Source organism: Dysidea avara, chromosome 9 (assembly GCF_963678975.1).
Source record: "Dysidea avara chromosome 9, odDysAvar1.4, whole genome shotgun sequence".
Lineage (NCBI taxonomy): Eukaryota > Metazoa > Porifera > Demospongiae > Dictyoceratida > Dysideidae > Dysidea > Dysidea avara.
This window is the reverse complement of record NC_089280.1, coordinates 4,356,102-4,497,382: the sequence shown is the minus strand read 5'-3', so window position 1 is coordinate 4,497,382 and position 141,281 is coordinate 4,356,102. Positions and strand designations below refer to the sequence as shown.

The window sequence follows — 141,281 nt, the reverse complement described above, 5'->3', positions numbered from 1 at the left end:
AACACACTCATGTGAGCTCATAGGATTTGTACAGAGTAATAAAGCTACTTTAGAAGGGTTTCAATAAAAACTGGTTGACCTCGCTGAACCCCAGGAAATTGGAGACGTCATCAAGTGATAAAGAGCTTACTGCATGAAATGGCAACAATGGAAGAGATCAGCACTGTCAATTTTATTTATTAAAGCTTTACAATACAAGTGTTGAAGAAGGTCTATAGGATTCCTGATCCTACCAACCTGTTTAAAGAAAGTATGTTTGAAAAGGTAAAGAAAGCAATTGTATTCAAGGTCTCCACAATCCAGTAAACCTAGGCTAAGCAGCAGTAGTTTAAAAGTCAAAAATAATTATACAATTAACACAAATTCTTATTGAAGACACTTAAAGAGTGTCATACCTCCTCTGCAGATCTGTGTGGGTATTCTTCTCCAGGAAATGTTTGACAAACTGCTTCTGGTGCTTTCTCAGGTACCCAAAAATGATTAGACATAACCTCAGGTTATGATGCACTACCCCCCTATATAAAACCTTATAAATGTGCAAATGATAGATGACTAAGGTCACATTAATTTTTGTTGTAAAAGCTAAGCAATTTGTATTTGCATAGCTAGTTGGTCCACTTGGACAACATGGTCCAGGTCCACCACAAGACTGAAATTATACATAGCTGTGCTTAGTAACTACACACAGCCATTTTCCGTATACCAATTAAGGTTAAGGTGTATATTTTTAATATATGGGAGTAAAAACCTCCAAAAATTACAAAATGTGTTGTAGAGTTTCAACAACTATGTTGTGGTAGTAATACAACACTGCAAAACAACATCTGTTCTTGGGAGTGTGGTACTGTGGTCCACAATAGTGATGATTTCCCAAAATACTCCTCAGCCAGACTCACAAATTACTGAAGCTGGATTCTTATAATTTCAACACAAGTAACTACAGAATGAAAATAGGTCTTATTTTTAAAGTTAATGTTTGTGAAGATGTTTTATTGGGCCATTATTACTTTCTTTAGCTATATGAAGGCTTGTATCTTCATTACTGGGAAAAACATGCCAAAAATGCTTCCACAGGCCCAAATAAAAATTAACACACAGTATCAATATGCCCCAGAAATGTAGAGTCTACATCTTTTGCAGTATCGTGCAGCAGAATAACATGATAGCTGAGTGAGAGCAGAGGCTCCAACCTTGGATCTTTCTTGGGAGTGAGATTTTTCATAAAGGTGAACAGTGGAGATGTAGTCCAAGCATGCAATTCAACAAAGTTAAATTATAACCAGTACTTCAGGATTTCAAGACATAATAGCATGGCCTCCTTGTACTAGTTATATTTGAAAGTGTTTGCACATAGTTACATCATTGAGAAGCTGTGTATTACTAGCTAAAAGTGTAAAATATTAATAGCTGGCATGTGTGTGTGTATGTGTTTGTGTGCTACTGTACATTACAACTGTGGCAATTCATTACAATTTCTATTACAAATATGACGCTCATGTGATCAGCTGGAGTACACACTTCTACAAGATGTCTTGCCAGCTCAACTATCTAGATTCTAACCATGTCCACACAGGTTGTAGCTATCTTGTAGCAACCAACCGCCTGGATTCCCAGTGACCTTTCAAAGTTCCAGTACACTGTTTGCTGTCCTTATACAACTCTCCTCAGTTGTGGAACCAGTCAACCGCCATGGAGAACTCTGACCACCAAACTAAAGTTTTAACGAGAGATCACCACGTGACTGCTGAAATCCTTGCACATGCCGCAACCTTTTTTAGCCTCAGGGAGCCTTCAGTGAAGCATAGTCAGCAATAGAAAATTCTGGGAGTGAGCATCAATTTTAGGCATGAGAATGTTGGGCGTGATTGAAGGCCAAATTATGAGAATCACACCTAAGGCATGAGAGTTGGAGCCTCTGTGAGAGCGAGGTACAACTGACTTACCAATGTTGCTACTAGTGGCGTGCGATATAGGATATTTTCATATCACGATTATTACACACAATTATCACGATACAATATATATCACGATATACAAACTCATCACTCAGCTTGTGTACATGTACTTACACCGATGACACTTGTAGTACTAATGTACTAGAAGTACAATACAACATGGTACATCACTAGCATACAACATTACAAGTTCTTTTATCAAAAAATATTACAGTGTACAATGACATCTTGGGTACAGTTTTCTCTAATTATAACTAAAATCTATACTTCGGCTTATATCACGATACAAAGATTCTATATCGCATCACGATATTAAAAAATTATCACGATATTTCGATATACATCACATATTGCACATCACTAGTTGCTACTACAACTTGCCTGCCTGAAACTACTGTATATAGCTACAAACGTTCTCATTCGCTTTAAATTTTTCACACTGATACAGTAGATAGGCGTTCATTGACACAAACTGGAATCATTTTGCACTTTGTAATTCAACTGTACAGCCTCTGACTCACACATTGCTCTACAGGACTAAGGGACCTGTGAAATAACCTTGAAATCTCCCTTATCTGGACCTCTTTTATCCAGGCCCAGACAGTCCAAATTAGTCACATGCATGTGGCCTGTAGTCTATTGAAAATAAGATGTTTACATGTTAGATGGCTTGTTGATTCTAACTACCGCTTGGTTGCTAGGTGATAAAAATTTACAACCCAGGGGAGTGACCACGAATGCTCTGTAGTGACTTCCCCTTCTACCCACTAAAATGTATAGTAGCAATAGTAACATTGCAGAACAGTTAGCTTTATTATTAGCTAGTTACAGATATTTCTGAGATAAGGACAGTATACCAGACTACCTGGATAAGAGAGGTTCCACTGTACCTGCTATAAAATAAATTATACCGATGACTCCATAGTAAATAAAATTCTTCAATTATCCCTGTTGCCTCTCTATAATGTTGATGATTCTATCAGAGTAATTTAATATTGACTGCTCTACTAGAGTATCTTGATCTAAGTTACCAATATTAAAATTCCTTGAGGGTGAATTAAAAGCATTCAACCAATAATGCACAACTGACAATCAAGCTTAACAAGTTGCTCTACCTTTGAGTTAGGAGACCAGGCAGCAAATTTCTAGAACTACCCTTGTGTGTAGCTAGTTGACAAGTTGAAAGATCTCAGAATTTCATCTTTGCAGGCAAGTCCATATTATATCGTTTGGTTGGGAAATTTGACTAAATAAAAAGTACCCGTCTGACAAGAGCACTCAAATTGTGGCCTGCTGAGATTCATATGAATATTACAACAAGTTATTTTATTAGTTTAATGATCTGTTATGCACCTATCAATGTAATCCCTGACTACCACTAATATGGGCTGAGGTGGGGAAGGTGGGGATTTGCATCACTGAAAATTACAATTCCCCACCTACTAGGGACGTACTGGCAATGCAAACCACGACCAAGTCTCAACTTATAACCCCCAGGAATACCGGGGCTAGGAGGGGATTTGTACGGTTGTATGGCGTTGGTCTAGTGATGAGTTAGTTCAAGTGGATTCTAGTACGAACATAGTAGCTAGCACCCGAGACACTCCTTCCTAATTAAACTGAAAGCACACACCTTTGCTGTCTGAGCGAATTTCTTTAGTGAAGATAGATCCCCACTATGTCGGAGAAATTTAGCGATCAATTCCCCCACCATCCCCTACCCTCAGCCCGTATCAGTGGTAGTCTGGAATTACATTGATAGGTGCATTACAGTTCTGTAAAGTATTAATAAACAACTAAATAAAACACTACTTGATTCATGCAACTAAATAATTATACTCAGCCGAATTATACTCCCAGTGACAGCGGACAGCATTAGGCCACACCAAGTCAAACCTTAGTTTCTGGTCACCCGCCCGCATGGTAAACCTGGAACCCTAGTTTATGAGGACTATTATTAATATTACAGGTGCTTAAGTGCACGTGACCCAGCAAGACACTTATTTTTTACTGCAAAAGATCGATATACTCTAATAGAGCAGTCAGGGATTCCAATAGAGCAGTCACACTACTCTTAACTCTAATATTAGGTATATATGCCACACTAATAAAATGTTTCTAACTATAGCTAGTTTTGTCCTTGATTATATAGCTGTTCAGATTATAACTGTTACTAATGCTTCAGTAGCATTAACTACTAGTCCATGCAGATGGGCCATAGCTTTAACTTTATATTCAAATGTAGTCCTCTAATGATTAGTCTAGTAACTTCAAACTCCTTATCACTGAACACTACAGGGGTATGGAAAGCCGGCAACATTCGGTGAGCTTAAACTTAAACTTTTCCATAACTAAAATTAGATTGGCAAGTAGAAACCCTTATAGTTTAAACATTCCCAGATGATCACTAAAAAACACTAGTCTGGAGCACTCAATGACTCAAAACTTTGACAGTTACTTTTCTCAAGGTTACTGAATAGAAGGCTGGAAACAAATAGCTAGTAGGTTAAGACTTCACATTTGAATGAAGAATTTCTGATGTGAAAATAGAAGTTAAATTTCATTTTGGATCATGATCATTTGAACAACTTAGCTATAAGTCATAGTAATACTTTCCTGACATAGCTAATGAGACATTTATTTCACTTGGAAAGCATAATATAAGTAGCTACATGAGCAAAACATTTCCTAAATAAATATACTTAAATGCTATACATCAGTGTATAGCTAGCCATGATCCATCAACAACTTTCCTAGTGCATTGTTTGCCGAAGCACAACTACTTATGTTGTTGGTTAAGTTTGACTAAAAACAAAATCAACATGAATTTGCTAAATTGAGCAAATAATAATACCATACAGCATATTGTCACAGTAGAGTCTATAGTCCTGAAGTCCTGATCATCCGCCCGCCCGCATCCATTTGTAGGCTTGGGAGTGACCAGAAACTAAGGTATGACTTGGAGTGGCCTTATATTCAATAATGCTGTCACCGAGCGTATTGGCATCCAGTGATGAAAAGTGAAATACGTGCAGTTTACAAGTTGTCACATTTACAACTGAAAAGGTAACTCCATACCTCACATCCTTAGTCACAGATGAGATCAGTTCCTCTCGTCGCCGATGACAGCAACATTGATCTTAATAAACGCGCAGCAATTATTTCCATTAAAGGTCGTGGACTCATCCGAATGAAAACAAGCCTAATGAGTCACGCATAGCACCACAGATGGTTCATCTACAGTCACAAGCAGCTAATCAGCAATTAGTATTTACAAGTATAAGCGCCCATAATATTATTATACTGAAGGATTCGCAGAAAATTAAAACGCAAAAACAGATGAATTGTTAAATATCGTCGATGTTTAGTAAATGTCATCAATGTTTAGTAAATGTCGTCGATGTTTAGTAAATATCGTCGTTCATCACCTGAAACGTGTCCACTGGCACCTGGCATGGCGACTTGGAACTCAATGTGCCACCTGAACGTAAGGTAGGTGCGCCTAATTCCGGACAGTTCCTAACTCCGGACACTTCCAATGTTTGGCGTCATATCTCCAAAACTAACTACAGCATTTACTTGGAATTTTAGGTGAAAATGCTTCATATACAATGATATGGGGTGCCATTTGTCTCAAAACCCCAAAAATTGACATCTAAACTAAATATCGTCGATATTTACTAAACATCGACGACATTTGCTAAATATCGACGACATTTAGCTAAACATCGACGACTTTTGCTAAACATCGATGATATTTACTAAACATCGATGACATTTACTAAACATCGAGATTAGGCCACTCCAAATAAATTCTCTGTTCAGTTCCCGTCCTGTACTCAGGCATATTTGCATGCGGGCGGTCCATTTCCATTATTTCATTATACGATTGGCTAGCTTTTCAAGCCATTATTTGCCTGGCACAGCCAAAAAGGCTGCATAAAAGCATGCTTAAGCTTGTTTTTTCCTTTGTAAGTTGCAAAAATAACATAAACGTGAAGTTTGTGCTGACTTGATTGCATTGCTGACACGTGAGCTGACGCTGTTTTAAGATAGCTTTTTCTGAGCCTATCAGTATGCAAGAATAACCGGTAAATAATGGAAGAATACGGAATAATGGAATATTTATAGCTGGCAGTAACCACATGCGGGTGGTGGACGGGAAACAGAGAATTTATTTGGAGTGGCCTTAAGGGTATGTTAACATGATTGTTGTGTATTTGTATTATTTTGTATACTTCTGTTCTGGCTTGCTAGCTGAATTATTTCCATCTCCAGTGTTCAATGCCAATAATACATTGCTGCATACAGCTATGGTACAAACTGCATCTCCTATATGTTGTACAGTATTGTGTTACACATCATTATGCCATTGCCACACCATTAATTTACCGGCACTCAACTACCAATAGTTGGGTTATTGCATAAAGCGGCCTTGTGGCCTATGGCTTTATGGCCTTGTGGCCTTAGATCTTGGTGACCACGAGAACATTAATAGAGTGTGACACAGCTACTATGCATTACTGTTGCCTCGCATAGGCTTGTGTTAGACTCCATGCCAGCATAGAACCATAAGGGAGATTGATACTCTCTAATACAACAGTCACCTACATGTTTTTATAATAAATACTCTAATAGAGCATTCGCAAATTAAGTATGACACACAGACCATAGGCGGTGGAGACGGGGGGGCCAGGAGCCATGGCCCCCCACTTTTATGGGCCACTGTTTGTAAGAAAATATCGAGATACTCTTATAGAACAGTCAGGATCTCGATACTCTAATAGAGCAGTCACAGTATTCAGAGAAGCAGTGTAGAAAGTTACTTAGCTACGTATGTGTAGTTATAAATAAGGAGATATAATTGGTAGACCTTTTTTTTTTGGTCTTCAACTTACAGCTGGCCTGGCCCCCTCACTCTTTGGCCTGCTCCACCGCCCCTGACACAGACTATGTGATATTTCTAATGTAGACTCGAATCTCACATAGAATCCTAGCTATATATACATTCCGTAGAGTCAATATGGTTGGCCTGTTCATATTGCAGCCTGCTTGTTTCATGGATCATCTGGTAGCTAGCTACAGAGCATGGTATGTAAATTGCAGAACTTTTCTGAGGTTCAGTATAAGGTAGTCCATAGATTATATAGTCACAGTAGCAGTATTTATTTATTTTATTTATTTGTTGATTAGCAAAACCCATCAAGGGTACAACGCTAATGTACAAAAATCATGTACAGGGAAAGAACCATCAGTATTATAGATGACACAAACAATTACAATCAAATGTCCTCGGACACATGCTACCACAAAAATAGGGCATAAAAAGCCCCACAGGTGGGCATGGCAAGGAGTACAATTAACAAAAAAACAAAACACACACACAATTAATAATGAAAAATGTCTTGCCAACATAATGTTCAAAAGTCCACACACCATTCTTGGCAGCTCTTCGCCATAAATATTCTACTAGAAGAGGATATTGAAATTGCCGCTGCTAAATCAAAGACTCTCTTACATTGAGATTTTAACATAGTGAAATTATTTTGAATGAAGTTCACACAGTTCCGAAAAGAAGATAATGAACTTGGCAGATAGTGACCCAATACACTCATCTCAATTGTGTCATAAAAGTTAACAATGCCAAGGCGATCTAGCTCAGACAAAAGTAGTTGATATTCTTCCTTTTTAAGTTTACGGTCTCTTGCAAATTCAAGGTGACGGACAGAGTCCAGGGGACAAGTAAGCTCCAATAAGGCTACTGAATTACTTTCTTTATTGTGAATCACAATATCAGGGTGATACGGCGTAATGAGAAGAGCGGGAGGTATTGTTGCCTGAGGGGAATCACTTGCTCGCCTTCCAGGTAGGTCAGCATAAACGATGCACTGATCAGTCAAAACTTTAGAAAGCTCAGTGAACAAACAGTCAAGAACTTGGTTATGCCTATATGTATAGCGACCCTGTGTCAATGCACTGGGGCAGCTGCCCAAAATTATTCAACTGAGTAAACAAGCCAGGCTGTTATTTCTTGCCATATATAAATAAAACACTGCTGGACAGACACTATAGTAATTGCTTATTTGATTTTGTATAGTAATTAGAATAGCTAAGTACATAATAATTATTAATTTTGTTTATGGATGTACAGGCATAAGCCTTTATCCTTAAAATACAAATACAAATACAAATACAGCCATACAACTTAACTTGTGAATGCTCTATTAGAGTATTTTATTAAAACCATGTAGGGGACTGTTGTATTAGAGAGTATCGATCTCTCTTATGGTTCTATGCTGGCATGGAGTCTAACACAAGCCTACGCGAGGCGACAATAATGCATAGTAGCTGTATCACACTCTACTAATTAATGTTCTCGTGATCACCAAGATCTAAGGCCACAAAGCCACTAGGCCAAAGACCACAAGGCCGCTTTTTGCAATAACCCCCAATAGTTTTGTAGTGGGCCTGGTAAGCCATTGTGTGGAGAACGTTAACGCCGGCACAGTTTTGCAGTTAATAAGTTTGTGTGTGAAAATACATAACTCTCAACCTGAAGCCTTTCAGTGCCAGGAGTGAGATCACTTTGTCACAGAAGTACAATACTTCTAACAACATGCCCCATTAGCCGGTAGGTTGTCCCGTTGGTGATTGTACTTGGTTGTATTTGCCCCGGGCCTAGATAAATAATAATAATAAAAAGGCGCTTCCCGTGACTGCTGCGTGTAGAGTAAACGGAGGGGTATCCGGACAAACTTTTAGGTACTACGGGATTTATCGCCTGTATCGCAAAAGTGTAGGACTTTTTCCAAATACTGAATAAATTTGTGACCGGTGTCACAGTGATATATGTTTCCCTGGGTAACGTGTTTCCCGCACACATATCTCTAGGGATCCGTGTTTCCCCGCACGCATATCACTAACTCGCTAGCGACCTACAAGTCACAGTGATATGTGTTTCCCCGGGTAATATGTTTCCCCTTTAACTTGAGTCATGTGCAACGTACGTAGTGTTAGCATAGGCGCACATGCACTTTTAATAATCATAGCTAGCCATTGCACTTACCTATATACTACTAATACTATAATTATACATGTTGATTGAAGAAATCAAGCCATTCATTGGCATGCAACTAGAACTGCTAAACTGTGCCGTGATTTGGCTTTGTAGCTATAATATCAGTTTAATAAAACAGTAGCTACAAGTACATGTATACAATAAAAAATACTATCTCTAGCTACATAGAGTAAATCATGCGATTGCAGCTATGTATAACTGATCAATGTACAAAGTGCTCAATATTATGCTTAGTCTGGTAGCATTCTAAACAGAGAAATGTGCTCTTCTTTGCTTCAGCAATGGTGGTGTTTGCACAATGCGTGTGTGTCCAACATTTGCATTGGTCACATTTTATCTGTAGAAAAGAGTTGCAAAAGATCAAGCTGCATAATATATATTTACGTTATACATACCCAGTCACAGTAGTCAGGGTGGCTTAAGCTAATGTCTGAAGCGCCACACATCACACACCTTTCCTTCATATCCACTATAAGATTAAATTGTTATTCATCATGCATGCATGCATGCAAGACTAATGCTGCAATTGCATACCTGAATGGGACAAAATTGTGATTGCAATGTCAATCATTGCCTGCATAATGTCCATACTGCTGAGGTTATCTTCATCAATTGTTCCAGACAATAAAAGTTGTTCAGCAATCTACATAAAGAAAGTAATTGTTAATATATTCGTGTATATAGCTATACCATTAAGCTTTATACGTCTGTACCTTCAATGAAAAGACTCCACAGTTGAAAGGATCAAATTGTATCTTCTTGCTCACTTCATGTACTTTAAACTTGTCTATACTAACATAATCAGAAATCATGAAATCGCCCCTTGTCTTGAAATATTTTCTGTGTGTATATATGCACACGTGCATAAAACCATAATCGTATGCCAAATTATTTGCATGCATAAACAATTACCCACTTTAATGCAGCAAAGGTACCACGCAAAGCACGGGATGGTCCAAATGGATCAAGGTAGTAAAAGTGCTTTGATTCCAGGTCAATAGCCTAACAGTGTGCACATCAATACCTAATGTGATTTTATTGCTTAATTAATTAGCTAACAATAAATATCCAATGATTACTATCTTGATTGTAACACCCAACCAGATATTTCTTCTGATGTAAACTTTCCTGTATAAGGTGACATACCACGCATCTTCAACATTGCACACAGGAGTATACTTACCCTGGATAATAGATAAGATCTGTGGCATACAGCTGAGCGGTTTATTATTGTTGTCAGTGTCTGACTGGGGATGACAAAACAATTGCCATGTATATCTGCTAACAGCCTCAGATATCCATTAATAATCTAAAGAAGTGTTATATGTATAACACAAACAAGACATTTACGTAACAGCATGTGATTCTGTAAATAGCTTTACATACCTCATCATTTAAGTAACAATTCTGTTTCAGGGTGTGAAAGCTCCCATGATGGATGGAGAAACGGTTTATTCTTGCTTTTATCACATGACATGGCTGCCCTTTCCAAATGTGTTCAAGTTGCTTCTAAAAGATACACAACACAATATCTGTTTTGTGTTATATCATTATGTAATACATGTGGTTCTGAGCTTTCTTTATTTGTAATCAGTGTAAGATTACTTGATGGGCGAGTTGTCTTCTGGTCTGTTTTCTAATATATAGAGAGAGACAGTAGATTATACAGTTCTGTAAAACATAATTATAGTGACACAAATATACAGTGATTGTAGGTATACACAAAAAGTACCAGTAAGGCTAACATATCCTTCATATGTACTAACCTGTATAGCTGCCTTTACTTTGGAAGTGGTTTTGGACTTTTCAACTTTAACTACATCTGGCTTTACCTATATATTCACATTAATGCTAGCTATCACAGATATAGTTGCACTAACTTTGCCATTAACATCACTTTTAGATTTTTTCTTGGAATTTCCATCAGGTTGCTATGTATATGCATTATACACATTGTGAAAATAAATCTTTTTTAGTATATACGCCTTACTAAATGTGGTGGTATTAATTTGCGCTTCCGGACCTTCCTCACATTTTGATTATCACTTGAATTTACAGAAAACTTTAATAATCGCTTGCATTTTGCTATTCCTTGTGGCGAAGCTAGAACTTCATCAACCATGGTTTTCTCTAAAATTCAAAAGAGTAAATACCACTAGACTATGGATCACACTGCTTACTAGTAGTCATAGCAATTGGAGATATTTGGCCTTGATCTTGGTGAAAAGTTGGAAAGTAACCTCCAGCAGAAACTGGTGTACTGGATGCATCAACTTCATCTGCAAGGAGTTTGTTGCCTATCAAAGCAAAATGATTATATAATTCACATATAACAACCACTTACTTATGCTACCATTAAATGCTGAAGTTCCCGCTAAGCAAGGCTCAAGCTTGTTGCCATCATCCCCTTGAAACCTTGGCTGTTCATCAATATGAAATGCATGATGGCTTTCAACTGAACCATCACGCATTAAGGGCTGGTCACTAATTCCCTGGTCACTTCCCACTGAGGGCTGGTCACTTCTCACTGAGGGCTGGTCACTTCTTTCTGAGGGCTGATCACTTCTCACTGAGGACTGGTCGCTAATTTCCTGGTCACTTCTTATCGAGGCATGATCTTTATCAACTGGCATGTCTTCCTCAGGTAAATTATACTTTAGAAACCTGTTAGTGTTGCCAGTAGCATTGTTATCACCATTTTGACAAGGTATTTCTAGGTAAGGCTTAAGTTGACAAATGTTGATTCTTTGTTTAAGAATTTTGTCAGATTTGTTCTTCAGCAGGCACGAAGTTTTTGTGACCTCAACAATAATGTAAGGACCAAGCCAACGATCTTCCATTTTCTTTCCTTTTTTTGTCTTTTGCTGCATATTCCGTCTCAAAACTTTATCCCCAATCTTAAAGCCATATTCTACTATTCCTTTTCGTTGTGCGTATTGTTGCTTTTGTTTAACTTGTGCAGCTTTAACAGCCATATCCGTCTTGGAAGAAATGGATTTCTGCTTCTCAAAACATTCTTTAATATACTGTTCAAAATCAGCCTTGCAAAAATTATCTATGGCACCATCCAATAAAGTAGACTCAGCTTCTTTTTCTGCTTCTAAAGGAAAGCGTGCTTCTCGTCCATACATTAATAGAAATGGCGTATGTTTGGTAGAAGCCTGCACACTGCTATTAGTCGCAAAAATGGCAGAATCGAGGTATTTTCCCCAGTTATCTGAATAGTCTTCCATGAGCTTTGACATAGATCTGAACATATTCACATAAAAAACAACAACAATAATATGCTGGTTGATTAGTACATAATATAGTTGTAGGAACAGAACTAAGAAATAAATTTTGTCACATGCATAAAATATATACCTTTTTAATGTCTGGTTTGTTCTTTCATCAAGACCATTCGATTGGGGATGATATGCAGTTGTTATTCGCATCTTGACATCAAAAGCTTTTTGTAAAGCTTCATTAGTCTGAAACAAAACAATGACAATTACATTTAGCAAGTGCATAAATAGCTACAGTTGCAGCTACCACAATTATGCATACCTGATTAACGAACTCTTTTCCTTGGTCAGTAATAATATGCACTGGAGCTCCCTGGCGGCAGTATACCTTGTATATTCCTCTGGTAACTGAAATTGCTGACTTGTCTTCTATGGGAACTGCTTCAACAAATTTACTGAAATAATCTGTCATGGTTAAAACATATTGGTGCCCTTGAGTAGTTGGCTTGAATGGGCCAATCAAATCCATTCCAACTAAATACCAGACTTTGGGTGCAACAGCAATAGGCTGTAATTCTATTGCAGCTTTCTTCAACTGCGGGGCATTTCGCTGGCAACGGTCACACACTTTGATCTGTACATTTAAAAATTATACTATATAGCTACTGGTACATCATATTATACAGTATATATATAGCTTCAGTTTTGCATGTATGCAAACATGTGTAGTTACAGTAGTTATAGACAGTGTATTGGTGCATACATGCGAAACTACATAACAGTTTAGAACAGCAGTGACAATATGCAACACAATAGTTATCAACATTATGTAACTATATTGCTAATTACCCTCTCTTCAATCTCCTTATAGTAGTTGGGCCAATAGTACCGCTCCTTGATTTTTGCTATGGTAGCATCTCTACCTTTATGTCCACCAGCAGTTAAATGACATTCAAGAAAAACTCTATCTATTTCATTCTTTTGCAATACTATCCTGTCAAATGTTGTTCCATCTTTAGCAGTATCCACATAATACAGTTTTCCCTGTTGCATTTTGTAGGTTTTACAGCTTTTTCGTAAAACAAATTTCTGTGTCTTTGTATAACCAGCTGGATAACTTTGATTATCCAAATAGCCAACGATGGCAGCATACTGTTCGTCCTCCATTCCCCAGTGACAGCAACTAGGTGCTTCAAGGATCTCACACAAAATTATCAGTCTCACTTGAAGATCTCTCAATATACCATATACTGTAGCTATTAACAGTTTTCTCTCAGCAACACTTCTCAGCTAGCTAACAGTTTCTCTCAACAACACTTCTCAGCGTGCTTAGCTAGCTTCTCTCAGCAGAACACTTATCAGCCTATTTAAATACACACGCTTGACACTTCTAAAATCTCTCACAACACTTTTCTCTCAGCAAAACTATAGCTAATTAAATAATTATGCCACATAGAAATCTCTCAGCGCATGCACGCTTGACACTTCAGAGCCTAACATCTCTTACATGAATGCGCATCAGTCAGGCATGCACAAACTTTATTTAGCTCACTTTGAGAGATTTACATTGCAGCAGCAAGCTCATTATAGTGAGCGAGTTAGTTATATAGCTAGTCTATGTAGCTCAAGAGAAACTAATACAATAAACGTTATTTTATTTTTCTTCACTGGCTCCGGCATACATGCAGTACACAGTGTCTCTTCTAAATTGACTGTCACAGTATAGCTAACTAGTATAATGCTTATATAGTAGCTATATAGCTAATTAGCCAACTATACAGCTATATACATGTAATATGCATGGGTGTCTATTAGCTAGATAGCTATATTATATATCTACTGAATGGTTGGATCGCGTACTCAGTGTTTGCAACTAGCCATAGGACCTTGGAGTTACTGCACGATGGCTATATCTTAGTGGGAAACACGGATCCCTGGTGATATATGTGCGGGGAAACACGAATCTCTAGGGATATGTGTGTGCGGTGAAATGTTAAAAAATCGCTACGGGAAACACATATCACTGACAGCTTTTGGTGGGAAACACGGATCCCTAGTGATATGTGTGCGGGGAAACACGGATCCCTAGGGATATGTGTGCGGGAAACACGTTACCCGGGGAAACATATATCACTGTGACACCGGATCTGCAAAAACAGGACATAATTGCATATTTTTGAATTCCTGTTTATTAACTATTTATAATATACTTAGCCAAGTGTAACCTCTGGCAAAGTTTCAGCCTCATATGCCAATATCTGTTGGAGTTACAGCCCTACAAAGTAGCAACAACAGAAAAATCGATTTGTACAGCAAGTTACAGGCGCTTACAAAAACTGTTGTAATTTATCAACGGATTGAGGTACAGAGCTCAACTTTTCACCATCTTGTTCGCCATGAACAGGGGAATCAATTACTGGGTAAGTTTTTCCTTTACTCGCCGTTCTTCACTGCATACAAAGGCGAAATTCGTGAAGAAAAATCGATCACGTACGATCACTTTGACATGACATAAACAAACGCTCATAACCGAGCTCATAACTTACGTATCCTTGGGGCTACTGCAACGAAACAAAGAGTTTCTAACTCCTCTTGAGCAGGCGTATAAGATGATATCCAGGTGTTTATTATTAGTGCCTTCCTTCACTAAGAAAGAAGGGTTAAAATAATTTACGGAACTTTTTCAATAATACGTAAGTATTTCACCCAATGTATTCAATGCTTTATACTGTAAATTTAGGCTTGTGCGGTTATGTCCCTTTTTTGCAGATCTGGTCACATTTTATTATAGAGGGATAACTAAGGTTACTTTGTATCTACTTGGTTTTTCTTAAACGCTCTTAGAATCTACGCAGATCCAAATCGATGTCCAACAGTGCGTGCGTAAGTATTATTTATGATGTGGGGTTTCCGGAAACATAGCCGGAAAGAAGCGTTACGCTTCGATACTGATGTTTGCTGTGTTGTTTTCTGTCCCTACACCAGTTTTGCGATGTCCTGATTTCATTTCTGATGTTTATTTTGTGATTTGGTTTGTAATTTAACCATTGTGGATGGTGAAAGCATAGACATTATGCACCTATCAATGTACTAGCTATTCCCTATGGGGTGCCATTTGTCCCAAAACCCCAAAAATTGAGATCTAAACTAAATATCGTCGATATTTACTAAACATCGACGACTTTTGCTAAACATCGATGATATTTGCTAAACATCGACGACATTTACTAAACATCGACGACATTTACTAAACATCGACGATATTTACTAAACATCGACGATATTTACTAAACATCGACGATATTTACTAAACATCGACGACATTTACTAAACATTGATGACATTTGCTAAACATCGACGATATTTAACCATAGATATTATGATTTAACAATTCATCTGTTTTTGCGTTTTAATTTTCTGCGAATCCTTCAGTATAATAATATTATGGGCGCTTATACTTGTAAATACTAATTGCTGATTAGCTGCTTGTGACTGTAGATGAACCATCTGTGGTGCTATGCGTGACTCATTAGGCTTGTTTTCATTCGGATGAGTCCACGACATTTAATGGAAACAATTGCTGCGCGTTTATTAAGATCAATGTTGCTGCCATCGGCGACGAGAGGAACTGATCTCATCTGTGACTAAGGATGTGAGGTATGGAGTTACCTTTTCAGTTGTAAATGTGACAACTTGTAAACTGCACGTATTTCACTTTTCATCACTGGGTGCCAATACGCTCGGTGACAGCATTATTGAATATAGCATTATTGAATATAATGCTGTCCGCTGTCACTGGGAGTATAATTCGGCTGAGTATAATTATTTAGTTGCATGAATCAAGTAGTGTTTTATTTAGTTGTTTATTAATACTTTACAGGACTGTAATGCACCTATCAATGTAATAGAGCAGTTTTAAAACCATGGTAACCAAAAATTACGCAGTGGACCACACCCAAATCGCCATGTTTTTGTACCGGACTGCTTGATGTTGCAAGTTGAATTCCTCGCTAAATTCATGTCAAGACTTATTAATACGTAAGTAAAATAGATGCCAGTGATAGAATAAAGTATGTAGGTGAGTTATTAGACATTAAAAGATACGTACTGCCTCCCAACAGGGAAGTTTCGTAGGAAAGAGAAATGCGTAAAAATGAATTTGGCCAAATTGCGACCTATTCACCACCCCAAGGTGGTTAAAACTAGGGGAAACTTGAAGTATAGGTCTTTATCCAGCACCACAGCATCGTACAGCCACATCCAGCCATCCCCGAGTTAGCCAGAATCGTTCATGTGCTGGGATTCCCACTTCGTGTGAAAAAGCAGACACCAAAACAAGACCGCTACTTTAACTGATGGTTGACTTCGACAATAAAGCTTAACTCTAGCAAAATTCACCACTAAGAGTCTTCTTTTGCAGGCGTTTTATCACAGTTTGGCAGTACGCCATCACCGGTCTCGTGCGTTTCAGGAGCTCTGGCTAATCCTGGGATAGCTGGATGTGGCTGTACGCTGCTGTGGTGCTGGATAAAGACCTATACTTCAAGTTTCCCCTAGTTTTAACCACCTTGGGGCGGTGAATAGGTCGCAATTTGGCCAAATTCATTTTTACGCATTTCTCTTTCCTACGAAACTGCCATGTTGGGAGGCAGTACGTATCTTTTAATGCCTAATAACTCACCTACATACTTTATTCTATCACTGGCATCTATTTTACTTACGTATTAATAAGTCTTGACATGAATTTAGCGAGGAATTCAACTTGCAACATCAAGCAGTCTGGTACAAAAACATGGCGACTTGGGTGTGGTCCATTGCATAATTTTTGGTTACCATGGTTTTGAAACTGCTCTATTCCCGACTACCACTGATACGGGCTGAAGGTAGGGGATGGTGGGGGAATTGATCGCTAAATTTCTCTGACATAGTGGGGATCTGTCTTCACTAAAGAAATTCACTCAGACAGCAAAGGTGTGTGCTTTCAGTTTAATTAGGAAGGAGTGTCTCGGGTGCTAGCTACTACGTTCGTACTAGAATCCACTTGAACTAACTCATCACTAGACCAATGCCATACAACCGTACAAATCCCCTCCTAGCCCCGGTATTCCCGGGGGTTACAAGTTGAGACTTGGTCGTGGTTTGCATTGCCAGTACGTCCCTAGTAGGTGGGGAATTGTAATTTTCAGTGATGCAAATCCCCACCTTCCCCACCTCAGCCCATATTAGTGGTAGTTGGGGATTACATTGATAGGTGCATAACAGATCAATACACAAAATTAAACTAATAAAATAGCTTGTTGTAATATTCATATGAATCTCAGCAGGCCACAATTTGAGTGCTCTTGTCAGACGGGTACTTTTTATTTAGTCAAATTTCCCAACCAAACGATATAATATGGACTTGCCTGCAAAGATGAAATTCTAAGATCATTTCAACTTGTCAACTAGCTACACACAAGGGTAGTTCTAGAAATTTGCTGCCTGGTCTCCCAACTCAAAGGTAGAGCAACTTGTTAAGCTTGATTGTCAGTTTTGCATTATTGGTTGCATGCTTTTAATTCACCCTCAAGGAATTTTAATATTGGTAACTTAGATCAAGATACTCTAGTAGAGCAGTCAATATTAAATTACTCTGATAGAATCATCAACATTATAGAGAGGCAACAGGGATAATTGAAGAATTTTATTTACTATAGAGTCATCGGTATAATTTATTTTATAGCAGGTACAATGGAACCTCTCTTATCCAGGTAGTCTGGTATACTGTCCTTATCTCAGAAATATCCGTAACTAGCTAATAATAAAGCTAACTGTTCTGCAATGTTACTATTGCTACTATACATTTTAGTGGGTAGAAGGGGAAGTCACTACAGAGCATTCGTGGTCACTCCCCTGGGTTGTACATTTTTTATCACCTAGCAACCAAGTGGTAGTTAGAATCAACAAGCCATCTAACATGTAAACATCTTATTTTCAATAGACTACAGGCCACATGCATGTGACTAATTTGGACTGTCTGGGCCTGGATAAAAGAGGTCCAGATAAGGGAGATTTCAAGGTTATTTCACAGGTCCCTTAGTCCTGTAGAGCAATGTGTGAGTCAGAGGCTGTACAGTTGAATTACAAAGCGCAAAATGATTCCAGTTTGTGTCAATGAACGCCTATCTACTGTATCAGTGTGAAAAATTTAAAGCGAATGAGAACGTTTGTAGCTATATACAGTAGTTTGAGGCAGGAAAGTTGTAGTAGCAACTAGTGATGTGCGATATGTGATATATATCGAAATATCGTGATAATTTTTTTATATCGTGATACGATATAGAATCTTTATATCGTGATATAAGCTGAAGTATAGATTTTAGTTATAATTAGAGAAAACTGTACCCAAGATGTCATTCTACACTGTAATATTTTTTGATAAAAGAACTTGTAATGTTGTATGCTAGTGATGTACCATGTTGTATTGTACTTCTAGTACATTAGTACTACAAGTGTCATCGGTGTAAGTACATGTACACAAGCTGAGTGATGAGTTTGTTTATCGTGATATATATTGTATCGTGATAATTGTGTGTAATAATCGTGATATGGAAATATCCTATATCGCACACCACTAGTAGCAACACTGGTAAGTCAGTTGTACCTCGCTCTCACAGAGGCTCCAACTCTCATGCCTTAGGTGTGATTCTCATAATTTGGCCTTCAATCACGCCCAACATTCTCATGCCTAAAATTGATGCTCACTCCCAGAATTTTCTATTGTTGACTATGCTTCACTGAAGGCTCCCTGAGGCTAAAAAAGGTTGCAGCATGTGCAAGGATTTCAGCAGTCACGTGGTGATCTCTCGTTAAAACTTTAGTTTGGTGGTCAGAGTTCTCAATGGCGGTTGACTGGTTCCACAACTGAGGAGAGTTGTATAAGGACAGCAAACAGTGTACTGGAACTTTGAAAGGTCACTGGGAATCCAGGCGGTTGGTTGCTACATGATAGCTACAACCTGTGTGGACATGGTTAGAAGCTAGATAGTTGAGCTGGCAAGACATCTTGTAGAAGTGTGTACTCCAGCTGATCACATGAGCGTCATGTTTGTAATAGAAATTGTAATGAATTGCCACAGTTGTAATGTACAGTAGCACACAAACACATACACACACACACCAGCTATTAATATTTTACACTTTTAGCTAGTAATACACAGCTTCTCAATGATGTAACTATGTGCAAACACTTTCAAATATAACTAGTACAAGGAGGCCATGCTATTATGTCATGAAATCCTGAAGTACTGGTTATAATTTAACTTTGTTGAATTGCATGTTTGGACTACATCTCCACTGTTCACCTTTATGAAAAATCTCACTCCCAAGAAAGATCCAAGGTTGGAGCCTCTGCTCTCACTCAGCTATCATGTTATTCTGCTGCACGATACTGCAAAAGATGTAGACTCTACATTTCTGGGCATATTGATACTGTGTATTAAATTTTATTTGGGCCTGAGGAAGCATTTTTGGCATGTTTTTCCCAGTAATGAAGATACAAGCCTTCATATAGCTAAAGAAAGTAATAATGGCCCAATAAAACATCTTCACAAACATTAACTTTAAAAATAAGACCTATTTTCATTCTGTAGTTACTTGTGTTGAAATTATAAGAATCCAGCTTCAGTAATTTGTGAGTCTGGCTGAGGAGTATTTTGGGAAATCATCACTATTGTGGACCACAGTACCACACTCCCAAGAACAGATGTTGTTTTGCAGTGTTGTATTACTACCACAACATAGTTGTTGAAACTCTACAACACATTTTGTAATTTGTGGAGGTTTTTACTCCCATACATTAAAAATATACACCTTAACCTTAACTGGTATACGGAAAATAGCTGTGTGTGGTTATACTAAGCACAGCTATGTATAATTTCAGTCTTGGAATATGGTGGTGGACCTGGACCATGTTGTCCAAGTGGACCAACTAGCTATGCAAATACAAATTGCTTAGCTTTTACAACAAAAATTAATGTGACCTTAGTCATCTATCATTTGCACATTTACAAGGTTTATATAGGGGGTAGTGCATCATAGCCTGAGATTATGTCTAATCATTTTTGGGTACCTGAGAAAGCACCAGAAGCAGTTTGTCAAACATTTCCTGGAGAAGAATACCCACACAGATCTGCAGAGGAGGTATGACACTCTTTAAGTGTCTTCAATAAGAATTTGTGTTAATTGTATAATTATTTTTGACTTTTAAACTACTGCTGCTTAGCCTATTACTGCTTAACTACTACTGCTTAACTACTACTGCTAAACTACTACTGCTTAACTATTGTGGAGACCTTGAATACAATTGCTTTCTTTACCTTTTCAAACATACTTTCTTTAAACAGGTTGGTAGGATCAGGAATCCTATAGACCTTCTTCAACACTTGTATTGTAAAGCTTTAATAAATAAAATTGACAGTGCTGATCTCTTCCATTGTTGCCATTTCATGCAGTAAGCTCTTTATCACTTGATGACGTCTCCAATTTCCTGGGGTTCAGTGAGGTCAACCAGTTTTTATTGAAACCCTTCTAAAGTAGCTTTATTACTCTGTACAAATCCTATGGGGGAATAATGAGCATGTAATAAATATATGTATATAATTTGTATAATTATTAATAAAATCAAAAATAATTGAAGTACTAAAATTCTTCTTTAAGTTCTTTTCTTCTTCCTGTGGTAAAGAAAAAAACACATGGGTTAAAAAAGCCCCAAAGCCAGCCATAGGTCGGCTTTGCAGTATACAAATACAAAAAGAAGTGATATCTAATCAAAAACAGCCAAGCTGTAAAAATAGGTGCGGCCCCCATAAAGGCCATGGTGAAAAATGATGTGAAATCCAAGGTGGCGGCCAAGAAATGGCTGTGATGGTAGGTTAATGGTTACATTTTAATAACGGCAATTCAGGTGAATTTTGTGCCGCTTGGTCTTGGCACCAAATTCACCTGAATTGTTGTTATTAAAATGTAACCATTAACCTACCATCACAGCCATTTCTTGGCCGCCACCTTGGATTTCACATCTTTTTTCACCATGGCCTTTATGGGGGCCGCACCTTTTTTTACAGCTTGGCTGTTTTTGATTAGATTTTATAAACGCTAATGTCTTTTAAAAATTAATGTGCTTGTGCCAATTATGTTGGCATGATTGTATAATAACAGGCTAGCAAAAGCATCAAGTATTATGCCAGCAAATAATACAAGATTTTAAAGCAATGTGAATGTAAGAAATACGTGCAGCAAAACATGAACACACTATGCATAATGCTGCATTTGATATCAAATGCACAGTACTCTTATTTTTACAGTTTTTGGCTGATTTGATATACTCTAATAGAGCAGTCGCTTACTCTAATACAACAGCAGTCACAATTCTAATAAAACAGTCAGCTCTCAAACACATTATTTAATTGCATGTGATAAGGCATTTAGAATGTAACAATATCCTCTCAACCAATCAGTTTGGTTTCCATCAAAAACATTCTGCTGATCTTCAACTACTATTAACTGTCCATGACTTAGCATCCAGTTTAAATGACAAAGCACAAACTGATTGCATACTGCTGGATTTCAGCAAGGCATTCGACAAGGTTTCCCACAAACTCTTACTGTTAAAGTTAAGGTACTATGGAATTACCAGAGAGACAATTAACTGTATTTGGTCTTTTTTAGCCAACCGTAAATAGTAAGTTTTTTGTGATGGTTCTATTTCAGAAGCTGTCAACGTTACCAGTGGAGTACCTCAGTGCTCTGTATTGGGCCCCTTACTGTTCTTGTTTTTATAAATGACTTTCCCAGCTGTATTAAATCTACTTGTCACCTAATTTGCAGATGACTGTCTGTTGTAACGTATTAAGACATGTACAGATAGGTATCTTTGGAATAAGAAGGCCAATAGCTAGCTAGCATTCACAGTACATTAGTCATCTTGCATACCGTACGCAAGGAAATTTTGACATAGAAAAATTTAACAAAATTGATGAATCACTTAAATTCATCAAACTTAAGTTCGTCAAATGTCTTTAAAAATACAGGTTTTGTCTATAATTTTTTGATTTCGACAACATTTTATTCATCAAATCTGCTGAAATGTGAATTCATCAAATTTTTCTTGCATCAAAATTTCCTTGCGTATGGTACAGCAGTGTAGGTAAAGTACACGAAGTGATGCATACACATTTTTAAGTTGACATATAGAAGTATAAAAACAAAATACAAGAATGGGGTATGGTATCAATGAGACAGCAACTCATTTACAGCCATATACATATAGTGCATTTTTGAGCTAGGTTTTGAATATATGTTAGGTGGTTATTCACTTGGGTCAGTCAAGCCCATGAAACAACTAATTTAAATTGCCATGTAATAACGCTACATGTAAATGGGCAGTGTCAAGACCAGTATAAACCAAGATTTGAACTGTGGCCTCTCCAAGTCATACCTTAGTTTCTGGTCACTTCCTAGCCATCAAATGGATGTGGGCGGGCGGATGATCAGGACTTCAGGACTATAGATACATCAGTAATGTATACTGTGATGACACTTATTATTTGCTCAATTTAGAAAATTCATGTTGATTTTATTTTTAGTCAAGCTTAACCACCAGCATAAGTTGTTAGCTATGCTACTGCAAAAATGCAGTATAGAAAAATTGCTGATGGATCATGGATAGCTCCACTGCATGCTTTAAAACAACTGCATGATATATACCTAAGCACTCAGAAAGTGTCCTGCTCATGTAGCTACTTATGTTTTCCAAGTGAAATGTTTCATTAGCTATGTCAGGAAAGTATTACTATGATTAAATAATTAGCTAAGTTGTTTAAATGATCCAAAATGAAATTAAACTATTTGCACATCAAAAACTCTTCATTCAAATGTGACGTCTTAGCCCATGAAGTGTTTCCAGCCTTCTATTCAGTAAACGTCACTGTCAAAGTTTTGAGTCATTGAGTAGTATTTTTCAGTGATCATGTGGGAAAGTTGATGTTTTAAGTAAGGGTTTCTACTTACCAATTATTCAATCTTGGACCATATTAGTCATGGAAAAGTTGAAGGTTGTGCTCACCAAAAGTTACCGACTTTCCGTATCAGATAAGGAAGTCAAAGTTTAGAACATACTTAACTGTTCTAATATTATGACTGCTCTATTATATAGAATCCCTGACTGCTCTATTAGAGTATCTCGATCTTGCAATAAAAAAATCAGTGTCTTGCTAGGTCACGTGCACTTAAGCGCCTGTAATATTAATAATAGTCCTCATAAACTGGGGTTCCAGGTTTGCCATGCGGGCGGGTGACCAGAAACTAAGGTTTGACTTGGTGTGGCCTGTACTAGATCCCTTCTTCTCCCTACCGAATTGGTCTGGCCACACAAGGCAACCCAACATACACCACGCATGCACAAATTAAAGTATGTAGCTGTCATTGTGCACAAATCCTGTATGCTATAGAGTCTCTAGACCCTCGTTCACGTGAGAGTCTGTCTCTGCCAGACTGAGTTCTGTCACTGGAACATTGAAAAGCGAAAAACGTGCAGTGTACATGCTGTCACATTTACAGCTTTAGAGGCTAACCCCATAGCTACCTCTTATCCTCACAGATGACTGAGTTCCTTCCTCTCAGTCCAACTCGTCGCCAACACAGCAACATTAACCTTAACAGATGCGCAGCATTAAAGGAGGTCCGAATGCCTAATGAGTCACGTAGTACCACAGATGATTCATCTACAGTCGCAAGCAGCTAATCAGCAATTATTAGTATTGTACGCGCCTATAATGAAAGGATCCGCAGAAAATTAAAACGCGAAAGCAGCTGAGTTGCTGAATATCGTCGATGTTTAGTAAATGTCAGCAAATGTCGTCGATGTTTAGTAAAGCAATCAGAGACTCAGTTTTTGATTTAATTGTTTATCTGTTATTTGCATGTTCTAATCTTATTTTCTTTATGTCTTCAAAAAAAAAAAAAAAAAAAGTAAATGTCGTCGATATTTAGCTAAATGTCGTCGATGTTTAGTAAATATCGACGATATTTGGTTTAGATCTCAATTTTTCGGTTTTTGAGACAAATGGCACCCCATAATCCCCCCCCTCGGGCGTAAGTCATTACAAGAAATGTACTTTTCTGAACATTTGTCAATAAGTGCTGTTTGTTGTATTAGAGTATTTAAACACTTGCACAAAAACCTATAAATTTAACAGGTTTTTTCACTATGAATTAGTTTGTGAGTCATAAATTTGAATAACAAACGGAATCACGAATTGTCCCGCCCACGCACGATGTATGTATCCAGCAGTGGCGTAAAGATGCTATAGTGACGGTCTGGGATGTATTTTTCTTTATGAAGTGCCTAGTCCTACGTTTTTTTGTTTGTTTGTTTGTCTGTGCCGGTGTTTGCTTTACTGTGCCCATTTATTATGCTTATTCTAATCATTTAGTTCAATGTTGGAATTCTAACTGATAAAGTGCGAGGGGTGAAGATGGTGGCCCCTCACTGCCCCTTCAAAAATGGTGACCCATGCAAATATATATGGTGAGTTTGTAAATGAATATCAGTGTGATCCCCCATGTATGTATGTGTATGTGCGTGCGTGTGCGTGTGTGAGTGAGGGAGCAAGTGAGATTAGTGCTCGCTTCTTCATACTGTTGTTTGTACATGTGACCAGTATATGCATTCGTGCATTCATCTATTATTAATGTCTGCCATAAAATAATGTCATTTATTTTTCCATATGTTCCTGAAGACTACTGACTTGCAGCTAAACTCTGATTGATTATAACTATTTATTTTAATTATTATTATATGTGATCACGTGATCCCTATATAATAATATAGTCCTGTAAATGGGTTTGCTGCAAAGGAGAGACGCTTGGAATTTAGTTGTCTGTTTTGGGCTGCCAGGACCGAGCGCCGCCAGAAATAATAAAAGCTAGACGTTGTGGAGAGAGTAATAACCAAAAACCAGGATCTAGCCTTTGTTAACAGAGACAAGATTATGTGCAATCGTTTATGGTAAGGAGCTAAGTCTATTGGATACAGACCCACGTAAGTTCGTGTTGTGCGTAGTGTATTGTGGTTAAAACCTATGCATTTCCTAAAGATTTTTAAAATTTAGTTGCCAGCCTTAGACCACCTTCAATCCTACCATTTAAGGTACTGCATTTAATGTTATGGTGCAGGTATTACTGTCAATGAAGAGCCGAGTTAATGTTTTAACCTGTAGCTGTAGAATCCCATTCAGCACTGTATATTATTTTCACTTCTCAAATATCAGGCCTATGACCCCTGATTTCTTACAATGTGGGACTTTACAGGGGGAATTGACACGAAACTGCTTCCCCACTATGGGACATTTGACGATCGTTCATTAAGCACCCAAATATTTTTTGTTGTAACTTTCTTCGCTATGTCAAATCTTGAGTAAATCCTGCGTTGCAACTGGGGCCAATGGTGGGGATTTGACACGATAGGTTTGCCCTACCATGGGGCATTTGACATTTGGCTGTGTCAAATCCCCACTATAGCCCCATATATGCCCGAGGGGGGGTAGTGGGGCAATACATTGATAGGTGCATTAGAGCCTACGAAAAGGCTCTATTACAATTCAATTTTTCAATTATTAACTTTATAGTGCAATGTTACAGGTGTATATGGTTGCACAACAATAAAAGTGAGTTCGTGTACAATTGCACTAAAGGTAATCTGGTAAGTACCAGACAGTGATGTAACATACTTGGCCTGTCAAGGAGAAGCTGTGCTAGTATTTCGTTTCCCACTATTTATCAGACATGGTGGCTCCCTTAACTCTGAATTGAGCACGCTAGAAATTTGAATGTACTTCAGCTAAAAGTTTGAGAGTGAAATTTGTGCGCACCAGTAAGAAAGGAGCGAGCTGCCACTTGAATGGAGCTCACTTTATTACTTTTAAATGGTACCAAGAAAGCTTGAAGATGAACGTTGTAAACGATCAAATGACCGAGAAATATTAATGTTGTTAACATCGTACACAGAATTAAAAAAAATAGTATCCGGATAACCCCCCTGTCCGGACATCCCCCCGCTTACTCTACTAACAGTGACTTTATTAGAGTGGCTTAATATACACTGTAACGCAAAAATTAAAATACAGTAATCTATTGAACATAGAGACTAAGTTCAGTTTGACGCTGCCACTCTCATGAGTCTTCTCTAAGACTGCCCTTCACGTGATCCTCACTTCCAGATTTTCTTGGATACCGATGTCCGGACTCCACACTTCCCTCCTCCTTTTTTGGCTGATCCATTGGGAGAAGCCTCTTCATTAAATCGTGCTGGTGGGCGGATCACTCGTCCTCTTCTGGTGACTGTGACATTTGTAGACTGTTGCTGTGTTTTACTCACTACTGACTGATCTGTAGAGTTAGGTCTAGCTGTCTTCCTGATTTGTCTCCTTCTCCTGGATCTACCATGACCTATCCATGGTACTCATTCGGATAACTGTCTGTCACACTTGGACAACCTCTGTAAAGAGACATTCAGTTTCTCAGAATCAGGATCATTAACCTTCTGTATGATGGCATTAGTAGAGGTGACATCTAATACTCGATAAGGTCCTCTGTAAGTGCGGTCCAAACGGAACTTGGGTTTAACTTTCATCATTACAAGATCTGCACACAATATAGGAGATTCCTTACAGTTCTTGTCATAGTGATGCTTTTGGTTCTGCTGAGCCTTAACAATGCATTTCTGTGCAAGCTGTCTAGCCTGTTTTAAGCTCCTTAAATAACCCCTTAGCATACTGAGACTCTTCTACTGGCAATGACATTGCTGGCTGGTAAAAGTCCATACTGGTAGGAACCCTAGGGTCTCGACCATACAACAATGAAAAAGGTGTCTCACCTGTAGATGAATGAGGTGCAGTTCGATATGCTAACAGGACAGGTCCCAACAGTTCATCCCAGTCCTTGCCTCCTTTGGTAACAATCTTAGACAGCATCTGCTTCAATGTTCTGTTAAGTCTCTCTACGAGCCCATCTGTCTGTGGGTGTGCTCCCAAAGTCGGTAACTGGAAATATCCTGGCAGTCTCCTGCAACACATCACTCATAAACTCAGCTGCCCTGTCATGGATAATATGGTTAGGCACACCATGTTTACACACAAAATCAGTTAAACACTTATCTACTGTCTGAGCTGATCTGTCCTTCACAGCATAGACTTCAGGCCACTTCGTTAAGTACTCTTGGAACACAAGAGCATACTTGTTCACACTCCGGCTCAGATCCATTTCTTTAAAGTCCATTCCTACAACTTCAAAAGGACCTGACACAGGAATATTCTTCAATGGTGGCTTAGATCGTCTACACTGTACCTTGACCCTGAACAGAAGCACATACAATACAAGATGCACATTTCTTATATGCATCTCCCATCATGCCAGGCCAGTAGTATAACAGATCAAGTTTCTTCTTCAACTTTTTAATTGAAAAATGGCCAGCCAAATATAGCATCATGATTCTCATCTAGGACTTGCTATCTCAAATGTTGAGGTACCACTATCCTTCTTCGATCAGGCACATCTGAACTCTCATAATACAATATTCCATCAACATGGTAATAACCTTTCTTTCCCAAATTGACAACTTGGACAGCTTGTTTTGGATCCTCTGGTAAAATCTTGTCCTGCAGGTAAGTGATAAGCCTCTTTAACTCTTCATCTTTCCTCTGTTCATTCTGCACTTTGATCAACACATCATCTGATCCATCTGTAACACTCACTAAGCATACATTAGCAACTTCAGTTGGTGATCATGATAACGCATCAGCAGCTCCATTAGTAGTTCCTGGCTTAAACTGTAACTCAATGTTAGGAAGAAATCTAGACAACCTAAGATACCAACATGCCAATAATCCTTTTGTTTGGCTTTTCAGGTGAGTCAGAAAAGCAGATACTAAAGCTTGATGGTCTGTAAAAATGGTGACTTTGTTTCCTAATAAGTATACTTCAAAGTATTCTACTCCAAAAACTAATGCTGCCACCTCCAATTGAGTGGGAGCATACTTTTTCTCTGCATCATTGGTCTGTCTGCTGGCATAAGCTATAGGATGTCTCGGTTTATCCTCACCTTCTTGTAGCTCCAAACCCTGCTTCACTAGCATCTGTCCACAAGAAGAACGGCTTAGACAAATCTGGGTGCCGAAGTGCTGGAGTGGTGATTAGTAACTTCTTAAGCCTCTGAAATGCCTGCTCACATTGAGGCGTCCAATCAAAAGCAACCCATCCTCCACTGCTCTTATCTCTTCTGGTCAACGCTGTGAGAAGTCTGGCTAAATTAGGAATGTGTCTCCTATAAAAGTTAACAAGACCAAGAAATTGTTTAACAGACTTACAACACTTAGGTTGTGAGAATTCCTGAACAGCTCGAACCTTCAGACTGTTCGGTTTCACTCCTTCTGGTGACAGAGTAAATCCCAGATATTTTATCTCCTGTTGAACAAACTTACACTTGCTGGGTTTCAGTCTCAGTCCAGCCTCATCCAGGCGACACAATACTTTACTCACGTGAGCTATATGCTCCTCCATTGTAGCAGAAACCACTAAAATGTCATCTAACTATGTAAACACAAAGTTCCATTCCTCACAACAAAACAACTTGTTCATAAGTCGTTGAAATGTAGCCAGAGCGTTGGTGAGCCCAAACGGCATACGATGACAGTGAAACAAACCAAGATGGCAAGTAAATGCTGTCTTACACTTGCTATCCTCAGCCATCTGAACTTGATGATAACCTTTCATCAAGTCTAAGGAAGTAAACTACTTTCCTTTACGATTTCCAACAGCATCAATGAGTTCATCTATCCTTGGTATCGGATATCTGTCAGCAACTGTGTCTCTGTTAAGTGCACGATAGTCTACACATATCCTCAAATTCCCATCCTTCTTGCGCACTGGAACTAAACCAGAAGCATACGGACTGTTTGACGGTTCAATGCACTTTGTCTGCAGTAGCTTCCTCAACTCTTCTTCTAGTTCAGCTCTTAGAAAGTATGGCAATCTTCTAGGGGTAGTCCAGGTTGGTTTGGCATGCCCTGTGTCAATCACATGTTCTACTAGTCCAGTCTCACCTAGTTCCTCATCTGTAAGAGCAAATATGTGATTCATTGACAACACATTCAATGAGAGACATTCTCTCCTCTTCAGCACAATTATTACCCACATCTAACTGCCTCTGTAACTCTTCTCTTCTGACTTGCCCATCACTAGTTGCCTAAGTAGAATCCACTCTACATAATCTAGGTACATCACTGGTGTTTGTCCACAATGTATTGCTCCTCAACTAGAGATACTTCTTCCAATCTCCCAACAACAGTTCCTTTCTCTAGTACAACTGGTTCCTGAGTCCAATTGGTCAGGGGTAAACTAAAAGCCTTCTTACCATTCCATAATTCATCAGGGAAGTCACATAACCTTTCCTTCATAAGGTCATCAGTAGGAGACAACACAAGTTTGCATTGTATTTGTAGTAACCTCATCAGACAAACTTACATCTGTTGATCGTGTTTGATATGGGTCAAGTCGTAATGATTGTTGTAGAGTAACACAAAACATTGATTCCTGCTCAGCCTCAGCTTTACTTTCTACTGGTGACACTACTGTGCCATCTATGTGTGTTACAGTGAATCCTAAACTGGTTAAGGCATTCGTACCCAAGATAACACTACAGTTTCTCACCTCTCCCTGCCATATTGGCTTACTAGAGTCGAGCACATAGCAAGGAATTAGTTCACTTGCTCCTGTTTCCTCTACCTCAATTGGCAATGACACTAGAGCTATTGCTCCCAAAGGACTACCACTTGCTCCAATAGGCTGCACATCAAGAGGGAGATTATGAGCATGACATTGCTCCTTGGACCACCCTAGTTTCTCTCTTATCATTGGCAGTAACCAGAGTTGGGGTCGTTACACTAAAAATGTAACTAGTTACATATTACTTGTTACTTTTATGCAATGTAGCGCGCTACAGTTACATATTACTTACCGAAAAAGTAGCCTGTTACATATTACTCGCTACTCTGAGGGCTGTAACTAGTAATAATATTACATATTACATTTGTTCGTTACAAACTATAAAGTAAGTCCAACCTTCTAAATACAAGCTACCAGCCTACAACTACAAGTTCACGAGCGAGACACGTGTTTCTCTGGTGTAGTTCAGCCACAAATACATACTTTGTTGTTGTATCTTGGCCTCAAGGGCACTCCCCATACACTATCATTCTTTGTCCATGCTTATAATGCTATCTCCAGTCTTGTTTGGACCGAAAATGCAATCAATCACGTGCCTGGATACAATGCGCCTTAAAAGGAAGTAACACATTTCATTCGTTACAATTTCTGGATGTAATATCCGTTATATATTACTCGCTACTTTGTCATGTAACGCGTTATATTACTCGTTACTGTAAAAGTAATATTATTACGTAATGCGTTACATTTGTAACGCGTTACCCCCAACTCTGGCAGTAACTCTTTCCTTGCCAATGTAACTTGGGCTCCATGGTCCAATAAACCTCTTGTTGGCACACCGCCAACAATAATGTCTACCTTATATGTTGGCCTCTAAAACTCACTTGACACTTGCCAACAGTGGCATCCATGATAAACACACCACGAAACCATGGATCTACAGGGGAATCATCAGTTTCTATAGTTACCCTTTTACTAGACTTCCTGGGCAAAGGACACATCTTTGCCAGGTGTCCCTTCTGATTACAATTAAAACATTTAACCCTTCTTAAACTCATTTCAGTGGTAGAAATGCTTGCAACCTGTTCTTGCTTTCTTTGTGACATCTGTCCCACTTCAGGGCTTGGATAATTCTGGGGTTTGGCACTTACTCCAGTGAAGTACTTCTTGGAGGTTTGTTGGGATGTCCGTCTTGCCCTTTCCTGTAACACAGCCTCAGCTCTTAGGAGTCTATGAAGTAGCTCCTGAACAGATCCATCAGTGATCTCTTTTACCTCCTTCTGTAATTCTACTGGTACCTTATTCCAGAGTATCGACTCAAGTGTTTCATCAGTCTGTTTCATTGGTGCCATGTGTTGATAATCATGCATTGCATCTAACAAGCCCTGGGCTGAACCAAACTACTCATAACATATTCATGGCATCGCTGGTAGGCTGTACAGGGATCCAAATGGATGCCATGCTGGCCACGATAAACTTCAACAATTCTTTCCCAGGATGCCTTATCAGTATCCTCCAATGATCGTTGCCAGGTAGCCTTAGCTGGACCACTAAGAAACCATGAGAACCAACGGACTCTCTGCTCATCCGTCCATCCACAGTCAGTAGTAGCCTCCTTGTAATCTTCTACCCACACTTCAAAGTCGTCATTTTCACCCTTCCCACTGAACTTGTCTATTCTAAAATGAGGTTCCTTAAATCCTCAAGGTTGCAATCCTCTTGGATGTACCTCAGCCTGAGCAATTGGGGGATGGTCTTCATCACTGCTACTACTGCTGGGATCTTCTAATGGGTTCATCTCATGTGACAGCTGTTCAACCAGCTCACCAGTCATTTTACCCACATCACAGGCACCAACAGCCTTGTGTACAGCAGATTCAGTCACGCAGTGCCTAAGTTCATGACACTCCTCCTGCAAACGTGCCTTCTCTTCCTCATGCTGGACATGCAGCTTCTCAAGCACAAGTGTCGTTTCATGCAGCGATTGCACACTGGCCAGCTAGTCTCGCGTAGCCAGGCCCATCTAACGCGCAGGTCGCTTATTGATTACAGATTATAAGCGCCCGCGCTGGATGGGTCTGGTGAACTGAACGTATAAAATCTGTCCAGGCTTGCACCAAGAATCTGGTGCATTGATAGGTGTAAAATGCCAAACTGACTGAGGTGACTAATTCCACTGAGTGCGCGCGCTATTGTTCTTTGATTCTAACCTTTAGCAAGTCTTTGGAAGATTGTACTTCTCGAAAATAGCGGACAAACCTTTACTCTAACCCCTGTGCTTCCATCGCTGTTACGTACAGCACGATGCACAGCGGTCATCTGGACGTCCGGCCGTATCCTTGTCAGGTTTAGTGCGCGTACTTGTGTAATTAGTCACCTCGGTCAGTTTGGCATTTTACACCTATCAATGCACCAGATTCTTGGTGCAAGCCTGGACAGATTTTATACGTTCAGTTCACCAGACCCATCCAGCGCGGCGCTTATAATCTCTAATCGATAGGCGACCTGCGCGTTATGAGTCTGGCTACGAGAGACTACTGGCCAGCCGCTCATCACTTAAATGTGCGTTTTCTAGCTCAAGCTTAAACAAACGTTGTGAGAGTGACCCTTTTTCCCCACAACTCGTGCACACATACAACAATGCCTTAGTACGACTACTAGTTAATGCATCATACAGAGCATTGTCTAACTTGTCTGGACCTCTCAGACACCTCATGTGCTCCCATGACTCACAAAGGTCACACTGCATGGCCTTGTCGTCTTCTGTCACCTCTTCCTTGCAGCTCGAACACTGGAGCGCCATTTATCCTCCGTCTGTTCTTCTTCCATGAAGTCTCCGTTGAGGATATCCCTGCTTCAGGCATCCAATCTCAGTGGGACCTCCACAGTTGTAAGGCGCTCCCTGTGACTGCCACCACGTGCTGTGCGTACTAACAATGACTTTATTTGAGTGGCTTAATACACTGTAACACAAAAATTAAAATACAGTAATCTATTGAACATAGAGACTAAGTTCAGTTTGAAGCTGCCACTCTCACAAGTCTCAAGTTCTCTAAGACTGCCCTTCACGTGATCCACACTTCCGGATATTCTTGAATACCGATGTCCGGACTCCACAGTTTGTGTCTCGATCAAAGCGACCAATGGTCCACTATTGCTCACTAAGAGATACTCTTGAGTGTAGACTTAAGACCAGTAAGTCTTCTTTGCTGTTTTGTTCAAATTTTTGATAAATTGCCCACGGTCCGTGGCAGTTGGCCAAACCTATCTTGGTGTCGTGGTCAGGGGCGCAGTGTTCTATACCATATGCGTATTTTGTACCATACGCGTCTGGTATGGTGTATGGTACGTACCATACACCTATGGTACATACCATACGCGTACGGTACAATTTTCCGTACCATACGCGACCATATGCGTATTATGCCTTTTCTCAGTGTCTTCTAGCCTTTCATGCCAACACCTAGCTACAACGGTCTACCTTTACAAGCATTTCTAGCTTAGAACACAACATAATAATCTGCTTAGCTGTAACCATAAATTTATTCATCACTGAGCAGATTGCACACATGCATTTTATCCTTGCCTTGCCAAGGAATTTCCCACTATAGTCCTACTGATGTATCTAAATCTTATGTACATGATCATGTTGTCTGCAGAACTTCACATGAATGGTACTGTGTTGCTACTTTAGCTATCAGATGGTCTTATATACTCAATTATAATTATCATTATTATCATTATCATTATTGATTAGCAAAACCCATTGGGTAAATCGCTAATGTACAAAAACAAAATTTTAGTGTCTATGCATTTTGCAAACGGTTTTTGAAAGTAAGTAAGTCTATATTGCCAAGATCTTCCATATCTAAATTGTTCCAGTCTGGTATTGATCTTGGTAAGAAAGAGTTACTATATCGATTTGTTCTGGCATACAACTGTAATAGCTTCAAGGGATGGTTTGCCCTGGTACTTGTTGCAGGAGATAACACTGGCAGATACTGATTTGGAACATAAATTAATTTGTTTACAAACTTAAACAACAGCATCAGACGTGCCTGTTTCCTACAATCTTCCAGTGTTGGCCATTTTAATTCCACTAACATTTCAGTTATGCTGTCCCTATGATTCCTTCTCCAAGGTCTATTTAACACGAAACATGCAGCACGATGTTGTATCATCTCTAACTTGTGAATGAGTGTGAGTATAACTGACAATTTAGACCACAATTGGGTAAATAAGCAGGGAGAGCAATTACAACGCGTGCATGGTAGCTAGTAAGTTCTAACTGAATTATACATAATTAGACTCTATTTAGGCTGTTTTGGGAGGGTAATAAATCTCATATACTCCACCTTGTTTTCTAATATACTCCACGCCTTCAGGCACAATATAACATATGTTCAAAATCTAGGTTCATCCAATCGCTATGCATTGTTCACGTGCAGTGATTTAACGAGCGCGATTATTTTGTCACGTGAGGATGCGTAGTTGCCATGGCCCTAGTGTTATCGCAAGAAAACCAGCCCATTTGCCAAGCCTACAGCAGAAACAGCCATGGATGAGATAAGTAATCTGAGTGTAATGTGAAATAGAGTCTAAAGCAGTTACACGGGCACAATGTGGAGTCTATGAAATTTATAAACCCTCAGGCCCTTAGTAGCTCCCTCACTTCGCTCGTGCGCTACAGCCCGGGCCTTCGGGTTTATAAATTTCATAGACTCCACATTGTGCCCGTATAACTATTATTTATACTGCTTGTGCAAAGCTAACAACTTAAAAAATGAACTTCGTAAGTGTCATCAGTTGTGCAACATGGCCCCTCACTGTCTTTGCATCTTTATCTGGCATATATATACACTCTTCTTCTTTTGAGGATCCAATTTCTTGTTTACATACTGTAAATAGTACCACCACTCACATTCATCACAATGGACCTGCAGCACAAATTAATGTGGATGTTGTTAACTTTAAAGAGTATGCATTCAGATAAGAGCACAAATTAATGTGGATGTTAACTTTAAAGAGTATACATTCACATGAGAGTAGCTCAGTAAACACATCGTCTTCCCATCCATAAGCGTGACAGTAAGTATAGAGTGCGTGGCTACAACACACTAGTAACAATAAAAAATTTGCTAGATAATATACATTCATTACTGAATTATTCATCATAAACTCACCATAAAATCTCTCCCATGGTATGTTTTTCTATATTTCATCTCAGTAGGAAATTAATGCCTCATTCAAATAGCAAAGGTTGCAGTAAACTAGAGTAGCATGTCTATATTTTATAATAATGCTATAAGATACAGCCAGATTTACATTAATTTGCAAACTGGAACATTGCTTTCCCTATAATTTTTATACAGTTAAATCTCTTTGCTATACCTCCCTCAATGTTATTGTATCAACATTCTCCAGTTCTTCCTCTGTTTGAGTGGCAATCATTGCATTGGACTTCTCAAGCTCATCTGATTGAAATTTTCATGCTCAACACTCCTTTAGTGTCACCAGGCATAAATATCCATTTTTAAGTATAAGTGTACTAACAAATTAAAGCTAAACAATAGATTATCTAGCAACAATAGTATAAAATATTTAATGAATTAATATATACCTGAAAAAAATGGCTCGATTTGGATGAAAATTAATATGGTTGCTATGTTTTAACCAATCAGAATGCAGTATTTTTAGTGTGTATTTATATGGAATTCTGGATAATTATATCAAAATCTATATTATTTTTATGTTTAGCTACAACGCTACCTCTACTGGCTTAGTATTTATATCACTTAAAACCATGCATTCAATGATATTCATTGAAAAAATAATCATGAATATCAATATGCTGGAACAGTTCTACAGCCTTACAGAAATCAATGTCTTCTGTCCTAAACAATGCTTTAGAAGATCAAACCAAGTTTTCTGAGTAAGGTAAGGAGCATACTGTTCTGGTTTTATGTTGAAAGGATAAGTGGGCACCATAAACATAAGCACAATATTTTTACAAAGTTTTTGGGTAATATATCGCTCTATAGCTTTGTTATATTAACTTTGCCTATCTTCAGGTGTATTTGTAATGACACGTGTGTGGGTATTGTTCTAATTGTAGGCTCTTGGGCAAACCGTGTATAGGCAGCACAGACCACTGTATGTAATATTATTAATCAATAACTGAAAGCACACTATGACAACTAACCCTTACATAATATTTATATTACAGGCTTGCATAAATTACATTATATTACATCATGTTGCATCATTACATTACATCATTAACTCTATTATTGGTATAAAGGAGGAGTAGGATTATGTAATAATAGCCAGATTTTTAAATTTTCATTGTATCAATTAACAATGGATCGTGAATCCAATAGAAAGCAATATATGTGTAGCAATTGCAGCCACAATGTACTGTGTGGAAGAAGAAACAAAAATTAAAATTTACCATATGTTTTCAGTGTATGTGGTTGCTATGCAATAGTTAGATAGCAAATGTCTGGTCCAATTCATTCATTCAGCAGTATCAGTGCTTATTCTATGATTTGGCAGAAGTAGTAACCACATAAATCATAAAAAGTAATAATATGTTATCGTATATGTTGCAGTGTTTTAAAGAAGGAGAATCAGCAATAGATTGGGGCAATGAATTCCAATCACTGTTTGCTCTGTTATTATTATAAAAATTAGATCTTGTGTAGGTCTATAATGTTCATGCAGATATTCATTTATAAGTGTAAATCTTGCCAGGGCACCTGTACTGTCCACCCTGTGAGTATCAGTATATGCTACCTCTGAGTCTAGACCCCTGCAGTTATGTTGTACATTGTCCTAACAAAATTAGATGTCAGTTTCATCACTTATATCATGCCATCAATATTCTTTTATTTCATGCATAATATAGCTAGGTATGCATCATGCAGTAAAGCAAATCAATTAAGTTATATCTTAATCGCAGTAAAGCAAAATACATCTCAGCTCTAGAGAATAGAATAATCAAATCAAAACATGACTGCTCTATTAGAGTATCTCGATCTTCACTGAACAGAAACCGCTAAGCGAGACTATATCCCCTTCCCCCTCCCTGAAACTGTGAAAGGAAATGAAGGCAGAGTGGCATCCGGAATAGTCAATAGGTATGGCAGTTCAAAAATCTTCTGCTTGGTATTATGCGCATAGCTACCAGCTACAGGTTAGCTATACTCACATGGTACGAATTGCTGTACCATACGAGTATGGTTGTACCGTACGCGTATACGCGTATGGTACAAAATACGCATATGGTATAGAACAGCAGTATACAAAATGTCTGTTTTCAATCAAATAATTTGCTGACACCCTACACCACTGAACTTAAGTTACTTAAGAAAAGAAAACAACAAGATGAAGTGAACCTAATTATCAAAAATGGCACAATTATGAAATGACAGCCAGAAATTTTATCTGAACCAATCCCACCAACAAAACGCTAGTCTGATTGATCTTGCTGATCAGTGTACCTAATATAGAAAGTGTTGAAGTTCAATTAGATTTACCTTTTCTCCCATTGATCCAGAGGCATAGCTAAGGTGGGGACTGATAGGGCACAGGCCCAACCAATCAGCTTCAGTGTCCTACCAACTCAAGTTTGCAGAAAGTAGTTAAGCGAGATCGAAATACCCTAATAGAGCAGTCACCCTAATACAACAGTCAAGTATATGATAGTAAATGATTAACTGCTTAAATTTCTCTAAAATTCTACTTTAGAGGGTCTAACTTCAAAAAGTTTCCTGAAGGGCACGCTTCCAGATCCCCCTAGCATTCACATCATGATTGCTATAGGTGCCCAACCAATCCTTCAGGGCTAGCTATGCCACTGAATTGATCCTAATCTAACTACTGACAGTAATCATGATCTTATATAATTACTACACCAATTGCATATAACTTCAGGAATGTCTCATCCACTCTTAACACAAACAATAATAATGATAACATCACATTGACACTTGCTGTTATAAACTGCCAAAGTATTCATGCAAAAAACCACTCTTTGATAACTTTGTTTCTGTCTACAGACCTGATATTATTGCAGGAACAGAATCTTGGTTGAGTTGGACATACAGAACAGTGAAATGTTTTGTGATGATTAAGTATTTAGATGTGATAGAAGTGATGGTTTTGGAGGTGTCTTTCTAGCCTGCAATAAATGTACTCACGGAAGGAAATTGATACTAGTAACTTCCCTTGTGAGCTCATAGCTTCTGAACTGGAATTATCTCGAAGTGAGTCTTTAATAGTAGTGTCAGTGTATAGAGCACCTAACACGAACTTAAGATACCTAGAATTAATGTGTTACTGCTTAAATGACTCAGCTGATAAAAATCCCAATGCTGTGATATGGTTTGCTGGAGGTGTGAATCTTCCAAACATCAACTGGTCAAATTGTTCAATCTCAGGGAACAACTATCCTTCTTCTTACTGTAATATCATCCTTGACATGTTTTGTAATGCTCAGCTTGCTGATTTCCCTATATACAAGAAATAAGAACACTAAAATACTTGTTTAACTCTTCAGCCTTTGCCAAATTATTAGTAACAACTTCACCGTTTGCCTCCAAGGTAGGAATTCCATTACAGTCTTTTCGCTGGCTTTTGATGTATGAAAATAGTGTTTTACGTATTTGGACGATTTGATTGTGGATTTATCAAGTTTGTTAAATAATTATTATGTGCTATTTGACATTCATGTTGGGCTGCCTTTTTAGCTGTACGGTAAGTATTCCAGTCTTTGGTAGAGCCAGACGTGCGAGCACGGTTATACAATTGCTTCTTCTTTCTAATATATTGTTTGGTGTTTGTTGTTATCCAGGGTTTGTTATATCTATTAATAATTAACCTGGATGGTATTAAGTTGACACATTCCAAACAAATAGCTTTAAACTCTTCACACATCTGTTCTATTGATGAACCTGGTGAATACTTGCTTAGAAATGTCCTAGTTAAGTTATTAATCAAATCTTTCATATCATTCATGTTGACTTTTGACCACAACAATTGTTTCCTTTTAGCTGGAGGTGTGTAGACAGCCTTCACAGATGATTCAATGTAAACTATGTCATGGTCACTTATTCCTGGTACATTTGTTAACTAAATTTGGTCAGTTATTGGAAAAATGTCAAAGATTGTGTCTTTACCAGAGAAGACAACAATTGCCCACCTATTGCTGATGCTAATTTTTCCTCTGAATTAAGAAGCCTGAACATTTCTGTCGGAGTTGAGCAACTCCTTTCTAACATAGAACCGCATAAATCTAGTGGACCAGACTAGATTCCTGGTAGACTCTTAAAGTTAATGTCAAGTGAAATTGCCCCATCACTTTCTCTAATTTACCAAGGTTCCCTTGAACAGAGTGTCCTTTCACAAGACTGGAAAAATTCCCTCGTAGTGCCAATCTTTAAGAAGGGAAGTCGTGCTCATCCCAGACCAATTTCCTTAACATGCATTGTTTGTAAGATACTCGAACATATAATTTCCACCACTATGTATCAACATCTAGAAGAAAATCATATTATATGCAGACAGCAACATGGCTTCCGTAAGTGATGCTCCTGCAAAACCCAACTGATATCAACCAAACATGACTTTGCAACTACTTTGAATAATGGTGGAGAGGTACATGCAATTCTGTTGGACTTGTCAAAGGCATCATTCTGTGAGTGCTAAAATGCGGTTCAATGTTGCGTGGAGTAAAGGACTCGGATGGGTGACTGTTCAACATTTCTGTGACATTACTGAGTTGTTATATTTATTACAGTTGTTCAGCAACAGCCTTGCTGGCGTTCTCTGCACCATCTCTAGTGTGTAAATGTTTTGTTCATAGCATGGAGACCAGACTGCGCAGGCCAGTTAATTTTGTCTAAACTTGCCTGCATGGGGGAGTGGGAGCATGCTCCCAGACATCAGGGCCACCACAGGGGGAGGGGGAGCAACTGGGGAATTTTGTCCCAGGCCCCAGCCTGAAAGGGGCTCCAGGAGGCAGCCCCTTGAATACCTGTTTAAAAGATCGATATACTCTAATAGAGCAGTCAGATCTAGATACTCTAATAGAGCAGTCACAGTATTCTTCAAAGGAGCAATGTAGCAAGCTTATAAATAAGGAGATATGGTTGGTGAGGGACAGCTATTGTAATTGTCAGCATGTAATGATTTTTTTTTTTTTTTTTTGGTCTTTGACTTACACCTTGGGTGATGTTGTGGAAACTTCCTTGCCCCTGGGGCCCCACTTTAACTCTTTGCCCTGGGCCCCTTAATTTCTCTGGGCAGCCCTTCCAGACATTCCTACATAGATATAAAATGCTCTAATAGAACATGCAGTCATTGAATCATTTAGTTGATAATTATTTTAATTTCTGTCTGAAATACTACCAGACTATTAATGCTTTACAGAAGAGAGTGACTGGCCAGCCAAGTCTATTTTACTTCTACAAAACTAGTGGCAAGTATTAAATTAGGTATAGCTAGGAATTTGGTGGTAGAAAGGGTTTGGGTAAATGGGTTCCAGTGTTGGGAGTAACGCGCTACTTATGTAACACGTTACGTAATATTATTACTTTTGTGGTAACAAAGTAATATAACGAAATACGCTATAAAAACAGGTAATATAACGCAAGCTGCTTTACTTATAAATGTAATGCGTTACCTAAGTAATATAGTTACTGTAACGAGTCTAATATTAGGGTCATTCCATGCACAATCACCAAAGAATTGTAATGACCCCCCTCGGATTTTGATGAAATTTGGTGTGTATGTAGTACTTATGGTACTTATTCACCATACCAATTTTTAGCCCCCTGCACCACATGGTTTCTGATTTATGACCACAAAAATTTTGAATATTTTATGAAAAGTTGGTACGACTTGCATTACAAAATCAACTGTAGCTCACCACTGTATTAATATTTTGAAATAAACTTTTCGGTGAATAAAGATAATTAATTGATCAATTTAAAAATCCATAAATTATGGGATAGCAGCTTAATTAAACTTTTCAAAAGTTGCATAAGAAACTTTGATCCTACATATTTCAAAAAGTGCTGCTTCAAATTCTTTGAATTTTTACTGAATGATTATTGTGTCATGGTCTATTGTTGATAAAATTTTTGTGGTGGGGTCACAATGGGTTCAGGAGATATAATTAAAAATGTTGTAGCTTATAGTGAAGTATTGTAGTCTATTATTGCTTTAAGGGAGTGTACACCAGTATTAACCATTCCTAATAAGGTCATTTCAGGTCTGTCTTACATAATGAAGATTTTGAAATGCAGTGTAACCTGTATTAGTGACCACCTGTATTGAAAAACCATCCTTAGTTTACGAAAGTTTAATGCATATTAATAGTCTTCGGTTAACAACCAGACACATCCTCTAATTATGAAAATCAAGACCATTTGAACTCTCTATGGAATTACAAGATAGGTGCTATTATTTAGCAGCATGCACAGAATTATAGCAGATAACATTGGACAACTTATAATGCTGATTTGTACATACACAGAGGACACTTTAATTCACTTCAAGTTAAATGTGTGCATAAGCAACTTGTGAAACAGGCATGTAGCTAGTACTATTTTATAACTGTGATGATATAGTGTGAAGCAATTTTGTAGCAAGAGTCATTTCTTTCTTTGTCAAAGAGTACACACGACCACTTCTCGTCCTTGGGTCTACAAGAGTTAGAATATGATCCATTGGTATAGTGTGGATATTCTGTGGCTCTGGGTACTTGAATGAGTTTGATGGACCATGTGGATGCAGAAACGTCAGTTGTACTTTGTTTGTATCACAGCAAACTTTAAGCACACAAGCGAACCACCAATTCCCTTCATGTAAACATGTGACAAATCCAGCAATTGATTCAGGTGGAATTTCATTCTTTCCTAGAGCCACTCTCTCTTTCCTGGAAGTATGAGATGAAGAGTAAAACTTTACTTCCACTGTACTGTCTGAAACTGGCACAAAACAGTGTAGTTTTCTTGTACCAGGAATTGTCCGTGACAATTGAAAGTGACCTTCCAAACTACTCAATTCTTTCCTGTAATCTTCATTGCTACAATAACCAAAGTGAGCAGCAGAAATGTTGCTACATGCCCAATCAAACAACTGACGTGCTGTCATGAGCTGATCATTGTATGGCCTTTGTAAGCTGGCACGAGCAGCAAGTCGTTTGACTGTTCCACCTAGACCATCACATGCTCCTTTTCCATGTGAAGTGGCTGAAAAATGCCATTCAGCTTCAACTCCAAAATCATCTTTGTGGTGACATAAGTTTAGGAAATTCTTCCTATTTTTGTACTGTGGTGCAGCACCATCAGAGAAATAGATAATTTTACAAGGGTGCAATCTTGCCGGCAGGAACTGTTTCAGAAAGGTGATGAAAGATCTTTGGAATAGGTGGACAGCAACAGTATCATGGTGGAGACAGTCAGAAATCACCACATAACTCAAGTGGCGTAGTTCTTCAGAATCCAGGTAGTAGGCGACAAAGGGATGTAGGGTTGCTGAGGAATTGTTCCAATGAAACCCTTGGGCAGCATCTTGTAAAATAAAAGAATAATTCTCTGAAAAATCTACAGTGACTAGGAACTCTCCCATCTTCAAAGTTGTCTTACAGTTTGCATAGAATGATGCCTGTTCTGAGGCAATAAATGAATGGGGACGCAAGAGCTCTATCTTCTTACAAAAGGTATCAGCAAATTCCTCAATAGGGGAACAAAACGTCTCTAGTGTAGATCGATCGGTGGACACCCACTGCTTATAAACAATCTGTTCAACATCGATCTCATCAAAGTGATTAAGTAGGTCTTCCTTCAAAATTTCAATCTTGGGACAGGCATCACATTCTCCTAAATAGCACCTAGGATGTGGGGGGTTACACATTGTCTTCCCCAAACAGTGGTGATACGTTGGTAGCTCAGGTATCTGCATCTCCTGGACCAATGACATCAACTTCACATTCTGATGTATTGTACACACACAAACTGAGTGAGTACCACTTGCTCCTGGTAATACACAATGTTTTGGTCTCAGCTCAGCAAACTTTGAAAACCCAATTTTGTAATTTGGGAATTTCTCTTTGAACTCACGGTACACCTGTTTTAAATCACTCAGGACCAGTCGCTTTTGAAAATGCTCACGTTTTCCCTCCTTCTTCACTGACACGAAATCCTTCTTTCCAGGCATAACACGACTAATCTCATCAGATTCATAGAAATTGCAAACAGTGGTAAATGTTTCTGGTGAAAGTGAAGGTCTGCGTGATGGACCAGGAAGAGAAAGAATGCCTCGTTCCTCTACCAGCTTCTTTGATTGTCGTGCTAAATACTCCGAGACACCAAACTCTTGCTGTATTTTTTTCACTGTCCAACTCTTTGGTAAAACTGTTAGTACTTGAACTTGCTCACTTCTTCTATTTGTTTCCCATAACTTCTCCTTTAGTTGTTGGATCATCTCAGTTCCATCATCCATAGGTGCCATTGGGATAACTGTTCGCTGCAAGGCTTCAGTAATCTTCTTAACCTTCTGTCCACAGTAAACCTTTGAACGGCTTTTACACTGAGAAAATGGCGTCTCACCAATCACTGCTAGACATACATTAAGCGAAGATACTGCTTCTGAACTATGAAAGAACAGAGAATCAGATTGTGTTGCTTGTGAGCTAGAAGGATTAAGCTCAGAAGCAGCAGACTCAGTGACATCTAGCCAAGGTGACTCCTTACTTAGTTTCTTTCTGCATGTGTCACAAATCTTCATATCAATAGTAATATTTGGAGCTCTTTCACACATCCAGGCTGAAACAGGTCTGAGATTCTTCTTACGGCTACTCCAAGTATGGCCTGGTATATCAAATGGATTGCAACAGGACTGAGCCATGGAGACAATAGGAGTAGTCACTGCACACTTCCAATATCTAGTTAGCAACTGAATATGTTATACCTGGTAGAAAGTTGTTTGCTCACTGAAGAATCTTTGCAATGCATGTCATTGCAATTTGAACAATGTCTTGTATGACTGGAATTTTATTAGCCAGCTACAAGTATGCAATTAAGGTCTGAGTATGTCCATCTATACAAACTGGGTCCATGAGAACACTGTAGAGTTAAACTTTATTAACTAAGGTGGCTTTCAATACAGGTGGTCACTAATACAGGTTACACTGCATTTCAAAATCTTCATTATGTAAGTCAGATCTGAAATGACTTTATTAGGAATGGTTAATACTGGTGTACACTCCCTTACAGCAATAATAGATTACAATACTTCACTATAAGCTACAACATTTTAAATTATATCTCCTGAACCCATTGTGACCCCACCACAAAAATTTTATCAACAATAGACCATGACACAATAATCATTCAGTAAAAATTCAAAGAATTTGAAGCAGCACTTTTTGAAATATGTAGGATCAAAGTTTCTTATGCAACTTTTGAAAAGTTTAATTAAGCTGCTATCCCATAATTTATGGATTTTTAAATTGATCAATTAATTATCTTTATTCACCGAAAAGTTTATTTCAAAATATTAATACAGTGGTGAGCTACAGTTGATTTTGTAATGCAAGTCGTACCAACTTTTCATAAAATATTCAAAATTTTTGTGGTCATAAATCAGAAACCATGTGGTGCAGGGGGCTAAAAATTGGTATGGTGAATAAGTACCATAAGTACTACATACACACCAAATTTCATCAAAATCCGAGGGGGGTCATTACAATTCTTTGGTGATTGTGCATGGAATGACCCATTATTTAATATTATTACTACACGTAACGAAGTTACTAATCTCGTTAGTTATCCTCTGAGTAATGCTTAGCCACAGCGAAGTAACGAGGCCTACTGAATGAAGCTTATTCACCAGCTTCTTACTTATAACCAAAATTTGCATATTGTCCAACAGCACAATCATGTCACGTGATAAGGTGTTAGTTTCACACGTGACAGCTTAAGGCTGTGGACACAAAGTAATATAATATGTAATATTATTACAGTTACTTTATTTTATGGGTAATATGTAACTGTAACTAAATAGTTCAGTTGCAAGTAATATGTAATATGTAACTAGTTACTTTTACAGTAACTTGCCCAACACTGATGGGTTCATCAACCAACCACTGCCATATGAAGAAGTCTGCTACATGGCACGGACACTATTTTGCTTAATCACAGAACACTGTAATTTTCACAAACTAACCTGCAGAACTAATTCACAGTACTTTTGTTTCATTGTAGCACTAATGTAGTGAAGCTGTCAAGACATCAAAATAGCTCAGAGCATTCCTTTCCAAATATCCACCATTCAATTCGCCATAGAAAAGTAAGTGTGTAGGTAATCACACACATTTAAGTGCAATTTTGGCTGTTACAAGTACATGTACAATTATTCCCTAATTGCACAGAAATGTGTGTGATTGCCTACTAATCACATAGGATCACTTCTGTGCTAGCAATTGTTACTAAGCAACAGAAATTTGAAAATTACTTCTGGCAAAAGGGGTAACTACACTTAGCAATTGTTGCCTAGCCTAGTAATAGCAACGGTTACTTAGCAACCATTGCTAAGCAATCACTCTGTTGTTATGCTATAGGCATTTATCACTATGGCAACACCATTCTTCCGATAGAATCATACCATACTGTCAGATTAACAGTGCAATTTTAGAAACTACCAGTGCGATTTGGGATTAATTCCACTCCTACTATTGGGACTAAATGTATGGCAAACCAAATCACCATGTAATTACACATAGATAACCACTTTTCCACTGTATGCCAGCTTAGAAAAAATCTGCTTATTGTGGATAGCTGCAAATTTTGCAGAAAATGTAATTTAACATAATCAGAGATAGATTTATGTCAGTTTTCTACCATATAGCTAAAGGTGTATTTCAAATGGTCAGATTTTTCAAAGATGTGAAAATTATTGGCACAATATTAGCACTTTTTGTTAGACCAAAACAATGAGATTGCATATTACTAGTATTACAAAGATTTTTCCTATTTTCAATAGATTTGGCCAGCACCATGAAACAATCTGAAGCCCTGTTTTGATAAAGGAACCTCATTTTCATCATGGTAACCACAAATGAATGGTCTGCCAGCTACAATCTGCAAACACTGCATGTCCACAATTACATTTAATTAGAAATTGATATAGCTGGTCATGTCAAACAAAAGCATTTGACTCCTTGCAATGGACCATTATTATCTAAAGTGGTGGGATCAGTGGCACTATCATTAAGTATGAAAGTATTTAATAAGTAGTATAGGGATTGGTAAGAAATCAATTGGCTTTGTGAATTTTCACACCTTACAACCTGGTAGCGCTAGGTGTATGGTTCCAGAAATTTCAGGCACCAAAAGTAATGACAGCAGATTCATGAATCTGTTGTTTCGGTTATGTTTTGTCCACTGTACCATGCTTTTTGCTTCATCATTCATTGTTAAAATCATGTGTCTGGGCAGTGACACACACCACAACTATTAAGCACCACAACTATCAATTATCCTCCGGGAATAACAAAGAATCCAATGAGTGTAATATAGACATGTGTGTGCAAGAAGAGGGTGAATGGATGCAGTAGCCTAGGAGTCGTCTCTAGTGTTTATTAATGCTGGGTAGTCGTTTCATGTGGTACCATTCATACCCCACACAGCATGCATCACTTTTAAAGTATATAGATGAATTTAAAAGTAATATACTGAAATGATGTGAGCATGCAGGTACTCCAGCAATACTGTATGTGTATGTTTACCACACAGTTACAAACAATGTGCATGGTGCTAGTAGTATCTGTCCTTTATTATGCTATGCATAACCTACTGGCAATTGCCGTAGCATTGATATCTGCCCTACAGTGCAGGACTTAGTATAGAGGACATGCATGCATGTAATATGTGACCCAATTTTTGAAAAGTGAAAACCATCCCGGCTTTTCTGCAGATGCAAAAGTTGCAGGAAAACTCATTTGAAAGTTTCAACATTTTTTAAAATTCATTTTTTACATATTTGGATTAAGTAGCTATTAAACCTTCTTGCTGTAAAGTTTCATACTCAAAGCTTCAGGAGACATGAAAGATTATATCAAGCCATGTAGCAATTTTTACATACGTGGGACAGCAATTAACTTACAAATTGGGTGATTTGTTGAGGTCAGGGGTGGTGGAGCAGGCCAAAGAGTGAGGGGGCCAGGCCAGCTGTGAGTTGAAGACCAAAAAAAAAAAAAAAAAAAAGGTCACAGCCTGCTAACAATAGCTGCTCTCCACCAATTATATCTCCTTATTTATAACTACACATACGTAGCTAAGTAATTTGCTACACTGCTTCTCTGAATACTGTGACTGCTCTATTAGAGTATCCAGATCCTGACTGTTCTATTAGAGCATCTTTTCTTGCAAACAGTGTCCCAAAAAAGTGGGGGGCCATGGCCCCCCTGGCCTCCCCGTCTCCACCGCCTATGGTTGAGGTTATGGAATGGATAAAACTAATAGTAAGCAATGATATAAGTTATTTGATTGAAGAAAAGATCCAAGAACACTTCATTTAACTATATATCAGAAATCTCTTAATTTTAGATGGTGGGAATGGAATATTTGTCAACAAAGTGATTTGTCACCATTATTTGTCACATTTAATCCAGACCCCCCTCCCTTCACTTTTAGGCTTTACTTGATCAATATGCTGAGGATTATAATGAAATTTTGTCTTAGCATAATTATATGATCACTAATTATAAATACTAATAATGACTACGCAAGTAGATGAATCAAGCCTTTTAAACAAAATAATGTACTTCATTGTATGTATAGGTGCAGACAGATATGGATAAATTTCATAGCAGACTGAGAACCAACTACTATGTATCTGCTGAATGTTCTATTAGAGTAGTTACACAATTTCCATTGAAAATGTTCTCAGATTCATTCAAATTTCAATTTTTTCCACTTTCAACACTATTGTTTTGACATGCACCTATTGTTGTGCAATTGTGAGAGGGTCCATCATGTTCTTGGTTGTCTGAACCTACCCAGACCTTTCCATTAGCAAATGCTGCAGAGAGCCATGCCAATAATCTAAAGGCAGTATATAAATATCTACTGGCAGAAATATGCATTTTATGTGGAAATGTCTCCAAAATTTAGTTTTATTAGCATTTATTTTCAAAAATTTCCTGGGGGGCTAGTTTCAGCATGCTTCACACACCTCCACTCAAGAGATTAGGTGCTACCTTGAGTTAGCTCCCCCCTTTAATAAATCCTAGATCCGCCCCTGTAATCACTCACAGAACTCAGTGCATTACTATAAAAAGTTAGTTTGTAGTGTATTAGACACATATCTCTGGAATGCTTCAAGATATCAAACTAAAATTTTAACATAAAGAAAGAAATTTATTGCTCTTTAGTACAGTGAGACCTCTATTATCCAAACATCTGTGCACCAGTTCAATTACAAAAGTGTTCAGATAAGTGAATTTGTCTGGATAAGTATATTAATATGCAAAGATACTCTAATAGAACAAATGTCAGTCATTCATACTGTTTGGATAATTGAGAGTTCGAATAATCGAAGTCTGGATAATCAAGGACCTACCGTAACACTATTTCTTTAACCACTGCAATGTTAGCCATTTCAATGTACTAAGACAATACTACACTCCTCCCTTTTCTACTTTACAGTTTACCTATTGTCATCACCTTCCTCAGTAAATTAAAGTTAGATACTTTATATATTTATATATAATATTATATATGTACAAAAAGTACTTTATTATGGAAAAAACAAATGTAGGCATTTTCACTGAAACACTAAGGTATGGTATGAAAAGTTACACATGTAGTAAGAGGGGGGAAAAAGCAGATATATCAGAAAAAAAAGTTGCAACAAGGTTGTCAAAATGGTTGTTAAAGCATTAAAAGTTGCAGCCAAATTAAGGTTTGGCAAATGAGAAAAATGAAATATAGACTTAGAAGAGATGATGAGCACTTTGTTTGGCACAAAAACCACTTTGATATGTGCAGTAGCTAGCAAGAAAAGTGTGTGAACTCAGTTGAAATGCAGACAGACAGATAAATGGCTTTTTTTCTGTATATTTTGTTCCACACTTGCCATTCCCCACGCTGGTTTCATCTTTTGAGCCAATGTTTGTGGTCACATGTGACCAAGGCTCTCATGTATGTACATAATTCTCTCATTATTTTACATAGCCTAGCTCACATTGCTTTCTTATTTGGGTCTGGTGGATTAGCCGTAGATATCTTGTGCAAGTCATTCCTCATAAGAGAGGCAATCTGACCATATGAGATTACTATGATAAGGTAAGCCAGCTACATAGCTCAGGAGCCTTGTTATTGTTTTTAAAACGGCCACTTCAGACTTTATCTTGTCTCCAAAATTTCTTCTGTATGATTTAGCTACATCAAGTCATGATCCTATAATAGCCCATAGGCATCTAAGTTACACTGTACCACACATTAGTAAAATGAAAAAAAAAACAAGTAATTTTAGATAACCTTTTACACAAAGTCATGAAATGGTCACTACAACAATGTGGCTGTAATAATGTGACTATGGAGTTAGGGGACGTACTTGACACAGTCATGAAATAGCTATGTTTGGAACCTAACGGCTGAGCTACATAATATATGAATGCATAGCATCAAAGAGGCAAGCCTACATACTTCATAATTATAGCAATCTGCATGTATGATAGTGATGACTTGTTCAGTACTGACAGTTAATGGACATTCTACTTTGTGTTTCTCCACTGCAACAAGTAACAGGAAGCCAACTATCAAGAGTTCATGAACTTTTGGAAATATGCATAATTTGAGGGTTAGGCACAGACAACATAGTTTGAGCATATCAAGTTATATCAACACACAAGAGCATGACATGCAAATACTGTATAAATGTTACATACCAATCAGTATCTGTATCTCACAAAATCAAGGTTGACAATGACAGGCCAGAGGGATCAATTTACATGGTTTGTATGTTAGCACTTAAATGGCTTAAGCCATACAGTTATTGCATTTAGGTGGGATAAGGCTGTAATGTTTGGTCTACATGTTAATAGCGTTTATCCTTAAGGGCAGGAAGTTCACTTTCCATTTCAGTTTCAATTTTCACTGTATTCAATGTCCCTTAAATATGTGCTATATAAGTTATTCATCTCCAATAGTCGCATGATATAGGACCAATTAGGACTAATTGTTACTGCATGTGTATACAGGGTACAAGTATAAGAAAAAAATAGGAATTTTAAATTGGAGTAGTGACAGTGTATAGTGCTGCAATAAAAAGTACTGGATTGGAGTATATAGTACGTAATGTCCAAATATTGTAAAACAATAAGAAGTGAATATCCCTACTGTGCATTGTCGGATATTCACTTCTTATTGTTTTACAGTATTTGTAGCACAGTAGGGATATTCACTTTTTATTGTTTTACGGTATTTGGACATTACGTACTACTCCGATTCAGCTTGTTTCAGTACTTTTATCTACTCTAAGGCCACTCCAAATAAATTCTCTCTGTTTCCCATCCACCGCCCACATCTGGTTACTGTCAGCTCTAAATATTCCATTATTCCATATTCTTTCATTATTTTCTGGTTATTCTCACATACTGATCATGACAGGCTCAGTAAAAGCATCTTGAAACAGTGTAAGCTCACGTGTCAGCAGTGCTATCAAGTTGGCACAAACTTCACGTTTGCATTATTTTTGCAACTTAAAAAGGAGGAACGAGCTAAGCATTCTTTTATGCAGCTTTTCATAGTTGTGCCGGACAAATAATGGCTTGAAAAGCTTAACACTTTACAGTAACCAGCACTGAAGGTCTGACAGCAACGTACGTGCTCAGCCTCAGGATTACTTAACCTAATTTCAAGGACTTAGACTTAATGATTTGATTTAGTGACTGATAAGGTATAACAGAAAAGGGGCCAAAGTAAGGAAAAAATTCCTCCAACCCCAGGATTCGAACTGCAGGTCACCCAATATCTAGTCAGGGCCACACTCAGTCTTCGGGATAGATTTTCTTCCTTAAACCTAAAGTATTTATTGTTAACACTTTACAGTGACTAGCACTGAAGGTATGACAGCAAAATGTGCTGCAGCCTTAGGATTACCTATATATATATATATATATATATATATATATGTGTGTGTAACCTAATTTCAAGGACTTAGACTTAATGGTTTGACTTAGTGACTTTTCTGTGATGCAGCTGGCTTTGTCTAAGCCATTTTACAACTAGCCCAATCACCATTTGCAACTAGCTTATATAGTGGCCACAACTATAGCCCCTTCTTTTAGTCCTTGCAGATCAATCCAAAACTACATTGAAATAAACTATAGACCATTTTGCAAACTTCACCCTGCTGTCTGCCGGACTATAGGGATAAGTGGCAACATATAGCTAGTGGGTAGAGAATCTATGATGACAGACATGAGCTCGAGGTAGCTAGCATGATGCAACATCCGCATGGAGCTTATATAAATACATGGCTTCACGCAGTGACCACATGCACCTATAAAATGAATACAAACATCGCATAAGGGGGTATTAACTACGTATTTAGACTCAGTACAGCAGCCGGGACATCCGTGAAGGTATGTGTTTAATGTAACTAGTAGCTATGTAGCTAGCTATATATAGGGCTATAGCGAAAATAATTTTATCGAAGTGGATATTTAGCCGCGGTCACCGGTCACGGTTCAAATATTTATTTAGCCGGTCGTTTGTTGGGAAGTGTCACCTATAACTCTAGTATCAAACACACTAGTTGTATGAAGGTAAGTTTTTGGGTTAGTTCGAGGCGAGCTAGGGTTGGAGCGAGCGAAGCTAGCGTCCCGGCGAAGCCGGGCCAACCCTAGCCCGCCTCGCGAACTCACCCAAAAACTTACCTTCATACAGGCAGTGAAAGTCATCATTACGTTTAACAGGCAAACGTCAGGTTAGCGTTAGGGTTAGGGTCGGGTTCAGCTTTGGTTTCTTCTTCACTGGTATAGTTAGACTATATAGTATTTTTATAGCTATTTGTAACATTAAATAGTACAAAAACAAGAGCAGTAGCCAGCAAGCACCGGTGGTACAGTGGTAGAGCGTTGGTACTCTAAACCTGAATGTGTGGGTTCGAGTCTAGGTCACGACACACTTTTTTTCTTCGTTTCTTAAACTTTTTGTGTCACGATTTTTTCTAAGTTTTTTTTTAAAATTGCAATGACCGGCTAAATATCAACAGCCTAATTTTATAGCTAGCTATACTATAGCTAGGGTCCGCAATGCGAAAAATCGATATCCTCCAATCAACTACCTAACTATTGTCATGTATTAAGCTAAGTGTAACTTAAATAGCACCAGCGTGGCAGCCAAGTTTGTCACTTTCTTCTGGTAGAAAACCATACAAATGTCTTAAAATCACGTGATTTTTCGTTGCAGCGCCGATCATAGGATTCTTCGTGTGCCACGATATTCACTCTCAACATTGTTCAAGTAGTCTATTATCAACTCAAAGTATTGGTGGTTTGATTTTATTGGTCAGTTTCTGGTGGCAGCACGATCTATGCAGCTTTTTGGCGACAGATAAAATGTTTCTTCCTGTGGAGCACAGGACAAGCAGAGCAGCAACTGCGCCGTGGGTCAGCAATGACCAGTACTAGGTAAAGTACCTGCATGCGGAGTATGGTTATAATTGAAGCTTGTTAGCCATCTGGCTGAGCCATCTATATGCTGAAATTCGGCCAAAATGACGTTTTTGCAAACAAATACCAGAATGGTTGATACATCAGTGAGACAGTCTCCAACAACAAGGATACGAAGCTTATAAACACTTAACGGCTATCTCGCCCAGTAAACGCATATAGAGCAATCTAATGCATGAAATAGGCACTCACGTGATAGAAATTCAAATCGCGGAAATACCCATTAAACTGCTTTCATTTCTGAATAGGAACCATGCAGTGTGCACCTTTTGTAAATATTTGCGTTAATTGTTCACCCAGTGCAGGTGTGTTTTATGCTGTGATGGCATTATACGGAGTCTTAGACTGTTGGGCTAATCGAGATGCTAAACCTAATGCACACAAACTGATTGTCACTTGATTCCAAGTGATTTTAAGGCCATTGGAATAGATTATGGTTGTATTTTCCGAAATTTGAATATAGATCACGTGAGTGCCTATTTCATGCATTATTATTATTATCATAATTGCAAGACCTCGCACAGCGAGTATAAATGCAATATACAAATCAAAATATATACAGCTAACTAATTACAATTTTCATTGGATTGCTCTATGCGTTCACTGGGCGAGATAGCCGTATTGTTAGGTGTTTATAAGCTTCGTATCCTTGTTGTTGGAGACTGTCTCACTGATGTATCAACCATTCTGGTATTTGTTTGCAAAAAATCGCATCGTTTTGGCCGAATTTCAGCATATAGATGGCTCAGCCAGATGGCTAACAAACTTCGATTATAACCATACTCCCCATGCAGGTACTTTACCTAGTACTGGTCATTACTGACCCACGGCGCAGTTGATGCTCTGCTTGTCCTGTGCTCCACAGGAAGAAACATTTTGTCTGTCACCAAAAAGCTGCACAGATCGTGCTGCCACCAGAAACTGACCAATAAAATCAAACCACCAATTAGACTACTTGAACAATGTTGAGAGTGAATATCATGGCACACGAAGAACCCTATAAACGGCGCTGCAACGAAAAATCACGTGATTTTAAGACATTTGTATCGTTTTCTACCAGAAGAAAGTGACAAACTTGGCTGCCACGCTGGTGCTATTTAAGTTATACCTAGCGAAAAATCGATATCCTCCAATCAACTACCTAACTATTGTCATGTGTTAGGCTAAGTTTAACTTGAATAACACCAGCGTGGCAGCTAAGTTTGTCACTTTCTTCTGGTAGAAAACAAATGTCTTAAAATCACGTGATTTTTCGTTGCAGCGGTTCGTAGGGCTCTTCGTATGCCACGATATTCACTCTCAACATCGTTCAAGTAGTCTGTCATCAACCCAAAGTATCGGTGGTTTGATTTTATTGGTCAGTTTCTGGTGGCAGCACGATCCGAGCGGCTTTTTAGCGACAAACAAAATTTCTCTGGAGCACAGGACAAGCAGAGCAGCAACTGCACCGTAGGTCAGCAATGACCAGTACTAGGTAACGTACCTGCATGCGGAATATGGGTATAATTGAAGCTTGTTAGCCATCTGGCTGAGCCATCTAGCTATAGCTATGCTGAAATCCGACCAAACTTGTGACGGCGACGCGATTTTTACAAACAAATACCAGAATGGTTGATAAATCAGTGTAATAGTCTCCAACAGCAAGGATAGGAAACTTATGAACACATAACAATACGGCTATCTCGCCCAGAAGGCGCATAGAGCAATCCAATGCATGAAATAAGGACTCACGTGATCGAAATTCAAATTGCGGAAATACCCATGAAATCCGAGATGAAGTCGCTTTCAAAGGAACCTTGAAGTGCACTCCTTTTGTAAATTCTTCACCCAGGCGTGTTCTGGGCCAGTGCAGGTGTGTCTTATACTGTGATGACATTCTTAGACTGCTGGGCTCAGATTGTGAACCTAATGTATACAAACTTATTGTCATGTGATTTTAAGGCAACACAGCCTACAACCAACCACGTTTTAGCTGGCTGTTCTGTGGCTCTTGACCAAGGTAGATACACTTGGCGCCATGACTCGGTTTTACAAGTTTTTGTTCGTAGTCTTCTGAAAGATTTGTCACCCAGTTCTAAGCTTTATGCTGATCTCCCTGGCCATCTTGCTAGTGAGAGCCCTCCTAGCACCATTCCTTCTAATCTTTCAACATCGTTAAGTAGACCAGACTTGGTGTTAGTCTCACCCGATTCCATCACATTATTAGAACTTTCTGTAGTTATACTAGTACCAAACACCACTTTTTAGCTGCTAGCCATAGAAAACAAGATCGCTATGGCCCACTGCTACAAGATCTTAAATGTACATCTCTTTCTGTTGAACTTGTGACAGTTGAAGTTGGCTGTTTATGCCAGCAACAGTAGCAAAAGTGTCAGAAGTGTTCCATCAATCAAAACATTCTATTCGTGGCATCCTTCAGCAAGCAGCAAAAGTTGCTATATCTTGTTCGTATAGGATCTTCAATGCCAGATCCTCAACATCATGGGACATTACTGATCTGTTGGACTAATTATTGTGCTGTACTGTGTCTTGGTGTTGTTGTAATGTGTGTATGTGTGTGTGTGTGTGCGTGTGTGTGTGTTTTTTTTTGTATTTATGCCTTGCCAGGGCCCTTGTTATTTCAACTTGGTACCCCTGAGTCTGGCCCCCCATTTTCTCTTGTATGTTGTCATACTTTCATGATGTTATCATCATCATCATTGGAATAGATTATGGTTGTATTTTCCACGATTTGAATTTCGATCATGTGAGTGCCTATTTCATGCATTGGATATTGCTCTATGCGTTTACTGGGCGAGATAGCCGGTATTTATAAGCTTCCTATCCTTGCTGTTGAAGACTTTTACACTGATTTATCAACCATTCTGGTATTTGTTTGCAAAAATCACATCGTTTTGGCTGAATTTCAGCATATAGATGGTTCAGCCAGATGGCTAACAAGCTTCAATTTTAACCATACTCCGCATGTAGGTACAGGTGTACTTTACCTAGTACTGGTCATTGCTGACCCATGGCACAATTGCTGCTCTGCTTTTCCTGTGCTCCAGAGAAGAAACATTTTGTTTGTCACCAAAAAGCCGCACAGATCGTGCTGCTACCAGAAACCGACCAATAAAATCAAACCACCGATACTTTGAGTTGATGATAGACTACTTGAACAATATTGAGAGTGAATATCGTGGCATAAGGTAAGTGTCCCTAATATGAGACAGTCCGTATGTATTATGAGACACTTTGATAATTGAGCTATAATTACAATTAGGCACTTACTTCAGTGTGCGTAGCATGTTATAAAGGTGTTTTGACATGCCAGTTATCACAAGTGTGTAAAATTTTTAGCTAAATAGTGTGCATGAGAATTGTTGAAGGTGTCAATATAGCTTAAAACCTTGTAAATCAAGCTTAATTTTGCTGTCTAAAGATGACACTGTAAAAAGCGGAAATGCAATCGTGTGTAGTATCTCATCTTCATAACATGTTGTTTGAAACATCATCTATTATCCAAAAGGTAGAAAAAGTAATCACTCAGCTAAGGAGTTAGTTTCGGCATGTTTCAGTAACATTAGGAAACACATACAGTGGTTATATCTGCCTCTGCATTGGAATTGTACTACACTGACTGTCAATATACTTTGTTTTAGTGTACCTTCACATAAATTAGAAGCTATTTGCAACTGTCAGTGTATAAAAGTAGAACTGTCTCATAATATGATCAGCTGTCTCATAATTATGGACATTTATATGTCAGGAAATACAAAGAAATTTTGCTCACTTGCAAGCAATATCCGTCAAATTTTAATATTCTATATGGAACATATTGGTGTATACCTGGTCCAAATTTTATTGCTTTATGTGCTTTCTGCTCTAAGTTAGAGGATACTGAAATAGTTTGCTGTCTCATAATACTAACACTGTCTCATAATTATGTACACCAACAACATTGAGACACCTCATCATTGGATTAAACTATATGGCTAATTTTTTTACTAAAGTTAATAGACTAATTGATGAGTCTTTGATCCAAAATTTAAGTCCCTATGAGTTACCTGTATGCAGTAATATTCAATCATCTTTAAGTGTCCCATAATAGGAACACTTACCTTATGAAGACCCACAAACCGCTGCAACGAAAAATCACATGATTTTAAGACATTTGTACTGTTTTCTACCAGAAGAAAGTGACAAACTTGACAGCCACGCTGGTGTTATTCAAGTTACACTTATGATTATGATTATGATTACTGAAAACACAGTTACAAACTGATATGTTCAGATAAGGAAAACATTACAAATCACATAGATAAGAGTCAGTTATAATTTATCTAAAAATACTTGTAAAGATTGGGATTCAATAGTGTCAGTGGGTAAATTGTTCCAGTTGCGGATAGATTTGGGGTAATAACTGAATTTATAATGATCTGTTTTAGCAAACGGAATCTCAAAATGGAAAGGGTGGTGGCGGCGGGTGGGATATGTGGTGTTAGTGAAGTAATTTGGGACTGTTAAGACTGATGAGGAGTAAACAATGTTGTAGAATAGTTTTAATCTAGTCACATATCGTCGGTGGCCATAGTAGATCTGCTAACATAGATGTAACACTGCTGTCATATCGGTAGTCTGACTTGACCCAACGAGCAGCATGTCGTTGTACCATTTCTATACTTTGTATGTTCTTCTGTAAGTAGGGATCCCATACTGCCAATCCATATTCTAGCAGTGGTCTCACTATACTGGTGTAAGCTAAAGATTTAGTTTCTGCAGAACATCTGTAAAGGTTACGTTTAACAAATTTTAGCATCCTTGTTGCTTTAGAGATAACTTGATTGATATGTGGTGAAAATGACATTTTAGAGTCAAAGAGAATTCCTAAATAAGGGTGTTGGGTAACTCGCTGCAAAAAGTGATTTCTGATAGTATAGTTGAAAGTAGAGGAAGATGTTAGTCTACTACAGGTAAGTACCACACACTTGGAAGTGTTTAATTCCATTAACCAAGTTTCAGTCCACTTTATTATAAGATTGAGGTCATGTTGTAATAATTATTGATCTTGCTAACTATTGATGGCTCAATATAATATACAATCATCTGCAAAAAGTTTCAAATGGGATGAGATGCCACACTTGATGTCATTAATGTAGAGCAAAAACATCAATGGGCCAAGAACAGTTCTTTGGGAAACACCTGACTGAACTTGCACAAAATTTGAATCATGTCCATTCACAACACTTAGCCTAACACATGACAATAGTTAGGCAGTTGATTGGAGGATAACGATTTTTCGCAGAACACTATGAGGCCAGGCAGAACAACCAACTGTCTTGATTAGTACGTAGTTTTAACAGAGCGCGGCTGGCAGCTACATGAAAATATAGCTAGTTACCAGTGCTAAGTGGCTGACTGGCTGCTTAGCTATTTCATTGCCGGATTGATGCAGGATATCTGTCATATCTGTAGCTAGCTAGGCGCCATAACTTGTACTTTAAGGAGAGAGATCACATAGGTAGCTACATATAGACCGGACTGCCAGCCACACTCTGTTAAAATTACATACTAATCAAGGCAGTTGGTTGTTCTGCCTGGCCTCATAGTGTTCTGTGGTAAGCTCAAGTATAGCCATAGCTATAGCTAAAATAGTTATGAGTATATAAATATATAATAATAAACGTTAGTGCGGAAGTGATATCACTGTGATAGCTATCACCCTTAAAAATATTTGTGATCAGTGATTACTTCATACAAGTCTCTCCCACATAGTGGGCTATGTGAGAGAGGGGGCATAGCATAGCTATCGGGCCTAGTAAATTTAAGACTCCATGCATGCAGTCTTGGCGGTCCATGCATGGACATAGCTAGTCATTCTCATGCAATTTGTTGCATGTCATGCGTTACATTATGGTTGTTGTTATTGTTCCGGCAGTCACATGAAAATAATAAAACTTAGACAAAAAAGGTCCTCTAACAAAAAAAAAGAAAAACACAAAATACCTTGAGCGTACATCGAACCCAGGATCTCCAGTGCTTGAGCCCAGAGTCCTAACCATTGTGCTACGTGGCTCCCAGCTACCTACCTTCCTTAGGTTCTACCTTATATGTCTCCGAGTGGAGTAACTTCTATATAGTATATATTGAAGGTGAAGAAGAAACTAAAGCTGAACCCAACCCTAATCCTAACACTAGAACTACTTTTCGCATCCCCTAAAGTTGAATGCTCGGGGGAACCTACTAGACACGTTCCCTAAAGTTGAATACTCAGGGTAACCTACTAGATGCGTTCCCTAAAGTTGAATACTCGGGGCAACCTACTATACATGTGCCCTAAAGTTGAATACTTGGGGCATAGCATACAACTAGTGTGCTTGATAGTGAGAAATCTAGTGGACTACTGAAACAATAGCACTGACAAAATATTTCTGGCTGCCGGAACAATAGCAACTTCGTTATATTATAGGCATACACTGCGATATATATAGGTTCCTATAGGCTACCTTCTGTGTTCTTTCTCCAGTTAAAATAATTTTGTATGCAAAATTTGTACAAAAATTTCTTACACGAAAGCTTTACACAAAATTGAACTACTCTAATAGAGCAGTCATTCACGTAAATCATACGAAAATTTTTATCACAATTTTTTTTGCACGAAAATAAAGCGAATTATGATAGTTGATAATAAATAAATATATTTCTTGTCATATATATAGCTAGGCATGCACCGGATCGGAGGGTGCATGCATGCTTGAAGCAAGTTAACACCTTTGGTGATGATGACTATTGCATAACATTACTGTGCAGTGCATTTTGAAGGGACAATACAGCATTGGATGCTCTCCTAAATATAATATGTACTAGTAATAGCATGGGTAGCAGTAATACAACAAGAGCAGTATTTATCCCAAATTTCACTGCTATACCCAGTTAATACCATACTCGCTGCATATACGCATGCTATGCATTAGCGTTGCTATGTACGCAATTTGTCACTATGTACTAAACACACGTAAACACTAATTGGCGCTACATTGTTAACATAAATTCTAGCCAATGAAATTGCAATTACAACTTTTTCACTGCTACCAGTGAAATACAGGATAAATTTCACTGCTACTATTGAGACTTTTGTATGGGCAGTGAAACAGGTATGGTATTAATATATATATATTATGAACTCTTGGTGACATATACAAAAACAAATATACTACACAATAAAAATACAGTTAACTATTCACTACACAACAAGACGTAAAAAACAGCAGCCAGAAGGTTTGGTGATAAAAAGATGTTATCAGGTAATCCATTCCACCATTAAGAACTTACTCTCACATACAGTAGATGGGGTTTGCTTGAAGACAACACATTAGTTAGAGGCTGAGGAAATGAGATTGTGGTGTTGCGAGATAAATCTATACTGCAATCCATAGTGCAGCAAAGAGAAGGCACATCAAAGACTAGCAAGTGCTGAAGGGGGAAAGAAGGGAGCAGGACACAAGAAAGGGGTCCCACTAGGGACTGAAAATGGATCGTCAGCTTCTATGACCTCTTCCCCAATGAAGGATTACTGAGGGGAATAGCATCTTACATCATCACTGACAATACCAAATTTGAACATTTAATAAGACTGCATGATTTATGTCATCCTAGGAATGTGCTGTAGTGACATCCTGTTTACCCCATATTTGGTAATTCATTTTTATAGTTTTGTGGGTTTTGTACAGTATAAATAGGCTGTACTTTCACTGTTCTGTATGTTGTACAGACTTTTGAACTAACAAAGTTTAGTTCTTTTAATGTTGAGCTCCTGAAACTAAATCCAGCCCGCTCTGCTGAAAAGCAGTGACCAGTAGGGATAGTCCCCGCAGTCGCCTAATGGTTGGCTGTGTCTGGCTGGACTCACTAAGTGTAAATTCGGTAAAAGTATCATATAGTATGATAGTACTGTATAGTAGGGACATCGAAGGCACGAATCAAGCCCAAAAGTGTCTTCAGGTTGACCCGAAACGTTTCCATCAAATTGCTACAGATTTTTTAAAAATTTATTCAACAGATTATTCTACTGCTTGCCTGCCTGCCTGCCTGATTCCTTCAGTCAAGCGTAGCGGAAAACTGGCTACAGCTACAGCCCTAGTTCTTTTGCAGAAACATTTCTAGTTCGCTTAAGAAAAAATCTTTGGTATATTGATACATACAATGTTTGCACTATTGTCTTACCTTTTATCCTTCTTTACCATGGCCATCAGTCAAGGGTCTACTGCTGAATGTTATTAAACTAAAGTAGGACTTCCATCTACTAGTGTATATTGCATCAAACTATTTGAATACATGTGGTCATTGCACCAAACTATTTGAACGCATGTGGCTGGCTGGTTTTCAAAGTTGGTACGTAGTTGATATTGATCAGTGAAAACAACTCATGGCGAACTAGCAACGTGTAAGTCAATAAATATAGTTTAGTACAATGTTAAAACCGAGTCGGGTCATACAGGTCCCGCTTTACAGATTATCTGGGTCTGACCCCACATGCTAAGTTAATTAGTGTAATGATGTGGATGTGTAGTAACACGTCATAGTATAGCCCTGGTTCTTTCATGAGCCATGACCACTTACGTAAGTATTACTGTCTGTAGACATATGGTAGCCACGCCCATTCATCAGTCTGTAGGTATGCACGAATCCATTATTGTCTGTAGGCTTATGTAGAGCCACACCCACTAATCAGTTGTCATTGTATGAGTCATAATCTAGTATAATAGTGCTGTGATTAACTCTTAAAATATTGTGACTGGTTTTGTGAAAAACAGGCTATTTAGTGGTAATGAGCTTGCAAAAAAAATTCACAAACAAGTATAAGAAAAAATTAAGAATTTAAAATTGTACAGTATGGATATTCACTTATTATTATTATACAATATTTGGACATTACGTACTACTATTATCCAGCTTGGTTCAGTACTTTTTATTACAGCACTATACACTGTCCCTACTCTAATTTATAATTCTTAAGTTTTTCTTATATAAATTTTTTTTCATGTCTCCACTGTCCTTAACTCTTCTGCTGCTAAAGCTTCAGTTGCCAATGCCCACTCTGCTACATTCAAGAACCATGCAAGTCATAATTTACGTTGCGCTCACATTGATTATTGGGAATCAAAATTCGAGACATTAACTATTCAATAAATTTTTAGAATATTATCACTCTGAAACTAGCTTGTCCTTTATGGAAGAGATTGATGTATGGCCTCCCTGAAAAACAGCCCTCCTTCTTGCTACGTGCTGGTTGTGATACACTACTAACTCCTATGAACCTGGCTATAGGTGGAAGGAAGATTGGTATAGCTGTTTACAATACAATCTTTAGCCTTCTGGCGTACCTGTTAATCTCATTTCCATCAAGATTGGTTGTTTAGGCCACTTTATGCCAGACACAATTGCCCAAGTGGCAAATGCTTGTGAAGTGACAAAGAAGACTGTAAGATCCCTGTTTGAGCAGGCTGCTCACACTGCTATCTCCTGGATATTTAATTCTAGAGCCTACCCGGACTGAGATCTATCAGTTTGCCTAAACTGAACTTTTCTGCATTTAATAGTTTAAATCTTCTCAGGGCTCCTGTACTGTCCACCCGGTGAGTACTCTATTATGAACTCTTGGTATCAGTCAGTGCATGGTACCCCTGAGTGTAGACCCGTGTACGTATGTTGTATATTAAGACATCTCTCATCATGATATAGCTATATATACGGTATACCATTAAACAAGAGTATGCAATCAAATCATCATTGGAGGCATATGTATTTGTACATGTGTTTTTCAGTGTCATTAGTTGTTTGTGTTGCAGACGCTGTGCAGCTATCTGTAGTGTTTTGATCATGAGTGTTATGTGTGCTCTTGAATGTAAGAATGGCTATGAATTTAGTACTAGCTACGTAGTTGTACACTGCAACATGTAATGCAACGCTAAATACACATGTAATGCAATGCTAAATACATAGGTACTTGATCTGATGGCTGCTGAAGTTGAATTGTTAAAAACTGAAGCCACATACACCTACATTTGTTGTGATACCAGAATATACTGTGCTGGCTTTCTTTGCTACACAACAGTGTGTCTTGATGTGTACATTTGTCAATTTTGTAACTTTTGCTCCAGAATTTAAATTTTCTGGTTAAGAGTGCATGCATGCTAAGCATAACACATAATGCCATAATACACATGCATTGGAATTTTCCTAGAAGGATTGAATATTCTAAATTTCCTTTTCTGCACATTGACAAAAAGAAAGAAAACAGCTTTTTCATGCATGCATAGCTCCATGGCCCCTTCTCCAAAGCACACTATTTTTGCATTATGGCTGTCCACCAGGTAAGGTAGGGCATACAAAAATTTGATTATATTCACACTAGCAGTTTGTGTGATATGGATGTTCAAAATTTCATTTTTTCTTTCAGTGCTTTTTTCTTAAGCTGTAAGGGGTCTACAGGGGCTTCAATTTCTTTTTGTACACTTTGCAAAATTGTTATAAAGCATAAACATGTAACTCAAGTGCAAAGTGAACTCAACTTCACTTCACTCTGCAAACTTTTGTGCAAAGTGAAGTGTTAAAGGTGAATTAACTTTCAAAGTTTGCTCTAAATATCCACAGTGCTACGTATGAAATTCATGTAAAAAAGATATATCTTTGCTCATGGCTACAAGGTAATTCAGTGTGTACATACTGTGGGCTGATCATTGTAGTTTTGATGGTTTGAAAACTGATGGAGATACAGCAGTGGTGGATCCAGACACTGCCAAAGGAGGGACACAAGCTTACAATGACCTATACCATTTTTCACAATTTAACTGATTTTGTGTGGATAAACTGAAAAGGTTTAGAAGAACTGCTATTGATACACATGTGATGCATAAAATTAATATGCAATTCCGGTATATGTAGTGTTCCAATTTTTTATGCTGCTTGCTTATCCCACATTGAAACATAAATGGAATTAAATGAAACCCATGCATGAAAATGTTAGAATCTCCTACTAATGTCCTGGACACCCAGCCTGAAAGATATGTTGTGAAATCCATGTCTTATTACCAAGAGCAGGATAATGACTTGTAAACTCTCTTATGTATGGATATACATACGTAATACAGTATGTGCATTTAGTATTTTTGGCCAAATATCATCATGTTCAGTTGTACATTTCATATGCTGAACTTTTTGTTTCAGGTTTGATTCTGCTATTTACTCAGATTTAAAACAAGAGCAGCAGTTATTCTGTAATGATACCCATGAATTTGCCCAATTCACTTGCAATTTGCATTACTCTTTATTCAGGTTAGTAGTTGTCAAAACTCATGATAGCTGTACAGTACAGTATAGTACAGTACAGTAGTACAGTACACCCCTGAATGGCGGACAACCTCTTTATAATTAACAGGCAAATATAAAGTCCAACAGAAATTCAAAAATAACCACTGTAAAAGAACAAACACACTTAGCAATGATTGCCTAGCAACCATTGCTAGGCAACCATATTGTTGCTATGCCTTGAGGTATCTATCACTATGGTAACACTAGTTATCAAGTTGGACATTTACTTGTAATAGAAACACACCACAGTATTTTACCCAATCAAATTAGTGTTACAGATTTTTGTCAAGGGACCTTGACAAACAAGTGTAATACTAATTCTATTGGCTACTCGCTTGACATATTTGAATACAATACGTCAAGCTGCTATTGAGAGTATTATATTATAGCACATACAGTGGAATCCCTCTTAACGGACACCCCTGAATGGTGGACAGCCTCTTTATAATTAACGGACAAATATAAAGTCCCAAATGCAACTTCCAATACCTGTGTGTATTAATGCCCCTTCAATAGCAGACACTTCTCTGTTCCATAAAACAGACAGTGTACAATTCCCAGATATTGTTATTATCTACTTTACCAGTTAGGCACTGGAGGTATATGGAAAGCACTACAGTATAACACCTCGCTAAACGCGGACACGAGTAAGAAAGGTTGATTGCCAGTTACAGCAATCGATCGAACTAGCTACATAATTTAATGCAGAAAGCACTGTTTCTGTATTGCCTAATCTACAAAGTGTCAAAGTTATGAGAAGCCATATGAATGTGTACTGCTGTTAATCATAATGTTCTTACCCAGGTGTTCTGAAAATAGTAGCTGGTGCACTTTAAGAATAAACTGCACAAATTGCACTACAGGATAAACTACATAATCTGTATAGCCAACCAGCTCAAATACGGAATAATCCGGACAAGTCTTTATGGAAGCATGTGGTGCCTAATTATCTAGATAGTGTAGTTGAGGCCACACACCATAGGTAACTCATGTTCAATAACATCACTTCTGTTGCTATTAAACCGATTATACTGTATCTGGTTCACATGGTACCATAACCCATCTTGCCCCACCACTTCGTCTAGTTTCATGCATCAAAACTGATAATTTTAGAATACCTCTTAAATAGGACACCTCCATATAAAGGACAAATTTCCTTTCCCTAATGGTGTCTGTCTTAGAGGGGTTCCACTGTACACTTGTTGGATTAACAGCTAAATCCTGAAAACGTTCTACTGAATCTTATGCCCTTGACATATTTACTACCATCTCTGGCTATCATATTTATGTATAATATAGATACTTCACATTATTTTTAACTTTACATTCAAGGTTATTCAACTGGCAATGGTTACCTCAGTGTAGTTGTACAAGTTTCTCATGGCTGCAATACATCAGTATACTTTTATCTCTACCAATAGGTGTACTAGGGTGTATTGATGATGTTGATATTTGGAAGACTGGTAGTTTTCAGCAACCTTATGAGGAACCTAACCGTACAGAGATAGTAATTGTTAAGGGTTATAATTTTAGCTGCTATGGCACAATTATGGGAATTGCAGTTAGCATGAATTTGTCAAATGAACACCATTACTATCATTATCCATCTATTCAAATCTGGGACCAAGATTCTATCGGTTATTATATACGTAAACAAATTCATCTGAGTGAGAGTCATGTTACCCGATATGAAAATGATGGCAATACTTATTGGATTGGAAACATCAGCTTTATCAATGGAATTTCCATTTCCACAGGAAATATAGTAGGCTACACACAACTAAATCACTCACGTTATCGAATAAATGTAGAAAGGGGTCATTATACTTTGATTAGAAGAGATGTATATTATAATCAAACATATTATGGATGGAGTCCACTAATTCAATTTACAGTTGGGAGTAAGTTGGTATACACATACAGTACATTATTCCAATGTCAGGGGTGTATTTAGGGAGTTTCAGAACCTGCCTTGAAATTTCAACTTGTGAGCTTTCAGCAACAACACCAAACCTTCATAGTTTGGCTGCACACTAGAAAGATAGAAATAGAGCAGAGCTACGGTGCATGTAATAGGAAATTGAGTTTTAGGGAGAACAAGAGTATGAAGTTAACTACAAATGGAACAGTGTTAATAAAGATTGGATACTCTAATAAAGCAGTCAGATGTATTCTAATAGAACATTCATAACAGATTGCAGGTATAAATAATGTAAATGCAAAACTAGTTTAACTGGAGTATAGGATATAGCTATTTGGAATACAATACTCCTGAATAACCATAATCAATAGCTAGGACTTGAATCAAGCATATATTAATAGAGAGTAAATTTTGAAGCATTTGGCGTGCAAAATCTGTTAATAACTGGGGCTGTACCCCAGACCCTTGCATCAATAACTCACTACTAAATCTGGAAACCCCTTTTGAAAAATCCTGGATACATCCCTGCCAATGTGAATGCATATGTGTTATGATGTAATATACCTGTACTGGATATCATTATAACAAAAAACATATTATTCAAGATCAGTTACATGCAGTTGTTCATAATACGTATAATTGTACCCAAACCATGGACATGAAAATACACTGTTGCCTAGCAGCGGCTGTATTCAGGTATGTACCTTCAGTTTCTATACTGCACTTCACTGTTAGGTGGGCTGTTTCCCCAGTTGACAACAGGTCACCAGGTTCCCATTTAAATGGCTGGGAGACTAAAGCAATGAGAGTAGTAAAGTTTCTTCCTCAACAATAGCAACTGGGCACCAAACTTTAGATTACCAGGCCATATGCTCTTTCAATTAATAGGCCCACACACACACACATACACCTTGGAATTGTTAATACTGTATCTGATGGAGTGAAGAGGAAGGAAATGGATAATAGTGAGGAAGGAAATGGAGCTCCATCACAATTTCAGCTTTTACACTTGTCAAGATCAAGATAGCTACAGTAGCTACTCTAATAGTGGAGCAGTCATATAAACTCTAACAAAGCAGTCAGTTGCAGCTGAAATGATTTATGCTTTTAACTATTTATTTTCGACCTGCTGGGTCACTACTAGATGGCAAACAATCTGTAAAACATATGATTAATTTTTATTGCTGAACACAATACTAGTGAGTACATATTTCTAAGGCCACTCCAATTGGTATACCAGTTTCTGGCCACCCGGCTGCCTGCATCAAAACATAAAATCTCTAGATTAGTCATTACAAATGTAGACACTCTTTTAATATCTATCACACTTACTGGATGGAACTAGCTGTGTTGCTTATTGACTTACTTTACTGCATTCAGGTAAGTGGTAACCTTATATGTGGCTGAATTTGCATATTATACAAAAAGCCATTCAGTTTGTATTTCGTGACTGTATTTTAGTCAAATAGCTGCATCCAGTAGGTTTAGCTTAATAGTGATGATTAGTATAGTGGCACGGCCATCCCTTTGCAAAAAGAGGAAGGGTCTGGTCACTCTAGTATTACAGAGTTATAGCTAACAATGGAATGTAAAAACAATAACATCACAATAATGGCAGAAAGAATGTACATCCCACAACCATACAAAGTAGGTAGTTTTTCAAAAAATAGGCTAACAAGTCATTGCTAACAGAATTAAAGATTCTTTCCATATTGATTATGCAGCATCGCAAGTAAATCAGTTCCAACTAAAAGGCCCTCCATCATTTGTTCTTTCAACCAAACCCTATTGATGATTAAAAGCAGCCTAATCATATTGCATCTTCACTAAACTTTGTTCCAAAGTCTTCACTCATTATGTAGCACTAGAGTGCCTATGGTAACACCAAAACAAATGTCAGAAAAAATTTAATTACCAATAATGTAATCTGATTACCTGTTTCTGTAACATGCTACAAATTTTGAATTCTAGAGTGAGTGACCAGACTCTTCCTCTTTTTGCGAAGGAGCAGCTGCACCAGTATGTTGATGAAATTCATCCGCCATATACCAGCATAGATCATGTAATATTATCTATGATACTCATATGGCAAGCATCTCATGGTTGGGGGACCCAGTTAATGGTAAAGATAAAAATTAAATTAAAGTTGAGCATGCAAAGCATGCTAAATTACGGGGTTGGGCTCCAGAAAATTTTTTGAAACTAACACTCTGAGATTGAGTTTCAGAACATTTTTAGACATGCTTGAAACATTCCAGCAGTGCATTCTTACTTGTGTAATTTACTTCTATGTCAGTCACAAACACTACAAAATTAATTTCAGAGGCGCTTGTCACAATTGTCGATCTGAAGTATTGCTGAGGAGTCACTGCAAGCCAAGGTGCAAGCTGATAGTTTTATAAACTCTTTGTGGATTGTTGATTGAATAAAAAGGTTAATTATAGAATAATCCAATGTTGGTGGTAAGTAGACAGTTGAGTATCTAAGAGATGACTTATTATTATTATTATTATTTATCTAGGACCGCGTCACATACAACCAAGTACATACACCAACGTTGCAACCTATCCATTGGGCAAGTATAAACAGTGCCATAGGCAGCACTCAGAGCAGTGTGTGTGTACCGGTGGAAATGATATATATGCAGATGTACACAGGCAAGGGAGTTTAACTGGCATCAGAAAACCACAATACTAAAACACAACCTACACAAAAACCAAGTTAAGTTAGATATATTGAAAGTAACTATATATTGTAGGTGTGACGTGTCTCTGAAGATGACTCAGTAGTGAAGTGAGGCTATGCAGAATAAGGGATATGATGAGGCACAATTAGCAATTGAACCCAATCAAGCCAATATGGCACAACAGACTCTGTTGTAACTAGAGGCCACTGGTGATGTACCAGTATATCAGCGGTGTGGCATTGGCACAGTGATTACAGTCTATAATATTATGCATACAGCCATGCACAACATACAGGAGATAGTTACACATTGTTGTATATGCAGCACTGCATCGGTTTCTTGTTTAGCTATTCGTACAGACTCACAGTAGAGTAGTAGTTAAGCCGAGTGGAAAATAATTCCAGCCGCTAGCAAGCCAGATGAAGGATGAAGATGTATAATACAACTACTGGTACAAGTATTACATTACTCATTACCTTGTTGTTCCAGCTGGTTTTTTATGAGCGTATCAGCTGGTATCCCAACTGGTTATCAGCTGGTATCCCAACTGGTCATCAGCTGGTTGTTCACTGCGTGACGCCTGGAGCGCATATCCTACACACAAAGTACACAGTTACAAACATTTAAACATACTTGTAATGTTGTTGTTTACCAGTAAAGTGGCACCTGGCCTCTCCGCAGACGTTTACTAATCTTCTCCTTCGAGCAATCCCTCACTTACTGTTGTTTTCCAAGCATCGTTAAACCAGTGTTCTTTACCATCTGATTGGAAAAGGGCATATATTGTACCTATTTTTAAGAAGGATAACCGTGCTATCCCTAATAACTACAGACCCGTTTCCTTGACTTGCATTTGTTCAAAAATTCTGGAACACATAGTTTATTCACATGTATTTGCTCATTTATCTCACCATAACATTTTATGTGACCAACAACATGGCTTTCGTCGCTTAAGATCATGCAAGTCCCAACTGATATTAACTGTAAATGATTTTGCTGAAACCTTGAACAATGGGGAAAATGTCATTCAACTTACAAAAATGTGAATTTCTTAGAATCACTAACAAGAAACACCCAATATTAGCTCAATATACACTGCAAAGTAAAACTATAAAGGAGGTAACACATGCTAAGTATCTAGGTGTTACTACCAACAAAAACTTATCCTGGTCAGAACACATTAAACAAATTACTAAAAAGGCCAATAACACCAAATACTTCTTGCAACGTAACTTGAGCAAATGTCCTCTCCAAGTCAAAAGTAACTGCTACAAAGCCCTGAGTAAACCTATCTTAGAATATGCAGCCACAGTCTGGTCACCCCACACGCGAAGAGACATTGATACCATAGAAAATGTCCAAAGACAAGCAGCACGGTTTGCATTTAACAACTATTCTAGATATTCCAGTGTCACTGAAATGCTATCTAACCTTAATTGGCCCACCTTAGCCAGATGCAGAAACGAACAGAAGGCTACAATGTTATTTAAAATTATATCTCACCAAATCGATATTAATGCTGATGATTTCCTTTTTCCTAATCCTAACCTACATCACACCAGAGGCCATGATAAGAGATTTTTAACCCCAATGACTAGAATTGACTGTTATAAATTCTCTTTTTTCCCCTCTGCAATCAATATTTGGAATTCCTTACCCCAACACGTGATTGATTTAACAGAGATTGAACAATTCAAGCACAGCCTAGCTGGACTAGTAACTGTTTAATAATTTATCAATGTGTATATATGGTCTTGTGTATAGTAAATATTGTATAATTATATAAGTTTGTTTTTCTTTTGTAATTGACAGTAGCAATTGTACCCTTTTTTGTGCACCATACTCTTTTGAGGTCTGCACAACAATCAATAATAATAATAATAATAATCTGTAATTAAACAATGGTATGGTGCCGGGCATTATATAGAATTACACGTACGGTAAAGTCATCAGCACATACAGGCGTACTTATTATATGGTTGTGCCGTCATTCACAGGCGAATCTATCCCCACTTAGCTCATGTCTCTAGGCCTCGTAGTTTTCTCAAACATTATTTATTATTTATTTATTTATTCATTCATTATTAATGACGTAATTTTAACCGCATTTCGTATTATTCTTAGTACTTTATTGTATAATTATTTATTTATTTAAAGTCACAGTACAATAATTGGATAAAGAAATCCATGCCTTAGCCTGGGGCATTGGAGTACAATTACTTAAAAGAAAAAAAACTAAATGTATAAATAGCAGTAAAGGAGCAATGCTGTGCTATACAAAACCGTTCTCTGAAGTAAAGATGTTGCATATTCAGGAAATTCAATTTCTGTTCAAAATGAAACTGTAGCCTTCTGTTCGTTTCTGCATCTGGCTAAGGCTTAGCCAGATGCAGAAACAAACAGAAGGCTACAATGTTATTTGGACCAGTTAAGGTTAGATAGCATTTCAGTGACACTGGCATATCTAAAATAGCTGTTAAATACAAACCGTTCTGCTCATCTTTGAACATTTTCAGTAAATAATATAAGTTCAAATCATCATGCTCAATTATTGCAGTGGGTAGGTTGTTCCATTCATTAATTGTTTTTGAGTAGAGTTCTGTTGATACATTACAGTAGATGAATTTGGAATAATGAAGTGTTGGGGGTGATACTGTCTGGTGTGTCTTGTTGGGTGAGACATGTAGTATTCTAATATAGGCTTAATCAGAGCTTTGTAACAGTTACTTTTGATTTGGAGAGGACACTTGTTCAAGTTACGTAGTTACGTTGCAAAAGTTATTGGCCTTTTTAGTAATTTGTTTGATGTGGATAAGTTTTTATTGATAGTTACACCTAAATATTTAGCATGTTACCTCCTTTATAGTTTTACTTTGCAGTGTATATTGAGCCCATATTGGATGCTTCTTGTTAGTGATTTTAAGAAATTCACGAAATAATTAGCCAAATTATTGGGCCCCCTCCCCCCTGCTTCTTGCACCTATGCCAGAAACTGGTATGCCAATTTGAGTGGCCTTAAACCTAGCAGTGTTGTCATAACATTATTGACATAATAAATATAATGATGAAACCTCAAACGAAACTTTAGTTATTGTTCTTATGGACCAGATGGCATACAACCAACATAAGTGCAGCCAGTGCCTCTTGGTTGGGGGTCAGACAATTGTAAGGAAAAAATAAACGAAGTTGCTATTGTTCTGGCAGCCAGAAATATTTTTCCAGGGCTATTGTTCTGGCAGTCCACTAGATTTCTCTCATTATATCAAACACATGCATGAGCTAGTTAGCTATGGTAGTTTAAACAAATAGACAGGTATGCTTACTGCATAGTATTGAGGAGTATGTGCCAAGAAGTTGAATAAATGACTGAACTTCAAAAAATGTGGTGGCATTTTATTGTAGTAGTAAAAAATATTGTAGCTACTTTATGTTGTCAAAGAATTGCAATGATAATACTATGCTAAAGTACGTTATATTAGTCATTCTCAAAGTCAAATATACCAGCCAAGTACCAACCAGTGTAGGGAATTCACATACATGTGATGTTGATGTGTTTCAGGTCTGTAGATCATACCTAGCCACTATGCTACAAAAACATAAGATGTAACTCCACTGCTCCCCAGTCCAGTTGTTCTATACTAACTGACTGACTGACTGGCTGGCTGACTGACTGACTGACTGACTGACTGACTGACTGACTGACTGACTGACTGACTGACTGACTGACCGACTGACTGACTGACCGACTGACCGACTGACCGAATGACTGACTGACTGACCATCTGACCATCTGACTGATAGATTAACTGACTGACTGAATAATTGTTTATGTTGGTTTAAAGTTTTATCTATATGTACATGTAAATCTTATGCCCATGAAAAGAAATATAATTATATAATCATCAATATTTCCTTTTGGTTTAGATATCCACTGTGGAATTCTGAAACATCCATCCAATGGTCATATAACATCTTGCTCATCTGGGACAACAGATTATGGTTATGGAATAGGAAATGAAGGGAATACTTGTACCTTTACATGCCACACTGGTTATCTTTTGACTAGCAGTACTGCTGTTTGCCGTAGTGGAAATTGGAATGTTACTGATCTCAACAAAGTTTGCAAGTTAGGTATATACATATACAGTGTACATTTATGTAATTGTTGTATCATGGTCTTGAGTAATTTGCCTAATAAGTACACTCAAGGCCACAGGCCCAAGGGCATGGGTGTACATATCAGACAAATCATGAGGCATATGATACAACTGATATGTACATACCATACTAATTGCAGGCTAAATTCCCACAGGCAATTAATCATCCAAAGCAATACAAGACCGACCACTGAATTTATTATATAGGCCAACTTGTAAAATTCAATTATGGGTCAGCAGCAACTAACATTGTGATTACATTAAAATCCTAGGGGTATTGTGGAAAAGTTCAATTAAGCGATTTTACAAGTGCTGCATCATTTTACAGACTGTTTACAACATTTATTATGCATCTATATGGGTAAGCTTCATTTTAGATAGAGTGATTATCTCATGTTACTCAAAAAATGGGCATGGCCTGTATTCAAAAATGTGGCGAACAACTTGTGAATATGCTATACCACTAGTTTCTCACCTTAAACTAATGTTTCTCAACTCATAGGATGGCAAGGGTGACAAATCACTTCCATCTGAGTACTTTAGGATGCAAAATTAGATGCATGGCTTTCATCACAACTAGTATTGTTAGATAATAAATGAAGTGACTCATGTAATGTGCTATCTGGTGTACCACAAGGAACTGTTCTGGCTCCATTATTTTTGTTATTTACATCAATGACCTTCCTTTATATGTCTCAAATAAAGCTCGACTTTGTGCTGATGATGTTCAAATATTAGTCCGTGGAGGATTGTTATCAATTACAACGTGATCTTGACTAAGATTTTGCAGTGACTGTTCTATTAGAGTATCTTCATTTTCATGCAAAACATGATAAGATGCAGCTGCTCAGTTTTTACAAAGCAAATCCCACACCTTTCATGCTAAAATACAATTTGCAGTCTATATACTAGCTATATCAGGAAAATTTTGACACAGAAAATTACCCAAAGTTTTCTGGATTATGTGGGTTTAAGGGTTAAAGTTTCGATGCTACATATTTTCATCGCTTGCATAATTGACGAAAAATTTTGGCGGAATAGCTAGCTATATGTTAATATTTGCACGCACGAATTATCCATATATAATAGTTAAAAATAATTAGTCGTTTTAATTTTCGTTGATGCAGCCAGTGATGAAATTTTTTTGACAATGAATTTTTCCTGATTTACGGTATACAGATAGCTGGTGATTTGAATCTACCTAATGTCTGCTGGAAGAACTGGACAGTCAATGACAGCAACTATATTCTCACTTGCACTGTTCAACCTCTTTATAGACTTGTTTGTTACTCATGGCTTTTTCCTACTTGTAGACACCCCAAACAGAAATAACAACATGCTTGATATCTTAGCTACCACCCTCTATTGCAGAATGCAAATTAATCCCCTGTATAAGTGACCATGAAACAGTACATGTTGAAACTCAACTTAATATAATGATGACTCCTGAAACGTCTCAGCATATATTTTTATGGAATAAGACTGATTTCCACCAAGTCATCCACATCATGATGCAGTGCTCTTCAAACTTTTGTCAACCTATTCATTAGACACTCCAGTTGAAGTATTATGGACAGCTTTTAAGAATATATGCTCTGAGAATATATGTCTCAATCTTATCCCTAACATGCTTTCTTCCAAGAACCACATTAAAGCTCCCTGGATCAATGTTTACAAAAAACATCTTTCTAACAGGAAAGAATGAGCATACAACAAAGCATGTACTACGGGATTACCATCTGACTGGTCAGCCTACCGTTCCCTTAAATACTATCCCAGAAAGAATGCCGCAATGCACACACACCGATATCTCCAACAATTCACCAATCCTGATCACGACACCAACCACAAACAACTATGGTCTTATATCAAAAGTAAAAAACAAGAAAATTTTGGTATACCAACTCTGAAGAATAACAATGGAACATATAATTCATATGAATCAAGGGCAAATATTTTAAACAATTACTTTTCAACTGTAACTGAAAGAAAACACTGATAGTTTACCAAACTTAGACAGCTCTCCATACCCCTCCATAGACCCTCTACTTGTTACAGTAAATGGAATTGTCTCCTTACTATGTGGTCTAAATGTACATAAAGTCTGTGGCCCAGATGGAATCTACACAAGACTACTAAAAGAAACTGCTCATAATGTTGCCCCTATGCTCACAATATTGTACCAAGCTACCTTGAAACAGCACAAAGTCCCTTTAGAGTGGAAAAAGGTGCTGGTTGCTCCGGTCTTTAAGAAAGGTAACCGTACATGTCCATCTAACTACTGTCCTATTTCATTGACTTGTATCCCTTGTAAGATTTTTGAACATGTCATTTATAGCTACATATTCAAGCATCTTTCAACCCATAACATACTTTGTAGCAACCAACATTGGTTCACTCGTGTGATAGTCAACTCCTCCCCACAATTGAAGATTTCTCATGGCACATCGACACTGGCACACAAATCGATGTTGTATTATTGCATTTCTCCAAAGTTTTTGATATAATACCACATCAGCGCCTGTTTTTGAAGCTTGCACATTATGGAATTCAAGTCCCAGTACTTGAGTGGATTAAAGATTTCCTCATTAACAGAACACAACAAGTTGTATTAAATAATATCACTAGTATTTCAGGTAATGTATTGTCGGGTGTGCCACAGGACTCTGTCCTGGGACCTCTTTTGTTCTTGCTGTATATCAACAATCTCCCTTCTACAACCTCATCCCATGTTAAGCTGTATGCAGATGATACTTTACTATACAGAATCATTCACACACCTGAAGACATAGCAATATTACAAAGAGACTTGAACACCCTATTTGAATGGGCAAAGAAATGGCTAATGAGTTTTAATCCTTCTAAATGTATGCAACTAACTATTACCTGCAAGACAAGTCCTTTACCATCACACTACTCAATCTGTGACTCAGTCATTCAACAAACCACCAGTGCCAAATACCTTGAAGCAGTCTCTCATGGTCTGAACATATCAACAAGATAAAAAACAAAGCCAATTCCACCAGAGCTTTCTTGCAAAGGAATCTTAATCAGTCTCAGCCATCCATCAAATCAGCGTGTTACACAACTTACATCCACCCTATGCTTGAGTATGCTTCAACTGTCTGGTTCCCCCATCAAGTTGGAGATATAAACAGAATTGAAATGGTCCAATGTCACTCTGAAAGATTTGTGCATAACAACATTAACAGAACAGCAAGTGTCACAACAATGTGAAACCAACTGAACTGGCCAACTTTAGGGCTTAGAAGAAACCAAACCAAGCTAAACATATTTTACAAGATCATTAATGATCTTATCTCAGTACTACACGACCACCTTACCCACTCATCTACAACCACCCGGGGTCACAATAAGAGATATATTCAGCTGGCAGCTAGAACAAACACATATCTGTACTCCTTCTTTCCATCTGTCAACGGACTTTGGAACTCCCTCCCTGAAGAAATTGTAAATTCAGTAGACTTTATCAATTTCAAAACACTTTTAGAAATCCACTTGTTTAATTAGCTTTTAATGTTTACATATACGTAATACTCAATTCTGAGTTTTGTACATTATAAAAATAATTAATTAATTAATTACTAATAGAGCGCACATTTTTAAAGGGATTTCTAATAGAACACACATAGAATGTTCTAGATTTTCCATTGATAGCTAGCTAGCTATATTTACAGACTTATGAACTTTTCACTATTGAGTAGATTTTAGCTAGAATTTTCATTTAAAAAGTAGAAATTTGGTGAGGTAATCAGCCGTGAAAGCAATGGCACAGTGGTTAAGGATTTGGGTGTTCATTGTGGAGTTCCCTGGTTCGAACGTTGGTCACTCAGTATTAACTTTTTAGTTTCGACATTTTTCATGCACCTTTTTACCTCACAGTGACTGTTCTATTAGAGTATTTTGACCCCGTCATTTACAGTTGTTTGGTTTTTGCCTTGTAACTCTATAGCTGTCAATACAATTTCTTTTAAACTACAAAAAAGTTTAAGCTATACGTATACCCTGTAGGCGTGACTACAAGTCAGCCTTTTTTAATACAATTAATCGTCCATAGCTCTACTACTATTAATCAGATTTGCACTAAACTTGGTACATGATTGTGCCGAAATACGTTCTTAAAGTAAACCAAAGCTCAAGGCAATTGAGCTAAGCAGTTGCATTTCATAATGGTTTTTGTAAAGGGTGCAAAAAGGAGAATCTAAGTCCCCCAGTCCTTTTTAAAAATTATTTTTTCCTGGGATAGTTCTTGCCACCACCCCCAGCACTAGGTGTTTAAGTGCTGGACAGCTGGAAATGCCAGCAATCAAACAACTCCAAGTGACCCTCGGAGCAGGTCAGATCAATATGATGTTGATGGACTGCAATTTGAAGAGCGATGATCCCTCAAGCACATCACTGAAGAGAGAAACCATTATTTGTGACTGAATTTGATAAAACCCGGCTTCGATGCACAAAGCTTTGTTAGGAGATATGGCGATTTTAAGTAATCATTGTGTAGTAACTTCCCAGTGCCTACAGCTGTGCAAACAAAATTTGCACCAATTATTCATCTATTTACTAGCTATCACTGTGTGGGTGTATAAGCTTCTGATACCCAAAATATGCCCTGTTTTAGGCAGCTTTTTTCAAGCGGGTAATAATATCACAGGTGGTAGTAATAGGGGTGGTGGGTGGGGGTGGTGGGTGGTGGGTGGGAGTATAAAATGGAGCAAGAAGACAAATGGAATCCAGAGGCCAAGTTTGGGACCTCCATAGCCCTCAGATCACTCCAAATTGATTGAAAACACTATTGGTGAGCTCTCTCTGAAGTCCCAGCTCACTACACACCATTACAACAAAGCCATGGTCATTAATGGCGCCAATATTCCACTCGTGGCTTTGACAGGGTCAGAAGAAAGCTGCTGCAGAAACCAGACTTGCCAGCCCTGAAGGAAGTACAGAGTGGAATATGATAGTGTATTAGACCAGCAATCCATTTCTGGTAAAAACGTGAGTTTGATTTTGTGCTTGTGGAAGCTGGGTTATATGAAATCCGGTCAAATTTTATGATGAAACAAATGAACAGAATTACTTACAAATGTGGTGTGCCCAAGGGCACACACAGCCACAAACATGGAAAAACCCCTAAGTGTGCATAGAAAGCAATTATATACATATAAAAATACAATTAGCTATAAAGAGTTAATTATGCGTCCACTCCAAACAGCTTCTAGCTAGAAAAATATTCCACAAAGCTGAAACCAAAATCCAGCTACCTTATCAAGTAGTCTCCTGCATATTGACTTTAAGATTGTTTGGTGGAAATAGTGAACAGTTTTATGTAGCGATGTTAATGTAGATGGCAAGTAATGGCCCAATATATATACTAAGCTCAATTGTGTCATAATGAGAAGGAAATCCCAAACAGTCCTACTCAGCAAGAATTTGGAGGTACTCCTCCTCGGATTGCTTAAAATCTCTCACAGCTTCCAGATGCTGCATGGAATCCAAAGGGCAAGTTAATTCAAGTGATTTCACAGAGTTGCATGTTTTATTGTGGATGACAATATCTGGACGGTAAGGAGTTGCCATTAACAGTGGAGGAATAGTTCCCTGAGGAGACTCGTTAGCCCTCATACCATGCAGGTAAGTCTGCATAAATGTGGATTGTGTCTACCTCCACTAGAATCTCAGAAAGTCCTGAAGCTAGACAATGCAAGACTTGGTCATGCCGATACATAAAACGACCCTGAGACAAGGCCACAGGACAACCACATAGAACATGGGCTGTAGTTGACCGAACAAAACCGCTAAGAGGACACTTTGCAGCACATTGGATATGCCAGTGCTTTAAGTGAAAAGCAAGCCTACATCACAACCAGAATAAGCATTTGCTGTAATTAATGTTACGTTTCTTGGCTAACATAGAAACAAGCTTCCTATAAATTGTTGTAGCAGTGGGCCACATGCCACCAGTAGCAGCAAACACCAATTGGTAAAAAGCAATCTCTCTCAACCTCTCTCTAACATTCCCCCCAAGCCCCCTAAACGAAGAAAAAAATGAAGAAATTAAGCCAGAGTTTGAAGGGTTATATTTCACAATTGCTTTAGGAAATCTTGGTGTGTGAGGTGCTGAAGGTGGAGGGTATTTGCATTACAAAATTCAGGGAATTAGTAAAACGCCCGTTGGGCTTCCAATAGTAGGTGGATTCCTTCATCTCACTGTTGGAGTAAGTCTTCTGACGAATGCATCCAAGCATTAAAGTGGCCTACCATTCAACAGCGTCACAACTACTTTACTATTTGTTGCATTCATGATAGTCTCTACCACAGGAATTCCTTACCATTTAGTGAACATTTTCAGTTGTCCCAAGCTCCCACAAGGTGTCACCCTCTATCTCTCCGGCCTGTGACATCGTCTATCAATTCGTTTCGTTACTCTTTCTTTGTGAACAGCCCATTTCTGTGGAATACCATACCCCATACCATCCTGCGAATTAAACAGCCACCCTTGTTCCGTTTAGCCCTCCGTCGTTTTCTTTTTTGAATCTTCTGTATACTTAATGTTCTTGTTTTGTTAGTATTTATTTTTGTTCTTGTAGTAGTTTTGTTTTACAGATGTATTTGCTTATGTCATTGTTTTTGTAATTTCTGGTGTGTATGTGCTTTTTGTGGGAAGTACGCCTACAGGCTTGTCCTTTTGTACAACCCGGTCTTTTGACAAAATTGATAATAACATAACATAACGCGGAATACGGAATAACGGAATTGCGGAATAACGAAATAAGCAAAACTTATCTTTTGCAGATTGTACAAATAGTCACATGCTCTATAGCAATCATACTTTATTTACACCTTGCAACGGCGCTGCATGGCACGCCACAGCGATGGATAGCTAAACAGCAGCTGGGTGAGCATTAAATGGGACGAGCGAGCACGCAACCAATCACCCTAGAACGATATACCTACGCTAAACTTACTTATCTATACTCCTTAGTTGATATAGCTACAAAACGCCAAGACCTAGTTCTATTCTTAGGTTAAACTAGCTGCCCTTCATGTGCATACGACCGAATTTATTAGAGTCACACTAGAGTTCAGTAGGGAAGTCCAGTGGTTGTGTGTCTTAAATGGATTTCAAAACTCTTCAGGTTTGAATCAAGAGTGTAGGTAAGTAAAGTTAGCGAAGGTAGATCGTGCTAAGGTGATTGGTTGTGTGCTCGTCCCATTTAATGCTCGCCAGCTGCTGTTCTATCCATCGCCGTGGTGCGCCATGCAGAGCTGTTACAAGGTAAATAAAGTGTAATTACTATAGAGCATAGACTATAACTATTTGTACAATCTGCAAAAGATAAGTTTTGCATATTTCATTATTCCGCAATTCCGTATTCCGCGTTTTACTACTTCCCAGTACGGGGAGAGCTAGCTATGTATGTGCTCTTCCTGTAAATTATATTCTACTTATGGTGTGACGCGCTAGCTTTCTTGGCCGCACGACATGCTACCGTGTGTCTTGATATGCTGCCACAGATTATGATGTTTCCAATCTTATTATATTATTATGAAAGTAACTGCATTGAAAAGGATAGATTGGAAGATTATTAATTGTACATTGGTTCCTCTATAAATAGCTACCTCAGTCTATAATAAGACTACCTTGTTATAGCTGCCACCTCCATTTAGCTCTCAAATGCACTGATCTTACACAGCAAAAATGTAATTATTGTTCTAATTCTAAGTCAAATGTTAATAACAGGGACATAGGGAGGTGAGGGGGTTCCCAAGGGTTCAGAAACTCCCCTGTAAAATTTAGACTTCTGAGTTCACAGCAGGACCCTAACAAATCCCTTAACACTTATAAGTAAGAAAATCCATCCCTCCTGGAGGAAGACTGAGTGTGGCCCCAACTAGACAATGGGTGACCTGCAGTTCGAATCCTGGAGTTGGAGGGATTTTTTTCCTTACTTTGGCTCCTTTTCTGTTACACTTTATCAGTCACTAAGTCAAATCATTAAGTCTAAGTCCCTGAACTTAGGTTAGGTAATCCTAAGGCTGCAGCACATGTTGCTGTCAGACCTTCAGTGCTGGTCACTGTAAAGTGTTAATTATATAATTATATAACCAAGTACTAAGAATAATACGAAACGCGGTTAAAATTACGTAATAAATAAATAAATAAATAAATAATTAAATAAATAAATAATTAAATAATTAATAATTAATGTTTGAGAAAACTACGAGGCCTAGAGACATGAACTAACCGGGGATAGATTCGCCTGTGAATGAAGGCACAAACGTATAATCGTCGCTCCTGTTTGTGCTGATGACTTGACCATACGTGTAATTCTATATAACGCCCTGTACCACACCCTTGCTTAATTACTTACATATTGCGCGAAGAAGATTAGTGATGCCCGTGCAGGAGAGCCAGAAGCCACTTGTGTAAACAAGAAGATTACAGAAGCCACTTGTGTAAACAAGAAGATTACAAGTAAGTTTATATGTTTGTAACATCTCAAGTCTCCATGCCAGCTGCCAGTGGATTCACTGATTCATGTAAATAAACAATACAAGAAAACATTAAACTGACATATGCCACGCTCTTTACAATAAGCTTACAGTTACATATAAAATACAAGTAAACAATTTTGTCTTGTGCAGCTGGCATGGCGAACTTTCTTTGTGTTGGTGTCAGGCAATTCAATACGTGCTTAATCTTTTTTGCCTTCACCTGGCGTAGCTACTAGGCTCTAGTGGCTTGGCTGTCTTCCTTTATCTGGTTCATCTGGCTTGCATACGCCTACAGCATTGTGTAGCTATCTCCTGAAAGTTGTGTATGCATAACTATGGTGTGTCACCCATCACTGTGCCATTGCTACATCACTGATGAACCTTACTTAGCTCTAGTTGATGTTGATATGCATTGCTGTATATTGGCTAATAATTTTTATCTGCATGGTGATGTTGCCTATAATGTATTGCTGCATACAATACTGCAATAATGTATAGTTCTCTCCTGTATGTTTTGTATACATATACTTTGTACACATCACTGTGCCATTTATACCACACCAATGATGTACTGGCACTTAGCTACTGGTGGCCTTTAGTTACGATGCCACTATAGTGTTATATCTGTCACTACTGTGACATATTGAGTTGATTTGGGGATAATGCATTCACCACCTAATAGCCTCACCGGGGGGCTGTCACGTTGGTGTATGTACTTGGTTATATGTGACGCGGTCCTAGTAATAATAATAATAATAAAGTACAGGTTCTATCTTAGAGATTAAAACAGTTTACCAATTAATGTGATTGAATCAAGAGACATAGACAAACTTACTTATAGTAGAGTGGCTAAGTAAACTTTTATGGCTTTATGAAATCAAAGGTGGTAGCCATGAAGTGGCTGCAATGATGTTGATGATAATAAATTTTATTAATGCAAACTATTATTAAATTTATTATCATCCACATCATTGCAGCCATTTCATGGCCACCACCTTTGATTTCATAACTTTTTTCACCCAGGATTTTGAAGGCCACACCCTTTTATACAGCTTGGCTGTTTTTGTTGGATTTCACTTCATTTTGTAGATTATAGCTATACCCAAAGCCAATCATAAATTAGCTTTGAAGTTTAATTTGTTTTTATACAAATTATTGTTCTTCTTATCTACAGATGCAATGAAGATGATATGATCAAACTAGCACTTTACACCAATGTAGAAAAATACCTAGTAATCTGATACTAAAGACAGTTTATAGCTACTGATATTTAATTAATTAATTTATTTATTATTCAGGGCCGGAGGAGGGAAAATTGAGTTGGTCAGGCCATTGACTATAATGTTGAAATTGCTACTATATACATGTTAATGAGAGAGGAACTGTTGCACAGTGTGCGAAGCACACTCTGTGAAGTGCGAAGCACGAGCATTCTAGGGGATCTGGGGGCATGCCCCCACAGGAAGTTTTTGAAAATTAGACATTCTGATATGCAATTTTAGTGATATTTCACTGCTAGCTAGCTATATAAATATGCTCAAGCCTATCTGTTGTTCAGTAGACTTTCTAAACTATGTATAATTGTAGACCTGACATACAGGGGACACAACATGAAACTTGCTGTATGGTTCATTTAGTTATAGCTAGCAATTAGAAGTTCAAGGGGGGGAGCTGCAGAAATTTTGCAATTTAAAGGCTTGAAAATGCCTTAAAATTTAAGCTAAATTTTAAAGTAAAACTAGCTAGCAACTTGCAACTTTCCCCCCAAATTTCACAGGTAACCCATGCAGCATGGCCCCCTTTAGCTAGGATATAATTACTATAGAGTGAATTCACACAGCTACAATAAAAAGCTGCACAGCTACAAAAATACAGTATACTACTATACTGGTTTGTATGCAGTGAACGGATCATCATGTAAATATACTAGTGAACAGTCACGAGACCAATTAGTATTCGAAAATGGCGCGATGTGGGTGAGGCTGAGAGTTTGCTCAGTATCTCGACAGGACGAGTGGGTAGTTGAAGAGGAGTGATTTCTACTCAGCATCTCATCCAGATGGCCACCATGTAATGTATGGGTGTACAGCTTCATGAGTCATCTGGTTTGTCACTGCCAGTCCTTCGCCCAGTAAAAGAAGCCAAGAGAGACAAGCCAAGGAATGCTAATGATTACTTTATGAAGATTGAATTGTGATATAAGTGTGCTGGTTTAGAATCAAAGAAGGCACCTGCCTTACACGTGATAAATGCCAACTGTCAACACACGTGATACTTTACGTACGTAGAACCCACAATCATTTCTGTACAAAATGATACGAATGCCATGCTGTACTGTAAGGTAATTGGAGGTACTATACGTGTAGTTCTGTGCTTTAGTTAGGTTGAGAAACTAGGTAACTGCTCGTGCCATGCATTTTTAATAACATCTGTAAAATGTACATAGCTACATGTAGATGTGATCGTCCAAAGATTGCATGAGAGTAATGTAGTTCGAGCTGGTCAGCTAGTTGGTTTAACTCCAGATTATTGGTCCAGCTCAGGCCTGACCAACCGGACTGTCTCCTCCAGCCTTGTTATTTGTACTGAGCAGTCAGCCATGTTGGTATGATCAGGAAAAAAAGAGTTATAATTATCTAATTACAAGTGCAATAATGTGATTGTAAAAGTGATGCAGAATCAGAGGTTTTGATATAATTTTGTGCTTGCTTGTTCATTGCTGTTACAAAGTTGTAATACATATGTAGTGCCTATTATTTATTTGCAATAGTGTTTTATAATGAAGTAAATTTCCAAGTTAATTAGGTATAGTATTTGTCAAGATTTTGCAGTGACTGTTCTATTAGAGTATCTCGATTTTCATGTAAAACTATATAAGATGCAGTTGCTCAATTTTTGCAAAGCAAATTCTGCACCTTTCATGTTAAAATACAATTTATAGCCTGTTGTCAAACATTTTATTTATTTATTTATTATTTGCTTTACAGCATACATACAAGAAGATATGTACAGTATAATTACTAGTAGTCGTTAAAATGTAGTGTATGCTGAAGGTCCACTGGCATCCAGTGCCAGTGGACAGGAGTAAGTAGTTATATAGTAATTATTAAGATTAGTTATAGTTATATAAAACTCATTAAGCAAGGGTTACGGGTGATCAAAGTTGGGATGTTTGGGGGACTTATTACAGTTACTACAGCGGTAGACAAAAGAAAAGTGCATGCATTGTCAGGATCAAAATTCTGTTCAAAATGATTCCAAAGAAAGTTTGTAAGTTTGTACTTGATAGTAGGTAGGTTAAAATCATAATTTATTACAGGTAAAACATTCCATAGACGAAGGAGTCTGCTGAAATAGAAGTTGCTGCTGGAAACATTAGTATTTCTTACGTATTGTATATAGTTTATAGCTAAATCCTACCCATGTGTTTCCTGAAGTTGATTCAACATAGTCAGTGATATTAAATACATTGATAGGGACTTTTAGGCTTTTGATATAAAAACCTTATGCAACAGATGTCTAAAACGTACATTAAAGGCAACATTTTGAGCTCAAGTAATCGAGATTTATAGTTGCTGGTATAGTCATTCAGTAGCTATGTACTTTGTTGCACAACATTGAAGCTGTTCTAGTTGTCTGATATTTTTTAATAGGTATGGTTTCCATAGTGTTGAGCAAAACATTAATTGGGATCTAACAAGCGATATATATATATGAAGAACTTTGCGTGGGAGGATCAAAGCAAAAAAGTGTTCTATATTTGCCATAAAGGAGCAAGTGTTCTATATTGAGCAGTTATAGAACACTTTAATAGACCACAGTTCTATATCAGGTAGTTATAGAACTGTCAGGTCTATTTGTGTAGGCTGATAGCCTACTTTGAGTGAGTAATCACTCATTCTGGTCAGTACAACCAATCAACCAAGCCAGTGTAGGCTGATAGCCTGACTGTGCTGGCTGACCAGTCAACCCAACCAGTAAGAGCCAAACCACTGGATTTTATTTATAGACACACTTGAAGATTTCGATGATGGTTTCTTGTGGTCAGCAACAGTGAACGTTCTTAGTACGTTTTTCTCACATAAACGGACGAGTCCTAGGAATATCACGGAAATATGCTTATTAATATACCACAATCAGAAACTTTACGTATTTAGAAGACGGACTAGACTCACAAAACGACTAATGAAAACACAGCACATTGCAATGCAGGCTAAACACAGGCGCAATGCCTATTCTACCGATGATAACACTCCTCTGTGAGTTTCCAATTGTTTGGTGTGTCGTGTGTGTACCTCAAGTTGACAGTTCTCTATACCTGATAAAGCACTGCCTTTCGCTCGTGCTATACGGGAAATATAGCACTCAAAGAGTGGTCTCGAGACGAAATATAGCACTTGGCTTCGCCTCGTGCTATATTTGTCTCTCGCCCACTCTTTTCATGCTATATTTCCCGTATAGCACTCGCGGCAGTGCTTTATCTAATACATATATATGTTTCTTGGATATAGTAGTTATGTTTGTTGAAAAGGAATGTTGTAATACGAAGCCTAACATCCAATAAGCCTTTGATATTATGTGTTTATGGTTAGCATAGTACTTATTATGATGATTATGATGATGATAATTAGTGCAAGTAGGTCTTAATAGTAGTATACTACCCCACCACAGTCTGTACCAAAATGATCATCGACTTTGATTCAATGAAATACTAGAGAAGTTGTAATGGTACAGTATTACAGAATTACTTTTCTTAATAGAGCACAGGATTTCTAATAGAACACACATACATAGAATGTTCTAGAGCATAATCTAGATTTTCCATTGGTAGCAAGCTAGACCTACAACGAACTTATAAACTTTTCACTATTGAATAAATTTAGCATTTATAAAGTAGAAATTAAGTGAGGTGATCAGCCATGATAGCAATGGCTTGGTTGTTAAGGATTTGGGTGTTCAGTGTGGAGGTCTCTGGTTCGAACGTTGGTCAGACTTTTTCGACATTTTTCGACATTTTTCATGCACCTTTTTTACCCTGTTCTATTAGACTATTTTGACCCTGTCATTGACAGCTGTTTGGTTTATGCCTTGTAACTCTATAACTGTCAATGCAATTTCTTTTAAACCATAAAAGGTTTGAGCTATGATGATTAATCTATATACGCATACTGATTAAGTTATTCCCATAAGTGGTTTACCCTGTAGGCGTCACAACAAGTCAGCCTTTTTAAATACAAATAATCGTCCATAGTTCTACTACTAATTAATCAGATTTGCACTAAACTTGGCATGCGATTGTGCCAAAATATGTTCTTAAAGTGAACCAAAGAAGACAATCGAGCTATGCATTTGAATTTTATAATGGTTTTTGTAAAGTGTGCAAAAAGAAGAATCTAAGGCCCCGAGCCCCCTAAACAAGCAAAAAAATGAAGAAATTAAGCCAGATTGTGAAGGCTTATATTTCACAGCTGCGTTAGGCAAACTTGCTCAAATTTGGTACGTGGGGTGCTGAAGTTGGAGGGCGTTTGCAGTATAAAAACGATTCCAATTCAAGAAGGGAGGACAGAGCTATACATATACGTGAAAATCATGTTTAGTTTCTTCCTGAAATATACTCACGGTGTGGGGCACCAGCTTTCTTGGCTGCACGACACACTACCGTGTGTCTTGATATATTCACAGTATGGTGTACTGGCTTCCTTGTCCACATGACAGTCTTGATATACACATATTTGTACCATAAAAACAGCAGTGATTACAAGGCTACACATTAACATTTATAACTCATGATCTACTAATGGTCCCAACTTTAAACTCACAGTGGTGAATGATGGGTAGTAGAGCAACATGTAAACCAAGAATATAATTAAATAATTTAGTTTTAAAAATTAAGATCAAAGGAAAAAATTACATTTTTGTGTGATTTGACCTTTTCCTTTGAGCATTGTTGTAAACCATTTGAAAGAAAACTTAATAAGGATTTCAAAAATCTACACCAGATGTATCTACATCAATCACAAGCAAATTTATGGCCATTTTATTGAAGAAATGAATTTTTCAACAGAAACTTTGAGCGGTCATAACTTAAAGAGAGATCAATGAAATGAGCTAAATTTTGGTGTGAAAAAATTTATTGATAGGGTCCATGTTCGTGGCAAATTTCATGAAATCAAAAGGGGTCTGGATTTTTGTTTTGTTTATTTGGTATGGAATGACCACATAACAATTATAGTGCACTTACTGCTTGAGTTGCTTGGTCAGTGTCAGTAGCTAATGCATTCTTTCAATGCTTCTAATGGTACTTACTGGTAGGCCTGCGTCAAATATGCCAGCATAATAAAAAGCATAATAGGCTGGAGTGCTATGGCAGCAAAATGCTAGCATATTAGGTAGATATTTCAAACTATGGGGTTTAATTCCATGAAAAATAGATTGATACTCTCTAATAGAGCAGTCAGTGGGAACTGATTATAGCGCTTATCTGCATTGTACATAGTTCCTATATTGATACTCTCAAATAGAACAGTCAGTCACCTTTGTAGTGAAATACTCTAATAGAGCATTCACTTATTGAAACGTCCCAAGAAATTGTTAGAAATGCTGCTAACCTGGGAGCATAATGTAAGCATGATGGAAACACTGAGAGAGCATAATAGGTAGAAATTTTGGGAAATTTCTGAAGCATTTTGGACAAAATTGTGAGCATATTTTACTCAGGCCTACTTACTGGCACTGATGATTGGTGTCATAGCTACTGCAATAAAAGTTTCCATGACTACATTGTAATTCCAATAACTACAACAACAATTAATATATGTGATAATGCAATCTTCTTCTTTGTGTAGAAATTCCATGTGATAATTTAATAACACCATCAAATGGTAGCATACTATCGTGCTCTTCTGGGACAATTGGAGTAGGCTATGCAAGTCGACAAGACAGTTGTATTTTCTCATGTGATTCTGGTTATTTTTTGGCTGGTAGCAGCAGTGCCATATGCTTGAGTAATGGAAGTTGGAATGCTACTAATCCTGATACAATTTGCACAAAAGGTACATATTGTATGTTGTAACAATGTTATTATTGTCATACTGCAGTACACCACTTCATATATAGTCATTAAAGAATATTGGATTATAATTAAACAAAAAAGTGGCAATCATAGAAACAAAAAGTAGCAAGGTCACCTACACCAGTTCTTTATAAAGGTATTGGTGGAAATTTAATCCCAACTCTGTGGTCATGCATATGGACAAACTAGTAAAGCTACGTATATGACTGAACTTAGTGTTGTACCTGGACCCGTACCACTGTGTAAGGTAGCTATAGGGTCTGGTGACAATGCTGAAAGTTTTGGGTCTTATAACATATTTTTTCTTTACTGACCAATCAGATGATAACATGATTTGATAGTTTAGAATGATGAAGATGACACATAAATAATATGGTGGAGGGCCCAAAATATAGCATAAGTCACCAGACCCCAGCTAATGTAGTTGGTGGGATCTGGACATAAGGCTAGGTTGAAGTAGGGATTATAATATTATTTGCACTAACATGGTGTCAGCATGCTAACATTCAGGCACTAGTTGTGCAATATTAAATTACATCAGATAGCTACATAAACATAATAATAATAACTGTCTTACATCTTAATAACCATTCAGTTAGTTAACATTATTCCTCCCCTTCATTGTCAGCACACTTGGACCAACTTCTGTACTTACTGGAAGAACAATGTTTCTAGGACAAGTTTTCCTTGTAGCTGAGGGTACATCACTATTTTATTAGGATACACTTTGGTTTTTACAGAAGCTACAGTTTATTACCCGCAAAGTGTCCAGCACATGGGCCACTATGGTCCTCAGTCGTAATCAGGTTTCTTGTACACTACAACTCTCTTTGTATTCTGTTAGCAACTGATGAAATACAGTATTCCATCTAGTACATAAAATGATGGTGCCTAGGCCACTATACTGTGGGCTGATTTTCAGGGAGCACATTAGCTTGTAGGTAATCTAACATAAATTTCACTTCGGGGTCCTTATGTTGCTCATCTGCCAGATCATACTTAGAACAACCAACTACTGGGCTCATCTTGAGTGCACCAAGCTTCTGAATTTTGACAAATCCGTGTTCACAATAATTCTTAAGAGAATACAGCATTTTCAACTTTGCTTGAGTTGTTTGAATTTTGAGTTATGCCATTTGGCTCAGGAATGCTCCATGCATGTTTCAGGGACTTATGCAGCAAGTTTGAACCCAGAAAGTGGACTAGTTTCGTTGCTGCTTATAATGATCTGGTATTTTCAGTCTCTTTACAGGAACATTTGGATCATCTTCATCAAATTATCCACGGACTTTGGGAAGTTGGATTTAAAGTCAACCTGGCAAGTGTCAGCTTACTAGAAGAGAAGGGGAGTACTTGGAGCATGTGATTATCCCAGAAAGATTAAGGCCAAACAGTAAGTTGGTTGAGGCAGTCAGAGACTATTTTCTACCCAAGAATATCCAGGAATTGAGAAGATTCTTAGATGCAACATCGTATTACAGACGATTTGTCAACCAGTTTGCAAAAGTGGCAGAGCTGCTTCATCATTTAAAATGCAAGAATGTTGTATGTTTGAATGGTCTAAGGAATGTCAAACTGCTTTTTAAGTGGTTAATTACACCCCTGTGTTGGCATATCCCAATTTTGATGTAGACTTTGTGCTTGAGACAGATGCATCCCACCAAGGGATGGGTACTGTTATCACAGAGGTAGGAAAATGGCAAGCTCCACCCTATTGCAACCAGTTGTGCTCTGTCAGGGGCAGAGAAGAACTATGGGATAGACTTGGTAGTGGTATGGACTATTTCTCATTTCCATTATTACCTGCATGACCACTGTGTAACTGTGTATACAGACCACTCTGCAGTTTAGTATATCTGTTGATGGACTAAAGTGTTTAGTAGAGGAGTCAAAGAGGTATATATTGTGTATCATCCTGGAAGGACAATGTTTTGGCAGATGTGCTGTCATACAATCCTACTGGTAGTACTCCTGTGAATGGTGTGGCTGAGGAAGAGAGCCAAGTTGCAGCTGTGAAATCTGCTCCAACCACAATTGAAGGTCTAATGTTGAAGAGTACTTTGCCTTGCCAAGTTCATCGAGTAAGTCATCAATTTGCATGGGTAAGGGAAATTTATCAGGCTTGGTATCATTGCTCGAGCTTGTGTGGTCAACGTGATCAATCTTTCTTCTTTAGCTAATACTACTGTGCTTGCCCAGGAGGATTTTGGTAGTTGCACAACATTTAACTTTCTCATTTTGTGTAACTGTTAGCAACTTCCTCATTGCAGTATATGGTATCCTCCTAAATGACTGCTTGATAGGTGGTGCCTCTCCTGTATCAATCTCTAATTGTATTATATTAAGTCTGTCTCCCCTCTATCTGTCTCATCTAAGGCAAATACATTAATATGGTCCATTAAGAACTCATATTTAACAAAGCCTGGAAAATCTGGGGGCTCCATTCCCTTCCAGTAATAGTGGGACTGAGTTGATGTCATTGTGCAACTCCACATGTACAAGAACTACAGCATAGTCTTATTAGCAGGCAAACACAAAATGTCCTTACCAGTTGGACAGTTGATGAATCTGACATCAGTTCATGACCTGGCTACACATTCTTGTGATACTCCAGAATACCTAGCTGGCTGCAGACCCTTTTGACAGCAACAGCTAATCGTGAACATCCATCTTAATTACATGGTGGTGACTAACATCTTACTATCAAAAGTAACTTCCAAATCCACTCTTCCATGTATAGTTCAAACTGCTTTCTGTCACACATCCATGTGGTACCATTTGCCTGCTTAAAATCTCTCTTCTACAATCTAGCAACAGCTCACCACCTATCATTGTTATACCAGCTCTGGTGTCTATCACACCTGATGTAGGTACACCATGAATCTCAATATTAACATGTTTTGGTCTTCTGTTGACTCTAACCATGTCAACAGACACAGGATCTACACTATTGCTATATCTACTACTAGAAGGCTCTAGCTGTGTAACACTTAAATGTTTTGTACTCACTTACTTATTGGTGTCATTTGCTTTACTAATATATTTTGAGTTTGAAAACTTGGCCTTCTCATCACCTCCTTCTCCTTGCTAGGTGTCTTGCAGGACTTGGCTACATGCCCTAACTTATTACAAATATAACATCTTCTTACGTCTTTACTAGAGAATGTCCAAGGTCATGGCAGGCCAAGATTTTAGGCGAACAATGCAGAGGGAAGGAGAATCTGTATCAGATTTTATATGTTGACTTGAGAATTAAGGCTTATTCAATTGTCTATGGAACTGAGGAAATGAGTAAGGAGACAAAGGATGTGATACTATATGAAGAGGGTTGTAACTCAGTGTACTAGGTGCCCTATCATACAAAGAGCTTTGTATGGCATGTTTATTTTATAGCTTTACAGCACAAGTGATAAAGGTCTGTAGGACACCTGTCCTACAGCCTGTTTACAGTTATTAAATAAAGTATGCTTAAAAAGGTGGAGAAAGGAGAAGAAATCTATGACTGGACCTGGGCAGCCTTATCCAATTAATGGAATGTGGAGAAGAGACTTACAGAAGTTAAAAAGAGCCAAGACAATGAGAAGACCTTTACAAACAGTAAGTATAGATATGATAGACAAGTGCAAGCAGAACTAGTAATGCAAGTATTGACTGCTCCTTTTACAGTATGGGTCTCCTCACCTATCAAAAGATTCCACTCTGTCAGGGCTCACTCTTCCAAATGTTCAACAAATTGCATCAACAGTTCTTCCCCTGTCCAGTTATTCCAGTCTGCTGGACACTGCAAACTAGGGAGCCAGTCGTCTATATGAATATCCGAGTTCTCTCCTAAAATAATTATTTTCACTAGAGGTGCTTTACCCTTTTTCGACTGTTGAGTATTTGTGGGTAGTACTATCAAGGCTGGGTATGGGTGAATGACCTCTCTCTATGTTGTCTACCCTGCCAGCCTTAGCTTCAGTTCTGCAGTTTCTCTACCCTTGACAGCTTTTGTTTCATCAAATTCTTTTACTTGCTCACAGCTCATCTTCCAAATCTCTTAATTAATTAGTTAACTCTTGTCTAACTGGATTCCAGTGCCTGTTGCAGTGCTTGCAACTGTTCTTGTAAAATAGCCTTCTCCTGAGTTCGTGTATCTACTGTAGCTTGCAGCTCATCTCACTCATTGCATATTGCTTTCTGCTCATTGGGTTTATCTGTGAGCTCAAATGAATGCAAGGACTCATAGTCACATGTGCTTTCCCTGCTGTTGCCCTGTTCCTCCAGCTCATCACTCTATGGATTAACAGTGAGTAATAAACCCTCATGATCTGACAGCATGAAGCTTCTCTTGTCCTTATCTCTGGACAATGCAACCTGTATGTTGCAAGGATCATGGCAAAACTCTGTGATCTTTTCTTCAATTATGAGCCACAGATCACCAACTGAAGCCAACATAGGCAGACTTAGCACTTTGCCTAGACTGCACAGCTGGCCACGCCAAATTTAGAGCTACGTGCACATGGGTATCTTTCTAACCCCTCCCCATGTGTGTCATCTACTACGCCTGCTACTGATTCACTTTCATTACTCGTACTTTTTAAAATGGTGCTGACAAACTCACAGTTACTCACAGCTAACTTTGCTCAAACTTGCTGTGTGAAATCCAGAAGAGTCACACCTTGAGTAGCACATGTTTGATAGGAATCCACTTGACCTTTCCTGAGATCTAGCTTACCAAGTGAAAAAATATAATCCTTAGTCTTATTTTTCTCATTGTCCCACTGAAGCTCACAGCAAGATTGTCCTGTAAGTTTGGATCTTGATAGGGCCTCCACTGTTGGCATGCTAACAGTCAGGCACAAGTCCTATTCTAATTAAAGAACACATGCGTACACAATATCACATTACATCAGATAGCTACATAAATGTAAAAGTAACTGTCTTGCATCTTAACAACTGCAGGGCCGGATCTAGCATTTGAATGGTGGTCAAGCCATCTGAGTAGACTATAAGAGTCTACTCAGCTAAACCTAGGGGGGTCTGGGGGCATGTCCCCCCCCAGAAATGTTTTGAAAAATTTAAATGGTATCTGAAGCACTTTCAGCATCAAATATTATGTTTAAAATTACTAGTGATTATTGTGAGAATAATGTGAAAAAATAGTCCAACACAAGATCATATTTGTACACAATGTTGGCTACATTGTAGAAAATATGGTACACCTTACAGGACAATCACCAATAAACTATTAACAACACTCTTTAAATCTAGTGAATCTGTATACTCCTTGTGGACATGAAGTAGCAAAAGGTTATTCAGTGTCATTGTGCTTCTCAAATATGTTTTAACTTGATGTAAAGCACTGAAAAAACGTTTAGATGTTGTATTTGTGGTTGGCATTACTAAAATCAGCTTGAGAAGTAAACCAACTTGCATCAAAAGATCTATTTGAGCAGTAGATAGTGTTGCACAGTATTCTTTGATGTCAAAAGTTGTAGGTGTTGCAGGTTTCTCCTTGTCAGGGATACTTTGAAAACTGTGACCAAATATGACAAGTTGTGAACGCAAGTCATCTGGAATAATATCATCCTTGTAAAATTTGCATACAAACAAGAACTGCTGCTCAAAGTTTTCCTGCAGACTTGAATAACTCTCAAGGTTGCGATAAACCCTGTATCCCTCCTCATCAAATCTGTTCAACAAACAGCCAATTGCTGTATCGAGCCTCATAGTACATTTGTCGATAATGTTCCTTAGCTGAAGGAGCAGTGTGTCCCCTAGACAAGCCATCATCAAAACGTGCTGGCATTTTTCTAGGTCATGGTAATTGTGCTTCTTGCACATTGTTGTCTTCACAGAACTGAACAACCTTTTGCCTGAATAAGTCATAAGACTCTTCAGTCCTAATACTTCGCAATGTGTCAGTAACCATTTTGGCTAAATGTTGACCTTCAGCAGCAGATATTGTTTTCTTCTGAAGACACTGACTGAGGTTGTCAGAATGACGCAAGACCATTTCACCAAGAATGGCACCAAATGCAAACTCAAATCTTTTCATTTGGGATGCTACTCCATTAATCCTTGCTTTACATTCTGTGTCTGAAACCACTTCTACAGCCTCATCCCATGTGCTCAGTAAAACTTCATAATTTGAAATAACACTTGCCAGAGCATTGGCACATACTATCCACCTTGTTGGACATAATATACTCTTACCCCAGGTGTATGATGGCCTACAGAGAGGTCATGGGTATCCTTAAATCCCTGAAAAATACCTTCACAGTGTGGGGAGTACTTGATTAATTTTGTAATTTTGTAATTTCGTGAGTTACTTCCAGGGAGTTCTTGACAGGATTACAGGCCTTTATTGAATCATTCATTGCAAGATTGATAGAATGGCCGTAGCAATGAGTATACACTGCCCTAGGTTCTTCGTCAAGAATTCGCTTGGCTACACCACATCTCATTCCTCTCATAGCTGCAGCCCCATCATAACATTGGCCATGGAGTTTACTGATTGGTAGACCAACATCTTTCAATGCATCCTTGGCTGTAGCAACAAGAGTAGCTGCATCAGTTGATGGTACTTTATAAAGACCTATTAAATCTTCATAAACATCAAAGATATCTGTCAATCATAACACAACAACTGCCTGAGAAGCATTTAACACATCAATTGTTTCATCTATCACCAATGTAGCAAATTTGGATTGTTGCAAACGGGATGAAATGTTGCTTAAAAAAAACAACCTTTCCCATTAAATCTAAAAAGTCATCCTGAATTTTGTGTGAACTGTATCTGTATCTTTTCTTCTGCAACCATCCAGCTATCAACGGATCATGACTAGATATGAGCTGTAATAGCTGTCCATCCTCTTCGGATCCATCACCCAGTAAGGCCAAGCCTTGTCTGGCTAAGAAGCAAATTGAGCACAACAATTTCATTAGAATAGTACCTTGTACTGAAAATGACATAAATATCTTGCTTGACTGGTCAAAACGTTGGCTATTATCTTTTAATATTTTAAAATGCAAGGTCTTACATATTGGCAATGCTCCATACACCGGCAATTATACTATAGCAGGAATCCAGCTGGAGCTATTGGACAACATTCGAGATCTTGGCATACAAATTGACTCAAAATTAAAATTTCACATTCACACAGATATGGTAGTTAAAAAGGCCTACCGGGTTCTAGGTCTCATCTGTAAATCATTTGAGTGTAAGGACTCTGATGTCATGGTAAAACTATATAAAACACTTGTCCGCCCAATTGTTGAATATAACAATGTCATATGGGGACCTTCTTACACACTTGACAATCAAAAACTTGAAAGAATGCAGCGTAAAGCAACCAGAATGATTCCATCTATCAACCATTTATCATACTACGACAGATTAAGACATCTAAACATACCATCTTTACAACACCGTAGACGAAGGGGTGATTTGATATATTTGTACCAAATTCTCAAAGGCAGTTATGATATAGAAAATCATTTATTTACCCCATCCACTTCTACTGTAACAAGAGGTCACACAAGGAAATTATTCAAACATCACACTAATTCGTATACAAGATCTAATTTTTATAGTAACAGAGTAATCAATGACTGGAATTCATTACCCCAATCTATTGTTGATTCTCCCTCTGTCAATGATTTTAAAACACTGCTGGACAGACACTATAGTAATTGCTTATTTGATTTTGTATAGTAATTAGAATAGCTAAGTACATAATAATTATTAATTTTGTTTATGGATGTACAGGCATAAGCCTTTATCCTTAAAATACAAATACAAATACAAATACTATTCTGCTGCTTTTCCTTTGGTAGCTTGTGGAAATCAGTTCACCAACATCTCCAGTAGTAGCTGGGAGAGTAATTACAACTTCTACAGCCTCACAATGGCTAGCACTGTTTGCATGCTTCTTCAAAACAACAGTTGCATCTTTCCAATTTGAAAATCCCTTCGAAACCTATTATATAGAGGTAACTTTTATTTAATACTCATCACAACACTAATAATATCTAACATCATGTGCACAGCACAGACTATAAAGCGTTAATATATATTAACTTGCAAATGCAGAATCAGCATGAAGACTTTTTATTTTCATTTCCTTAAATCCTGTGAAACAGATGTGGTAGTACACACTGTTGCTGGATTCATCGTAATGGAGGAATTGTTGAAACCACAATGGCTGGAAGGATCGATATACTATCTTGGTTTGGCCAAAACGTCGCTTCGGAAAAGGAAAATTAGTTGGTTGGTGTGGTTTCAAGGGAATATCTGGCAAATCAAAACACGGATCCACTGAGGAATAATTCTGAACTGACAAAAGGTTCACCATAGATCGCATGTGCACATTCCGTTAATCACACATGCATGCTTTATTAATAGCAAATGCACTTTTTTTTAAAAAGATAGCTGTCCAAAACTGGTATGGCCAAAACCATACCAGCCGTACTGCTAGATCCGGCCTTGAACTGTTCAGTTAGTAACACTTCTTTACAATGGCTACAAGTGCAAGCACCCTGCCCTGTTTCACTGTTTTTTTATTTCTATAATATCATCCCTATATTATCAAACAGTACGGTAGTACTGTTTAAGTAGGGTTTGCATCAAAAGTGACGCGCGCCGCCAAAAATACCGCCCTTAAAAAACCAGCTTAGAAACTTCTTACTCGACGAAAATCACCTTTACGGAATAATATTAGTCCATCTAACATCAAATGTAGCGTTAAAAACAAGAAAACACTTACTGGCAGCCGGATATAGAATGATAGAATTTTGAAAAAATTGACAAAAATCGAAATTTCGTCTCACTCACTCACTCACTGACCACAGTCGCAAGCCTAGAGCCCAAACGAAGCAGCGCACGGTCACCATTTTACGCCACAACAACAAACTCACCGGTGGGATGTACCTTTTGGGGTTCCAACGAGTGTGTGCCTTGTGGTCCTTGTCTTTTCTTTTATCTTCAATCAGGCTGCTTGTCTTCTTCTTCATCCAACAAAACCATACCTAGGCGTTAATTTTCCATATCAACACTTTCTTTAAGCAGCATAATAGACGCCACGAAATTATTTAAGGCGCTTAGACTACGCTATAGTGTACGGCCTCCGACTGTACGGAGGCACCAGTACTCCACGATAGATAACAAGGTCACGCCCATTCTTTATTCTACGTATTATCAATTGAGACCACGATGACCACGCCCCTTTTATGCTTGCTGTATTTGTGACCACACACCCTCAAATTGGTAGGCTGATTCGAGATACTCTAGTCTAATAATCGATCGAAACCACGATGACCACACCTCTTTTTGGGGCAAGTACATCTTCGCAGGCTGACTAGAGATACTCTAATACAGCAGTCACCCTAATAAAAGTCACATGTTTATAGCTAGCTGTATGCTTTAACAAAAAAACTAACGTGACGAACTAGTGTATTAAAAATTATAAATTTAAAAATGAAGTAGGGTTTCAAGCTATAAAAAGTAGTGAAACAAAAGATGAACAATGGTAACTATTACAGCATAGCTCAGTGGGAAATCCCTACTTTGGCATTGAACACAAAATAATTGTTATACCATGCCAAAGTAGGGATTTAACACTGAGCTATGCTGTAATAGCTACCATTGTTCATCTCTTGTTTCACTACTTTTTATAGCTTGAAACCCTACTTCATTTTTAAATTTATAAACTAGTGAACTTTATTATTCCTTACAGTAGAGTCCACTTCCTCTTGCAGCAGAGATGCTTGCTCCTGTGAGAATATCCCTTGTTGTTGCCTATAAAGTTGAAAAAGGTCTCTGGTGTTTTGTACATATGCAAGTGTCTTTGTCATTAACGTCTTCCAGGAATTTACAAAAGAAGCCAGTGTTCTTGCCACCTTTAAAGGGGGCTTTGTCTTTCGTTGAACACTTTGACAATATGTTTAATTAAGCATTGTTTTTGAAACATTTGTAAGCTGAAGTTAACAGTCATTCCCCATATTGAATGACTTCTTCTGCACTGGCAGAACAGGGGCTGTCCTCCTGATGATCCTGCCTCTCTGAAAAACTGAATTTGTTGAGGATGAATACTTTACCTTTTTCAGGGCCGATACTTGTTCCAGGTAGCTGGCTGCATCCTTTTGAAAGTCTGGTTCTAACAGCTGAGGGGCAGTCTTAAGAAAATCTGCTTTGTGGTCAGGTCACCAGGTCTTAAATGTACTCTTCGAGCACCTTCCATCTGCGGAGTGTGGAAATGTGACAGAAGGCAGGAGAGTTATAGCTATCTCAACTACTTTTGCTTCTTGATCAAATAGTACCTCCTCAACTTCTAAACTGAAAACCGCCAGAATAGTCATGAGTGGGGCAAGGGCATTAAAAGTGAGTACTTAGAGGATCTGATCAATTGATTTGGTCCTCTTTGAGCAATGAGAAGCCATCACCTTGTCCAGTGATAGAACCTTTGTTATTTGCCACCTTTGGTAGCACATAAGTGTTGTAGAGGTTAATCCAGTCCTTGCAATTGTTTGTCATTGATATGCAGCTTCGCTTCAGTGCTCCACTTCATGATGCATGTGGGTGGCTTTGCTTCATGCTTCCTTAGATTTTTCCCTCTTTGAAGGGCTACAGAATGTCCACTCCTCTGCCCAGTCAATTCCAAGCACATAGCATGCTGGGATCCATATGTGAAATAGGTGATTGTAACAGGGGCAAGCTGGATCTGGAAGGATGGCCATCATCTTCTAGTATGTTGGATGGTTCTGTGGTGGTGATGAATTGATCTCTGCCACTTCATGACATAGGGGATTCATCTGTTCTTGAGCACTCGCTCCAAGCCTGCTATTAGATACTCCAGCAGCTTCATCAAGTATCTACATTGAGACCTTGAAAATGTGGAATATAAGACCAACATTTATTAATTCCTTGCTTCCTGTCACCCACCTGCATGCCACTTTGCCTACCGCAATGGTAATTATTAAGGATTAGAAATACAAATTATTTCTGTGTTTAATATCGAGATACTCTAATAGAGAAGTCAGCAACTTTAATGTAACCCTCAGCAATCATAACCATCACTTGTTTAAAGGGAGGTATTTTATAGGTTCAGACTCCTCTAATAAGAGTTACTTTGTTACTACACTTCTTGGAAAGTGCTTTGTTGTTTGTTGCACATATAGAAAAGCTTACAGTCTCTTTGAAACATCAATCCTGTTGTTTGAAAATAATTAGCTGGTGGACAGTGTATTGTCTTTTGAAGAATAATGTATTAGTAATAATAACCACCCGCCCTCATTACTTGATTGCTCTCAAGGTGATGGGAAACAAGGAATCTTATTATGTTCTAGAATACTATCCAGTGAGGACAGTAGATAATCCCTCAAGGGTATCATAGTAACAGGGACTCTTACTCTGTCCAGTTCAGATAAAATGTGTAAGTAATCTTCCTTGATCTACTTTCAATCTCTCACAAATTCCAAATGTTGGAAGGAGTCTAAAGGAAACGTCAACTCTAATGGAACAACTGCATTAGTAGATTCATGGTAAATCACAATGTCAGGATGGTAAGGCATTATGATAAATGATGGAGGGATGATTGCCTGAGGAGACATACATTCCTGGTAAAAATGAATGGTTTGCAACTCAGCCAAAAGATCATAACACAAAAAACACAAATGGCTTTGACATAGAGCAACAGGGCAACTCCAAAACATGAGCTGTGTTGGGACATGTATAGAGCACTTCACATCACACTGAATATGCCATTGCTGCAGATTTACTGGTGTGGAGAGGGTATCAGAAGCAGCTTGCTGGATAAAAGAAACTTGACCATGATGACACCCAACAAAAACCTGTTTTACAGCAGGATGACACCCAATAAAAGCCTGTTTTACACCAGGATTCCAAACATACAGTCTTTATGTTTACACTAGAGTGTCCAAGTAGTCATCATATACCTTGAACGCTCATCAGTCACTAGCAGTTTCTTTGACGGCAGATATATAAAGATAGCAAGCCATTGTAAATTATGACAACCTTATTGATATTCAGATGCTTGGGTCTGTAAATATACATCCTAAAACAAAAACAGTCTTGGGCTGTAAAAAAGGTGCTGTCAAGCAAAGTAGGATCAATCAAACAAGCTTATTCAACATGACTGGCAAGGACAAAGATTGATATCAGTTGGCGGCCAAGTAGACTGGAATATTACCATGATCAATCTGTAAAGCAACTGGTAAGGAAAAAAAAGTTGCCTAATGACAATTTAACAACAGTGCCATGTGTATTTGCTCTAGTTTTATTATATAGCTATAGCTAGATACTAAGAGAATGGGTAATACTGCATTCACTTGACCACAACTTGATATCAGTCCTTGTTCTTACCGGTCATGTTGAATAAGCTTGTTTGATTGATCCTACTCTACTTGACAGTGCCCTTTATTTACAGCACCAAGGCTGTTTTTGTTTTAGGATTTCACACATTTTTGTGACTGAGTAATACAACAAGGCCGGAGGAGACGGTCTGGTTGGTCAGGCCTGAGCCGGACCAATAATCTGGAGTTGAACCAACTAGCTGACCAGCTCGAACTACATTACTCTCACGCAATCTTTGGACCATCACATCTACATGTAGCTACGTACATTTTACAGATGTTATTGAAAATGCATGACACGAGTAGTGACCTAGTTTCTCAGCTAACTAAAGCACAGAACTACACGTATAGTACCTCCAATTACCTACAGTACAGCATAGCATTCGTATCGTTTCGTACAGAAATGATTGTGGGTTCTACGTACAGTATCACGTGTGCCGACAGTTGGCATTTATCACGTGTAAGGCAGGTGCCTTCTTTGATTCACACTTATATCACAATTCAATCTTCATAAAATAATCATTAGCATTCCTTGGCTTGTCTCTCTTGGCTTCTTTTACTGGGCGAAGGGCTGGCAGTGACAAACCAGATGACTCATTCCGCGGCAAGAAGCTGCGGTACACCCATACATTACATGGTGGCCATCTGGATGAGATGTTGAGTAGAAATCATTCCTCTTCAACTACCCACTCGTCCTGTCGAGATACTGAGCAAACTCAGTCTCACCCACCATCGCTCCATTTTCGAAAACTGATTGATCTCGTGACTGTCCACCAGTATATTTACGTGATGATCCGTTCACTTCATACAAACCAGTATAGTAGTACAGTATACTGTATTTTGTAGCTGTGTAGCTTTTTATTGTAGCTATGTGAATTCACTGTGTAGTAATTATATCCTAGCTAAAGGGGGCCATGCTGCATGGAAATTTGGGGGGAAAGTTGCAATTTGCTAGCTAGTTTTACTTTAAAATTTAGCATCATGCAATTTTAAATTTTAAGGCATTTTCAAGCCTTTAAATTGCAAAAATTCTGCAGCTCCTGGGGGTTGTACCCCCAGACCCCCCTTGAACTTCTAATTGCCAGCTATAACTAAATGAACCATACAGCAAGTTTCATGCTGTATCCCCTGTATGTCAGGTCTACAATTATACATAGTATAGAAAGTCTGAAGAACAACAGATAGGCTTGAGCATACTTATATAGCTAGCTAGCAGTGAAATGTCACTAAAATTGCATATCTGAGTGTCTAATTTTCAACAATTTCCTGTGGGGGCATGCCCCCAGACCCCCTCATGCTTCACACTTCGCAGAGTGTGCTTTGTACACTGTGCAACAGCTCCTCTCTCATTGGCATGTATATAGTAGCAATTTCAACATTATAGTCAATGGCCTGACCAACTCAATTTTCCCTCCTCCGGCCCTGTACAAAAAATAGCTAATGCATAATTTAATAGTTTCACACAAACCACCTTAATTATCACAGCAGCTTCAACAGTTATTGTGTGTATTGCATCATAGCTTGAGGCATGAAGTGGCAAAACCAAAGAATGTAGTTTGGTGTATACAAGTAGGCAGGTACGTACTTGTCAGCGTTGCTACCTGAATTGGGTATGGCTTCTGGGCACCATTTAAGCCATCAGTGAACAGACTGGGTAAAGACCATTTCCCTTATATGGTAACATGCTGCATTAGCTACTTCAGACCCATTATTACATAATAACTGAATAACAAACGCTCACGAGAATAGCTTGCGATAGTATGTTCACCGAGTTCACCACACTAACGTTGACTGCAAATAAATGGCCAAATTCACCGAGTTCACCAACTGTATATAAACATTACTGTAGTTAGAGGTGTCTTCAATTTAAAATATGGTTCTAAAAGACCACAAAATAAATCAATAATTAGCATAGGTGATGTTATTATCTGATGAGCACACTATGGAAATTAACTCATCACTTCCCAGAAAAATGGCAGGTCATAATTGAGCAAAACTACTCCATATGTTGAATTGTATATCAAAGATAGTCCCATTGAAGAGCAAGAGTGAATGAATCAAACTTTGAGAAAATCATTTATGGCAGCTCTAGCAGATTTGTACTGAAGAAACTTAACTAGTCAAAGAACTTGTGATAATGAATTCAAGGCTTTGTAACTAATACAGTCTAAGATATTAGCATCAAAAAATGGGCGGCTCATGATAACGAACATGCGAAGGAGGAGGAGAAGGAAAAGAGTACAACATTTTCAGCAAAGTTTCATGCAGTGTTACTAAAATATAGCAGGGATTAGTTACTTAGTAATATGCTTATATAACAATGTATCAAAGGTTTTGTTGTATCGCAAGGTTTTTTGTACAAAAGAATGTTTAAAATTTTACAAAGAATAGTCTTAAAGGTTTTAGTTGTGCGTTCTATTAGAGTTAGTTGTTTGTGTAAATAACTTACGGTAGTCATGTCCTCTACTTTCCTTGGCTGCATGACTCACTACCATGAGTCATGATTTCCCAAATTACTAATAAAGAAAAGTAGCCATTACCCTTCATTATCAGCTATGCTCAGCGTGTCACACTGTGTTTCAAATGAAAAACATTACAAGAAATGACTCTACAGTCACTATGGAAAATACAGATCATCGCTATTACAAATGTAAGGAATTCATCATGTGCTAGTCACTGTAAAATGACACCTTGCACTGTCAATGAAGATAAATGGTACACGGAGGAGGACAATTTAAGTCCATAATGTGTGCAATGTATTACAGCAATATGCCAATAGGCACCTGTCTGGCTCTAACATTTTGAAAAAATGAAGCCTGTAGCCTTATTTGTATTTTTTTAGCTTCATAGCAATTTATTGGAAGTATTTTGGGTTGTACTGAAGGCTTTTTGGGCTTGGCTATAACCAATACTGCCAAGGCATCACAAACATATGTAACTGGATTTTAAAAACCAATTCAAATTGCACATTAGAAGTTTTAAGAGATAAACATTTATAGATTGTAAGCCATTATAATTTGCTGAGGGATGTGAACACATGTATGAAATTTACACAAGAAATGCATCCATTTATTAACTTAGTGCCTGATATGCAGCAAAAACTGTACAAAGTTTTTTGTCTAACTGTATGAATCCATCCACTTATACACCACTGATTCTCGTGAAGCCAGGTTCTTCACAAGGCCAGAAACTGCCATTCAAGCTTGCCACATCATTCAGAACATACATCTGTTAAAACCAGCCTCGAGTAGTTTGAGTAATGCTGAGAGTCAAACTGGTAGTGGTGTAGCTATCCACTGGTGGTGTTACTGTGATGTGTAATTTGGATCAGTTTTGGTCACATAATAATTATTGTGAGGCTGGTTTCTGGTCAATATATGATTGTGAGGAGTTGCAAACTTCTGTAATCCCTAAAGTACAGCACTGCCATACTGTATAATAATATGTAAGATGATATAAGCCATGGCTACAAGGTGTATTACACTTATATCATTCCTACTCCAAAGTCAGAGGAAATTTACTGTTGATAAACCCCAATGCGATAAGTGCAATACACTGAAGTGAGCCATGGTTCAAATAATACCATGTGCCTAAATTAACCTGCACTACACTCCACCTTTTCAAACACACTTTCTGCAACAACTTTACACAGGCTGTAGGACCAGGTGTCCTACAGACCTTCAGCACTTGTGCTGTAAAGCCTTAATAAATAAATAAAAATAAAACTTACTAACAACCCATACATACACAAATAAAAATAAAGCAACTTCCGCCATAATTTTGCACGGTAAACATGCTGGTAGCCTTCCTCTCACGAGTTTGCCTTCTCAAAATGGTAGGGACATTCAATTGTGGGACTTAGTAATCCCTGTATATTCCAGGAATTTTCCATTCATATCAACACATATAGGAGCAACAATACCTGCTGGCATCCATCACTGAAGCTGTGTGGTATGCCTATGAAATGAATCCAGTGGTTTTACTATTATTAGCTTGAGTGATTGATTGCCCGGCACAGTAAGGCTATATATATCAGCCTGAATTGGCTTTGTGATCAATCATACTAGCACCCACTGCAGGCTATTAGCCTTCTTATAGGCATGACATGCATCAAAGTCATGTACTACAAACCACAGGCGAGTATATATATATATGCGTATACTCACGGCGAGTATACATATGTATACTCACCTGTTCCCAGGTAAGTATAACCACTGTACATGTATATCATGTCCATTTGCAGGCCCATAGCCTGTCGCAGGTGCTGGTACAATTAATCACCTAAACCAGTTCAGGCTAAGAGCTCTCCTGTGCCAAGTGAGCAATCACCCCAGTCACCCCAACCAGTATGGGTACGATTACTGGATTCATTTTATAGGCAAAACCTGAAGACTTCAATGGTGGTTGTTTGTGGTTAGCATCAATAACATTGTCGCCACATTTGTTGAAATGAGTGGACAAGTCCTACCAATATACAGAAATATGTTTACTAAATGCCATGATCAACTTTGTGCTGTGAGCCAAGTACATGACTATTTCTATCATGCCAAACTATGGAGAAATATGCCTGAATTAGTTTGTTCTGTTGCTTTGCATGTGTATGGTGTGTTTTTGTGCTCTATGGTGCATGTTAATTACTAGGTATGGTATGTATTATATGAACCATGGCTCACTTCAGTGTTTGCCTTGGGGCTTATCACCAGTAAATTTCCTATGTCCTTGGACTCGGGGTGTACGTATATTATTATTGCAATACACCTCGTAGCCATGGTTGAATTTCAAGCGCATATTTATAGTTGAGAATGCTGATAAAACTAAATGTAAATGCTAATAAATATCACTCATGCAAATATAACTTATAACACCCCTTTTTGAAATTATGTCATATCATTGACTAAAAATTTATTCATGGTATAATTGGTATGATCTATCCTTAGGTTGCTCTGCTCCACACAATGGAAGAATCAACTGTAGAAGTGGATTAGTAAATGGAGGAATAATAGGAGACACCTGCTCATTCTTATGCAATACTGGCTATATTTTATTGCATAATATTACCAGTGGAAGATGTCAAAGAAATGCGGAATGGAGTGAAGGAAATCCAATATGTAGAAATGCTGTCTGTCCTAATCATGTAACAATAATTCTAACCAACACATACACAGACTATAGACGAGAATACAATAAAGTTTTGGATGGATGTAGTTTAGAGTATCAGTCAAAGTGCAATGTATCTTGCATTTTTTCATATACTGGAAATGCAGTTACTTACAAGTGTACTGATATTGATTCTTTGGGAACAGTTGGATGGCAACCAATCAATCACTCACCTCTAGTGTGTGAGAAAGGTTTGTTTAGATATGTACTTGATTAATTGATTAATCATGTCAACAATGTTTTTTGCTATAGTCCATTGTGATTACACCCTAGCAAATGGAAGGAGTTCTTGCAATCACCCTGAATATAACAAGTGTAGTTTTAGCTGCAATGATGGCTATTCTTTAGTGGGTACAACTTCTGCGAGAGTTTGTATGGATGATGGTGAATGGAGTGGGGGAAACCCTGCATGTATTATTAATAAATGCTCAAGCTTACCACCTTATAATGAAACTCAACAATTTGAACCATCATGCACCCTAAATTACAATTCAGATTGTACAACAGTATGTCGCTATGGCTACAATGGAATTGGGGGTTATTACACTTGTGTATCCTGTCATGATTGTCACAGGGATCTTATGGCATGGATTGGAAGTACAACTTGTACACCAGGTAGAAGTGTCATGCACGTATAATATTGTACTATCCCATTGTATGGGCAGGTCAAGTGTTCTATGAAAATTATTATAGTGTGTGTGAAAATTTATAGATTTACAGTGGTTAGAAGATATCACCCATTAAGCATGAGGTATCCCACCTTGATGACATCTCTTGTGGCAACTGCCTACTGGGAAAGAAAACAGCCATGTTATAATTGTGCAATATGGCTTTTTCTGCAATCAATCTGGACTACAATTTAGCTTATACCTATTGATTACATCATATATGCTACAGCAGCTGTATATGTACAAGTAGAAGGAAAAGTTAAAAATTTTAAGTTGCAAAGAATAGGTAGTGAAACAAGGGAATAACCAAAAGTTGTGAAACAAGACACTGCATTGGACTCCTCACCCAACAGCAACATTTTGGATAACATCACTATTTCACCACATGATGTGTATAACGTTCTCATTGCCCTTGACCCAAACAAGGCCCAAGTAAATGATCATATTAGTCCTAAGGTATGGAAAATACGTGCAACAGCCTTACACTATCCTCTCTACCACCTATTTGCTAAATGCATAACTAACCACCTCAAAAACACCTTTGCTGTAAAAAAAAGCGCACCCAAGAAACTACAATCAAGTACCTGGAACCCAATGTAAAAGCAGCTCAACTGAAGAGAAAATAACTGGTAACTTAAAAAAGAGCTGATATCTGGAGTGGCCAAGAATACAACTAACTACAATTACTAAAGTTTTAATCCATGCATGCAAAATCACCTTGGCTGTAAAGCAGGTGCATATACAATTATACATGAAATTAAAACTAACTGAAACAGCTGATATCTGAAGCGGCCAAGAATGAATGTTCATATACAACTAATTCAAAATTTTAACATTGAATCTTTATCGTTCAGCTGTGTTCTATATTTACTCTTGCTTCATCCTTAAGTAATTTCTTTTAATTCTATTATTGGCTGGTAATCTGGCCGCCTTTTTAATAGTCACTATATAGCTAGAACAAAAAAGGCGGCTAAATTACCAGCCAATTATAGAATTAAAAGAAATTACTTAAGGATGAAGCAAGAGTAAATATAGAACACAGCTGAATGATAAAGATTCAATGTTAAAATTTTGAATTAGTTGTATATGAACATTCATTCTTGGCCGCTTCAGATATCAGCTGTTTCAGTTGCCAGTTAGTTTTAATTTCATGTATAATTGTATATGCACCTGCTTTACAGCCAAGGCAATTTTGCATGCATGGATTAAAACTTTAGTAATTGTAGTTAGTTGTATTCTTGGCCACTCCAGATATCAGCTCTTTTTTAAGTTACTAGTTATTTTCTCTTCAGTTGAGCTGCTTTTTACATTGGGTTCCATGCAGGTACTTGTAGTTTCTTGGATGTGCTTTTTTTTACCACAGCAAGGTGTTTTTGGGGTGGATATCACTCATTTTTTGTCAGTAATAGGTTCTACAAATCGGTAAAAAAATAATTTTTAGATGATATTTAAAAATGAGTAAAATTAATACAGAATATTATCTTGGAGAGTCAAAGATGCACCTGTCATCTTGTCTGCCAGTGTTATGAAAAGCCATACATACTAATGACTGTTTCATAACACTGTAAAATCAGAAGTATGAATTTACAGTGTAGTATGACTGTTCTATTAGAATAAATCTATCTTTACTGCATGTGACAATTACTGTGTCTCGCATCCAGACACCTTATGCTCAAAAATAAAGTAACTCGCAAGTGCCTAAGTAGTTTACAGTTGCTATATACACAGCTATAAATACACATATTGTCAAGAGTCCTTAATAAGAGTGCAATACAGACTCTTAATTGTTATTATCATAATATTATAACCATTTTTTAATACTGTGGTCACAGCTTCAGGATTGGAGCAGCAGAGAAAGGAATAGAGGACTCAATCATCAAGATTCAGGGAGATGGAACAGTATTGCCATGGATACAATATCAGTACTAACCCGTCAAGGATGTCACAGTGCAGTATAGATCCCGGTATAGATGCAACCAGTGCATATAGAGCCTTGATCATTATACATTTTGACTGAAATTAAGCAAATTTTTATATTTAATGAAGCAATTAAAGCTAAAAAGTTGCATTACTTATACTTTCCTGAGGGAGCACGTCTTCAGACTGTCTTCAGACTCCCTAGTCTGTTCAGCAGAATAGCTAATAGGATTGAGCCTTTTACCACTTTCCTTTACTCTGGTGCCCCGGATGTCGCGCTTATCAACTTAGTTTAGCAGTGCACAAACAATTCTTGACCTTATAATAATCAAAGTACACGTACTGCACCATGCATACCACCATATCTGTAGCACCAGAATCCAGATTGACAACTATCACGTGATCTATTTACAGTAAATCTCTTGGAAAGTCCCTAAATACCTCAAGCAGACACACGTGATATGCAGTTTTGAAATTGAATGTTCAGTTAAGAAAAATGGCAGTCCAAGTCTTGAGCGAGGTCTTGAGCTCGGAGAGAAACAAAGCCATGGTACGAATTAGAAGCAAAAGTATTGTAACTCGATGGTGAGGCGTACTTTAATGAGAAACTACAAAGGCTTGAGCAACGTTTGAAAAAGTAAGAGTATAGTGGAATACTGAGGTATTCGATGATATTGCTGGTCTTGAAGGCTAATGAATTGAGGAGTGAAGTTTGTGTAAAGTGTCACATCGCCGCACACTGATTAACCGTGTTTGTGCGATCGAGTTTTTGTGTGCAGAGCTAAAAATTTCTAATGCTACTAAGTAGCAGCAAATGCTGGTGTTACCTCTTGAAATTATTGTCGACAAGGTGTACGAATCAACTACCACTTGCCACTTTCAAAAGTTATTGCCTGGATTAAACGTTCGAACTGAGAAAATCCATGTAGAGGCGATCCAGTACTAATAAGTTAGTGCCAATTGGATTGTAGAGACACGAGTGTATTGAGTGGTTTAATGTGATGATAGCTATTATTATTTTTATTAAAAAGGAAGGTATACACAAAAGGCAAAGCCTGTACAAGGTGTCCGCCTACAAAAGCAAACATATATATATATCTACAGTACACTACAAACCATACAATACACAACAAAACACAAAACAGTGATACAAAAGTTACTTGACACGTAAGTAATTATAAGGTGATGCTGGAAAGACTTTTGATTACTGTCTTCAAGGATATGTAATGGTACAGTGTTCCAGAGGGCAGTTGTGTTAACAAAAAAAGAATATCTCCTAGAGTTAATGGTGGACTGTGGAGGGACTAGTGAAAGATGGTGACTTCTGGTAAATGTTATTGAATTAAATGAACAGTGACTAGCTGAAACACACAACGAGAAATTGAGTGAATTAGCTATATCTAAATACGCTTGTTTAGAGGTTGCGACAAGAAAATGATGACACCAAGTTTTTTTAAAATCACGAAACGCAGTGTAAACCTATTGAGAGAGATTGCATAATTCTGGGCTAATATCAGTTGCGAAACTGTCCCTACACGTAAATAACTCACAATAGTGGCCGCGCATTTTTAAATTGTGGTGTGCGCTTTGTAGTTTCTTGGCCACATGACTCACTACCGTGAGTCTTGATAGTACTCTTCCCACTGAATGGCAGATTCATACTGTCGCACCCATTTTCAAATCTGGTGACCGTTCAGCAGTAAAAGAATTGCAGAACTATTTCTTTGCTGTGAATCATGTCCAAAGTTTTAGAGAGGCTAGTGTATGACAAAACCTTGCCATTTTTGTTACAGCAATTCACAGTATTTCAGTTTGGGTTCTTACCAAATAGATCTGCTATGCAATAACTTTTGTCAGTAGCAAATACAGTCTGGATCGGAGGCCTTAACTGCAAACAAAAGTGTTTATATAATTTACCTTGATTTCAAGAAGGCTTTTGATTCAGTTTCACACAACAAGCTACTTTCAAAACTGTGGTCTCTTGGAATCAGTGGTAACCTTTGGAACTGGTTCAAGGCCTATCTTGGATCAAGGAGACAGTGTGTGCGTATTAATGACACTCTATCGAGTATGGTGTCCGTTCTCTCGGGAGTTCCTCAGGGAAGCATACTCGGCTCGCTTCTGTTTGCAGCTTTTATCAATGACCGACCATCATATGTCACACTAGCCTTATTATTCGCCAATGACACTAAATGTTTTAAAATCATATCAAATCCTACTGACATTATCTCCCTACAAAATGCACTTAACCAAGCACTTAACTGGAGCAACACAAATGACTTATTTTTCAATGAATCTAAGTTTCTCCACATTCACTTTGGAAAGGATTTCAGTTAACATAACTCCACTGTAAATGGAACACCCATTGTAAGATCCAACTGTGTAAAAGATCTAGTAGTTAACATATCATCATCTGTAAAATCTTTGATCCATTGTGAAATCATTGCTTCCAATGCCTACTAAATTGATTAATCCGAAGGACCTTTTCAAAGCATTCTACCACAGCCAAAAAACTACTATATCTCACACTAGTACGATCACAAATGACATAATGTAGTAAATTATGGAGACCTTACTAAAAGACATGTCTATCCTGAAAGGAGTTCAAAGGAGGGCAACGAAGTACATATAAAATGACTACCACTCACCCTACAAAACTAGACTAATACAACTTGATTTACTCCCTTTAATGTACCAATACGAACTGAGTGATTTACTTTTTTTTATAAAATCCTACAAAACTCCCTACCCCCACTTCGACATTAACAACTGCATATATCAATGAAAGCATCAGTATCCACAAGATCATCATTATCAGGCAAGTTAACCCTTTGTACTTCCACAACCAACTTGAACTGTCATTTTTATTTTTGCCGGCTACCAAGATTATGGAATTCTCTAGTATCGATTGACCTAAACCTACCTTATGTGACAATAAAAAAAGTAACTCACTCAATTTCTATGGCATCACTTTTAAACAATTTTAACTCCAATAATACTTGTACGTTTCATTTTTGTTGTCCCTGTTCTTCCTGTACAAACAACACACATGCTACCCCTTTTAAGTACATTGTAACTATGTAGTATATTTTAATTAGGTAGTTAGTATTTGTAATTAGTTACTGGTAGTTCGTGGTTTTAGCTATCAGCCACCCAATTCTAATCACCAATCATCATTGTTAGTCTTGTAATCAACTATATTTGTGCATGTACGGCGAGGTTGTAAAACTAATAAATAAATAAGAGAGGTTGCCTATATCCACAGATTTCAGTCTAATATGCCATAACTGAAAATGTCCATTAGTATATCTACAAGTGTAGGCAACCTCTCTTGTTTCACTACATAATATCACCATTACCTTGTTTTACTATAGTTTATTCTTTCTGTATAACAGTGTGTATATGCATGTACTGTATGTATGTATTGTATATAGGTGATTTCACGTCATTGTCTGTGCAATAACAGTTACATGTACTTCTTTCCAGTTCAGTGTCCAGAACTGATTTCACCAGCAAATGGATTGCTCCAATGTTCACATGATAACAGCACATCATTTTATTACAAAGATGTTTGTGCACAAATATGCAACATTGGCTATGAGTTGGCTGGCACAAGTTATAGGACATGTCAAGGCAATGGCAGTTGGAGTGGATCATTAGCATCTTGTATCATTAAGAAATGTCCACTATTATCACTGCCAACAAACAGTATAATATCTGAGTCTTGTAATAGCACATATCAGTCAATATGTAACTTACAATGTCCAGAAGTAGGATTTACCAGCGCTGGAAATCCAAGATATGTATGTGAAGCACTAAATGACCAAATCTCAGTGGCATGGATGCCCAGTGGAGAGCCTTATAGTTGCAACAGAGGTACTATAACTACTATATATTTATGTAAGACTTACAGCACTAGTACTGCTCAAAGTGCTATACATCAAATATAGCATGAAGAAGAGTGAGCGAGATACATTATAGTATGAAGCCAAGTACTATATTTTGTGTTGACCCTTTTCAGTGCTATAATATGTATTTGATGTATAGCACAAGCCTAGGCAGTGCTTTAATTGTTATAGAGAACCATCAATTTGAGGTACCCACAAGATACATGAAACAGTTAAAAACTCATGGAGTAGTCTTGAAATCTACTAAATAATAGTTAGACGTCAAGAACCAAAGTTCTACAGGATTTAGAAAACTCGAAGGCCCTGGGCTGTATTGCCCAAATGCAGCTTGGGCGCTACTAAGGGCCTGAGGGTTTTCTAAATCCCATAGAACCAAGTGGTTCTTGACGTATAACTTATTTAGACTACAACTTGTTAAGTTGACAGCTGCTTGTAAACAAGAAATGTATGGCTAAGTACTAGAAACAAGCCCTCTACACCTCCCTACATGGCGGGACCTCAGCATGGCTGTTGCTACCCGTTTAAATGCCCATACGTTGCCAATGTTACAGGAGCATGCTATGTTTCAAAGTACTGGACTCAAGTGACTGGACTACAACTCATTGTTATTATTGGTTAAATAGGGCAGATAGCCGAGGCTGATTAGGCCCTACAAGCTACAAGTAAATACATTACAGACATTCAATTATGGCCTCTGAAAATGTAGTTAAATAGTCCATTTCTATTGGTGGTATTGGTAGTGCATTCCATTCTCTGATCGTCTTCGGGAAAAAGCTTGTCATATATGCAGTGGTACTTGTGGATGGTATCATTAGGTGGAATGGGTGATGTTGTCTAGTATGTGTGGTGGTAAAGTGATAGTAGTCAGGTAGAGATAAGCCAATCATGTCGTGCATTATTTGGTAAAAGATGTTTAGTCTTTGTTGCTTCCTTCTCTTTGCTAATGGCAACCAATTAAGCTGGTACTGACACTACTGTGATAGTTATAGTCATCTTGCAGCATGCCTCTGGACTTTTTCTAAAAGTGTTATTTGTACAATGTAATGTGGGTCCCAAACAACACATGCGTATTCCATTAATGGTCGAACTAATAATAAGTATGCAGATGTCTTGATATCAGTTGAACATTTAGTAGGTGGCGTTTAAGAAAGTTTAACATCCTTGTAGCTTTACTAGCAACATTAGTAACATGGGTAAACCATGAAAGGTGATCATCCAAACTCCAAGATACATAATTATGTTGATGGGTTACAGATAAAATGGACCCGTAGATAGAGTAGTTTACAGTTATAGGATTTAGTGACCTTGAACATCTCATAACGGTAAATTTACCAAGGTTAAACCTCATCTGCCAGACCAATGCCCAGTGGGATAAAGTGTCCAGATCCCTTTGCAATGAGACAATATCCTGCTCTGTTTTAATGGCTCAATACAATAGGCAGTCATCTGCAAAAAGGTTTATCTGAGACGAAATATTTTCAACAGTGTCATTAATATATTGTAGATTAAAAACATTAGTGGACCCAATACAGTACCCCGAGATACTCCAGATGTTTCAGGGACATAATCAGATGATTCCCCATCTAGTAGACCCGTTGTTTGTGTATTGTGAGCCACTTTTCAATCCAGTGGATAACTTGGCCATCAATATGATAATATTCTAGCTTTTTTAATAGGCGGCAGTACGGTACAGTATCAAATGCCTTTGAAAAGTCTAATAGTATCATATCATCAATTGTTGCTGTTGTTGTGCCTTCACAGCTGCTTGTAAACAAGTAATGTATAGTGTTGATTAGTACAAACAAGCCCATTACATCTTCCTCTAATTAGCCAATGTTACAGGCGTGTAATTATCGTGTTTTGTATTGCCTCAGAGTGTGGTCTCTATTGGGCATGAGCATGGCTCTATGAGATTTAGAGATCACGTTTTCAGCCAATCAAATTTCAGTATCAAACTTGTTGTAGTCTAAATAGGCATAGTGTCCATGTTGTGCTGCACTCGTGTTATACTGGCATTAGTCTTGTTCTGGACTTGGATGAGTCTATTCCATCTTCTTAATGGGGAAAAAGTTTCAATTGTGCATGATATCACTAGGACCTGTCTTTTTATGTCAACAAAACATGGCAAGAATGCTCACCGCTGCTAACCACAAACAACCATCATTGAACACTTCAAATTTGTCTATAAATTAAATCCATACAGTGGTTCTAGTCTTACTGATTGGGTTGATTTGTCAGCCAGCGCAGTACAGGCCATTATAGACTGGCTTGGTTGATTGGATGTACTGGCCAGTATGACAAAACAGACTATTGGCCTACAATAGGTGCTGGCATGCACTAGTGTGTCACGTGCAGATCTATAACTACCTGATATAGAACTATGGTCAATTGAAGTGTTGTATAACTGCCCAATACAGAACAGTTTTATTCTGTTTTTTACTTTGATCCTCCCATGCAAGGTTCTTTATAATTTTATATTAATAGAGTTGCAACAATACCTTATTTGGGTGCATTGATATATTATCTCCATATATAAATGCAATACAGTAATTTGATTCATAAGAACGTCAGTCATTAAAATTTCGTACATTTCTTGATTGATTGATTGATTTATGACTGGGATAGGTAGCTTGTTGCTGATAATATCCCAGGGAGCTGAAACATCACAGCTCCAGTAAAACAATGTACAATAACTAATTGCATACAAGACAAAATATACATAAAATAATAAGTAGGTTCAGCCTTGATTGTCAGCAAAAATGTAAGTAATCATTGAGTGAATCACATTCAATAATTTGGTGGAGTAATTTGTTCCAATCTCGAATGGTCTTAGGGAAGAAGCTCATTCAATAATACATTGTGGATGACCATGGTACTGTGAAATGGAGGGGATGGATTGGTGGGTGTTGTAAGCAGAGGTAAATGGACTGTAGTGAGGTGATATGTTGATGGCTGAGTTCATATTTACTAGAACATAGTAAGCCTAATGATAAAATGATGCTGTTCTAGGGTGTGCAAATTTAATGCCAATATATAATTGCGTCGTATTCAAGCACTGGTCTAACTAAAATAAAATGAGTTGATTCTTTGACTTCTTTAATGTACTTGTGTAGCATATGCTTGATAAGGATAAAAACTTTAGTTGCCTTATTGATCTTTAGTTGGATGTGATAAGACCACGTCATAGAACTATGTAGTCTAACTCCTAGGTAGTTATGCTGGTCCACAATTTCTAAGGCATATATACTCAGAGATAAAGTAAACTGTGGGGGTTGAAGCAGGAGATCTGGTACAGGTCATTGATACACATTTGCCATTGTTAAGCTTCATCTGCCATGCATTTGTCCCCTGGACAATGTGGTTGAGGTCTTGTTGTAAGAGAAGACGATGGTTTATTTACACTATATATGTACGTACTCATCATCTTATGTCGATACACCACGATACATCAATATAATTATCATGATACATGAAATATCAATGTAACCAAATTTCATATCAATACATATCATGGCCTCATTGTATGGTCAATACACAATGTATTGATATATTGTTGCATCCCTAATTTATATATAGTCTTTTAGAGAAGAATAATGTGATACCTCTTAAAATGAATAGCAATTTTAAACTAAACAGCGCACTGTTGTGATTAGACTAACATTCTCACACACAGCATCCTCCTTTTTAATGCTTCTCCCAAAGCATTGGCTGTCTTCAAGTTTGGGTGCATACAGTTATCACTAATTAAAAGTTTGGGTGCACACAACTGTAGTCAATTAGCTTAAAGCCCACTCACTTATTTTGTGGTAGTGCAACACTTGACTTGTGAACTTAGGCAGGGGCATAGGGAGGGGTGGTTCCTAGGGGTTCAGGAACCCCCCTGTAAAATTTAGACTTCTGAGTTCACAGCAGGACCCTATTACACCATTTAGAGTGGCAGGACAAATGAGTGAGTAATAGTGTATGATACAGCACAACAAATGATAAAGCTTGCACATGATTTATCTCTCAGGGAAGGATTTACAGAAGTAACATGAGCCCTCTTGAAAACTTATTGAAAAGATCAATATACTTTAATAGAGCGGTCAGGGATATACTGTAATAGAGCAGTCATTAAATGCTATCCCACTAGGGACCTGTGAGCAGGCGCAACATGCACTAGGTATGCGTTTAAGGAGCCACAACAGCCGGGATCTGAGATCTTCTCTGCATTCAACTTGTACTTAATCATTGACTTTTCGCCAGCAAGGGGGTAGAACAGTCACATTACTCACACATACTCTAATTTAACATGCATGTAATTATCCATAATTATGCTAAAGAACTTCATTAGTGAAAGTTTTCAGACATTCTAACAATAAATGCATGGCATGACCTTATACTGCTATAGCTTTGGTGTGTAGTGTTTAAAATATAGAACTCAAGTAATTTATCACTTGGGCATGCAAAATGAATCTATGTTATGCATATTAATTTGTAGATATAATGTATTGACTGCAAGCCATTCCATTTAATTTGTATCGGTGGATTCATGGTTCCTATACCTATGACTTACAAATGTCTATGTATGTCTCTATGTGCTATGCTGTCTGTTCCTCTAGGTAGCTAACTTTAATACTAGCTTCATTCCAGAGGCACTTGTATATGCATTATAATTAATGTACTTTTTTTGCATAATATGTAGCAATTTGCTGAGTTCTGACTCATTAAAATATTGAAAGTCTCTCAGGGGCTGGGGTCTGTGCTCCCTGACCCATTAATTTCAATACTGCCAAGTGGTCACACTATAGTTGGACAATATGACTGTTACAGAAAAACAAGTTTTCAGTACGAAACTACTACATAGCTACATAGTACTACTGCTAGAACACTTCTCACATTATTTAACTATGTACCCTGTAATAGTGATGGGCAATATCGATATTTTGCTATACAATTGTTGCCATGAACAAATATCATGATTATCATGATATTTGTTCACTTAACTTATGTAATAAAAAACACTAAATGCATTAAGAATTGTCAAATAATTGGTAAAACATTGAAAATTTACAAATATTTCTCTGACTATCATGATTATTGCATGATAACATTGCCAATTTCGATTATCACTAGTCAATGAAAAGTACACGATGTTGATGGTTGCCAATAAAATTATCACGATTATCATGATAATTGAATATTTTCCCATCCCTACCCTGTAATTATGATTTGTGCAGCTGTGTAAATTTCTACATATCTTTCTTCAATAATGAATATAAGTCATGTTTATTTTATACAGTTTCATGCCCAACCACCAGTATATCATTACCAGAGCATAGCCATATCAATATTACTGGTATATTGTGGTATCAAGATCAGGTTTCATTTTCATGTGACCGAGGATATCAACTAACTGGATCCTTGTTTACACAATGTTTGGCTGATGGATCATGGAGCACATTTAATATCACCTGTGAAATTATTCACTGTGATAGTTTGGAAACTGCAGTGGACTTAAGTCACACAGAACCTAGTAACAATTGTTTAACTGGGTTTGGTTCACAATGCACTCTTTTCTGTGTTACTGGTTATAGACACAGTGGTGGCAATACTTTTGTTTGTGACATTGTGAATAACAGAACAAGATGGAGAAATAATGGACAAAGTTTTCACTGTGAAAGAGGTAAGATTATAGTTCAACACTGTACATTTTTAGAGATACATAATTCTCACTTATTGTCCATTGGCAACCTCTTCCTTAGCCACCTCACAAGCACAATTAACATGTATTGTATACATATGGCCATCTTGGTAATGAGAGTATATTTTTGCTCCCAAAAGTGTCCTAAGATTTATTGTATTTATCTCTCTAATGCATAAGGAGGTAATTAACTGAATAATATATACAATATTGTTTTCAAACATTTGCTTTAATTCATACAGTAATTGTTCAACACTAAACATTCCATACTCTTCCTGTCAAATTACAGCATCTTGCATAGCAATTGGAACGTTACCAAATGGTCACATTAACTGCAGTAACAATAATCAGCAGCATAAGTTTGGAGATTATTGCACTTTCCAGTGTGACGATGGTTATGAATTAGTAGGTAGCATGGTAAGGAGATGTGAAGCCAGTGGCTGGTGGAATGGCAGTATATCACATTGTAATATTCGTCACTGTATTAGTTTCACAGAAATAGTACCAAACAGCAGACCATGTGATACATCTTATTCCAGCATATGTACGGTAGAATGTGAGGATGGCTACAATAGACTAGGAGACTCCATTCAATACAGTTGTAGCCTAAATGGCACTGATGTACTATGGATTGGTAATAGGTCTGGAGTGACTTGCTCTCCAGGTATATGCATATGTATGTTTGTATGCATGTATGTATGTGTATGTATGTACAGTGGAACCTCTATATAGCAGACACCCACGGACCAAGCTTAAGTGTCCTTTATATGGAGGTGTCCTTTGAAAGGAGGTTGAAATATTTTATGCATATAATATCATACACAGCATAATTATAATGTTTGAAGATTGATTACACTATAACAACAGTTCACACCTATGCACATAGTCAGTCACTAAGCTGTTCTTCACTCTGCTTTGAAAAATAACTATCTAAAGTTGTTTGCTTACTAAATACAAGAGATGAACAATACAGGCGAGCTACAGTAGTAACCATTGAACCAACTTTCAAAGCTTCTTCTGTAAAACCTTTGTTTTGTAGAAATAGTTGGACATCTTCTAGATTTTTCATTGCATCCTTGAATGTGTCAATCTTTGGTACAGCTTCAACCACTTCCATTTCTACGTCACCTGCCACACAATCCTCCTCATCGTCTATTGAATCTGGCTCAGAGGAGCAGGCTGCAGGAAGGAACTCTTCTTCCCAGTGCTCCTCAGATAGCTCACGGCACACTGGTAAAGATCCATCACCATCAAGGTACTCGTCAACAGAACAGGCGCCATCACTTACAACTTGAGGGATCAAATCATTGAGGTGAAATTCGCTATCTACTGCTAGGAATGGATCAGCATCATCTTGACCCACATTACAAGTAGTGACATTGAGATCTTTGTCAAGTACACCAGCTGACTGAAAACATTTGCATATAGTCTCTGGTTTCACCTTTTCCCAAGCTTCACTGACAAAGTGGATGGCCTTCAAAACATTCAGCGACTCTGCTACCTGTGATGCAGTATCACATTCTTCAATTTTGGTAAGAGCATATTACAAAAACAACTGGCGATAGTGAAATTTGAAATTCTTAATTATCCCTAGATCTAGTGGCTGCAATCGAGAAGTGATATTTGCTGGAAGGAATACAACCTTAACATTATCTTTTATTTCAGGGGGATGGCATCCAGCATTATCCATCAGTAAAGCAACAAACCGAGACTGAGCCCTCAAACTTTGATTTATCTTTTTAAGAATCCTATCCAAGATATCCCCAGTCATCCATGCCTTAGACTGGCTGAAATAAGAGACAGGAAGAAGACTCTTATTAAGATTTTTAAAACATCTCGGGTTCTCATACTTCCAGATAACAACAGGCTTTTCTTTACCACCATCTGCATTTGCGATGAATACTATGGTAAACCTTTGTTTGTTTTCTTTCCACCTTTGCAAGACCGACCTTTTTGAACAAAACCACGTTCAGGTAATGCTTTCCAAAACACACCAGTTTCATCTAGGTTCCATATGTCCCTTTTTGCATAGCCTTGTAAAACCTCAGGGAGTCGCTCTTTCCACGAGTCCACAGTTGCACCAGAAACATCACCGCTTTCTCCACTTACTGTCAGTTGTTTAATATTGTATTTTCTTTTCCATTTCTCCAGCCATCCATTGGAGCCTTTGAATTCGCCTCTCCCTAGACGCTCTGCAATTTCTTTTGCCTTCACTACAAGCTGTGGGCCTGCTGGGTAAATGTTTTTAGAACAAGCCAACAGGTACCACTTATACAATACTTCATTTACTTCACTGAAGTCAGACTTTCGCGTGCGGAGGCTTACTTTGCAAGATTTATCAGAGGCATTACTTTCATACAAAGCCAATAGCTGCTCTTTCTCTTTTAAAACAGTTGCAATCTGAGTCTTCCCACAGTTAAAACGTTGACATAAACCTCTGACCCCTAGCTTAGGATTTTTCTTTGCCTCTTGTATAACTTCTATCTTCTGCTTGAGCGTCAGGTGCTTTCGGCGTGTTGAGCAAGAATCCGCCATTGTCACTGATTATACCAATTAGTTATAGACAGGTGCAATCATTGTCGCCAATTAGTTACTGACAAGTACAATTAGTTATAACACGTGTTTATTGCGAGTAGAAAGTGTAGAAAAGTGTCATCATGGCTCACATTGTTGCTCATCCTGAGCGTGTTGTTGTCTACGAGTTTGATTCATATATCCGAGGGTACCATGCATACATGGATAGGTGAGAATATGAAGTTGGCGAAGTTTTACCGTTAAGAAGGGAGCCTGACAATGAAGTCGATGTTAACTCTGTCGCCATCATGAAAGACGAAGAAATAGTTGGACATGTCCCATTTAATTTAACTAGATTGATATCACAATTTCTTCAAAGAGATGTGAACGTAGGCTTCGTGGAAGTAACCGGTGAGAGAGTTAACCGAGGAGCTGGCTATGGCGTTGAGTTACCCTGCAAATACCGCTTGTATGGACCTGCACCTTACATTAACAAACTGAAGGAATTAATTGCACCTTTGAAAGAAATAAAGCTATTGTAAATTGTGTAGAATATGTAAATATCATTATACTATAGTGATTCCTCTCGAGCACCTAAATTAAGCGCTTCAGTGGCGTCCGTTATTTAGAGGTAAGAGCATACGCGTATGGTACCAGAGGGTACTTGTCGACTGTCCGTTGTCCGTTACAAGGAGGTGTCCGTTGTGCAGAGGTTATTAATACTTTGAAAACAATTAGCAAACGGCTGGGACCATAGTTTACTGTCCGTAACACGGAGGTGTCCGCTATTCGGAGTGTCCGTTAATAGAGGTTCCACTGTATGTATGTATGTATGTATGTATGTATGCAGTGGCGGATCCAGGATGGGGCATTTGGGGCAAATGCCCCCCCCTTCAAGAAATTGCATACAAGATCGAGATACTCTAATAGAGCAGTCAATTACTCTAATAAAGCAGTCACAATGTTCATCAGGCAGTGTAGCTTACCTATGAAGCTACAAATAGGATTTTATTTTACATAACAGATGTGATATAGTTGGTAAGGATAACTAGCTATTATTGTTGTGACCTTTTTTTTTTTTTTTTTTTTTTTTTTTTGGTCTTCAACTGTTTTTCAGAAAGGTGCCCCCCCTCTTTCGAAACTCTGGATCCGCCCCTGGTATGTATGTATGTATGTATGTATGTATGTATGTATTAGGGCCCAAACGAACTTAGCTGAATTCGAACATTCGTTCGAACTAACGAACCTTCGAATGCAGGTTAACCAATTCGAATTATGCAATTAAATAGTATACGGAAAGGTGTACAATAATTTCCGTAGCTTAAAACATGGCGTCCACATCTGGAGGAAGTGTGCGTTTTACACGTGGTTCGAGCGCAAGCCTTATAAGTGAATCTCAGACAGAGGAAATCGCTGAAGACAATCGAGAGACTGAAGAGAGTGAAACAGAAAGTATTTCTGCAGGCAGCGAAGGGCCGAAGCCGAAAAAGTTTCGCTCAGACGTGTGGGACTTCTTTACGAAGGTACCTGGTGGAAAGAAAGTGTTGTGTGGATTGTGCAAGAATGAATACTCTTACCTTGGAGCAACAAGTAACTTGAGAGAACATTTGCTTCGTTATCACAAAGAGAAGTATAAACGAAACGAAAGCGGAAGCAACAAAGCTTCCGATGGCAAGGAACAAACTAGCATGGATGCTTTTTTTACTCGCAGCAAGTTCCCGCCATCACGTGCCAAGAAGATTACAGAATTGATTGCATTCATGGTGGCAAAAGATTTACGACCTGCTGCAGTTGTTGATGGGGAAGGGTTTAAGCGACTTTTATCCTACCTGGAGCCTGGCTATGTCATCCCATCATCTGTACACATAATGGATGTTATTCGTCGGAAGTATACCGTGGCTAAGGAAAAGCTTAAAAGAATTTTAGCTGAAAGTGGAAAAACAACACAGTATTCACTGACAACAGATATTTGGACCAGCTTTGCCAATGATGCCTATATTTCACTGACTGTTCATTTTATTGATGAGTGTTGGGAACTGAGGAGCTATACACTGACTACATATCCATTTCCAGAGCAGCACACAGGTGACAACATTGTGGAGAAATTGAAGGAAGTTGTTGGTGAGTATGAAATCGATGACAATAGCATATTTGCTATTGTTCATGACCAAGGCTCCAATTTCCAACGTGCAGGGCGTCTTTTAGAAGCTGACAAACAGTGGAATAGTTTGAACTGTGCAGCTCATTGCTTACAATTGTGTGTTATTGAAGGACTTGGCATAAATGCTATAGCACAAGCTTTAGCTGCTGCAAAAGCATTGGTCAAGCATTTCCATCACAGTGCACGGGCTACTGAAGAGTTAAGGAAGAAACAAGAAAGTATGAATCAACCTACACACAAACTGGTCAATGAATGTAAAACACGCTGGAATAGTACATTTTACATGTGTCAGTCCCTTCTTCAAAACAGGTGGCCAGTTTCGGCTGTTATAGCAGATGAATCTGTTACTAGGGTGGAGCATAGAAGGCTAGATTTGTCAAATGCACAGTGGGAGCTACTTGGTGATTTGGTGAAAATTCTTCACCCACTAGAAATAGGAACAACTCATCTGTGTTCTGAGTCTACATCATCTATATCATCCATTCTTCCTGTTCTTTTTGGAATTTTGAAGCACTTAGAGGTTAAAGAAGGTGATTCAACAAATATTAGAAGATTCAAGATGTCTGTCGAATCTCAAATTAAAAGTAGGTGGGATTTGAATGACATTGCTTCTTCGGATATCAAAGTGATTGCAGCAGCCTTGGATCCTCGATACAAAGCTTTAAAATTTCTCTCTGTAGAAAAAATATGTGAAGTTAAAACAAAAATAAGACATAAAATACAAAACCTTCAAATTGACAGTGATAGTTCAAACTCAGAATCACAGGCTCAACCATCAATGAAAAAGAAGGCACTTGACATATTGTTTGGACCAGAAGAAAATGATACATCTGTAAGGTTAGAGGATGAAGTAGATTTGTACTTCTCTGAAACATGCACACCTAGGAATTCTAATCCTCTAGTTTGGTGGAAAGCTAACTCATTACGTTATCCTCGTCTCAGCAAGCTTGTAAAACCTCTCTTTGCTATCCCAGCAACTTCAACAAGCAGTGAAAGGCTGTTTTCAGTAGCAGGCTTAACTGTCACTAGACTACGTAGTAGTTTGAGCAGGGATAATGTAAACGCCTTGATTTTTCTCCACAACAACTACAGTTTATTGGTATGATCACTTCAAGCTATGTGTGTGTACTTTTAGAATTATGAACTTGCTACAAGATGTTACTTTAAACCATGTGTATACTTTTAAAATTGTAAACTTGTTACTGTAAACCATGTGTTAACCAATTTTACTTCAAGTTCGAAAGGTTCGTGAACTTTAAGTAATGAATGTTCGAACCATGAAAATCTAAGTTCGTTTGGGCCCTAGTATGTATGTATGTATGTATGTATGTATGTATGTACATATGTACGTATGTATGCAGTGGCAGATCTAGGATTTTTAAAAGGGGGTTTCTGAAGTTGGTATAGCTGAATAAGGCATCTGATGACATTTCTCCAGAAAATTTTGAGATTTTAGAAACTCTGAGATTGGATTTTAGGCTACTTTTAGTTGGCAATTACAATAAATCCAATGCTTTAAACTATAGCTAACTATAGGGAAAAGATGGTGACTATAAGCTGTAGCTTTGATTGCTCTATTAGAGTAGTTACTTGACTGCTCTATTAGAGTATCTCGATCGTTTTTAATGCAGTGGGGGATGAAAAGTGAAGTGCTGCTGAGGGTTTAATAGCTGTAAATGGTGTCAGTTAAGTGCAGCTGCATGCATGCTACTGAAATACAGTGGTATATAGTTGTTGATATGACAGATTATCAGTACAACAATGTTTATGTATTTATACTGCCACTGAGCTAAATTTAAAAGGGGGTTTCTGTCGAAACCCCAGAAACCCATCTAGATCCGCCACTGATGTGTGTGTGTGTGTGTGTGTGTGTGTGTGTGTGTGTGTGTGTGTGTGTGTGTGTGTGTGTGTGTGTGTGTGTGTGTGTGTGTGTGTGTAGATACGTATGTATCTATGTATGAAACTTAGTACTGAGATTTGCCTTTAATCCTCCTATGTGTGCTAAACTTCAAAGAAATTGAATGAAGCATTTGCATTTTATGGCAGGCAGCATGTAAGTGTACGAACAAAAGAAGAAATTTTTTTTTAAAAAATAGTAGAATTTTATGGCATGTACATTTGGAATTCCTGAGGTGACTACAAACACTTAAATTAGGTATGTGAACTTACTGAAGGTGGAAAGTATTTCTATAGCAAAATTTGTGTTGTTTTGCAAAGGAAGTATATACATAGCAGCAAGAGTAAAGCCCCATTATATACTCTTGGTAGTGGTGAAAATCAAGTTATGGTTCTTTCTGTTAATAACACACCAGTGTAGTACACTGGCATCTCTTTGGCTGCCCAACACACTACTATGTGCCTTGATAAGTATTCTGCATGAACCAGACCCCTACTTTAAAGTTAAACCTTACTACAGTGTTCCTCTGCATGACAGCTTTAATATTTATTACCACTGCTAATAGATCACTTCCTATCAACCTGAAAGGACTCACAATGCATTATGCTCATTCAAAAAGTTCAGTAAAAAATTCAGAAGGTTAGAATTTTCATTATTTAAAGGGAGCATTCCCTCAGACCACCCTAATTAGAAGATTCTTTGCATGCTGATGTACTATTGTGCTAACCATTTACAACATTTCTTAGACCACTCCACTCCCTGCTATAAATTTTGTCCTGTTAGCACCCTTTCCTGGATCCACTACTCCTGTATATGTATGCACGCTGAAACTCTAATCAAGGCACACGGTAGTGTGTCGTGCGGCCCAAGAAGCTGGCGCGCCACACCCGTGAGTATATTGACAGGAAGAACAAAAACGTCATTTTCACACATTTGTATCTCGGTGATCACTTATCTGATTGGAACCAAATTTGCTACACAGTTGCCCGCCAGCCAAGGGAGTCTACATTCCAAATTTGAAGGAAATCGCTCCAGCCATTTCCGAGATACGAGCTGCCAAAGTTTCGTTTTTTTTCTTCGTTTTTTTTTTCTTCTTCTTCGTCTTTTCGCACACTTGCAAAAATTGCTATAACAAGCAAACGCGTACTCCGATCGCCTTGAAATTTGGCACACAGAAAGGGAGTCCAACGGCGAATCCTAGCATCAAATTTGGTACAAATCCGATGAATGGTTCAGGAGTTATGACCGATTATTCGCGTAAAACAAGATCGATTTGTTGTCACGCCTACAGGGTAAACCGCTTCATGGAATGAGTTGAAAATTGCTATGTAGATGGAGTAACCATAGTAGGAGTGCCTTTTGGTGGTTTGAAAGGAATCGAGATAAAGACCACGGAGATATGACACAAAACCCAACCTGTGTCACAATTACGCGATCGATTTTTATGAATAAAAAAGTATTAGTTTTCACGCCTACTAGGCAAACCGCTTAGAGCAATGAGCTGAAAATCGGTGTATAGCTGGAATAATCTTCATAGAAAGTCCTTGCAGTAGTACAGAAGAATCGGATTACAAACCACTGAGTTATGATTCGAAAGCCAACTCCGTGTAGCAAATGCGAGATCGAGATACTCTAATAGAACAGTCACCCTAATAGAGCATTCGGCTAATTTATTTATTCCATTATAGAATTTTATTACATCACAAGTTATTCTGTAGGGAGTTCAGCTGCAAACAGTGAATCTTATAGACAGATCAGCAAGAAGACAGTCACCATGTGGAGAGTTATGCAAATATATCACTATAGAGATTCAGAACATTACAAGTCACACTGAAGAAAGTTCAGCTATAAACAAGTCATGCACTGTGTAGAGAATTCAGCTACAATTAAGTCACTCTCTAGAGAATTCAGTTACACAGAATTCAGCTACACACAAGTCACTGTGGAGAGAGTTCAGCTACAAACAAATTACCCTTTAGAGTGATCAGCTACAAACAAAACACTTTGCAGGGTGTTCAGCTGCAACAAATCAACCTTTAGAGCGATCAGCAATGAACAAATCTACCTGTAGAGAGATAAGCTAGAAACAAATCACCCTGTAGAGAGTTCAGCTACAAAAAATCACCCTGTAGAGACATCAGCTAGAAACTAGACACAATGTAAGGAGTTCAGCTACAAGCAATCACCCTGTAGAGAGTTCAGCTACAAAAAATCACCCTGTAGAGACATCAGCTACAAACTACACACAATGTAAGGAGTTCAGCTACAAATAAATCACCCTGTAGAGAGTTCAGCTAAAACAAATCAACCTGCAGAGAGATCAGCTACAAACAAATCACCTTTTAGATAGTTCAGCTACAAACAAATTACCTTGTAGAGAGATCGACTACAAACAAATCAACCTGCAGAGAGATCAGCTACACACAATTCAACTTGTATAGAGATCAGCTACAAACAAATCACCCTGTAGAGAGATCAGCTACAAACTAGACACAATGTAAGGAGTTCAGCTACAAGCAAATCACCCTGTAGAGAGTTCAGCTACAAACAAACCAACCTGTAGAGCGATCAGCTAGAAACAAATCACCCTGAAGAGAGGTCAGCTACAAAAAATCACCCTGTAGAGATATCAGCTAGAAACAAATCACCCTGAAGAGAGGTCAGTTACGAAAAATCACCTTGTAGAGAGATCAACTACAAACAAAACACTTTGCAGAGAGCTCATCTACAAACAAATCAACCTGTAGAGAGATCATCTAGAAACAAATCAACCTGCAGAGTGATCAGCTACAAACAAATCAGCTTGTAGAGAGATCAGTTACACACAAATCAACCTGTAGAGAGATAAGCTAGAAACAAATCACCCTGTAGAGAGTTCAGCTAAAACAAATCAATCTGCAGAGAGATCAGCTACATATAAATCACCATATAGATAGCTCAGCTACAAACAAATTACCTTGTAGAGAGATCAACTACAAACAAATCATCCTGCAGAGAGATCAGCTACACACAAATCAACTTGTATAGAGATCAGCTACAAACAAATCACCCTGTAGAGAGATCAGCTACAAACTAGACACAATGTAAGGAGTTCAGCTACAAGCAAATCACCCTGTAGAGAGTTCAGCTACAAACAAACCAACCTGTAGAGCGATCAGCTAGAAACAAATCACCCTGAAGAGAGGTAAGCTACAAAAAATCACCCTGTAGAGATATCAGCTAGAAACAAATCACCCTGAAGAGAGGTCAGTTACAAAAAATCACCTTGTAGAGAGATCAACTACAAACAAAACACTTTGCAGAGAGCTCAGCTACAAACAAATCAACTTGTAGAGAGATCATCTAGAAACAAATCAACCTGCAGAGTGATCAGCTACAAACAAATCAGCTTGTAGAGAGATCAGTTACACACAAATCAACCTGTAGAGAGATAAGCTAGAAACAAATCACCCTGTAGAGAGTTCAGCTAAAACAAATCAATCTGCAGAGAGATCAGCTACATACAAATCACCATATAGATAGCTCAGCTACAAACAAATTACCTTGTAGAGAGATCGACTACAAACAAATCATCCTGCAGAGAGATCAGCTACACACAAGTCAACTTGTATAGAGATCAGCTACAAACAAATCACCCTGTAGAGAGATCAGCTACAAACTAGACACAAAGTAAGGAGTTCAGCTACAAGCAAATTACCCTGTAGAGAGTTCATCTACAAACAAATCAACCTGTAGAGCAATCAGCTAGAAAAAAATCACCCTGAAGAGAGGTCAGCTACAAAAATCACCCTGTAGAGAGATCAGCTAGAAACAAATCACCCTGTAGAGAGTTCAGCTACAAGCATAACACCCTGTAGAGAGTTCAGCAACAAAGAAACCACCATGTAGAGAGTTCAGCTGCAAACGAATCACCTTATAGAGAGTTCAGCTACAAACAAATTACCTTGTAGAGAGATCGGCTACAAATTAATCAACCTGCAGAGAGATCAGCTACACTCAAATCAACTTGTAGAGAGATTAGCTACAAACAAATCACCCTGTAGAGAGATCAGCTAGAAACTAGACACAATGTAAGGAGTTCAGCTACAAGCAAATCACCCTTTAGTGAGTTCAGCTACAAAACAATCAACCTGCAGTGAGATCACCTACAAAAAAGCACCTTGTACAGAGTTCAGCTACAAACAAATTACCTTGTAGAGAGATCGGCTACAAACAAATCAACCTGTAGAAAGATCAGCCACACACAAATCACCCTGTAGAGAGATCAGCTAGAAACTAGACACAATGTAAGGGGTTCAGCTACAAGTAAATCACCCTGTAGAGAGTTCAGCTAAAACAAATCAACCTGCAGAGAGATCAGCTACAAATAAATCACCTTATAGACAGTTCAGTTACAAACAAATTACCTTGTAGAGAGATCGGCTACAAATTAATCAACCTGCAGAGAGATCAGCTACACACAAATCAACTTGTAGAGAGATCAGCTACAAACAAATCACCCTGTAGAGAGATCAGCTAGAAACTAGACACAATGCAAGGAGTTCAGCTACAAGCAAAATCACCCTATAGTGAGTTCAGCTGCAAACAAATCAACCTGCAGTGAGATCACCCACAAAAACGCACTTGTACAGAGTTCAGATACAAACAAATTACCCTGTAGAGAGATCAGGTAGAAGAATTCACCTTGTAGAGAGTTCAGCAACAAAGAAACCACCATGTAGAGATTTCAGCTGCAAACAAATCACCCAGTAGAAAGATCAGCTAGAAGAAGTTACCTTGTAGAGAGTTCAGTTACAAAGAAACCATCATATAGAGAGTTCAGCTACAAAGAAATTACCCCATAGAGAGTTCAGCTAGAAGAAGTCACCTTGTAAAGAGTTCAGCTACAAAGAAACCATCATGTACAGAGTTCAGCTACAAAGAAACCACCATGTAGAGTCTGCAAAAAATCACCTGTAGAGAGTTCAGCTAGAAACAAATCACCCTGTAGAGAGATCAGCTAGAAGAGGTCACCTTGTAGAGAGTTCAGCTACAAAGAAACCACCACATAAAGAGTTCAGCTGCAAATAAATCACTTTTAGAGAGTTCAGCTACAAGTAAATCCCCCTGTAGAGGGATCAGCTAGAAGAAGTCACCTTGTAGAGAGTTCAGCTACAAAGAAACCATCATGCAGAGAGTTCAGTTACAAACAAATCACCCTGTAGAGAGATCAGCTAGAAGAAGTTACCTTGTAGATAGTTTAGCTACAACAATTCACCCTGTAGAAAGATCAGCTAGAAGAAGTCACCTTGTAGAGTGTTCAGTTACAAAGAAACCATTATGTAGAGAGTTCAGCCTCAAACAAATCACTCTGTAGAGAGTTCAGCTACAAAGAAACCGCCATGTAGAGAGTTCAGCCTCAAACAAACCACCTTGTAGAGAATTCAACTACAACAAATCACCCTGTAGAGAAGAAGTTACCTTGTAGAGAGTTCAGCTACAAAGAAACCATCATGTAGGGAGTTCAGCTACAAAGAAACCACCATGTAGAGAGTTTAGCTGCAAACAAATCACCTGCAGAGAGTTCAGCTAGAAACAAATCACCCCGTAGAGAGATCAGCTGGACAAAGTCACCTTGTAGAGAGTTCAGCTACAAAGGAACCATCATGTAGAGAGTTCAGCTGCAAACAAATCACCTGCAGAGAGTTCAGCTAGAAACAAATCACCCCGTAGAGAGATCAGCTGGACAAAGTCACCTTGTAGAGAGTTCAGCTACAAAGGAACCATCATGTAGAGAGTTCAGCTGCAAACAAATCACCCTGTAGAGAGTTCAGCTACAAAAAAATCACCCTGTAGAGAGTTCAGCTAGACGAAGTCACCTTATGGAGAGTTCAGCTACAAAGAAACCATCATGTAGAGAGTTCTGCTACAAACAAACCACCATGTAGAGAGTTTAGCTGCAAACAAATCACCTGTAGAGAGTTCAGCTAGAAACAAATCACCCTGTAGAGAGACCAGCTAGAAGAGGTCACCTTGTAGAGAGTTCAGCTACAAAGAAACCATCCTGTATATAGTTCAGCTACATTTCAAGTCACCCAGTAGAGAGATCAACTGCAAAAAAATATCCTGTGGGGAATAATGGGCATGTAATAAACATATGTATATAATTTGTATAATTACTAATAAAATCAAAAACAATTGAAGCATTAAAAATCTTCTTTAAGTTCTTTTCTTCTTCCTGTGGTAAAGAAAAAAACACATGGGTTAAAAAAGCCCCAAAGCCAGCCATAGGCCGGCTTTGCAGTATACAAATACAAAAAGAAGTGATATCTAATCAAAAACAGCCAAGCTGTAAAAAAAGGTGCGGCCCCCAAAAAGGCCATGGTGAAAAAAGATGTGAAATCCAAGGTGGCGGCCAAGAAATGGCTGTGATGGTAGGTTAATGGTTACATTTTAATAACGACAATTCAGGTGAATTTGGTGCCAAGACCAAGCGGCACAAAATTCACCTGAATTGTCGTTATTAAAATGTAACCATTAACCTACCATCACAGCCATTTCTTGGCCGCCACCTTGGATTTCACATCTTTTTTCACCATGGCCTTTTTGGGGGCCGCACCTTTTTTTACAGCTTGGCTGTTTTTGATTAGATTTGTATGTACATGCATGAATTCCAATAGTGCAATGCAGTATGCAAGAGTTAGCTGGTGTAGAAAATGGTGGTATTCATTGTCCCTCCAATACAACTGATTTCCAAGATGTTTGCCATCACTACTGTAACTCTGGATATCGGCTGACTGGGAATCCTGAAGTACGATGTGGTGCTAGTGGAAAATGGATTAGTAGAAATGTAACATGCAATCCAGGTGATATATGAAACATGCATTATTAAGAATTTCATTTGTGATTTTTTTTTGTAGTACGCTGTGATACCTTGTTTAACCCAGACAATGGTAACGTTACTTGCCCTTCTAATCCAGGTGTCTTTCAGGATATATGTACTTATCATTGTGATCATGGATATCAGTTGGTTGGTAACAACAAAACACAATGCATAGCTGATGGAACATGGAACAGTGAGCCAGTGACATGTAGCAGCTTAAGATGCTTTCATACAGATGTGGAGATAGCAAACAGCCAACCAGTTGGAACTTGCAATAGAACCTATGGCTCATATTGTTTACTAAACTGCACTAGTGGTTTTAGTTCTCATGGAAATAAAGAATATGTGTGTGATGATTTAAATGAAGTAGGTACTTCAGTAAAGTGGAGAAGTGTAGATGGTTCCTTAATATGCACTGAGAGTGCTGCTAGTGAATCTGGAGCTTCAGACAATGCTATTGGTGGCATAGTGGCAGGAATTGTAATTTTCACTTTGATTATTTCTGTTGCTGTACTGCTGTTGGTGATATGGCTAAGGAGGCGTCAGCTGAAGAAGTCATCATACCTGATTGCATCAACTTCAGAAGATGATGATGGTCAGTGCACATATCAATGTAGTACGCACACAATTAAATTCAATTACTTTTATCTCATCAGTAATGTTGTTAGTCATGAGGCTATATTTAGGCATGAGGCTATATTTAGGCATGAGACTATTATGCTCCAAAAATTGAGCATTATTCTTTTGAGCAGTGCTCAAAAAGTCACCTATTATGCTTTTGAGAGTTGCTCATTATTCCCAAAATTATGCCACAATAATTGGCCAGTTTATTGCTGTATCAGGCCATTTTCATTAATTCAAATTGTCTTGAAATCTTTAGCTGGTTGCTGTATTAGAGTATGTGTGACTGCTTATTAGAGTAAATAATTTTCAGTGACTGCTCTGTTGGAGTTTCTGACTGCTCTATTAGAGTATCTTGATCTTGTTAAACAGAATTATGAAATCTGCAGATTTTCCTACTGTTAAAGCTTTACAATCACCTCAAAATTCTAGCATAATTCCTGATTCCCACACACACCTATCATGCCCGAAATTATGCTGGCATAATCGTCCCATCCCTAGCTATATTATGATAGCTATCTCATAAAATCTAGCATTATGTTTTGAGCAGTGCTCAACGAATCACTGAGAAATACTTATTCACAAAATTATTCCACCATCTTAGGCTAATTATTGTGTTAATCACATAGTGATTTAATTTGCCATACATTAGTCTCAATAGTAGGAGTGCAATTAATCCCAAATCGCATGGCCTTGTTTCTGTAATTGCACTGTAAAGTAGCCAATAAAATAGCAGAATAACAGAAGCCTTTTAAGTGCAACAAGAAAGTGATATAATGAATAGCCAATCAAATGAGCTGACAATAGAAGCCTTTTAAGTGCAACATATGTAGACATTTTGAGTAGCCAATCAGAATTGCTGACATGTGAAGCCTTTTAAGTGCAACAACAAATGATGTAATACAAAGAAAGGATGATGCAATCACCTGGTAGAAGTTAATGGCCACAGAACTGGATAGATGTGTACTACAAACCATGAAGGGTGGTCACTATGTGATTAGTAGGCAATCACACGCATTTTCGTGCAATTATGGAATAATTGTACTCGTAACAGCCAAAGTTGCACTCAAATGTGTGTGATTACCTATACTTATTACTACTATTTATTCAGCTAATAGTCTTCTATTCTGTGCTAAATTAGAGTATTTCATTTCATAACTGTGTTACTAGAGTAGTATAATTGCATTACTGTTCTATTGCTATTTCTGACTGTGATCTATTATCAATCTTTACCAGTAGATTCTCTTACTGTAAAGCTTTACAGTTGCTTCAAAATGCCAGCGTAATGCCCAATTCCCACACATACGTATTATTCCCAAAATTATGGCAACATCCCTAAACATCATTCAAAGAATACTGTGACATTAATCCAATTTCTTTTTTATTCTACAGGTGTGTTACTACCACAACGATGAAAAGTGATTCTTCATCAATGGAACGCGTGCACATACATTTTGATAGCTACTAACTAGGCCTTTCTTCTGTATGATAAATTGATTGAACACTTGTTTTCATGCATAACAAAACAGTGCATGTATACATCAGAAACATTTTTGTTATATAAGCCATGAACACCAGTTATAGGTAAATCAAGTGTCAATAATGTACAGTACTTTAGGTTATGACTAGAGAATATCCCAGAAGTTTTTACTACTTCAGTATTCATGTACTTGCCAGATGCTGATGCATGTAAAGCCTATAAGTTTGTCAGACTATTTTATTGATTCACAGAATGAATTAGGAGTGGTTGTTCAACCAGTAGACAGGCCCCAAGTGGAACCAGTTGGAGTTGCAAATATGTTTTCAAATGAATTCAAATTTTGTCCAACTGGTGCTAGGTAGACGTTTTGGAAAGCAGATAATAATACTGAACACTAATCAGGTAACATTTCTGATTTTTCCTCATTAAGTTATATGTCATAACCTACCATCAGTGTGAAAGAACCCTACAGGGGTGGACACCTGAACGTAGAGTGGGGAAAATGTAATTCCCTGAACGTAGAGTGGGGAAAATGTAATTCCCTGAACTTGAACCTAAACGTTTTTTTTACAAAAAAAATGCTTAGAATCAAAGTTTTGTCCTGGTCAAGGTGAGGGATATATCATTCAGAAAATTCAAACAATTAGAAATTTGTGACCAGATTTGCGAAAAAGTACCTTTTCCACACATTTGACATACCAGCAAACAAAATGATGTAACACTTGACCTCTTATACTGATTAACTTGCTTTTAGTATCAAAATGTAGCCAGATACCGTAGCTATATTCATTGAAACTTTCAAGCAAACATATGCCATGATCAAAAATTATGAAGCTTTAAAATTCCAAAAATGGGTCAAATTTTGTGTGTGAAAAGGGTACCTTTTCGCAAATCGGTCACATTTGATAATCAAATTTCAATCCGAAGTTCTGAATCAGCAAATTTTTTCAATCATGAATCCACACATTTTTATAATTAAAAGCTGAGATAAAATTCTAGGAAGTTTCTGTACTGCTTTAAAGCTGCAATTTCTACTTTGGAAGTTATGAAGGCCTTGCTCATCACTTATACTACTAAGCATAAGCTATGCAAACAATATCTGCAGATATTTAGCATTTGACAATTTCAAATTTCAGCACCTCAATTGACAACATTTCACAGAATGACATACCCCTCTGCAAAAAGCTTGCAAAAAATAATTGTTAAATAATACATACAAGATAAAACTTAACTGTGGTAGTATATCAATATTCCTTCTTGCACACATGCTCTTTTTAGAACATGTTCCATTATGGTATGTGTTAATTGTAGTGTTGACATGTTTCATCATATGCAACATAATATTTGCACTATTACAGTGCATATTGGCAAAAAGGATGTGATTTTATAACTTAAGTAATGGCAGTGTCCTTCAGCAAATTAGGGGAATTTGACACAGCTTAATGGTGAAGAATGAAATAACAGATGCTGTAAACCAATGATTAGTTCTAGCTATTAGTCTAAAGGAAGGAAGGTATACAAGATCCTGCAAAACTTAGTTGCTCCCAACAAACCTACCGAAATCATGATCAGTTATAAGAACTTTGTGAAGACAATGACTGTCACTTTTTCCTGTCTTCCTGTACAAAGTTTTCAATTTAGCTTCAATGAAAATGTATCAAAACTATGTATATTTGGTTATGTTGTTGAATTACGTACATTTCTTGTCAGAGATACTTTGTACTTACTATGAAAAGCAATACAGGCTCTGTGGTCTCTATTATTTCCAAGTTAGTTTACAATGAAGCAAATCGAGAGAGACTGATTTCAAATTATTCAAACAAGGCATCTTGTGATGCGAGCTAAGTGGCCACATCTATAGCTTATTCTTGCTACAGAAAGGCTTATTAAATACTGGCTACAAACAAGCATGGTTCTAAGGGGTTTCACTGGTTTCCAGAAGCCAGAAATTAAAAAAAAACATCGAGATCAATATAATAACTACTCCAATAGAACAGTCAGAGTAATCCTCACCTTTTTGCACATTGTACCTCATTGGCCTTTCTCCAGTGTTTTCAAGCAATTGCAAGTTAAGAACCACTATTAATAATTATTGTTTCAGTGTTTCCAAACACAACTCTAGCTCTTTGCTTTGAAGCTGCTTTTGTGATGCTTAAATATTTCTACAAAGACCTGAAATGGTGAAATTCAACTGTGAAACAATGTTGTGGGGTGCTGTGTCAGTGTGGAACCAAATAAGGGTTGACCATGGCTATGTCGATCTTGCATGGTGCTCTTCCACTTTAATTTGGAGCTGGATACCAGTCAGCAATTGATGAGATAATCAATGATGACCTCGGCATCTTTAAAGGTGATACAGTGTCTATATTAGTGTAATAATTTATAGTGTTGCATCATAGATTATCTATGGTTGCATCAATAACCTTATTAGCCAAACACTCTGATAACTGATATTAAGCAACGGAATTAGTCAATGCCGATTATTGATCCAATATACATCAATAACACTCATCCTTGTCATTATTAAATTACTTATATGTAGTGACATAAGCAGTGATATATAGCTCATTGATGTAAGTAGGACCAGCCTATATATTTTCACCTATTATGCTATACTGCACTGCTCAATTTTTTTCCTTATTATGCTTACTTTATCTCATTGTGCTAATGTTAATAGGGATGCGGCGATTATGCCGGAATAATTTCAGGTATTATAGGTATGTGTGGGAATCAGAAATTATGCTAGCATTTTGAGGTGATTATAAAGCTTTAATAGTAGGAAAATCTGCAGATTGTACAATTCCGTTAAAAAAGATTGAGATACTCTAATAGAGCAGTCAGCAACTCTAATAGATCAGTCACTGAATATTATTGACTCTAATAAAGCAGTCACATTGAAATGAAATACTCTAATACAGCAATCAGCTAAAGAATCCAAGACTATTTGAAGCATGAAAATGGCCTGATACAGCAATAAACTGGAATTATTAGCCAATTATGGTGGCATAATTTTGGGAATAATATGTAATTCTCAAAAGCATGATAGGTGATTTTTTGAACACTGCTCAAAAGCATAATGCTCAATTTGTTGGAGCATAATAGCCTCATGCCTACTAATGTATGCTACAGTAACTTATGAAAAGTTGTCATTAGACTTAACATTTAATCTGAAATGACTTTAAAACCTGGTAATGGGAGTGACAGTTACTACTAGGTTGCAGAAATTGCAAAATTGGTTTATGCACTCAAATTAAATAAGGTGCTTGGTTGCTTTATTAGTATATATGAATGACTATTGTTGTGGAGTATATTGAACAATTTATATAATGGAATGCATGCAAGTTTATTGGAAAATTGAAACTATTCAGCCTATAGTGCTAGCATTATTTTATGCTTGATGCTATCTGGCACCTATTATGTTCAAACTTATGCTGGAAAGTAAAAGTTATAATCACACATAGTAAACAGGTTTTAAAAACATTTTACTGCTGTCAAACCTCACAGTTTATTTTGGACATGCCTGTAGTTACCACTAAGTCCACATACATGGATGTCAGCTCTTCTTGCAATTTTTGTATAAAATGCATAATTATATAGTTTGAATGTGTATGCATGCATGTTGGTACAAGTCAGTGATTTATCTGTTACTACAATGGTAGTAGATATACCCATATCTTGTTACTATTGTATATATATAGGTTATTACACTTTGAAGATAACCGAATGTAGCAAACATGCATGTGCAACCACTTTACACATTTTGAACTAATTTGTAAGAAGTGCTGAAATCCCTGTACATGATTACAATACCAAATAGCTTATGTCTAGCATCCACCACATCTTTATACTAGTGAAGATTAACGTCTGAATCAAACCGAATAATTGGCTAGTGGCCAACTATTAGTGATTAATTAATAGTGGTTATTAGTGGCTAGTGATTATTGAACTGATTATCAATGCAACACTAATCCATATACATGAATGTGAATCCAACATGCAATGCCCCCCCAAGTTCTGCAAAGCACAGCCCTTACTGTGAGGCTATTAGAATTTGTGATTATAAATTATATTGACCCGAGCAGTGTCCACTGCATATCTGTTTTCATCATTAGCTGGTGGTGACACCTTCACATGATTATGAGTTAAGCCTACCAGTATTTAGAATTGGCTAACCAGTCCAAAGAAGTGGTGACCATCAAGGGTTGTTCAGTTACCAATGTTTACCATTTGTAGGGACCCGCCGATTATGCTGGCATAATTATGAGCATAATAGGTGCCTGAAAGCATTGAGCATAATGCTAGCATAATAGGAAGAGTATTTCTGTAATAGTATGAAATTCTTGCTTATAAAAATAGCTATCACGGAAAGATCGATATACTCTAATAGAACAGTCAGTAATTCTAATAGAACAATCACATAGCTGACTGTTCTATTAGAGTATATCGATCTTTTCTGTGATATGCATTTTGACAAGTAGGTTTGTGCTTCAGCCACTTATTATTTATCCATAAACTGGAAATTATTAGTAGAGCATGAGAACCAAGGCATAAATAATTGGGCATAATTTGAGCATAATAGGTAAGTTTTGAGCATAAATTTGAGCATAATAGGTAAATTTTTGAGCAGTGCAGCATAGCATAATAGGTAAAATTATGAGCATAATCGGCGGGTCCCTAACCATTTGGAGTGTCCTTCACACCTGAAATATTTTAACAAATACCTTGCTACATGGAATACACAAAAGCGCTAGTTTACTTAGATGATATACTTGTAACAGGGATATTACAAGAAGATCATATAATCCAACCTGACATGAGTTTTATTAAGGCAACAAGAAACTGTATTCTCTGCAGCTTCAAAGATAAGTGCCAAGTAATTCATGGCACCAGCTGTGCAACATTATGTATATAGAGATCACAGTTTGCAACTTAATTAGTACCCATTTACTCTAATGTAAGGCCAGTACACTTCTAGCTAACATGAATTGTCTTCCCTATGCAATATTATGGTGGTGTTTTATGGTGAATTATACTATAGACAATATCAGTGGCATAAAGTACATAGCTACCTTCTGCCCTATATCATAAAGAGTGTCAATACAAATATTTAAATCTGCCTTGAAACAACTCAAAGATGGTTTGTTAGAAGCACAAATTTTGCTTGAATACAGATTCACTCATCATTATAGTATAATATATAGTACAGCTGGAATTTCCCTAGTTAGCCTATAAATTAATTAGCAGCTAAAATCTAAACTGTGTCAAATCTGACTAAACATGTTACCAACCACCAGAACAAACATTATACCTATATTCAAAAGACAGAGTACTTGTTAAAAAGATTGTGAATCTTCCACATGGGTAGGGATGAAATCATAAAATTGTTGATGTCATGGGTCCAGTATATCCTACGAAGTCTGTCTTGATAGGGATGGTGCAATACACCTTGACAACATATATAGATTTCCCAACCAGCTTCTTAATAGAAATCCTGGCATAAGATCTAGCTAGCAGCAAGATTATTTTTGTCAGGTAAAGCTAAAAGGCACTAAGGCAGCTCACATGATTTCCATTATTGTCATGATTTAAACACTTAACATCTTTTGTATAGTGTTATTGCAGTGTCCAGCCAGAGCTGGGGGAAGCACCCAGGCAGCCCAGGCAAGAGCCTGACCAATATTTTACTGTAAAAGTAAGTTAGTGATGAAACTTTACCATTACTAAGGTGTTTTGATAGCTTTGCCTGACCAACAATTTGATGCTTCCCCCAGCCCTCTGTCTACACAGTGTAATTGTACCCATTCTGCATAGATTGGCACAATTTAGGCAGTCACTATATAGTAACCACGCACAAGCACAGTCACGTGAGCATGATTAAGTGCATGCTTTTGTAGTTTAATTGTAGACAATTGCTGCACTGTTGCTACTAAGTATTGTATTGTATTGTATTGTATTAATGTATAGCTATACGCTTGATGGATCTTACAGTTACTGTACACTGAGGTTCTATTCTTAATAAGCAGCTGAGTGGGAAATTTTTGTAGTCAAGGTATATGTATGATTTTCGGCAAATTTATCCCTATTTCAAGTTCACTCAGATGGTTAGCAACCTTCAAATTTAACCATACTTCATATGTGACCTCTTTGTCGATGGATGCTACTGTGATGTGAGGAAGTTTTGGTCATCCTTAATAGCACATGGGAAACTTTGGCAGGGGTAAACTTTGGCGAATAGCAAGCTAAATTGCATTTGGCAAAATAAGCTCAGTTTGGCAAATTCAATCTCAATGTTTAGCATAAACATGCTAATCTGAGGTGCCATGAGTAATTGGCGGGTTAAACTTTGGCGAATTTGTAGCACATCACCAAATTCACAATCAGAGTTTTCCCCTGCCAAAGTTTCCCTCTATATACAAGTACTGTAGATGAAAACCCATTTAAGGAGCCCAAACTCATGCATATGTGGCTCAAACCTTTGCAACCAGTTGCAGGAAGACAAAAATATATGTGCTATATCTAAGCTCATGCCTAAATGATTCTGCAACAGGAAACAGTAAAACTACCAACTTTTATGTGAAGGTTTACTCAAGGACAAAGGTTGAACTCCAGTACTGTGATAAAGGATCAAGACTACAAAGAGTTATGACTCACATTCTCAGATTTTGCAATACTTCAATCAATTTCTACCCCAAGAAGGCAATAGAAATTTCCACCACAGGTATTGCAGCTGTTTTCAAGTAAGAAACATGCATGTAACAGTTATTTTGATGATGTCGATTGGTAACCCTAACATAATTATGTATTCCCACACACGCTTGTTGAGTTTTGTACATGATGATGAGAGTTATTAAGACAATATGTGACCTGATCTTGGAAAACCTACCTTTTTGGCACATTGGTCAATTTTCTGCTTTATAGCTTAAATAAGGTATTGGGTACTCATCTATCTTGTGTCAAAATTTCAGCTTAATATCTTTAAGCATTCCTGAGATATGGCCAATTTTCTCTCCTGTACATTACAAACTAACTTTTATAGTAATGTATTGAGTTCTGTGAGTGATTAAGGGTGACAAATGGTGACAAATCACTTTGTTTACCAATAATTCCGTTTTTACCATCTAGAATACTTTAAAATACATTTCTGATAGTTTAATGAAGTATTTTTTGTACATTTCTGCAATTAAATCCCATGTATTATTGTCTAAGACTAAGTTTTAGCCATTCCAGCACCTGAACAAATCACCCAATTTGTAAGTTAATTGTTGTCCCACGCATGTGAAATTACTACATGGTCTGATATAATCATCCATATCTCCTAAGATAAAGAAGCTATGGGTGTGAAACTTCACAGCAAGAAGGTTTAATAGTTGCTTTATCCAAATGTGCAAAAAAAATTAATATTGAAAAAATTGTTGAAATTTTCAATTGAGTTTTCCCAAACAGTTTGCTTGTGCCCAAAAGGTAGGTTTTCCAAGATCCAGTCACATATATACAACATAAAAGCACAGGGGTCTAGACTAAGGGGTAGCTACCATGCATTGATGTTGACAGGGTGGTCAGTACAGGAACCCTGGCAAAACTTATGCTATTAAA

The 141,281-nt window shown here is 37.8% G+C and overlaps 1 protein-coding gene and 1 long non-coding RNA gene across 2 annotated transcripts; both read left to right on the top strand.

Annotated features, from left to right (window-relative positions):
• The first annotated feature begins 51,590 nt into the window (after nt 1–51,590).
• Nucleotides 51,591–133,820, top strand: LOC136265610 (sushi, von Willebrand factor type A, EGF and pentraxin domain-containing protein 1-like). The gene is made up of 13 exons (XM_066060495.1): nt 51,591–51,675; nt 63,973–64,080; nt 65,538–66,017; nt 72,648–72,854; nt 88,240–88,446; nt 105,758–106,168; nt 106,230–106,592; nt 112,049–112,438; nt 117,752–118,135; nt 118,443–118,817; nt 131,385–131,570; nt 131,625–132,182; nt 133,601–133,820. Exons 2-13 carry the CDS (start codon nt 64,026–64,028, stop codon nt 133,621–133,623), a joined length of 3,639 nt encoding a protein of 1,212 aa, XP_065916567.1. The 5' UTR covers nt 51,591–51,675; nt 63,973–64,025; the 3' UTR covers nt 133,624–133,820.
• On the top strand, nt 81,081–81,975 carry LOC136266511 (uncharacterized). The gene is made up of 2 exons (XR_010706143.1): nt 81,081–81,374; nt 81,624–81,975. It is a non-coding gene; the product is annotated as an uncharacterized lncRNA (long non-coding RNA).
• Nucleotides 133,821–141,281: the final 7,461 nt, after the last annotated feature.

Coding starts and splice junctions, on each gene's coding strand:
- LOC136265610 (XM_066060495.1), top strand. CDS start 64,026: ATGATACCCATGAATTTGCCCAATTCACTTGCAATTTGCATTACTCTT. Junction 64,081..65,537: donor TTGCATTACTCTTTATTCAG/GTTAGTAGTTGT, acceptor CTCTACCAATAG/GTGTACTAGGGTGTATTGAT. Junction 112,439..117,751: donor GCCTTATAGTTGCAACAGAG/GTACTATAACTA, acceptor TATTTTATACAG/TTTCATGCCCAACCACCAGT.